Source organism: Sesamum indicum, linkage group LG8 (assembly GCF_026168435.1).
Source record: "Sesamum indicum cultivar Baizhima isolate 11 linkage group LG8, ASM2616843v1, whole genome shotgun sequence".
Classification (NCBI taxonomy): Eukaryota; Viridiplantae; Streptophyta; class Magnoliopsida; order Lamiales; family Pedaliaceae; genus Sesamum; species Sesamum indicum.
The window spans coordinates 5,281,119-5,425,297 of NC_142664.1; the positions used below are offsets into that span (position 1 = coordinate 5,281,119).

Here is a 144,179-nt window from a genome sequence, read left to right on the forward strand (position 1 = left end):
GTACGTCAAAATAAATGGCTAAACGGATAGTCAAGAGCAAAACTTACAGAGCGTGACATGCATAAGCTAGGCCATATCCCTCTAGTTAGGATAAGTAGGTTGGTTGATTCAAAGAGTTTAGCAATAGATGATTTGAGTTTACTAATGTACGAATCCTTCTTGAGAAGGAAGAAAGCCGTGAAAGCGCTTTGTGGGACAAAGTGTGCTTGTCAAACAATCTGTTGGATTAAATCCAAATAGACATATGTAGGTCAGTAAATAAAGAATGACCAGTAGAAGGTTCACAAGTCTAAGAAATAAAAGAAAGAAAGTATTATTTTTCCATAGAAGAGATTGAGGGGGAGTTCATATCTTCGTGCCATAAAAATATTTTCAGTAAGTACAAGAAAGACAAAGCATGCAAAAAGAAGCGTACATATATTTGATTTGACGAGAGGAGTCGATCGAGGAGACGACGGTGTGCGCTAACCTATTTTTGATTTGATTGTCTCACACTCGCACTCGCAGTAGAGCACTGTTTTAGTTAATTGAGGATTGAGGGAAGAGAATTAGTTAATTGCTCTGTTTTCACAGAATTTTGATTCCTGCTACTAGATTTAGGGTTTAAGCAGTGGATTGGGATTGTTGTGTGAAATAACGGCGGGCAAACAAGTTAATTGCTCTATTTTCACAGAATTTTGATTCCTGCTACTGGTTTTTGGGTTTAAGCAGCAGATTAGGGTTTTTAGGTTCTGATTTCAATTCAAAAGACATGAACTCTCCTACCCTCACACACGGCACTCTTGGAGAAGATGGTGAATCTGCGGTGGAGGAAGCCGCTGCTGCGACTGATTGCTGCGAAAACACCCCAAGCAACAATTGGGTCATTCTTGCGGCTGAGGTGGACCATGTTCCTGCCATTAGAATATTGCCGCCAATTGACTCGGATGACGTTCGTTCTTCTTTCAACATTGCAGAATTCTTGACGCTGGTGAATAGGATTGTTGATGATGGAGATGTCGCCTCCCTAACGGTGCTGGAAACCCAAAAAAAGAAGTGGGAGGCGCGATATGGTCTAATTCGTCGGAGCCGTGTTTTGGCAGTGGGTTTGGTGCGAGGGGTATGCATGGCTCGTCGACCCCCATTGATGAACCAACAAGGCTTGGGCACGACTCCGTCTCGCCCAGCCCTTAAGCCCGCTGCTTTGATTCCGCCGTTCTCTGCTGCGTAGACGGTGGAAATGGACACTGTTTTTGTGGTTGAGTGCCTGTCGGTTTTCGTTTGGATGCCAGTGGTGGCCCGTTCGATGATTGCTGCTGTGCGTCACCACTCTGTACGCTGCCGAAGAGGGAAACTGTTTCTGCTTCCCCACCGGTGATGACTGTTTCTGCTGCTGCCATTGCGCCGTAACCTGTTACGCCATCAGTGGTGGGTTTGCCTCCCGTGACGGCCGTTGTACATGTGCCGCCCTTGACGCAGACCGAACTTTTTGTTAGTAACATCCCCTGCATTCTTGCTTGAATATTCCTAATGCTAGTGAAAAAATTACAGATGCATTCCATAATTCAATCCGTAAAACTTTGGAATATGTTCCCCCATCGAAGCAAAATGGAGAGATTGTTATTCGTCCTATATTGAAAACTATTCGAAATGGGTCACGTCGTTGGAATTCCATGGCGGTTGGATATTTTCTGGGTAAACGCACTTATTTCCATCACCTTAAAGACTATGTTAAATCTATATTGCCGTTGTTGATTGATGTTATAACAACTTCAAATGGGGTTTTTCTTCTTCCGATCTAAAACGACTGTGGCAATGGAGGAGATCATTGAGGGGGGTCCATGGTTGTTCCAAGAGTAACCCATAGTCTTGCAGAAGTGGGAATCGGGCATGGTGATGCGAAAGTTGAAACACACAAGTCCCGGTGTGGGTTAGAATTCGACACCTGCCCATGAATTGTGGATTAACAAGGGATTGAGTATGGTGGCAAGTGGAATAGGACGACCGCTCTATCAGGATGCGATCACTAGAGCATGCATGAGACTGGATTTCGCTCGTGTGTGTGTTATGTTTGATGTTACTATGAACTTGCCAAAGCATCTTGTCATCATGTCTCCGACTAGGGGGGGGGGGGCGGGAAGTCGCATGTAAAGTTGATGTAGAATATGAGTGGCTCCCTCCAAAATGTATCACTTGTATGGGCCTGGGATATGCAACGAAGGATTGTGCGATCAGTAAAGTTTTGAAGCCCTCGATTTCGGTGTATGTTTAGCGTGCTCGGCCTCAGACAGCTGTGGTAGCCTCGGTTGCACCTATACCATCTTCGCCTGCTCCAGAGGTTGAGGTGGCTATGCATGATAGCATGGGAGTCCCTAAAATGGGAAATTGATGTGATAAAGGTAAGGCAATTGCAACGCATAATACTTTTGATGTGCTAACCTTCCTTGATACTGTTATAGATGAAGTCACTTGGGGTCCTAACAGATGCAGCCCCTCATCTAGTAACCCATCCTGAATTTAGCTATATGGAATATACGGGGACTCAACAGGCAAGACCACCAACTTGCAGTCTCCACCCTGGTTGAGCATTATCACTTACACTTTCTCGGCCTCTTGAAAACACAGGTCCAAACGACTAATGTTGTACGTAGCCAACTTGTTACCCTTCCTCGTTGGAAGTGGTTTACTAATTATGTGAGTTTTGGGAATCGAATATGGCTTACATGGGACGATGATTTACTTGATGTCACTGTTATGGATATCGGTGCTCAATATATCCACTGTCGTGTCCGTATGAGGAATGTGCATAATGTTTATACTATTACGATTGTCTATGGAGCGAACGATATTAGTGCTCGCCGAGAGCTTTGGCAGGCACTTATTAAGCTTGTAGTGCAGTGTTCTGAGGAGATGTGGCTGGTAGGAGGTGATTTTAATGTGGTGTGCAATTCTAGCGAAGTATGTGGCCAGGCGGGTGACAACCGACTAACTAGTGATGAGTTTAATGATTGTATCGTGCATACTGGCTTACTCTCTTTGCCTATGCAAGGGGAATGGTTTACGTGGCACAGCTGTAGTACTAATTCCCGTAGTTTATAGAAGCGATTGAACCAAATGCTAGTGAATGACATGTGGGTGATGAGATGGCCGAGGGCTTCCTACATAAGCCTCACACCATGTACTTCCAATCATTCCCCCCCTAATCAGATTATCAGGAAGTGATCCAGGAGTTTATTGGGTTCTATAAAAACTTGTTAGGAGGCGAGCGGAGCAGAAAGTTTCTAGACCTTTGGTACCTACGTCCGTGGGTACGCCACATTGTGACCAATGAATAAGCTCGGGTGATGATGCGCCCAGCGTTAGATGATGAGGTTAAATCGGCTATATTTTGATATTGCAGCTGATAAAGCCCCTGGGCCAAATGGATATACATCGGGATTTTATCAAGTCGCGTGGCCTATTGTGGGTGCTAAAGTGACGCGGCTATTTGGGATTTCATCACCAGTGGACGACTCTTGAGACAGGTGAATGCTATGGTTCTAGCACTCATCCCCAAGGTACACAATCCTACACGTGTATCTGACTTTAGACCGATTGCTTGTTGTAATATTTTGTATAAGGTCATTACTAAAATCATTGTGCAAAGAATGAGTTCGGTGATGGATAAACTTATTAGTCCAACGCAGACAACCTTTCTTCCGGGTCGCTCTATTAGTGATAATATACTACTGGTGCAGGAGCTTTTTACAGGGTATAATCAACAGCACTTGCCATCTCGTTGTGCCCTTAAGGTAGATATACGTAAGGCATATGATACAGTTGAATGAGATTTTCTCATTGCTACCTTGCAGCTCTTTGGATTTCCTGACAGGCTTAATCATTGGGTGGAAGAATGTATTACTACTACCTCGTTCTCTGTTGGGATTAATGGGAAACCACATGGTTTCTTTGCTGGTGTTTGGGATCTTTGCCAAGGAGAGCCCATGTCCCCTATTTATTTGTCTTGATTATGGAGGTTTTGAATCTTATTTTGCAGCAACTAATTGATCAGTACAGGAGGTTTGTTTTTCACTAGAGATGCGAGCCGCTGAGATTGGTTCAACTTGGATTTGCTAACGACCTATTGCTGCTCTGTCGGGCTGAGCCAGAGTCCGTACGAGTGCTCAAGCAGGGACTTGATTTATTTAGGGATTTGTCCGGCCTCGGGTCAACATCCAAAATAGTAACTTTATTATCTCACGATCAGTTATGGGGATCCGGGATTTGCTGATTGACCCACTCCACTTTCAAGAGAGACTTTTGCCAATGAAGTATTTGGGACTTCCTCTTATCTCATCACGGTTCACTATTTCGAATTGCCGACCCTTACTGTTAAAATTGGATCAGCGCATCAAAGGATGGGAGGGCACGACTTTATCTTATGCAGGGCGAGTACAGATTATTAAATCTTTTCTTATTGCCCTTAGTATCTATTGGGCATCCGCTTTTATTCTACCCAAAGGCATCAGTTGAGAGATGGAAAAATGGTTGAGGACCTTCTTATGGAAGGGATCATTAGCTCGAGGTTATGCAAAGGTGGCATGGGATTTTGTATGTCATCCTATTGATGAAGGTGGTCAAGGGATTAAAGATATTGCTACTCTTAACCGCGCACTTATGGGACTCAAATTGTGGCAGATTATTCGCGGCAACAGAGCTTCTATTTGGATTTATTGGATCTATCATACATGCCTGAGAAATGTTACTATCTGGACGGCTCTTGAGCAAGAGGGTTCTTGGGGTTGGAGTAAACTCCTTCGCTTACGGCCACTTCTCTGGCCTTTTGTTCATTATTTCATAGGGGATGGAACTACTTTTTCACTATGGCACGGTCCTTGGCATGATCTTGGTCCACTCATCCAGCAGTTCCCGTAGGGCCCTCGACTTACAAATACTGGAAAGACGGATAAGGTTGCGGTTTTCCTTCTAGATAGGCAATGGTGTTGGCCCTCACTCCCTACAGCTCTTGCATCCCCTTCCACCCATCTATGGAGGGGCTGATCGTATCCTTTAGTGGTCAAGAGATACATAACTAACAGTTGCTATGATGATTCATTCAGTACGGGGTGAAGGGCCCAAGGTAGGTTGGTCTTCACTATTGTTGGGCCGCTTCAAAACCCCTAGACATGCTTTTGTGTTATAGTTAGGGATCCTTGGTAGACTCTCTACTATGGATAAGCCTTGGTTGGCTCATCTTAATAGTTCCTGCATACTTTATTCTGATGGTACTGATGAGACCCATGATCATCTTTTTTTCGCTGCACTTACTTGCGTGGCTGCTTGAGGGTGATTCGACGCACACTTCGGTTCGATTGGCCAAACCGAGCTTGGGCTACTGGTGTCTTATGGGCTGCTCGCAGATGGAGAGGCAAACACTATGTTTCTATAGCCTATCGTGCTCTTTTGGCCTCGTGTGTGTACCATATCTGGCGTGAGCGCAACGTTAGATGATTTGATGTAGTACATAGAGATACACACACTGTTGGTGTGCTGATAGTTCGAGATGTGTAGCAAAGGATTATTAGTGTAGAATTACCTACTGCTATTAGCACTTGTGCGCTTTACCGCTTATGGCGGATTCCTTGGCCCGTCGAGAAAACCGATTAGATTAAGTAAGTTGTATTGTACTATTGTACTTTTTTTACTTAATGAAAATTACCTTTATCGAAAAAAAAGTCTAAGGACTTCTATAAAATTTGATAATTAGACTTGAAGTGGAGAACCAAACTGGCAACTGAGACAAACCCTTCGATTGGTTCGAGGTGGTTTGTATTTAGTGCGAGTTCTTGAAGTATCTAAATGAGAATGAAATTCTCATTTAGTGAAAATTTTCTTGAACAGATGATATAGAACTGTCTGTGGTGAGAAAGAAATCAAACCTTAATTTGACATGGTTCGGTCCGTATTTCACTGAATCAATTGACCCATCTGGATATGGACTTTTGAGAATTGTCAAGTTGAAAAACATGGCATTTTCTTAAGATCGTGATCCAAACCCCATATTTGATATGAATTGGCATTAATTGAATAATTTAATATTGTAATTATTAAAAGTGTAATTTTATATATAGATTCAATTAAAAATAATAATAAAATAATTAAAAATAAAAATAAAAATTAGTATAAATAATAAAAAAAATATACGGGGTATATTATTGATCCACATAAATATTATTTTGCGATCCCTCTACCTTTCGATAATTACAAAATATTTTTGAGTGCATTCCTTTCATTGAAAAATAAATTAAAATTTGACCGAGTCAACAAGGACATTTTAAAATTTCAAACGTTGCCAAGGGTGGCTTTTATTACTTTTGAAAAAGCATGAACACTTTATATAAAAGAATAATAAATGAGGGGTGTAAATATAATATTCCCAAATAAATTCAATTTGATTTGATTCGAAAGGTTTTAATGATTTTAAAATTCTTTTTTATCACCCCAACCCACCTTCCTCATCGATAGGCTCTCAGTCCCTGCTAATGTGGATACCAACCCTATTTGCATGGAGCAGGTCTACACCATGTCGAGTTGGCCCCAATCCACTTTCATGGTAGGGGGGCATGCCCCATAACTTAGCCTACGTGCAGTGTAGCTTACCGACTCTTTGTTTCTCTTTTTCTCCCTGTATAGAAGGATATCAAAAAATAGAGGTAAAAGGGAACATTCTTCACACTTCTCCCAAAACTCTATACTTACTCATTTTCCCGACACTCACTTGCAAATAATCAAATGTTTACTTGTTCTAATGATGTCGCGTGATATATGTGACAATTCTCCACGCTTCACGACTGCCCTTAAGCTAAACTATTTGTTTATTTTGCAATTCACTCCATTACAAACATTTCAATTTTCAATTTTTTTTAAGCGATAAAGCTGCATTAGAACAAGTTTGTTTTCCTTTTATGCAAACTTGTAGTTATTATTACGCTTAACAAATTTACCACACAAATTCTTTGGTCTAGACCACCGTTTGGGTCAAGTTTCATCGAATTTTGAAAACGTTCAAACTTGTAGTTATTATTACACAACTCTTTGACGCTCGACGAACTGAACCAATCCCATAACTAGAAGTCGACGACAGACTGACTGAAGGCAATTTGAAGTCATCTATGTTGAAAGCAATACTAAGAAAAAAATTTGAGAGCTTAATTATTTAAATATTATTGATGAATTATCGAACGACCTTTTCTAAACGGCAACACAAATACTCAAAGAATGATTTGTTACAGACAAATAAATTAAGAGGCTTAATTATTTAAATATTATCCAAAAAAAATAATAATAAAAATATAATATTTTTAAAATATTATAAATCGTGGACTTGAGAAAATTTCGCTACTCGATGGCTACTATCCGCGACTGCAAAGGTGGGACTCAAAAGGTGGGGCTCCAAAGTGGGAGTCCCAGAAATGGAGTCGTGGACTCCACCACTCCCTTCTCATTTTTTGTTATTATTATTTTAATATTTATTATTTATTATTACTTTTTTATAATATTAAAATAATTAGGCCCAAATAAAGAAATTACAAAATCAAATCCATCTTGATGATTCTATGGAAGACGCATGGGATGGGTTGAAATTAAAGATAGGATATTTAGTTGATCAGACAAACGCGGTGCAATTCACCATTTTTGCTGCACTTGGTCACCTCGAATTTTTTCCTTCACCTTAGTGATTCAAAAAAATATTCACAATAAAGAAGTTGTTCAATGTATGAGAGGAACTGTACCTGACTTTGGAGGGAAGAAGATACAAGCAACCGCAGACCCATGATCGAAAAGAATGAACACTGGTTTCACTTTCTTTTTATAAAACAAGCAACGGTTGCACGTGGTCCTCGCGTATGGAATTCAATTAAATGCGATGTAAGTGATTCATGGGATTTAGCATGCGTTCAGTAGGCTTCTGGATCTTGATAATAGATTTAAGCTCGTTAAGCAAAAGATCTTGAAAAATGAAACCTACAACACAATACGTTAACATTCTGACGCTAAAGTTAATCTCAGATTTAGGAATGAATAATCGTGAAATAAATCGTAATGAGAAATTAAAATATAAATCAGAAATTCATGAGAAAATTATAGTCAAAATATACGTTGATAGCTGAAGCAAGAGTAGAGAACAATTTTTCCAAAATTTGAAAGGTGCCCCAGTTAGGGGACTAAGCCTGTATTTATAGAGGGGGCGTCCACCTCCGTTAGGACTCTGCATACTACATGTATTCCCGGATAAAGGGGCAAGACACATGTGGATAAGGCATGATTTGGTCTTATCCTTACCTGACCAGTTCACCATAGCACATCTTTTCTTGGGGGAGGACTCCTTTCACATGAGAACTCCTATTTTGCGGGGAGTCCTTCTAGATTTAGGAATCCTAGTTTTTGGGGCGCCTCCCTTCTCCTGGGTTGTTCTAATTGGGCCTTGAAGGTGGGCCTGTGGTTTGGAAAGCGTTTTATCGAGCCCCTTCTTGGGCTGAATTAGGTGATCTTCTGGTGGACTACCCTCCTTTTGGGCTAATGGGCTTAGCTTGGGCCAAGTACTCTTTGGCCGCACACATCATTCAATCCCGCCTACTCTAAGGAGGAAGGATGCCCCCTAACTCCTTAGAGTAGGAGCCCTTGTAGTGCAAGAAGAGGGGATCCTTCTTCAACATTTCTGCCGCCTACTCATTCTGCCATTTTCTGCAACTTAGAAAAGTGTATCTCACTTTTTGCCAGCTTGATTTGATGGCCATAATTATTGCAAGGGTGACGTTTTGGTAATCGCTCACCCATGCACTTGGTAACCACCCATCCACGTGCCTAGTTAACCACCCACTATCATGCGGTTACTAGAGAGTCGTGGGTTTAACCCCCCTCATCCATTATCTCGACCAGGTGTAACCCGCCTTCACTCTTCCCTTTCCCAAATTCTTTTTCTTTGAAGCATAAGGGTTTCCCACCTTCATCTTCAATAAGTTTACTTTTCCAAGATTCATTCTTTCTCAATGTCTTCTTCTAGTGAGTCTGTCCATTTCCTCAAGGGAACCTTCATGAGCGATGATTCCTCCAAGGCCACTTCAAGAAGGACTTGCCCATCTTGTCCCGATTTACCAGTAGCCGACGGAGGAACCTGCGACAAGCGATGGCTGCTGCGCAGCTGTTGATAGATGAGGATTTTGAGGAGGAAGTAGGGAAAAATGAGGGTGAGGAATCTTCTCTTAGGAAGGGGGCCCAAGTTTCCTTTAAGGGAAGAAGGGAAGCCTAGGTCTTCTCTTAGGGAGGACAGGGTGTCTGGGTCTCCTCCTGGGAAGGAGGAGAAGAGATCCCACCAAGAGGAGGAGGAAGAAGAGGAGAGGGTGCCCTAGTCACCGATAGATTGGGGATCCTCTACTTTGAAAACCTACTCCACAAATCAGCTACTCCAAGAGTTCCACATTCCCTCCTTCTTTACCGTGTACATGCCCTCCCTCATAAGTCGTCCATTTCATCCTCCCCCTAATTGTTTGTATTTTTTTGGTGCCTAACTACATTCGTCCATTTCAAGAGTCGTGTGTGCCTAAGCGGAGGGGTTTGACAGACCTCTACCTGGTTATTACTCATAATAAATTATAGTGTGTATAATTGAAAAATAGTAAACAAGGATTACTTACTCCCTTTACAAGTCAGACTTCCTAACCTATTGTAAGATCAGTGAACAAGGAGTACTTACTCTGGCTACAAAACAAGGTCTATCCTAGCAAACAAAAAGACCTTTACTTCTTGTTGTGCCCATCTCTCCTTTGCGTCGATAGGACTTGCTGCTTAGTGCCCCCATCCAATATATATCCTACTCTTCCCCTATTACCCGACCAGGAGATAATAATCAACGAACTTACACCCCAAGGTATCACACAAGCTCATTACTGGCGAAGGGAAGGAGTGCCTAGTCTGACAATTCCTCATAGTACTCCCGTAATATCCCCCTGATACAATACCCGAGTCAATTGACCGAAAGCGGCTTCCTTTGAAGATGATCGGCCACCCCATTCGCCTCCCAGAAAATATGCCAAATGTCCGGTCCTAACACCTGCTGGATCTACACGATACGCATGATCAAATGTTGCACCTCCTACTTCCCAGTCGCTCGAGACTGTAACATTTGGAGTTTGAGCCTCAAGTGAACAATGTTTCAACCGAATGCTAGAAAAACAAAGGATCGTATTTCTACTCTCTTTAATTTTTGATTTAATGTATTTTCATCTCAGCATCGTGTACGTTTATTTTATTTCTTTATACATTGAATGCCCTAGAATTCTAAGTGTACACTCTTTGGATTCGTTATCTTTATGCTTTAACTTTAATTATTATACGTTTTCATTTACTTGTTCCGCTTGCACGTTCTCGGGTGTACCATGCGATCCTTCAAATTCAAGGAAGAGACTTATGCACAATATAGGTCTGATTCTCGAAATCGAGGACTAGCCTCAGATTTTTCAACAATTATTATATTAGTTCCATTAAATTTGTTTTTCTCAAGTATTTTGGTTAGTGGATTTTTAGACATTTAACAGAAAAATTATTAAGAAGTTTATATAAGTTAAGACTTAGTCTTTAGTTCTTAACCCAGCCCATTATTTCTATGAAAGCCTATAACTCTCAAATGGGGAAAAACCCATTTTCTGGTGGGCTTGGAGTCCATAAGCGCAATTCTCCATGCCCTGATTTTACGCTTCACATGGAAAAAGGTCTTGTCGGAGGTAACCTATACCATTCTCATCCAATGAGATCTCCAAGTTATTTTATCTTGCCTCTTCATATGATCCAAAGGACTCCAAATGAATCATATTACTCGACATTAGACGTGGCATCAACCAAATCATAGCACAACTGTCACCCCCCATGATTCCTGAGATAGAGAAACAAAAGCGTATTCACTTTGTTCACAACAATAGTGCAACTTTATTTCACTCCCGAACATGCTACGACTCATGAGACCACGTTTGGTAAACTTAGCTTTCTCACTACATTGTCGTGCATGGAAAACTTAGATTAATCATAGATTTACATCCATTATGGGCCTAATATTGACTTGGAAAATCCAAGTGAGAGATCGTGTGCAGTTTTGAGACTGAGACCTTATTATTAGGGGTAGCAATTAGACCTGGACCCGACTGGACCCACCCTGGACTCGCCCCTGATCCAAAAACTTAAAAACTGGGGGGGTAATGGGTTCTAAGAATTAGGACCCAGTCAGGTCCCGAGTGGGTCTCGGCTCCTTAAGGACCCGTCCCGATATATTTATTTAATATGTATATATATTATATTATTTTATTTTGGTAGAATAAATACTAACAAAATACTATATCATTTTGTTTATTTACTTTTTAGATATTTGTTCAACAATTGATTAAATGAAAAATTATCCCACAATACTTAAAGAAAAAGAGTATGAAGAGGTTGTTAGTAGTGTATAATTGTTATAAATTGTTTGGATTATTTTGCTATAAATAGTTTCATTTATACTTGAGAATTTATTTTTGGCCTTAAATATTTGAGTTAGGCGATGAACAATTTTATTTGTAATTGATATGTTAAGTTTTCTTTTTTTATAAATATATATTTGTAAAATAAGTAAAAAAAATGGGGGCGAGTCCCAGGTCTACCAAAACCTACCCCATTGCCACCCCTATTTATCATGTCATGTATATTCACATGTGATCAAACAATAAGTATTTAATAAAGAATTCATAATAAATAAATGCATTACACACAAATTGTAAAAGCCTAGCACGCTCCTATTGGATGATCATAATCTCAACCCTATACGACAGACTGAGCCTGTAGGTGGATCTATGGTCAATCTAGGGTAGACTTACTCTATTAGAAGAATTTAACCGAGTATCAATCTGATGGGTCTTGTACGTCTTCTTTATTCTCTTGAGCTTTCCATCGTTGGCTCCTCCGGGCCTCTTTATCAAGGATCCTCCGTGGGCTATCTAATAGCCTCCTCCATGGACCTCCGTCGCCTTAGGCTTGCCCTCTTTACATTTTCTACAAAAAAAAACTAAAAATCCCTCACCTCCTATCTCTCTCATTACATCATAAAATAAGAAACCCCAAACAAAAGTTAAGTGGAGTATAAAAAAGGGGAAAGCAAGCCTTATATTTTTAAAGCTAAAAACGAGAGGGATATAAGATACACACGGGCCATGGGCGTTGTGGAAAGCACCGGAAAGTGCGAGTGGATCGGCCTGGGAATGCGCAAGTGAAAGTGGTGATAACAAAGTGCGTAAATTAAACGAAAATGCAATAAAATCATAATTCTAAGGGGTGTACTCTTGGAGTTATCAAGCGTTCGATGTAGTTAATAATAATAAATAATAATAATAAAATTAACGGGACTAATGGTTGAATGAAATACGAGAGTACTAGAACGTAAATCAAGAATTACCTCTTTTCTTGATTTACTTTGAACCACATTCATTTTGATCAGTTCACGCAAGGCTTCACAGTAGAAGCCCTCGAAAGTTGCGTCCACACCACACTGAAATTGAGACCTCTCAAGTCTATTTGCTAGAAGAAAATTAGGGAGACAAACACACAAAGTGTGTTTAGAGAGCGGGCGGCCGAGTGGTGTAATTAGAGAGGAAATTAATTTTTACGTATTTTGTATTCATTCATTAGTCAATCCAAATGACTAATACAAATATATATACATTGAATGGATGTATGAAAATATGTCTAGGTTCATTTAACTATCCATAAGGTAATAAAATCCTTTATTCCAGATAAAGGAGGACTAATATGACACTTTTCAAAAGTGATTTTGTTACTCAATAATTTTCTTTTCTAACAATTTCCACCAACTATAGGCTTGGGCCGACTTTAATTAATTAAAATACAAGGCCTAATTAATTAAATATAATTTAATTAAAGTCCACTTAATTAAGTCCATCATATATTTAATCCAATTAAATATATGAGCCCAATAACCCATTATTAAATAATAAGTCCAACTTATTAGATAATAAGGGTAAGCCCAATAAATTAATCCAATTGATTTATCCTTGGGCTCATCCATCCTATGGATCCCTCTCATATATAAGTAATTCAATTACTTATGGAATTAATTCTCAATTAATTCCTCGTTCCTTCTCGGTGATTCGTGTATAACTCTTAAGTTCACCTTTCACCTAGACTTGGGCTAGTGTCCAACACAATTATTAATTAAATCAAATTTAATTAATAATTCTTGATCAACCCTTGATCAAGAAAGCCCGTCACCATGGGTGACCGTCTAGCAACGGTCCATGGAACTAAACAATTGGTTTCATGACCACCATCCAATGCGCAGTCCAACTGTTGCACGATTGTTGAAGTGGTCGGTGAGCATCTGTTGTAGCGTCCAAGCAGCGCTTGACGTAATTTACACAATAGATACATGTGTCGAAGACGAACACTTACCACATTTATCGGGACAACATCGCTTAAATAAAGATTGCTTGAATGGTTCTCAAAACCGCCAATCTAATGGGCTTTTGATCACCCATTCCAACAATCTCCCACTTGACCTTAAACTCAATTACTCATGCTTTTCGATAAACTAATTATGAGCAATCTGCGATATCGGCTAGGTCTTATGGGTCTACTTTTCATTTCTACCGATGTCCTGCGGTCCAACTGCATGCTACATCTTCCTAACATCGCTCCGAGCAGGTGATGGTGTCTAAGATTTTTTCTTGGACCTGTGATGAGATATCGGGCCTTTTACCTTGTGTCACAGTCCAATTTTCGTCCTTCAAGGTGATTACTGGCGCAACTATGCTACGTAGCACACCCAATAATTGGGCATTGTTTTTCGGTCCTAACCATTTTCCAATATAATTTTAAAATTTCCATACATTCAATTTTGTATGATAAAGTTCCTTTTGGTATTCCATTTGAAAACCTTCCAATGTTACCACATTATTATAAATCTCAAATGTACTTTTTTTTAAATTAAATATTATTCATATGATTTTCGAAGCTACTATCTCTATAGCCTTCTAGAATCAACTCTCCATTTACGTGCATCAATGGCTCTTCTTCAATCTTTATTTAGGTATTAATATATCCCCCCAATAGTTGTTTGTTGTCTCGTCGGTGCACACTCGATATCCATTGTTATGCTAAAAAAGAATAAGCAACATCAGATTCAGTGCATCGAACAACATTCTGTGTTGCTTATAGTAAAGACATAGGGGATGTCAAACATCTAAACTCCTTATCAGTCTACCATGACTGAATCTTGGATAGCTTATCCCTAGATAGGAATCCAATTCCTATTATGGAGAATTTTATGAACAATATTCATGTTTTAAATTTCCACAACATCTTTCTATCATTCTACTTGGAACACAATTGAGCTCCCACTAACCTTCTACTTTGTTCTTAATCAAGCATGTACCTCATGATCTTGTCAAAACAATGACGTTCAAACCCAATTTGAACTCCACAGCGAATTTCATGGCTCCAAGCCATTTATCTGGATCAATGTCCTACATCGCTTCTCTTTGTTTGGCATCAGAAACTTGTACCTTCATGTAACTAGAGTTTTCTGATCATCCTTTGGAGAACTATAAATATGGTCAGTTAAAATTTCGATTACTAGTGATGTTTGCATTATTCTATAACAAACCTGTATAAATCGGACTTCGAGTCTTATTTTCCTCCCACTAGTCCTTTGATGTATGCCGGACCATTCCTTATACTCAAGTCATTTTTAGGACACAGGTTATTTGCATTATTCCATAACAAACCTATATAAATTAGGCTCCGAGCTTAATTTTTCTCTCACTAGTCCCTTGATGTATGCAACACCATTCCTCATACTCAAAACTTTTGTAGGACACAGGTTTATCAATCCATATCAAATATGGTGTTTGGATTGCGACTTAAGAAAACGCCATGTTTTACAATTGGGCGATTGTTTGATAGTCCACATACAAACGACCCAACTAATTCAGTGAAGCACCGATTGAATCATGTCCAATCAAGGTTCGATTTCTTCCTTATTGGAGACAGTTCAACATTGTCTCTTTCACTGAATGAGAATTTCATTCTCAATTTTTGGATGTTTCAAGAACTCCCACTAAATACGCACCACCTCGATCCCATCGAAGGGTTTGTCTTCATAGCCAGTTTGGTTCTCCACTTCAAGTCTAAGTTCTCCGAACTTCGTGGAAGTCCTTAGACTTGTGAACCCTCTACTGGTATTTGCGTATTTAGGAACTTACAAATATCCATTTTGGATCCAATCCAATAGATTATTTTTACAAGCATTATTTATCTTACAAAGTGCTTTCATGGTTTTCTTCCTTCTTAGAAAGGATTCATAAGTTAGTAAATTCAAATCATCTATTGCTAGACTTTTGAATCTACCAACCTACTCATTCTAACTAGAGGGATATGGCCCTAGCTCATGCATGCCATTTTCTGTAAGTTATGTTCTTGACCATCCATTTATTCATTTAGTTTGAGCATCCATAATTCAATTATATGTAGTATGACAATTTAATAACTCAACAGACTGAGAGAATCTTTTATTAATTAAGTTTGTAGTCTAATTTCTCCAACAATTTACTAACGACTTGATTACACTGGGTTACATAATTGTATACTATTTCAACATGAATACTAATAGCTAAGTTTACTTAATCTTATTGTCTTTCCAATAATGGCCTAGTCATTCCTTAGATTTAAGACTACTTGATTTAGCATTCTATTCCTTTTCATTTCTATAAACCATTTCCAAAAATGCATTTCGAGAGCAAGCGTCCAACACTTGGGAATAATAACGGTAATCATGTTTGCTCAAAAAATGCTACAGTTGGGTGAAGGGAGTTCACGACACCCCCTCTTCCAACGCCCTTTGGCAATTTCATTCAAACATCATAAGTAAATTTTGACTGTCGAACCGCTATTCCATTTTTCGTTTTTACCCTCGCCCATCAAGGCGACAGGAGTGCTCAAAGTGCTTGCAATGACTGACTTAGCTTTATCCTTCTTCTCATTCAGCGTCTGGCTCCCTTCCCTTTCGCTTTTCAGGTTGAAGCCTCCAAGTCCAATACCAACGGCGTAGATTCTCAATCGTTGCCTCATATTGGTCCAACCATTTTATCAACTCATGAAATGGTCTTCTCAAACCCATTTAGAGTTTATGACACACAGGTCGAAGAAGGGATGAAGGGCCCTAAACGATCACGTCAATGTACATCACCGTTTCGAGATCAACATTGAGGTTATCGAGCTCTTCCACAAGGGATAGCATCTCAACCCCATGTTTATGTACATATGATCCTCAATCATCTTGGCTTCAAAAAATACCTCCTTTGCGGCATATCCAATATGCCAGTTCAGTACCGCATAAAGTTGATTTATGTGAAGCATTTATTGAACCAAGAAACTCTAGCCTATCATACTGCTCATGAGTGATAGAAGTAGGTATGAGCTGCGGACCTTGCGATTGTCCTTATGCCTTAATCCTGAACATCAAACAATCCTTAAGCAAGGACTTCCTTTTGCAAGTCAAATGGAAGTGATTTTTTCATGACATAGGCTTAGGTTCGAAAGCGAGGATAATCCTCCGATTTTCGCAGTCAATTTTAAGCAGTAGTGTTCCATTTAAATAAATCTCAAAATAAAGAAAATTAAAAAATGATATCCTAGACATGCATTCTAAGCGAAAAGCAGAAACAACAAGTAATTATAGAAATATTGAGTTGAGTTAAGACTCGATCTTTAGTCGTTAACTTCTCCCACTATTTCCCACCACTCTCAAGTGGGGTTTCAGAAAATTCTTTCCTAGTGGACTTGGGATCCACAAGCGAATTTGCCATGCCCCACTTTTACGATTCATATGAAAAAAGCCTCATGGAGGTATCCAATACCATTTTCATCCCATGAGATTCCCAAGATCTTTTGCCTCACCTCTTCACATGATCACGAGGACTCCAAGCGAAACATGGTACTCGGTGTTAAGCCCAACCCATCAACCAAATCATACCTCAATTGTCGCCCTCCACGACTTGTGCGATAGGGAAACAAAGTGCGTATTTCTTTGTTCCTAAGAATTATGCAGCTTACCTACTATTTCAAATGTTCCACGACTCGTGAGACCACATTTGGATAGTGATAGTTTTCTCATGATATTGCTATAGATGGAAGGCCTCAACAGATCCAAATGCCATTTCGATCTAAGTCCATTTATAAGCTTTATATTTGTGTAGTGTTGGACTCAATCCATTAACCAAATAACACCCCAACTGACACCCCCCACAACTCGTGAGACAGAAAAACAGTGGTGTGTTCCTTTGTTCACAATAACGGTGCAGCTTGTCTCTAGTCCAAATGTGCTACAGCTCGTGAGACCAAACTTGGGTAGCGGCAGCTTCTTCACCACATTATTGTGGATGGAAACTTTGGACAGATCAAACTATTTTGATCCAAGTCCATTTTGGGCCCCTAACACTTCAACTTAGTCCAACCAATTGAGAGTTAATTATGAGTTGTTTGACAGAAACCTCATTACATATAAATATTGCATACATCAGTATTAAATATTAAAGCATTAAACAAATGCATCGCCTCCAATGAAACCTAGCATGCCCCTGTTGGATGATCACGAGCCCAACCTATGATACCCATTGAACCTGCAGTGAATCTATCGTCAGTTTAGGGTGGCCCTATGCTATTACAGAAATGTAATTTACCCATCAACATATAGATGGACCTCGTGATATCTCCATAGGTTGTCTTCTCCATGGGCCTTCTTCTCCATGCGCTTGCTTAAAATAAAAACCTCACCAAAAATGTCTTATACTACTCTCACTACAATTGAATAAGAAACTCCGATCAGAAATTGGGGGTAGTACATTAGGAGGGAGATAGGAAGCTTATTATTCCAATGCTAAAAATGAGGAGGAGGGAGAAAATAAAATCACAAGGGCACACGGGCCCATCCAACAAAAGTTAAAAGATATACAAACGGTCTAGGGCTCCGTGATCATCCATTCACATTCATTCTAGCACATAATAACAATTAATTGTGTTAAACAAGAAATGAACATCACAAAAATATCGCGATATCCAATATCACGACAAACAATTACATGCAGAAAACAATAAGTTTAAAATTTGCAACTCAAATGGATGATCGAGCCTCGTGCATCCAATGTATGCAAATAAACTAAATTAATTATTTAAGTCTCGTGAATTCAATGCACACAAATAAGCCAAATTAATAATGCAAACAAATAAGCCAAATTAATTAATTAAGTCTTGTCCATCTAATGCACGCAAATAAATCAAATTAATTATTTAAGCCTCATGCATCCAATGCACACAAATAAGCCAAATTAATTAATTAAATCTCGCACATTCGATGCATGCAAATAATAAGGGCAAGTCCAATATCCCTCTCATATATAAGTATCCCAATTACTTATGGAATTAATTTTCAATTAATTCCTCGTCCCTTCTCGGTGATTTGTATGTGACTCTTTAGATTCACCTTTCAGCTAGACTTGGGCTAGTGTCCAACACTATTATTAATTAAATGCAATTTAATTAATAATTCTTGATTAATCCTTGATCAAGAAGCCCGTCACCATGGTTAGCTGTCCAGTAACAGTCCATGGCACTAGATACTAAGCGAAAATCCATGTGAACTTTTGGGCTCCCGAGTCCATACGGTCCTTCCGTCTACTGTCTCCCGGCCTTAGTCTAGGACATGGAATTGAGTGTCGGTTGACATCTTGGACTAGACACCTATGCTTAATACTTGAGATCGCATTACACTAAATTGCTCAACCTAGGAGCCTCTTTTCCTATTTGACCAATGATTCTGGCCCCAGTTTTATAGAGCATTAACACATCTCTAAGTGTATAGGAGATACCTCTGTCGCGTTTTAACAGGGGACAGATCCTCTTTTTGGAACTCATCGTCCTAGCTACATACTTTGACTGCACTAGACAAGGCTTACGATGATCATGTTTGAGATATGATCACCTCTCGAACAAATCTAAGATACAGTCATTACATGCACGTAACTGTCGTGATTCCTCAAGGCTGAGGACTACTCCCGTACTATCGGAGTCGGGGACTTAAGTCATACCGACCAAGCCTCCAAGACTTCCATATGACGACCCCCACGAGTCAGTTTAGTCGATTCGACACCTAGCTAATTGACCCATTAAGATCACATACACATCACACATCTTTCACTGATGAAACACGACACTCATCAAATGAATGCAACTCTTAATGCAAATCAATCTCGAAGTCCTCAATTTAGAACATTTCAAACTCAACCCTAAACAGTTGGTTTCATGATCATCATTCAATGCACAGTCCAACTATTGCACGGTTGTTAAAGTGGTATGTGGGCATCTGTTGTGACGTCGAAGCAGTGCTTGACGTAATTTGGTAAGTACAACAGTTACATGTGCCGACGATGAATTCTTACCATATTCATCAGGACAAAATCTTTTAAATAAAGATTGCTTGAATGGTTTTCAAAACCGCCAATCCAATTGGCTTTTGGTCACCCATTCCAACATTTGTATCATCCCCATTGTCATTCCAATTAACAAATACGATACATTTATTTACAAAATGAACATCCATCATGTATAACGCAAACCATGCATTATAAAAATGATATCTAATATCATAAATATTAATTGACACAATTATATGTAGAAAAATACACATTTAATAATACAATTAAAAAAATGGATATTCCCTCGTAGACCTATTGTACAATTTTCTTTTATTTGGAAATTATTTTTATATTAATTTTAGGCAAATTTAATTTAACCAAAATAAAAATTAGACCAAAAGTATAAATTTGAAAAAATGAATAAAATGAAAAATCCATTTTTTTTTTTTTGGGAAAAATGGTGCAAAAGATGTGATCAGCTACCAACAACTAGCCAACCTACGTGCCCACACACCCACGCGCCTAGGCACCAAGCGTGAGTGCGTACCCAGCTCGTAGGCAGCTGAGCAGCAGCGCAAGGCCCTGCACGCCCCTGATGCCGACAGCGACTGCTAATGCTGCCTGTTTCCTGAAAACCCCAATTTAATTTTTTGGCAAAGAAATTGAAATCATAAAGTTTTAGAAATATTCTAGAAAAATAAAATATCCAAAATTTTAATTTAACAAAAGTAAACTATGTACTTTAAAGCACATAATCACGCAATCAATAACATCATGCTTACTCAAAGCGATCAAATGCGCAAAACATATTTCAAGCACATAAAGCATGTTGAATGCAATGCCACGAGCACAAGCACATGTTAAATAATCACAGATAATATTTCTAAAGCAGCAGGTTTATTGGTTGAACAAACATATCTTCATGTGTTTTGGACACCATGTGCAGTTCATACTCTCAATCTTGCTTTGAAGAATATATGTGCTGCAAACAATATTGAGGCAAATGGAATCACATATGAAGAATGTCATTGGATTACTGAGATTGTTGCATCAGCTTTGATAATTAGAAATTTTATCATGAAGTATTCTATGAGGCTTGCTATGTTTAATGAATTCTCAAAATTGAAATTGCTTGTTGTTGCTGAGACATTAAACTCATAAAGCAACAATTAAAGATGATGTTTATTGGTGAGCAATGGTCGTGCTATCGTGATGATGATATTAGTAAAGCAAGAAATATTAAAGAAAAATTATTTGATCATTTATGGAGGGATTCGATTGATTATATTCTTGATTTCACTGAGCCCATTTATGAGAAGCTTAGAGTAACTGATACAGACAAGCCTTGTTTATGATATGTGGGATAATATGATATCTAAAGTGAAGGAAGTGATATATAAGCATGACAAGAAAAAAGATTATGAGGAATCAAGTTTTTGGGGTGTTGTGCACAAAGTATTGGAGGATAGATGGAGAAAGAGTAAAACTCCTTTGCATTTTCTGCTCTTTGCTCAGGTATATATAGGTTTGGGCATCACGTTCGGCCTTTTTTCGTCCATCTCAAGCTCCAGTCAATTGCATATGATCTTGAGGTCCTTCCATGCATTCAAAGTATTCTTTGTTTTTAACTTTATATCTATCACGGTATTGAATATATTGTGAAACACATTCTTCTCAATGTGCATGATATCAAGATTATGTCATATCAGATGCGTCAACCAAGACTTGAGCTCCCAAAAGATACTTTTCTTTGTCCACTTATGCTCTCTACCATACCCGTCCGGGAGTGACAACAACACTTCAACCGTACGACTAAACTCTTCAACCTATTAGCGGATCTGTCATCCTGTCAATCTTGGCCATTCAACCTTCCTTTATACTCAGTTCTTAGTGAATGTTTTCTTGTTCCTATGGTACGGATGGTCCGGGGGGAGGAACCGTCTGTCAGTCAAAGTAGCGCGTCTTCTGCAGGTAGAATGCACGCGTGTCTTCCATATAAAGTGGACGCCCCATAACACCAGCGAAACTCTATCCAGACACTATCCCATAAGCGGATAGGTTGTTTACAGTCAAAATCAAGGTACCGCGCATTGGAATGCCTTGTTCTTCAAATTGTCGCTCGTCAATATATCCACATGCCATATATTCTGCAACTCCTCGATCTAATCCAAAATGCATTAAAGACTTTAGACCAATAAATTTAGGAATAATTACACTCTTCTCCCCTGAAATTTGATGTAATCTAGCATCCTTAAGTTTTGCTTCCATATAATAAATAAATCTATCCGTTAGTCAAAATCCATCGAATTTAATGATATTAACAAAATACCTGAATGAAAATTGATATTTATCCTTGATTGACTTAAAACTGACTTACTGCAGGTCAAACAATTCTTTTCGAACTAAACTATTCTTATAACGGTGAAAATATACTTCCTTACATGAATTAACGTGCGAAGATATATGAGGGTAGTTTGGTTATAAAAAGATTTATTTGACTTGCTATAATTTAGTATTAAATCAATTAGAAGTAAATATAGAATATTTTTCAATTTTATTTTGTAAATATCAACAAATTCAGTGAATTTTGACTAACGAGGCACTTATTTGTTAAATGGAAGCAAAAATCTCAGGGGTGCTAGATAGAATTTTTCAGACCACAGAAGATTTATGTGTAATTATATGAAACCTCGGGCTAGGGGAGTATAATTTTCCCATAAATTTTTGTAATGTTAATAAATTTATATAAAATTATTTCTTTAAGGTGTTTGGCTAAATTTTTTTAAAACATCTTATAAACTCCCATCTTATAAGATATTTTTTAGGAGCTTATAAGATGTTGGATCTTATTTTAAAAATAAGCTTTTAAAGTGTTTGGATAAAATAAGTGTTAAAGCTTATAAGATGTTAGAGTGTTTGGCATAATAAGGTCTTTTATTGTTAAGATGACTAAAATGGGCATGATACTATTAGAATCAAATAAGTTATTATTTCTTAATATATTATGCTTTAAAAACTTTTAAACGCTTTTATAAATAGTACATATTAGTTTAATTCCAAATATAAATTTAATAAATAATCTTTTTATAGTAAAAAATCATGAATTATTACCTAAACTTTTGAATAAAAATAATATATATGTATATTCGTGCTAGTCGAATATTAATATAAATATATAATTGATATTTTTTTCTAATCAATTCAATAATTATTTCTAGTCGTACAATTTAAAATATTTTGATCGAATTGATATTTTTCAGTAAATATAATATCACTACCAATTAAATAATGAAGTATTTTCTTTTTTTTTAATTTTAAAAAAATTAAATAGTAAAAAAAATAAATTAATCCTGGAGAGAGAAAGAGTGTGTATGTATGTGTGTGTGTGTGTGTGTGTGTGAGAGAGAGAGAGAGAGGGAGGACAGAGTGTGGGTGTGGGTTTTGAATGTGTGAGGGTATAAATGGGGATATTTTTGTCATATGACATTCTAATTTATATAGCTTATAAGATCTTATTACTACAAATAATATGCGGGATAATGCGATCGTTTCAAAAATCATTTCTAATTGGGACGATCATTGGAACTCTTGAGGAACGAAGTAAGGTCGTTGATGTCACGATCCTCTTATATTACATACATAAATAATAATTCAATCTTTTTGCTAATACCGGAATTCTCTTGATCTATTCCTTTGTATTTACTTTTTTTTAAAGCATAACAGATCGATAAGGCAAGAGTTGTTACAAAGAAGTTAAAAAACAAGAGCTACAACCTCATTACATAATTGTTAGTATCATCCTAGAGAAAATTTGCCATCGAGGTTGGGCAACTATAAAATTATTTGAGTCCTCCGGGATAGCTGCAGTTGAACCTTGATCCAGATAAAATTATATGACCTCTAAAAAGTTGGTCTCGAGCTTACAATATTCCTTCCAAATATCTAAGTGGTCTCTGAGAAGAAACACGAACGTTAGGCTAGCTGGGTGTGTTCCCATCTAAAACCCTCTGATGAGCAAGTCAATTTGAGTTCGAGATGGATAATTGGCGATCTCAAATAATAAATGAGGTAGAAAGCAATAAATGTGTCATACCATAAGTGCTTTGGAAAGAGGGTATTTATAAGCGCAGATGTACTTCACCAAGTGGGCCACATGGCTTTATCTTAAGAGCTCTACTGTCAGAGATTGTGTGGTAAGGGGATGCACCCGCCAACCAGGTCCGGATGGCGGGTTTGAGGAGCAGGTCGGGTAATCTGCCCGCATCTAGTGGTATTTTTAGTGTTTTCTTTTACTAGAAAAGAGGGTATGCTTGTCCTTTTCTTAATTAAATGGGTTATACCCCCATCAAAGTTGAAGCTAGATGATCTGCAAAGTGATTAATTGCCCTGTAGCAATGTTGGATAGTGATCTGATCGAGCCTAGATAAGCTTCTCCGGCATGCCCGAAGACAATTCCACACTTTCGGGTTGTGTGGCTGGTGGTGACTGATCATATTATTAACAACAAACATAAAATCAGACTCAATACTTAAATCTCTTATTTTCAAGTCTTCTACAAATTGGAGTCCAAACCACAATACCCACATTTATGCAATGTTGTTTGTGGTTGTTCCAATGAAGTAAGCAAATCTTGAAATGAAGTGTCCTTCTGAATTTCGAATTACTCTGCTTGATCCTTCTGAACTTGAAAAAATTCTAGTTTGGACCTGCTCGGCTGCATCTGAACCAATCACATAGTAAGTGTGATTGATGTACAATTCAGCAAAAGTGACCAATCACATAGTAAATATGATGCATTTGCTATGTGATTGGTTTAATTCGGCCAAATCTTGTCCGAACAAGAATTTTTTCCCTAAACCTGATTTTCTCTGGAAGCTCCATCAATGTTTAACTTAAGTTTTAGGTGGTGGACACCATTTAATATTGATTGGTCTTTTAGGTTTATGTTTAACTTCTTTCCGGAAGAGACGATTAAGACTGTTACGCCACCTTTACTTTGGGTGATATGATTAGAGTGGGATGTATTAAGTTGTGATTAAAATTGTGATAATAACATTGTTGATTGTATTGTGATCTAGACATTTGTCCCGGTCTTGAAAGCAAAATCATGGTTTGACCCACACCCAAGTAAACATGAAATAAGAGATGATTAGCTATGATAGCAGGACTAATTATCCAAAATAAAGATGGCCTTAATGATTGAAAGAGAGTTATGAAAATTTGATTTACTATTCGTGTATATCATATTGTTAAGTTCGTCTCGGAATGCCCAGAGTTTGTGTAGTATATGTAATAATTTGTTTGAGTTATCGTATATACATGAAATGATAACGTAAGGTTGGTGTTTTCTAAATTTGTGAAAATACTATTATTTAGGGGTTCCACAATTTGCAACTATTGAAGATATGTTCTTTATTTTCAGTATTATTGTGTTCTGGAAATACGAATGTATCTACAAGTAAGTGAAAGGATTCTCAAGGTCTCCGGGTCAACTATTTGCAAGATATGGGGTTGTCACTAAAAATTTGCAAGACAAACACATGTTAGAGCCAGGCGGGAGGAATTCCGACTATGGCTCTCCGACGGGCTAGTCAGTGAGAATCCTTAAGAATGTATAGAAAGTATATGAGTTGGATAAAGTGTTCAAACCTGATTAAGGGGGTGGAGAACCATATTCATATGTAAGGGTATAGTTTTACAATGTAATATGATCCATTGGATTGTGTTTTAATATAACGGATCACCATGGATCGTACCAAGGCCGCTGATAAAGATAGGAGGTCTCTAGGGGACTAACACTGTGCGGGTAGTGTAGTGCAGGCAGTTCTGGCTGTGCTTTTCTGACATTCTGTCCTTTGTCTTCAGAGGGTTCCAGTGACCTTCACATACTTCCATTATATAGGTCCTCTAAGGTCCTGCCTTTTATTACGAGACCTTCAATGCTGCTAATTACCTTGACCTTTATAGGTCTCTTCTTGGATGGTGAAGGTCTCAATAAGGGATGTAGGAAATATCCCCACATTAGAAGTTCCCCTACTTACAAAGTTTGTCTATACTACAGTTGGGTAAGTGGAACAAAAGACTATCGAACTCCAATACTTTCATAATCGCGTCTCTTTGTGTCACTTGTCATATCAAGTTTTTTGGCTGAAAAAATTTCCTGGCAGCTTCATCATCCATTATGTGCCTGTGTCTGCCAGCCAGTTATTCATCAACATGTGCTATTGTAATGAGTTGCTTTTTTGCAGGGTTGTGTCCAATCGGAATCATTGAGGGTGTTCGGGCCCCTTCATTCTCTTTAAATGCTGACTCTTCTTTATTAAGAAACCCTTCGTTTCTGAACTACTCTGCTTGTGAGAAATTTTGAGATTTAGTAATTTAATGAAGCTAACCTCTTTCCCTTTTTTCTAATCAGGTTAGTATCCTTTCACCCTTTCTTTCTGGGTTTTTAGATCATCCTTTAGCTATTTCGTAGTCTAGTTCTTCGAGTGCTAGGATGGTCAGTAGTGTTCCTGTGGATTTGTTTGGTCCCAATCCAATTAGGGATGCCATGTACGCCATTCCTATTATAAACCATGAGAATGGGGACTTATTTCTTGTAGAATCTGAGGCTTCTGATTGCCCTTTCCTCTCTTCATCATCTTATTTAACCCACACAAACGTTGATCTTCTGCATTCCAAGTTCCATGTGCCTGATGATTATATTATTGTTAGGCCCTCACCTGATGATTGTCTGCATCTTCCTCCTTTTGAGTGTCGGACCGTTTTTGTTCCCAACTTTGAAACTAGACTTCCTTCGTTTACCCCTACATCCTCTGATTAAGGGGATACTTGAGGTCGCATATGTTCATAACCCAACTTACCCTAAGTTCTTTTGGAACATCTCTGCCTTCGTAATTTTGATAGCTCATTTAGGTATTGATCATTCGATTGATAACTTTTGTGCTCTTCACCATGTGACTCAGTATAGGTGAGAAGGGTTTTTTCTACTTGAACAGCAGGAGTGGGCTGAAGCTAGTGAATAACAATAAGAGATCGTATACAAACTTGAAGAGTTGTTTGTTCTATGTCCGTCCCCCACTTAATAAACTTTGGTTAACTCTAACAAGTGGAGTTTAACTAAAACTCCTTTAGAACCCGTGGGTCCTGTCTAATGGGATGATACCTTCCTAAGGGAGGAGATTCTTAAGTATGAATATGATTATCAAGTTATTATGACCGAGCAAGTTTTTTTTCGTAGTTGGCCTACTTTAGCCTCCTTTGGCTTGGATGCCTCATATCTTGGTATACCTCTTCCTCTATTTCTATGAAGTTGTCTTGTTTTTTTGTTGTCTTTACTGACCTTCGATTTGCTTATCTCAAAAAACATTGTAATGGCTTCTCGTGCCCTTTGGAATAGTGCTCGCCGTCACTTGCAAGCATCTTCCTCTTCTTAGTGTCCTACTCCTTCATGCCCTATTGCTGCAGTCCCTGTTTCTACAAGGGTACCCTCTTTTTCTGAGGGTTCCCCTCATGGTTTGAATGGTTCTGATGACATTGTTGTTTTGTCCGACTCCTTTTCTACGCCCCCAATGCTTTCAACTGTTGTCATAGCCCATACCGAGTCCATTCCTAAAGGTGGGAGAGGAGGTTCTTCCACTGTTGGCGTTTGTACGAGGCGTAGAGAAAGTTGATAGCTGCTGATGACTCTGATGAGGCAGATGATGATGGCGATGACCTTCCCCTTAGCTCCATGGATACACAAATGCATTTCAATATTTGAACCAAGGACCGCTGCCCCTGCTAAAAAAATTTAACAGGACTTCTAAAGGTGATTTTGCTAAGGGAAAAACCAAGATTGCTCCTCATCTGAAACCCCCAGTTATTGTTAAGTTGGAAGATAGCTTTGTTTCTATCCCGACAGAAGTACATGCTTATAAGGAGGCAGCTAGAAATGATGGAAGGTATGCTCAAAGAAATGAGAGAGACTTGGTTGGTTACCACGGAGTCTCCTACTGAATCTGCGAATCCTATTCCCTTGCTTCGCCCCAACTGGAATGTTAATGAAAATTCCTCCATCTTGGGTTCTATTACGAATGGTGCCTCCTTTGACTTGTACCATGGAATTCTCTTGTCCATGGACCAAATGAAGCTTTCGCCGAACCCACTACCTCAGATGGAGTCACATAGGGCCAAATTTCTCATAGGGGTTTGGATTTTTTTCTCTTCATTTTGTACTCTATCTAATTCTCTTTTTGATGTCCTGTGACCTCTGGTTTTTGCCCGGTGAGCCATATCTCACATGGTGTGACTCTCCAGACTCCTAATTTTGTGAGTAAGCTTTTAAGGAGGAAGAAAACGCTAAGGCAGCCAAGGCTCGAGTTAGGAGCTGAAGGAACAAAATGAAGTGCTACGTGCTCAATTTCAGAGTTAAAGAATTAGTTGCCAAATATGAGGAGGTGAGAGACATGGAGAAGAAGAATCTTCTCGAAATGAAGGATTTTCCAAAGAAGCGGAACGAGCAGCTCGATGCTCAATTTAAGGATCTCATGGCTTCTAAGGAGGTGGGTTGTGAGTCATTTCACCAGGCGGGTGTGGCAGAAGGTAAGAAATTTTTCTACTCTAGTGCTGAGGTGCAAAGAACTTGTGGTGAATAGTAGGCTCCAAGGTGCCTGGGCCTTTATAAAGTTCCCAGTGTTCGATCAACTGGTGGATATGAAAGTATATGATGAGATCTTGGTTGCTTGGGCTAAGTGTATTAGCCAGGGCTTCGTGGAATGTTTCGATACAAGCCTTATCAGCATTACTAAGGATGAGAATGGTAAGGATTACCCAGACATTCTTGCTGAGGTGGAAGTCCCTATGTTTGATAAGTTTTACTCTTCGTTACCTCGTACCTTTCTTGATGCCTTGTACGACGAAGCAAGGGAGCGTCTGACTGCTAAAGCAGCTAAGGAAGAAGGGATCAAGTTGTTGCTCCTGAAGGTGCACCAATTGTGCCTTGTTTTGTGGAGCCTGTGATTACCGAGGATTATGACTCAACACTCCCTACTGAAGTTCCAGTTCCAAATACTTAGGTGAGTGTCAGTCTAAGCCCTAATCCTTCCCATCCAAATGCTGCGACTACTAAACCTGCTTCTAAAGATGCTATGATGCTGAGGAGCCTGCTTGAAACATTTGTGTTGTTTGGTATTGAGCGAATTGTGCCCTTAGATGTTTGGATGTTTTGGTTGGTTGTTGGACATTTTCTGGAGGTGCTGGATACTTTCTGAGCTATGTAATGCCCATGTTTGTTAAATGGCTTTGGATGTTATGGATTCCTTTTGCGTATGACGTTTCATATGTAAATGCATGTAGTACATGACTAATTACTCAATATAAGTTGCATCTAGTAAATGAGGTTACCTTGTTGCTTTGAGTTTCATGATTTACATGTTCCTGGTGTTATTTCAATTGTCTGAATGGTAAAGTCTCCCTAGGGCTTTTCCTCAACATTGTTGTTGAATATAGTCTTAGACTTAGTAAGTAGGGGTCTTTCTGGACTTATGCTTTTCAGCTTTTGAGTTAAATATTCCTCTAGGCCTGAGCCTTTTCAAACTTTGAAATAGAGTGTCTATTCAAACCTAAGCTTTCTAGGACTTAGTAAAGAAGGTCCTTTTTGGACATAAGCCCTTTCGGACTTAGTAGCAAATTGTCTATTTAGATGTAAGCCCTTTCAGACTTAGAATAAAAATGTCTATACCGACCTAAGACCTTTTCCGACTTAGAAATAAGGCCCTCTTCGAACATGATTAGCCTTTAAGATTCTGAGGTAGAATTTCATGCAACATAATCGAAGTCTCTTCATTTAGACTAAGCGTGGTCGCGGGACCAGGAAAAGACTATGCGTGGAACTTTTTGAGATTTTGTGCATTTCATGGTCGCGGGAGATATTTTCCTAACAATTCTTGGAGGCAGTACACTTAATTCTTTGCTAATTTTATGATTTCGAAAGGATCTTTCCAATTCGGGTGCAGTTTTCCAACATGTTTGGAGGTTTCGCGCTTCTTGAAGACCAAGTTCCCCACTTGAAAGGTTCTTGGCTTCATCCTCTTGTTATACATCTTTTCTACTTGCCTTTTGTACTTTTATATATGCATATAGGCCAACTCTGTTTTCTCTGGTAGGAATATCAAATCCATCCACGTAGTTCGGCGTCTTTCACCTGATCATTCAACTCGTGCAGATTTTGCTCCAATTTCTACTGGGATCACTGCTTCTGAGCCATATACCAAGCAGAAAGGAGTTTCTCCTGTGGCGTTTCTAACAGTAGTGCGATATGCCCATAGTTGCCTGGTAGTTCTTCTGTCCAATTTCATTTGAGACCTTCCAAGCGGGTTTCTAAGTGTTGTAATATGATTACGTTAGCTAAGGTGAAATTCTGTTGTATCTTCATTTTTTGACACCATTCTTGCAGTTTTTTTCCTTGGAACTAAGTATCGTTATATGATACCAGTATCCTTGGAATCCCAAACCTGCACAGTATATTTTTTCAGAGGAACTTCATTACTTTATTTTCATTTATCTTGATTGCAACCTCTGCTTCTACTCATTTAGTGAAGTGTTCTACAGCCACAATAGTAAATTTTCACTTTCCGTAGCTGGGGGAGAGGGTCCTAAGATATAAATTTCCCATTGATCAAAAGGATATGTTACTGGGATAACCACCAGGTTGGTTGGAGGTGTGTGAGATATGTTGGAATGGTATTGACAACTTTTGCACTTCTTCAAGAACTCTAGTGCATCTTTAAATAATGTGGACTAGAAGTATCCCTACCTTAAGATCTTCTAAACTAATGCTCTTCCTCTACAGTGATCTCCGCAGCTTCGTTCATGCACTTCTCTAAGTATGTAATCAGCCTCATTTTTTATCCACACATTTCAACAGTACCGTTGTGGCGCTCTTTTGTACAGCTCCCCTTCATACAATATGAATCTAGTCGATTGAATTCTCATTCAACGGTTCTGGGCTTCATTTGCGGATCTTTCCCTTTGGAGAAATCTTATGACCAAACCTTTCCAGTCATAATTAGGAGCTTGAACATTGATCAATAGGAAACATTAATCCTCTTGGTGTTAGGTAAATATATCATTAGGGAGGTCTCTGTTTTCAATATATTCCGATACTAATAAGGTGATTTTCCTGGATTTTACCCTCAAAGCTACGCCTGCAAATTTTTATAGGGCATCTACCCTCTCGTTCTCCTCTCTTGGAACTTGATGCAATTCAAACATTTCAAAAGCTTATTTGATGTTACTTACCTTTTGAAGGTATCTGATCATGCTTGCTTCCTTAGTTTCATAAGTCTTCCTAAACCATTGTGCGACTAGCTAAGAGTTTGTGTAGACGATTACCTCCATAGCTCCCAGTTGCAATGCCAATTTCATCCCTGCTATTAGTGCCTTATACTCGGCCTCGTTATTTGTTATAGAAAAACTTAGCTTTATTGCTACGTCGAACTCAATACCGTCAGGATCTCTGAGGACTATCCCTGTTCCCTCCTGAGTTGAGTTTGAGGATCCATCTACCTAAAGTAGCCATTTTCCTTGATCTTTCCCTCCTTCCAAGCTATTTATTTCGACTAGGAAGTCTGCTAACAGTTGGGTCTTTTATAGTTGTTTGCGAGTGGAACTTAATGTGAAATTCTCCTAACTCAAGTTCCCATTTAACTAATCTCATTAAGGCATCAGGTTTTGTTAACACTTGTTTAAGGGGATGATCTATTAACACAATTATAGGATGGGACTGAAAGTAAGTTCTCAACTTTCTGGGAGTAACTATTAGTACAATGCATATTTTTCAATCAATAAGTATTTTTTCTCTGCTCTTTAGAGCATGCAGCTCATGTAATAAACTAGTCATTGATCATGATTGAGGAGTTCTATTGAAACAGAGTTTACAACATGTACAGTCACATCCAAGTACAAGTATATGAATCTGCTTCTATAGGTTTTGCTAATAGGGAAGGGGAAGACAGATACTCTTTCAAATCATTAAAAGCCTTATCACACCAGGGTCCTCTTAAAGTTTTTGACATTTCTAAAAATTTTAAAGAATGGTAAACCTTTGTCTGCAGCTTCAAAAATGAATCTGCAGAGGAATGTCATTCTGCCAGCTAGCTTCTGGATATCTTTCACAAATTTGGGGGTTGGCATCTAGAAAATTATTTTAATCTTTTCTAGATTGGCATCTATTCCTCTCTCTGTGACCATATATCCTAGAAATTTTCTTCCTCTGACCCCAAAGGTGCACTTTGCTTGACTCAATTTCATTTCATACTTTCTCATAATTGCAAAGGATTCCTCCAAATGCTTTAAGTGTCGTATTTGTTCCATGCTCTTGACCAACATGTCATCAACATATGCCTTCATGGTTTTTTCAAGTAATTCTTTGAACATCTGATTTACCGACCTTTGATAAGTTGCTCCAGCATTCTTTAGACCGAAGGGCATAACCTTGTAGTATATGCCATTCTCTGTAACGAATGACCCGATCTTCTTTTGCCAAAAGTATCTGATGGTATCCCTAAAAAGTGGCCATCATGCTTAAGAGTGCATAGCCTGTAGTCGAATCCACTAGCTGGTCGATGCAAGGCAGGGGATAGGGATCCCTTGGGCAAGCTTTGTTAGGTCTGTGAAATCGATACACATGCTCCATTTTCCCCAGGCTTAGGGACAATCACCACATTTGCCAACCATTCGGTGTATTAAACCTCCTGAATATATCTTGTTGCTAGCAATTTGTTTACTTTATTCTTAATAATCAGGTTCCTTTCTGGCCTAAAATTTATTCTTTTCTGCCTTTCTGGTTTTGTATTTGGATCCGAATTCAAAAGATGTTTAATGACATTTGGGCTGATACCTTGAAAGTCAGAAGCTAACCAAGCAAACATGTCTACATTCTTTCTCAAGAACTCAATCAAGAGCAATTCCATGTCCTAAGGATGTTTGTTTCCTATCTGAGTTGTTCGCTCTTTGTTACCTGGGACTAGATCAATTATCTTATGCTCAGCAGGTTCAATCCTTTCCACCTTTTTTCTCTTGGTTTCAAGTTCAAGGTTAAGATCTGAGACCTTCTTTTCCTCTTTAGCTCCAGAATTTTTTGGTAGGCCAGAGCTCCCTTTTGTTGCTATGATAAAGCATTTTCTTGCTTGTTCTTGGTTCCCCTTCACCAGTCAAATTTCATTGCTCATCGGGAATTTAATCTTTAGGTGGTAAGTTGATACCACCACCTGAAACTGATTCAAGGAAGGTCTTTCCATTATAATATTATATGAAAAAGGTATGTCAACAACTAAATACCTGCCCATCATGGTCTTTTGACATGGATCTATCCCGAGGGATGTTGGCAAGCTTACGATTCCGGCAAGGACTATGCTCCCTCCTCTGAACCCCATGAGCGGGGTGTTAACAGGTTTTATATTCTGCCATTGGTAAGCCTATTTTGTCTACCACATTTTTTAAAATGATATCAGTCGAGCTGCCACTATCCTTTAATACCTTTTGCACAACAAAGTTGGTCATAGTTATGGTGATAACTATAGGATCATTATGCAGGAAGAGTATGTCTGCAACGTCTCGATCATCAAAGGTTATGCCATTGGCATCTATGGCAATTGATAACACTGAGGGCTTTAAACGCCCTTTTTGACTTTTTTATAATCTCGCATACCTTCTCCTATGGCTCGAGGAGTCTCCACAGGAGGGTCCTCCTAAAAAATTGTATAGATTACCCCGTTGCGGGCTGGTTATCATCACTAAGGTCATCCTTCTCGTTGGACTATCATGTCTATGTTCACGTCTTCGAGATCTACTCCTCCTTTACAGAGGACTACGTTCTTCATGCTTTTTGCCCTCTTGTTTTGCTATGAACTCCTCAAGGTACCTTGCCTAATCAATCTCTTGATTTCATCTTTCAACTGAAATTAGTCTTCAGTATCACGACCCTTGTCTTTGTGGAATTTGCAGTATAACTTGGAATTCTTTTTGGCTGGGTTTGGCCTGGTTTTGGGGGGCCATTGAATTTTTTTCCCCTCCAAGGAGATACCTTTAGGAAAACTTTATCACCTACTTCATACTCCATCGCCCTTCGGTGTTTATCAACATAACTTTTCTATCGATCTTGTGCTACCTTCAAACACTTCTTAACCACTTATATCTTCTCCGTTGTTTCTTGCACCAATTCAGGACCTTCCAGTTGTCTTAATCCTTCTATATCCCAACAGATTGGACTACAACACCTTGTTCCATATAAAGTTTCATATGTGGCCATATCGATATTAGAGTAAAAACTGTTATTATATGAAAACTCCATTAGAGATAGATGATCATCCTAGTTGCGCTTAAACTCTATTGTACAAGCTTTCATCATATCTTCTAGGATTTGAATCGTTCTTTCTGACTGCCCATCTATTTGAGGATGAAACGCGCTACTGAAATGTATTTTTGTGCCTAACGCCCTTTGTAAAGTTCCCTAAAAGCATGAGGTAAGTCGAGGATCTCTATATGACATAATAAATACAAGCACTCCATGTAATCTCACCATCTCGGAAATGTATAACTCAACTAACTTATCCAAAGAATCATTTATTCGTATCGGCAAGAAATGAGCAGCTTTCGTCAGTCTATCTACAATTACCCAAATAGCCTCATCCTTCTTGAATGTACGCGGCAACCCCATGACAAAATCCATAGTGATTTTCTGCCACTTCCATTCTGGTATTGACAGAGGTCGAAGTTTACCTGTTGGTGCCTGTTCTGCCTTTACTTACTGACATATCATACATTTAGCCTGATGTTCTGCCTGTACTTACTGACATATCATACATTTAGCCTGATGTTCTGCCTGTACTTACTGACATATCATACATTTAGCCAACAGCCACATCCTTCTTCATTGTCTGCCACCAGTTGTAAGGTCTTAAATTTTGATACATTTTTGTAGTACCAGGGTGCATCACATATGGTGCATTATGAGCTTCTCGCAAAATCTCTTCTCATAACCCACCTATGTCAGGCACACACACTTGTTCCCCATTCACTATCACTCCATCAACTCTTATCGATAAATTTTGGTTCTTGCCCTATTTTATCCTTTCCAGCATCCATAATAAGAAAGGATCTCGAGTCTGCGCTTCTTTGATTTGATCCACAAAGTTTGGCTTAAATTGCAAGACTGCCAACAAACCTGCTATCCAATCAACCTCTAGTCCCGCATTCATAGATTTCATCTCCAATAGCAATGTCTGATTGTGACTCCCCAAATTAGCTAATTTACTTGAACTATTTCTACTAAAAGCATCTGCTACCACATTTTCCTTCCCTGGATGGAAGTCAATAGTGCAATCATAATCCTTCAGCAATTTTATCCATCTTCTTTGTCCCAAATTCAATTCCTTCTACGTCAAGATATATTTTAGACTTTTATGGTCAATAAGGATCTGAAATTTTTCTTCGTACAAATAATGTCTCCAAATTTTCAGTGCATGTACAATCGCGGCTAACTCTAAATCAGGCATGGGATAATTTAATTCATAGTTCCTCAACTGGCGGGATGCATAAGCAATTACCTTTCCATTTTGCATTAACACACATCCCAAACTCTATTTAGGAGCATCAGTATACATTATATATCCACCGCTACCAGACGGCAAGCCAAAATCGAAGTGGAGGTCAATCTCTTTTTCAACTCATCAAAACTTTGTTGGCACTGTTCCGTCCACTAAAATGCTATCCCCTTTCTCAGCAACTTGGTCAGAGGATCGACAATTATAGAGAAACCCTCAACAAATCTCCTGTAATATCCAGCCAATCCTAAGAAACTTCGGACTTCAATTGCATTTTTTGGTACTCTCCATTTCATAATAGCTTTCACTTTTGAAGGGTCAGGCATAACTCCATCACCAGATATCACATGCCCAAGGAAAACCACCTGATTTACCCAAAATTCACATTTGCTAAATTTAGCATACAACTCCTTCTCTTTAAAAATTTGTAACACTATCCTCAGATGTTGCTCATGCTCCTCCCTATTCTTCGAGTACACCAAGATGTCATCTGTAAAAATAATAACAAATTGATCTAGATATTCCTAAAATGTACGGTTCATCAACGCCATAAACGCCGCTAGTGCATTTGTTAACCCAAATGGCATCACCAAAAACTCATAATGACCATAACGAGTACGAAAAGCTATTTTTGATATGTCTTTCTCTGTGATCCTCAACTGCCAATACCCTGACCTTAAATTGATCTTTGAAATATTGTAGCTCACTTTAACTGGACTAGCAGGTCATCAATCCTCGACAACAAATATGTATTCTTAATTGTTACCCTATTTAATTGGCGGTAATCGACGCATAACCTCATACTCCCATCTTTCTTCTTCACAAATAGCACTGGTGCTCCCTACGGTGAAGTACTCGGCCTGATAAACCCTTTCCCCAACAACTCTTTGATTTGCTTTTTGAGCTTTTGTAATTCCACTGGGGCCATTTTGTACAGCACAATAGAAATTGGGGCAACTCTTGGAAGAGTTTTTATGGCAAATTCCACTTCTCTATGCAGTGGCAAACCTGGTAAGTCATTCGGGATACTTCAGAGAAGTCTCTCACTACCGGGATTACCTCCAGTGTGGGATTAACCCTCTCGATATCTACCACATGGGCTAGATACGCCTCACAGCTTTCTAACATCAATCGTCTTGCCTCTATGGCTGATATTACACAAACTGGTACTACTTGACAATCCCCCGCAAATAGTACTTTCGATTCACTGGAATAATCGATCATCACTTCCTTTTTATAACAGTCAACTATTGCTTTATGTTATGCCAATTAATTCATCCCCAAAATCACATCAAACTCCTTCAAATCCAGCACTACAAAGTCCACCGGTAAATTTACATCTCCAATTCTCACTAAACTCCCTCTCCTAACACTGTTCACTACCACACCCCCTCCCACGGGAAAATTAACCATCAAATTATATCCCAAAGGGCTATTCTCACCCGGTATTTTAGAAGTAAATTCTAATGATATATATGAATGCGTAAAGCCAGGATCAATCAATACATAAGCCTCAACATCAATTAACAAAATTGTACCTGATATCACGTCATTTGATGCTAGAGCTTCCTCCCTAGTCATGTTATATATCCTTGCTTGGGTCTGCACCTGAGTACCTTGTGCTCCAAGCCCCCTCATACTGCTACCAATAACGTGGTCACTATCTCTGTAGCCAGTACCTCTACCTCTGCCTTTGTCTCTCTCAGCTACCTTGCCACTACTTCCAACACTACTTTGGCTCTGGGTCCCACTAGCGACACTTCCAACCACACCTATAGTCTGACTCGGATAATTCCTAGCTATATATCCCCTACCTCCACAATGATAATAGGTTCTAGCTATATCATTCCGTCTCCAACATGGTCCTAGATGTTCTCTTCTACAGGTAGAACAACTCGGAGTGATAATTTTTCCTCGTCCATAACTCTGTCCAGCTCCCCTACCCGATCCAATAGAAGGCATAGTAAATAAGTTGTGTTCGAACAAACCTCTATTAAAGCCCGTGGATCCAACGAACCTCGATCCACTACTTCCTAAAAAACAGGACCTCCACGTGTAAACTTCCCACTTCCCACTTCCCGCAGAAAATGAACAGTTGGTTCCCCTCTTAGTCAACCTACTCGATTCCCTATTGTGTACATTGATTTTCTCTTCTCTTCCCCCTTCTTCAATGTCTTCAATTACTGCTTCTTCCATCTAGACTATTGATTCAACAAGAGTTTTAAAATTCATAATTCTGACTACAAAGCCTTTTTTGATCTCCGCCTCCTTCTTCTGCTCCGATTAAAAGTTCTTTGTGAACCCTAAGTGTGTGAAAAAACCTTTATGATTTTACAAGAGGGTCTGTGTAGCCGGTTTCACGATTGGGTTTGAGCAACCATGAGTTTGACTGTCGGTCCTAGTGACCGTAGGTTGTCCTCATTAGATCTGGCTCTCTGAGCTTAATTTGTTCTTTCTTACTGTTGATGTGACGTCCGTAGAATTTTTTATGTAATTGGGAGACTAATTGGTAATTATTAGAAATTTAAATTTAATTAGTAAATAAATTATAGATTGAATTTGGAATATAATAACACTTGAACGGATTAAATTGGAATTCGTTATAATATTTGGGGGCAAATTATAGTAATTAAGAAATTTAAAATGATGTAATGGATATTTTGAGAAAAGTTTAATTAAATAAATAAAATAATAATAATATTTTTATATATATAAACAATATACATATATATATGTAATGAGTGAGGAGAGAGAGAGAGTTTGAGGGTGAGGCGGTGGGGCCTCTCTTTTACACTTCCTCATTTTTAAAAGTAACCCTCACACACACTTTACACTTTAAACACACACACACTCATATCTATATACACACCTTTGCACACACAATTACGGAAGAAACTGAGGTAAGATTTTATATTTTAATTTTTATTAATTTATATAATTATATTATTTAATTAGTCCGTTTACTAAATATTGTTTATATTGAGCGATATACTATTCTATCGGAGTATTTTATGATTTTGGCTATTTAAATTAGTGTCAAATTAAATATCACAATTGCTATAAAAATGATATAGTTGGCTAATTAAAATATTAGAGTTGTTAGATTTAATTATTACTATAGTTAATTTACACAATTCCATCGGAATGATTATCAAATATGTAATTCTATGTATTATTGCTTAATTAAATTTTATAGCAACGGTAAATTGACAGAAAATTCATAGAAATACTTCGGATGTTATATTTTAGAAATATTATGTTATTAATTAGGGAAAGGAGGTTTCAGTGGTAATATATTTTACGAATGTTATTAAAAATGATAGTTATAAATATATAAGGGGTTTGATTAAGTGAATTCTTATGAATTATTTGGTAAATTAAATATATTGATTATACGTATTATAATTTATTATAGGACGTGACGACAAGGTAGAGGGTTGAGCAGTCCCTCGTAAAACAGAAGCATTTTGGGATATAAGGTAAGTATAGCTAATTGGATTTATATATATCTATATGTGTATTATTGTATATATTATGTATATTGATTTCTTGGATGCGAACGTGGATTTGGCTTTATATTATTATGCGTGGCTTTCGTATATTGATTGTTTATATAATTAGTTGTGAATTATTTGTTAGAATACCATAATATTGGTGAAATTGTTACTATGTGGTATGTGATGGTAATGTAGAGATATGCGGGGTATGATTATGTGATAATCATATAATTGATTGTTGATGAAATCTAATTGGGAGTTGTTATTGAGAAAGTGATTATTATAAAGAATAGAATGACGATCGTGAATGGAAATAAAAGATGATGCTTACCTAGTTGGGAACACAGTCAATGGTTTATGAAATTGTGATTGATGATAATGTGATTGGTAATGAGATATGAAAAATATACGATTTAAGCTAGGTACCATGGCGCGTAGGGTACCGGGGTATTCCGGGGCAGCAGGGAATATCCTGTGCTGGTAGCTACACACTGGGGTGGTGTGGGGATACCATGTTGTTGTGATGTCCTGTGCTATATTGCTACATAGCTGGAGTAAAAGAGTGTGGGGATATCACACAACGGGTATCCTGTGCTGTATATGATATGATGATGGCCGGCGAAACCATTGACTGATGTACTCCAGCTAGAGTAAGTGGGGCCCTTAACTAATAAATGATAACGAATGAATATTATGTCGTGGGTTGATTTACAGCTGTGAGTATGTATTGTTGCTTATATCTGATGTTGCTGTATGACGAATGATTGTTGTCGGTATGACTGCATGTATGTGAATCTTTGTTTGTATATATATATATAAATTGATCAACTATACTTATTGAGTAGGCAGCTCATTCCTTGCCACGTACTTTTCAGGAGATAGGTCACACTGATTAGCCACATTGGACTTTGAGCGGTGCCGTCGTCTTTATTAGGTGGGTCAGCCGTGACTTCTGAAGTCAGAGTTTTGATTATTGGGTTGTTAAATATTCTGGTCTTTTGTCGGGATTTGTATTTTAAGTTGTGGTATGATATTCCTTGAGGTTATGTACATGAGGACATCTAGTAGGGGTAAATTTGAACTTTTGGTGATATCTAATACCTTTTGTGGTATATATATTATGTTGGTAAATTAGAATTTATTTTACGAGTTGAAAGATAATTACTTATAGAATGAGTTCTGATTAAAGTAAGGATAAATTAGTGATAATTAGATGTAGCGAGTAGGGGGTGCTACAGTTTATTTAACACTGTTATTGTTAGATCTGTACTTTATTCTTTATATTGATTTAGATATATTTGTATTATTGGTCTGCAATTATTTAAGGTAATACATTGGATTTTATATGAAATGTATCCATGTCTTACTTATCTTTTTTTTATATGAATTGTATCATGTCTGACTTATTTTTCCTTGTTTATCCTCGGTCTACAAGTGTAGAAACAGTCAGCAATACTGGTGGCCCCTCATGCACTCAAGAATCAGTTCAAGGCACTCAACAATCTTCAAAGGTGAATATTATTTATTTTACTTAAGTACAATTAATAGTTTAGCATTTCTTATACTGCGCTCATGTAGCCAAGCCTCATGCACATAACATAATGCCATGTCACTAAGTACCAACATCGAACTGGTGCTTCGAATGTTTTTGTGTGTATGCATCTTCGATTTTTCTTTGTGAATTAGGATTTTGTTATTGTGAAAGAATCTAATCTGGCCTCTTTTTCAAATATAGTTCTATAGCTCTACTGTAAATTTCAATGTGTATTAATCTTCTATTTATTCGATGACAGGCATACATTGACTTTGAGATATCTGAGGCTGAATATGAAAGAACTAGAGCACTTTATGAGAGGCTTTTGAACCGCACAAAACATTTGAAGGTGTGGATTAGTTATGCCAAGTTTGAGGCATCTGCTATGGATGAGGGCTTGCAAGAGTTAGACTCGCGAGAAAGTGATTATGAGCAAAAGAGAAAATGCCTTCAGCGAGCTAAAGGTAAGAAATGAAATCCTGCACGTGTTATTTCATTATTGTAGTCCTTATACCAGTTGTTCTCATTCTTTGTTTACTTCATGGTAGTGAACTAGACCTCACAAATTTTATGTGCTCATGAGCTGTGTTTGAAAGAGCCCTTAGCTACTTCAGAACTTCTGCCACTGAATCGAAAGAGGAAATAATGACAATGCTTTTGGAAGAATGGTTGAACATGGAAAGCAGCTTTGGCGAAGTTGGTGATGTTGATTTCGTCCATGCTAAGCTGCCAAAGAAACTCAAAAAGAGCAGGCAAATAGAAACTGAGGATGGTCCAACCGGGTATGCATTTGACCTTCATCCCCCCCTCTCCTCGCCAACTATTGTTTTAGCCTATATTCTTTTGGCTTTTGTCCCTTGTAATTAATAAAAGAAATTTTTTGTTCTTATAAACCAAGGCAAATAAAGTTAATGGGCCATGGTTTTCTTTCTTTCTTCTTTTTTTTTTCTTTTTTAGGTGTTGTGTTTGTTCTGTGGACTTATATAGACTTAGGCATAGATTCTATACTTGAAGAAATCTCTCTTGGTTGATTTGTGGTGATCCCTCCGCAACTTTTGAATTTGAACTTGTTTTGCCATTAGTTGTCAGAGTTCTGCGAAATAGAGTTACTTTCATGAGTTTGCCTTAAGATACACGTTGTGTCTATTTTTCTCCTATTACAGTATATGTGCTATATACATTAGAACTGAGATTGTATATCTATTGAAGCTCATTGAAACTAAACTGTTGGCGGCGGTGACCAATTCTGATATTGCAATAACCTGCAGGTGTGAGGAGTATATCGACCATCTTTTCCCTGAAGAAACACAGACAACAAATCTTAAGATTTTGGAAGCAGCATATAAGTGGAAGAAGCAAAAGATTGCTTCTGATGATGATTAGTTAGATAACATGAGTCGGCATTGATCGAACTTTGTTGATATCGTTTGGTGATAATGTCATTCTTTCCTTTTTGAGTTTCACATCCTGTACCCTTCTGGTCTTGTATGTATGTGTCTGTTGCCTTCTGTTATACAAGTTTCTCAAACTGCTGGAGAGCAATTTGGTTGTATTTGTATCACACACTCCACTTTTCTTTTCTTTTGATTCTTTTCTTTTTTTTTCCCAGCCATAGAATTAGCATAATAGAGGTATGGACTTATAAGTTTTACTTTCATAGTGTACTTTAAGCAGCTTGTAGTGTTTTGTTTGCTTTTTTAGCGCAATCTGTTGCATTTCATGGATTCACTTTTAAGCTGCTTGTGAGGATGTCATAGGAATATTGTTATTCATGTGGATTATTTATTACCATTATTTCTTTCTCAGTCAAGGGGCCTTAAGGGTTAATGGATTTTTTCTAGGCTGGTCATAGCAAATCTGTCAATGGAACAATCCAATAGTTCGACGTCTGCGACTGTAGAGCAGCAAAGGTTATTCCCTTCTCTTAATTTCTGGAGATGTGTAAGTAGTTGGATGTGTATATGATGATATCATAGATGAATTGTCAAGGGATTTTTTTCCTTTTCATTATGTTGCGCTATAAATTCTTTGTTGGTTTTTGGGTTAATTCGTTATTATGTTGCAAAGAATTTTGTGTTGGTTTATGGATTATATCCAATGCTGAGCTTAAGAGGCCAAACCCTGTATACAGGAACTAGTATGTATGATTTGGATTGATATGCGATATTCATCCAAATTTGATGTTGGAACTTTTCATTTCTTTCAACTTCTGCATGGGATGATCATATGTGTCGTCTGCATGTTATCTTAGTATTTAGGGCTAGTTTATTCATATGTTGTCTCAATTATAATTTATTTTTGTTACCTTATATTATTTCCACTTTTTAAATGCCTTTTTAATGAATTCTAAAAAACTCGTCTATGACTTTTTTCATTACATGTAAGTTGCTCATTTCTATTTGTTGCTCTACAAAAGCCCCTACGTACTTTGAAATTTGGCGCCATTTTAGTTTTTAAAGTGTAGAGTCCAAATTTGTTAATTATCATTTTTTTAATGCTTTTTTGGGGTAAAAATTATAATCCATGGATATGAACATAATACGATACGGACATAGTGACACGTAAAATTTTAAAAAATTAGGACACGCACAGTATTGACACAGTATATATGAATATATTTTTTATTGTATTATTTTTAATTTATCATAAAATTAAAATATATAATATGAAAAATATCAAGGTAAAGCATAACATAAGTATGTTTTACATCTGAGTTCTCAACTAAATGTGATTTAAAAAATATACATAGTTGTTTTGCATTAAAATGTATGTAATGAAAAACTTTTAATAATCCAAGTTAATTAAATCATTATGATCATTCCTCGAATTTTTAGTAATTTTATTAAAAAAGATTTAATTTTGAGATGCGTTGAATTATTCTTTTCCTTTTTTTATGAAGCTTATAACTCTTTTTTTTAAAAGTAAGATTAAAAATAAAAAAAACATGTAGCTTTTATTAAAATGTAATTTTTTTTATAGAAATCAATTTTGAAAGTGTTATTGTAGAAACAATCACATTTCCACCAAAAAAAAGAAATTTAATTTGTTTAACCACATAATCAAAACAAACGAGCATTTAAAATCAATATATTTAAAATCGCACTGAAGATTGAATTGAATAATTTAATGGGTTAATTGTGTAACTGGTTAGATTCGATTAGAAAAATTAATTGACCCGAACTATATTCTATATATATATACCAAGTTAATACATTTTATATATAATTAATTAACTTTGTCAAAAGAAATAATAATTAAAAATTAAAGACCAATTACTAAATTAATAACAAAGATGTGTTGATTCACACGTTTCGAACAAATTCATTTCACATTTCATATTTATTTTGAGAGAGAGAGATATACAAAAATAATAATAATTGAAAAAAATACAAGAATATTTTTAAAAATTTGCCGGTAAAAACCCCTCAATCCACCGGTAAATCAAACAAAAGAAAAAATCCACCCCTCCTGAAAAACAAATCCACCGGTAAAAACCCTGAAAAAATCACCTCCTAATCCCACCATTTTACCGTCTCCTCGCCCCTCCATCCACCCATTCTCAGCCTTTCACTCTCATTTTCGCTTCTCACCCAAAATAACATAGGAGTGAAAACCCTCAAAACCACAGCCAGAGAGGGGAAAGATCAGCAGACAGGGTCTTGGAATTTGGGGTTTTTGCTCCGAGTGATTAACGCTTTGGAGGGGGTTTTGCAATTTGGGGTTTTTTCTCTGAGTGATTAACGTTTTGGAGGGGGTTTTGCAATTTGGGGTTTTTTCTCCGAGTGATTAACGCTTTGGAGGGGGTTTTGCAACTTTCTGTGAGATGCAACGACAGAGGTAGCAGGTGGCGGACACAACACAGAGAAATCCAAGAAAGAAAAATCCCGCTGGTAAACCAAATTCTTGTCTAAATAGTGCTGATTTCATGATTCTGTGTTAAGGATGCATATATAGGTTTCTTGTACACAACAATTCGAGCACCTTTTGTATGGTTATTTAATTCTTGACTTCTTATAGTTAAAGACGTATTTAACTTGATTACACAAAGGAAGAAATGGTACAACTTTTAGAGGTCTAAAGGTTATTTCTATTCTTGTCTAAGATTCTTGAAACATTATCTCTAATTTTCTGTAAATTTAAAGAGGTAAGAGTTTAATAAACTTTATTTTCAATGTGTTCTTTTTCTTTCTCAGGTTGATGGTGTTACTCATATGTTTGGCCATTTTGTAAATGTTATGCACATATCTTTATGTGGTTACTTTATAACACATGTGATTAGCTGTTGCACTAATTAAGTTTCGTTAATGGCAAATGTCTGGTCCATCTTAGTCGAATGCCGAAGTATTGTACATGCAGTTGTTTAAATAAATAAATCACATATTAGCTCGGCCAAACATCCTCTATTTAGTGCCTCATCTTCTCAGTAGGACATGAAGAGTACATTTAGTGCATTGATTATAATAAGATTAATTAGTCGTTTAACTTTTCTCATGCAATGCTCCCATTATGGTTCTAAGCCTGGATATACTTTTGATCATAAAAGAAATATGGTTAAACTGAAATAGACCATCTTCTGTAATTTGTTGACTTGCAGCCTTTTTTCAATAATAAATCTGTACCTAAATTTTCTATGCGGTGCGGCAGATTATCCATGCTTGTTTTTAGAAATCAAGTATTGGGATAGATAGAGTAAAAATAATTGCATACAAATAGTCATAGTTTTTTAATGAGCACCCTTTGTATGCTTTCCATAACTTACTGTTTCTCTAAGTTACTCTTTTTTTCTTGATTGCTGCCATCATGACTTACCTTCTCATGAAGTGATCTTAACTATGCTTTCTTGACTTACTTTGAACTTTTACAGCTTGTATCTAAAGACGATTGCTTATAACGAATTTTCATTTGCAAAGATTTGGCCGATGGCTGTCCAGTTTAAATACGGCAGTTAAATATTGACCGGCAAGGCGTGTTTTGGAGTCGGCAATTAGCATAGCTCCCAAAGATAAGGTGTGACATAAGATGATGTATAGCAACTTTATTCCTCATTTGATGTTCTTTTGGTGGTTTTTTCTTGAACTGTGTTCTATTACAAACAGATATTTAAGAAGTACGTCGAGATAGAGCTGCAACTTGGTAATATAGAACGATGCAGGAAGCTGTATGAAAAATACTTGGAGTGGTCACCAGAGAACTGCTATGCATGGAGCAAGTTTGCTGAGTTGGAGAGATCCTTCGCGGAAATTGAACGAGCCAGAGCTCTTTTTGAGCTTGCAATTGATCAACCTGCGCTAAACATGCCTAAGCTGTTATGTAAGGTATTTGATCATTGCGTCGCCCAAACTTGAAGGGTGTTTTCTGCTCTCTCACTCACACTATGTTGACACTTCGGTTCGATGCTAGCTTCCATCAAAATGGATCAGTGGGTGGCAATAATTTATTTTACCGGTTCATTATATACGGGTTTATTCTATCTAACTCAAGTACTTACTTCAAACTTTGTCCCGATATATATTAGAAAAAAACATGGTTCTATTTTCTCTCTGCATCTACTGTGCTCATATAGCCAAGCCTCATGCATATAATGCCATGTCACTAAGTACCAACATCGAACTGGTTCTTCGAATCTTTTTGTGTGTATGCATCTTCGAGTTTTTTCTTCGTCAATTAGGATTTTGTTATTTTGTAAGTATCGAATCTGGCCTCTTTTTAAATATAGCTATATAGCTCTACAGCCTCTGCTGTAGATTTAATGTATCAAATCAATGTGTATTGATTTTCTATTTATTCGATGACACGCATATATTGATTTTTAAACATCTGATGCTGAATATGAAAGACGAGAGGCTTTTGAACCGCACAAAACATTTGAAGGTGTGATTAGTTATGCGAAGTTCGAGGCATCTGCTATGGATGAGGGCTTGCAGGAGTCAGACATGCGTGGAAGTGATTATGAACAAAAGAGAAAATGCCTTCAGCGAGCCAGATGTAAGAATGAAATCCTGCAGATTTGTTATTTTCGTTATTGTAATCCTTGGGCTAGTTGTTCTCATTCTTAGTTTACTTCATGGTAGTGAACTTGGCCGTATATACCTGCTTTTCCTTGAAAGCCAATTGTTGATGTGCTATTGCTCTTCTGAGTGGAAAGTCCCAACTGCAGTGACCAGGCTTGGTTGTCTATTAATTGAACTGGGCTCCTGTAGAGAGGAAAAAAACACAGAACTCCTATTAGGAGATTTGATCTATATGAAGCGCATACCAGAGGGGTCTATAGAAAAGATGTCAAGATATTGATTCACTGTTCCATATTATTAAATATATAATAGTTCATGCACTTTGATACTAGGAATTGGACAATGTTTCTTTGTTACTGGACAAATGGAATTCTTATCTGGAACTCATTATTTTGTAGATGGAGCCAATCCGAAACTTATTTGCCCCTTCTTTAGCCAGTATTAGAATGCTTATTCATGTTCATTTTCTTTTGAATCATATTGATATTCTTCTGGCAGCTGTTATACTGCTGCTTGTCATAAAATTTGGGTTTTTCCAGTACCCTGTAGGCTCTTGTACTTCATTTCAATCTTGGAGATATGGTCTTTATTTGGTCCTTCAGCATATTGCCTTCATCTTTTGATGATTGCTTGCTAAAGAATATTTTGTATTTGATATCCAGAAAACCTAGCCATTATTATAGCTTTTATCTTTAAGAATGGGAGGAATAGTAACTTAAGTATGTACAATCCATGTGAATTATATGGGATGAATATGGCTAGTTATCAGATCCGCAGTTGAGAAATGCAGTTCCTGCAATGCAGAAATGCTGCTGATGGTTTTTCCATCCTAGAATTTTAGCAGGCAGAGATATGCTCAGCAGCATGAATTGAGAGATTTGATGCACTGACTAGGATTCCGAAACGCAGAAATAAATACTTTTGCAATAATATGGAAGAAGTTTATACTGTAAATTTCACAGCATGTCTATACAACAATCATTTATTATACCTTCCATAGGTAGTCATACTACATTACAACTTTTGAAATGACTAATCAGCTTGTGAAATGGGTAGGTGTACATTTCTGTATGATAATTCCACATTATATAAATTTCCAATTTTGTTCGACTCCAACAAAGTAACCCGTCCCATTATTGCAGAGTGCTGCTCTAGGACCAAAGGATTTGCTTAAGCGATCACATGAGATCGATTATTTGCACAGCTAAAGCAAGAAAGGCAGGATAGAGCAAGGTTTCAAGGCAAAAGTTATGCTGAGGTGATCCCGTTACTTATATGCAGTATATGTTGTAGTTTTAGTTTGTGATCTTCTTGAAGGTAAGTTTTGCAGTTCTCATATGTAGAAAAATTTTCTATGGTTAAATTCATCTATTCTTTTAGTTTCTTTAGCTCATCATTTCTAGTTAATACATGCTGACAATAGAATAAGATTAGAAAGAGGTGCAAAGCTCTACAAAAAATAGTTACTTGTTTCAGAAAAATAAATGAAGATTTGAGTGACTTGTGCTCTATACAGGTTATGAGATATTACTCCTATCGCATTAGATTGACTTGAATGACAATCTTTCTTGTAATAAAGTAACAAGAAATTAGAGCCTATTATTCATTGTGACAATAGAATTAGATCAGCCAGGGAATTGCTCTGTTGGAATGTGGATATGTGGGGATTCAAAATTTTTATTTGGCGGTTGACAGTTTTTATTGAACACCGATTTTGTGAAGGAAGTTGGTGTGTCTTGAGAAAAAATATGCGAATTATCTTGTGGTAGAACTTGAATTTTCTGAATGTTGTCTTATTATATCCCTTATATTATTAGGATATTTTGGTTTAAGTCGTGATAAGTAGGAGAAACGAGCACTAGTGGCATATAAAAAAAATAAGTTGCATGAAGTGTGTTCCATTGACTGCATCAAATAAACAATGTTCAAGAATCAACACAAAAGCCCTTTGTGTGAGCTTTTGTACCTAAGCACTTCCATTTAAATAGTGCTGCTACATCTTTTTTGATTGAGGGCATCAAACATAGTGTGTCCATTCTAGAACTTGCTTGTGTAATACATTTTGAGTCCACATTCTTGTAAGATTGTAGTATGAAAGTGATAAGGGCACTTAGGAAAACCCCATTAACCTGAAAACAGCCTACCTTGACTTCACGCTTAGAAAACTCATTTGAGCCTTGACTTTTCTTTTCTTGGTTAAACCACAATATAAGCCAAATTATCCCCTTCTTTGTTATTTCCTCAAGTGACTTTTGAACCCATTCAAGGGATGTTTCCGGCTTGGTTGCTTGTAAATTGACATGAAAATGAGTGAATGAAATGATTCAAGCAGTATACAAGGGTCGCGTTCCTAGCCCCAAGGAAAAAAAAGAAAGAAATGAAAAAGAAATGAAAAGAAAGAAGAAGAAAAAAGAAAAGAAAAAAAAGAAGAAAAAAGAAAAGAAAAGAAAGAAGAAGAAAAAAGAAAAGAAAGAGGAAAAGATTCAGAAAAAGAAAGAAAAGAGAAACATGAAAGAAAGAAGGAAAAAAAAAAGAAAGAGGAAAAGGTTCTAAAAAAGGAAGAGAAACAGAAACAGAAACAGAAACAGAAAATGAAAAGTTTGAGTAGTTTGATTGTTCATATCACTTGAATCGATTTGAAGGGAAATGAGCTTGGAAGGATGAGCAACTAGGTCGGCTTCACTCCTTTGAATTAATAAGCCACATTCGACCTTTGTTTTTCCACACCTTGTCCTAAACCCCATTACAACCCATGGAAAGACCCTTTGATTCATGCATCAATTCGAATTTCTTTGGTGGAGGAGATTTGATTCACAAGCAAGCCTATGGTAATGACATGCTATGTATTGATTTGAGTGGAACCCAAATTCTCAAACACTTTTGAGTGATTAGAGTGATACCCTTGTGAGAGTGTTGAGACTTGTTTCATTTGATTTTGATAAAGTCAATGGAATACTTGTGTGTTGAATGTTGTGCTACAAGTGCTTGTTCTCAATATTGCTATCCCTTCTTAAACTATTAAGTCATGTTAGTCTAGGGGATATACTTGACTGACAGGAAAGGAAATTTGAGACTTGCTACTTGGATAATTCGTGAATTTTGATTGAGACATGCTTGAGGGTAAGCATAGTTTCAGTGTGGGGAATCTGATAAAATATATTTCGACGCTCCTATGGGTGCATATTTCGAGTAATTGGAGTGGATTTTATTGTGTATGTCAGTGTTGTTGAGTTACCCCAATTTCCTAGAAGATGGGAGTGTAAGGTAGGTGATAATGTTTTACACATCACAATTTGAAGTTATAAGAGCCACATTAAATTCTTGTGTTATTGGGCTAGGTGGATTTTTGTCTAAAGTTCAAAGCTAGCATATCTCATAATTAATATTGTGTTGTCGTTTTCATCCCTTGTATTTGTGTTCCTTATAATTAATTCACTAATGGGATCAAGAGAAGCATTTAGGTACATACTACTTTCCTATTCCTTTTGTCAATCTAGGAGTCCATTTTTATTTCACCCAAAACACTAAGGTGGAGTTAATCTTAATTGGTTAAATCGCTGCACAAAGAGAATTGCATGAGATTACAACAAAATGTCGAAACCGCTATGGTCCTCTTGGATGATATGTTAAAATTGATTGTACTATTTCTGATAGTGCATATGCTAAAATCTTTCAATATACAACCTCGAGAGTTCATGGCCTCTGCCATTTTGGGCGGTCTGAGTTGGCTTCTTCAAAACCAAGCTTCTGGAATTCATAATTAGAATGGCATGTGGTGACGTTTTTGAGAACTTTGCAGTCTCTTTTTCCAAGCATAAAGACAAAAGGTAAATTGTCTTTTTTCCTTCATGTTTATAAAAATAATTTCTCTTTTCTATCTTTTTACATTATGATTTTCCATTATTTCGTTCTATTAGATGCATTATTAATTAAAATTACATGTAAACTCTGCAATCTTATTTTATAGAATGAATCTGCTCGTGTGGTAGACACTGTGCTCTTCTGTGCTTGGGCTCAGGTCGAAGTTTGTCGCTTTTACCATCCTCTGACAACAACATTGCAACCACTCGATAGGACTTGGCAGGGAATCAAAACACTTGCTGAACTAAGGATGAAAAAAACCTTCCAAACAAGGATTCACTTTACACGGTGAAAACATAACTACTTTCTTTCCTACTCCAACCTTAAAAAAGAAATAGAAATGGATCAATACACAAATTGAGTGGTACTACTACAGGTAGATTGTATTTTTAATTGGTGATTTTAAAATATTTATTCTTTAATATGTTTTGTTATTTATTAAAGTTTTAGCTTTAGTATTTTACATTTATGCTCCATGCACAACTTTATAATTAAATGTTATCATATGTAGACTAATAAGATAATTTTTTTTATTAAATGCTATTTAGTGTTATTCACCTCGTTAATAAGTTTTAATTGACTTAAAAAATTAGAACTGCTAGTAGTCGTCTTTTCAGTTAAAAGCTACTAAAATTTTATTTAGGTGGTAGTAGTACTATCGTTTTTTAACTAATTCTCATTTATTAATAAAAATAGTCCTTAAGGGTATAAATGTCTTCTCACACTTTTATCTATGTAGGGTAAAGGAATTTATGATTATTAGATAGTTTATTTTCTATTAAAACTTTGTCTCTTGACAAATTTTTATTTGTTATTAAAAATAGGATTAAGTTATCATTCATTGTTTTTATGTATAATAGGGACATAGATTACTTGATTTTATTTGATCAAAATATTGTTCATACTCTGTGCGTTTGATCAAAATATATTATAAAAAATGGAGGTAATCCTTTTATCTTTTGATGACTCCTTTATGCATTTTGTTATTAAGGTCGGTATGTTTCTTCATCGTTCTAAAAACAAACTCTTGTTTGCAGTTTCTGATTTATTGTCTTTGCTTTCCGGGTGTTAGCTGATACATAATTGAACATGTGTACAAGTTTCTGAATATTTGTGCCTTCAGCATGTTTATGAAACATGACATTTCCTTTGATGATTTTGCTTGTTTGCAGCTTCTGATTTATTACCTTTGCTTTCCTGGTGTTAACTGATACATAATTGATCATGTGTACATGATTCTGCATTATGGAGTAGGTGGATAATATATTTTTCACAAATGTAATCAATAACTTAACATACTTATATTTCCTTTTGAATATATCAGATGATACAAAACCATAACAATGTAACTGTTAGTGATGGTAAGAGACCCTAATTTGAAGGTATGTGGTAGTTTTTGATACACTACAGTTGGAAGTTATAGGAGTCAGATTCAACTATTGTGTTATTGTGTTTGGTCGATTTTTTGCCTAGATTGTTATGGTACACATTTTCATCAGAACTGGGATTGATGTGTTTGAATCCTTGTATAGATGTTAGAAAGATTGTGCTACTTCTGGAGTGTTCATGGCCTCTACCACTCTGGGCCGTGTGAGTCGGCTCCTTCATAAACAGGCTTTTGTAACTCATAATTGGAATGACATGTAGAGAGGTTTCGGATAATTTTGTAGTCTATTTTACCAGCATAAAGACAAAAGGTACGTGCTTTGTGGCATTGATTGTCTATTTCTGCATTGTGGTATATAAAACTGTTTGTGTTCAACACGTTGCTGCCGGACTTTCTGAATTTGTTCAGATGTTGAAACTCTATTGTTGCTCTCCATTCTTCAGCTTTTTGGTGCTTAGGTTACACATTCTACCAAAATACAACCTTGTAAGAGTCCTAGGTTGTTCCAAAAAGAGTCCTAGAATGTAAGATGATGATTGCTAGGTTGCTAAAAAAAAAGACCCACGTATTCCTCCTTTTCCCCCATACATTGTAAAGCTATTAAAATTATTACTCTATTCTATCTTTTTACATTATGATTTTTCAATATTTTCATTCTGTTAGATGCATTATTAATTAAAATTACATGTTACTTAGCAATCTTATTTTATAGAATGAATCTGCTCGTGTGGTAGACACTGTACTCTTGCGTGCTTGGACTCAGGTCGAGTTTGTTGCTTTTTACGATCCTGTGGCAACAACATTGCAACCACTAGATAGGACTTGGCAGCAACGAAAACACTTGCTGATATAAGGATGGAAAAAACCTTCCAGTGTTAGTCAATCAGGATTCGGTTTACTTATAACTCCTTTTCTTTCCTACTCCAACCTTTAGAAAGAAATGGAAATGGATTAATAAACAAATTGAGGGGTACTTCTAAATTCTAATAAAGGAAGATTGATAACTTTTTATTGGTGATTTTATAATATTTATTCTTTAACATTTTTTGTTATTTGTTGAAGTTTTAGCTTTACGATTTTATGTTTGTGCTCCATGCACAACTTTATAGTCAAATGTGATAAATGTAGACTAATAGGATAAAAGATAGATAGTATTAATCACCTCTTTAATAAGTTTTAATCCGTCTTTTCGTTAAAAACTACTAAAATTATATTTAGGTACTACTATCCTTTTATAATTAATTCTCATTTATTATAAAAATAGTCCTTAATGGTATATATCTTCTCACACATTTATCTATATAGTTTAAATCAGGTAGTTTCTTTTCTTTTTTTTTTTTTAAAAAATCAGGTCTTATTTATTATTAAAAAAATTATTAAGTTATCATTAACAGCTTTTGTATATAATATAGACATAGATAACATGATTTTTTTCATCAAAATATTGTTCATTACTCTACTTTGGATCCAATATCAGAATGGAGGTAATCCTTTTATCTTTTGGTTACTTCTTTATTCATTTTGTTATTAAGGTGAGTATGTTTCTTCTTCGCTCTACACAAAACTCTTGTTTGCACTTTCTTATTTGTTGTCTTTGCTATTCGGGTGATAGCTACATAATTGATTATGTGTACAAGTTTCTGAATGTTTGTGCCTTTAGCGTGTTTATGTAGTATGGCATTTCCTTTGATGTTAAGTTAAGGTATGTGATACTTTTTGACATTACAGTTGGAAGTTATAGGAGTCGGATTCAACTCATGTGTTATTGTGTTTGGTGGATTTTTGTATAAGCTTTATGGTAACTCTTTTTTGCCAGAACTGGGATTTTTTGTATCATTGTATAGATGTTAAAAAAGATTGTACTACTTTTGAGAGTGCATACGCTAAAATCTTTCAATTGGTAGCCTAGAGAGTTCATGGCCTCTACCATTCTGAGCAATTTGAGTTGGCGCCTTCATGAATAGGTTTTTGTAATTCGTAATTGGATTGGCATGTGGAGAGGTTTTGGATAATTTTGTAGTTTCCTTTACCAGCATTGCCTTGTGGCATTGATGGTCTATTTCTGCGTTGTGGCATGTGAATTGTTTGTGTTCAACACCTTGCTGCCTAACTTTTTGAATTTTTCAAGTGTTGAAACTCTATTGCTGCTCTCCATTCTTCAGCTTTTTGGTGCATGAGTTACACATTTAACCAAATATAACCTTGTAAGAATCCTAGGTTGTTCCAAAAAGAGTCCTAGTATGCAAGATGATGAATGCTAGGTTGTTCCAGAAAGTGTTATGTTTTTACAATATGATCTTCCAATATTTTCATTCTGACAGATGCATTATTAATTAAAATACATATATATTTTTACCAATCTGATTTTATAGAATAAATCTACTCGTGTGGTAGACATTATGCTCTTGCGTGCTTACTAATGGTCAAAGTTCCTCATTTTACCACCTTCAGACAAAAGCATTGCAACCCCTAGATAGTGCAGGGACTGAAAACAATTGTTCAAAGAAGGAGGGAACAAAACCTTCCAGTCAACAAAGATCATGTTACAAGGTGAGCACATGAGAACATCCTGTTATCACTCTTTTTATTCCTTCTCCAACCTTAAGAAAGAGACATAATTTGGTTAATATACAAATGGATATTTTCATTTATTTCTATTGCTTTCTCACCATCCATTTTCTTTCTTTTTGCTTTAAGCCTATTGGGGGAAAGTTTAATTCATTTATTACATTATTAATATTTATACAGGATTGACTTGTTTTGAATTTTAGATAGAAAAATTGATATTTTATAATACTTAATGGTTCATGCATAACTTTATATCCAAACATTGTCATACGTTTTTTTATAAAAAAATATAGTATTTTTCACCTTTTTTTTCTTATGTTTGAATTCACTTAAAAAGTAGAACTACTAAATAGTCGTATTTTTAGGTAACTATACTGGCCTTTTATAAACAATTCTCATTTATTATTAGAAATAATCCTTAAGTTTATAAATGAATTTTTAACACTTGTATTTATATCTTTAACAACAAACCTCTATTTAGTGTTATCTGCATAATTTAAATATTTATTATTAATCAAATGCAAGAGACGATTGGGTCATTTGTTCATTTGTATTTTGCCCCCGATTTTTAATAATTAAAAATCTCTTTATTTTTTATGTGCATAGAAGATTAGTTGAAATATCTAATAGTAAAAGATTTTTAATGCTTATTTATTTTTGTTAATCTTAATTGAAATTTAGTCTTAGGAAATATATATCTTATGCCAATTTATTTATCACTTTTCTATTTATATCTTTAACAAAAACACGTTTCTATTTAATGTTATCTGTATAATTTAAATTTTTATGATTAATTTAAATGCTAGAGACTGTAAGAAATCATTTGCATTTTGTCTCTAATCTGTTTATAAAGGAATAATTTCAATTTGGGGTTCCAATGTTTAGATCTAATTTATGTTTTGATTGACAAAAAGTTCGGGCGGTGAGGATCGGACATGGGAAAATGCTTAAATTATCTTCGGAAATATCAAAAAATAAAAGATTTTTATTTTAAGTTTAATCTTAAGAAAATGTATTTTTTTGTGTATTTGTTCATCACTTTTCTATTTATATCTATAACTAGATGAATTACAAAAAAATTGGGGACTAAAGTTGATGAGCGTCAAATAAATTTAGTTTTAAGAAAAATATATTTTTTTTATACTTATATATTACTTTTTTATTTATATTTTTAACAAAAAAAACTCATTTTTATTTAAGTTTATCTTCATAATTTAAATTTTAATGCAAAGTATGGGATCATTTGCACTTTGGCCCCAATCTTTTTATAAAGGAATAATTTCAGTTTAGCCCGCTATATTATTTTTTCTCCCATGTTTGGATTCTATTATTTTTAAAAGAGATGATTTTATATTTTGGTTTAAATTAAGGACTTTGATTCTCATGTTCGGACCTCATCAATTTTGATTGATTACCTGAGAGGGCTCATTACAAAAAATATTTGGGAACTAAAATTGATGAGGGCAAATGCGCAACTTATTATTCAAAATTGAAATTATCCCTTTATCTTTTATGTAATAAGAGACTTTTAATACTTATTTATTTATGTTAATCTTAACTTATTTTTTTATAATTTTAGTCATATATATGTTTTTGCATGTTTATGTATCAAAATTTTAATTATAACAAAGAATCTTATTTCTATTTAATGTTATCTGCATAATTTAATTTTTTATTATTATTAAATGCAAGGACGTACTGAATCATTTGCACTTTACCCTCAATCTTTTTCATAGAGAAATAATTTAAATTTGCCCCACTCATTTCAAAAGATGGACATGTTTTAGAAAAGTAAATTTGTTTAAAGATATTTTTGCAAGTTAATAAATAACTAGTTAACAAAACAAAACCTGATTAATTTTAAGTTATATTTATTCAAGTTTATTTAATTAAATGAAAGAGAAGAAAAATAAATTAACTAATTTTTTATATACTTTGTATATAAAGGGAGTATCTGGAAATTGGGTGGTTGGAGCAAATACACGTTAATTGGTGAAGGATTGTTGTGTTCCAGCATTAAAAAATATTATTTCTTTTATTATTATTTCACTTGTTGTTTGTCATTAATAGTTATTTTTCCACACAAAAATAATAAATTTTATTTCGATTAGTATTTCATATTTATGTTTTTAAAAAATAAAAAATACATTTAATAAATATTTTTTGTAGTTATTTCAGAAGCAAAAGCTGACACTCTAAACACTTTCGAAGAGTCAGAGGCCAAACACTCTCAAATTTTATTTTTGATTCCTAAATTATCGTGTAACGAATTTGGTGCGTATTTGTTTAAACAAATTTGGTAAGTTTGTATGAATTATAAATATTAGGTATTAAAAGCATGAACGTGAAAATTTGGAGACAAAAAAATGAATATAGAGACGAAAGAAGTAGTTTTATTTATTTTCAAAGGTATTTGTTTAAATTCAACTCATATAAAATTTTTAATAAGGTTACTGTAGTCATTATAAGAATCACTTATTCTTTTACAGATGTACTAGGAAAAATATTTCAATTAATTTATTATATTATAAATCATGTTTTCGATTTTGGTTATAATTTATACAGATTTGGTCCAAGATTTGATTGTAGGACCAATTACTATAAAAGTTTGTAAATATTAGGATTAAAAATTTGTGACAAGATATGTAATTCACCCATTCTTTTCAATTAAATAAAAAAAATTAATTTTATTTGTTTCAATTAAAAATATAGAAAGAATAGATCTATATGTTTCAATTAATATTATCCAACAATTATTTTCAAAGGTATTTGTTTTTAATTGCATATCATATATATATAATCATATTATATTATTATTTCGTTCCTATATAAGTTATTGCGCAAGGATTTGGTCTTTAATTTGTATATTTAGGGAAAATTACGTAATAACTCATGTGTTATGTTAAAATTATATAAAATTTATTTGTGTTAAATAAATAGTCATACAAGATCCTGTGAAATTTGAAATCCTGCAAAAAAGACCCCCTTCCTCCAAAACTAATGGAAGGTGTTAGAGTAGGGGTCTTTTTTTACCCTATTTCAGTTTTTTTAGTAGTACAATGGTCCAAAATACCCTTCTCTTCTACTACATATGCAACTTGTATATTATTAATTAAATTAAATTATTATTTAATTTGAATTTAGTTTAATATTTATTTATAAAATATAAAAATACCTAAAATTTCTATCAATTTTTTAACTTATATAAAATGTTATATTAAAACTATTAAATTATATTTAAATTAAACATTTAATATTTTTTTTTATTTTTAAATTTTATTAAATTAAATGCTTTACTAAATTATTATTTAATTTTAATATATTTTAATATTTATTTATAAAAATATACTAAATAAATGTAAAAATACTTTATTCAATTTTTAAACTTATATAAAATATTATATTTAAATTAAACATTTAATATTTTTAAATTTTGTTAAATTAAATAATTTTAATTAATTTTTATTCTTCTCCATTGTCTTCTCCGACGCCAACGGTGATGAAAATTGATCTTGTTGGAATCGTCTCGACGAGAGAATCGAATGGTGGTAGTATCAATTCTGATTCGTCCAAAAGCCTGCAAAACGGCGGCGACAAATTTCACGACAGAAATAAATTTAAAATTTTTTAATTTCAGCAAAAATTTGATGAAAATAAGCAAGGTTGGTCTCATTTGAATCTTCAGGTTGAGGCGAGTCTAATGGTGGTGGTCCCAAGCCGGAATTCATCCGAACGACGATGAATAGAAGTCAAGAAGCTTTGACGGTCCTACTCGGAGCCCAGTCTTTCCGATCAATGAAAGTTCAAATTGATGGTTCGCCTTAAGGAGAGGATTCCAATGGTGTAAACTATGGCCAGAAATTCTTTCAAATGACGCAGGAATTTTAGAGGGAAGATTTTGAAAAAATAGTATATATAATATACATACGTTATATATAATGTATATATAAATATATATAAATAAAAAATATATTTAAATTACTTAAGATTTGGACCGTTTATTTTTTACATTCATCAATGATTGTTATAAAAAGGATATAACGGTCAATTTAGCAAAAATTTAACGTCATTAGAGTTTATCTAATGAAAGGGGAGAGTATGCAACATTTTGAAAAACATGGGTTTTTTTGCCTATTCTTTTAACACAGGGAGTTTTTAGCTAAATTTTGGGGTTTATGCAATTTTTTCGTATGTTTATTGTCAATTTATTCCAAAATTTGTTAGTATAACCAAATTTATAAGAATTTGTATAAATTAAGGATCAAAATCATGACACAAAAACTTTAGGAACAAAAATAAAAATAAAAATTTACACTCTTGTTTTTGTTCTGAAATAGCTAGCACTTTTTTTGTGTTAAAAAAAGCCAAAAACACCCTAATTTAAAAAAAAAAAAAAAAAAAAAGCCTTGTGGACAGAAACTAAAGCAAGGTGGTGCACGCACCTGAAGTGCATCTGAATTTGATTATTTGCATGTTTTGATTTTTGTTTCGTCTGTAATTGCCCTTATATTGTATCTAAAATTACTATATTTGATTTTTTTTATTTTTTATTTTTTGTATTTTCTCTCTTCTAAAAATATAAATTCTTTTATTCTTAAATATATTTATATTAAGTATAAAAAATTACATTACAAAGTCTAATATACTTAATTTTGTTTTGAAATTTAGATAAATATTCAGCAATTATAATAATTATAAGTTATAAATTAATTTAAATATAATAATTATATAATTTTAAATCATAATTAACTAAAATATATATTTAAATTAATTTAAATACAATAATTATTATAATTATTTAAATTTATTCTTAATCAACTAAAATATATATTTAATTAACTGAAGTCGACGAGTTTAGTTGTAGTCACTTTTAGAACGGCGATGTCATCAAATTTAGGGCCGATGATGGGGTAATGTTGCCCCCGCTCTATCACCCCCATCTAGTCACCATTTCCCCATTTGGAGGGGTTGGGGTGGCGGTGGTTGTGGAGGTGGTGGGGTTTTTTTTTTACTTTTTTTTATATATAATTATATTTTTAATTATTTGTTTAATTTAAATTTTTTATTTTTAAAATCTCACAATTGAAATTAACTGATCAGATCTGGCAATCATTATTTAATAAATTCAACGGTCATTAAGATAAGAAATAATACATAATAAAAAAGCATCGCAGTCATATAAAAAGAAAAAACTAACGTCGTTGAGTCAATTTAACAGAAAGGACCAAGTAAACAATATTAATAAAATATAGGAGAATTTTTCGCCTATTTTTAAAGCGAAGAAGAGTTTATAACAAATTTTTTAAAACATCGAGAAATTTTAAGCATTTAAGCCCCTTCTTTAGACAACATAATTCACCCCTTATTTACAACAGTTATTCATTTTTTTCACATAACTTAAAATATCACCAATCATATTTTTTTATTGCCTTTTATAATTTTTCTGAATAAACATATTTATATAAGGAATAATTTTTATTTAATTCTTTAAGTTAAGACACTTAGTTCTCATATCTGGACCTCTTTTGGTCCCAAAACATTCTTGAAATCAATCATCTCCATCAGTGAGGAGGGAAAAAAACATAATTAATCCAATAAAAGTCTAAAATTGACAATTTCGATCGATTTTCTACAAATTTTTAAATAATAAAAGATTTTCAATGCTAATCTTAATTGATTCTCTTATAAATTTAGTCTATTTAATGTTATGTGCAAGTTATTAAGTGTTATCATTTTTTGCATTTTGTCCCCAATCTGTTCCCATGAGATTGCATATTTATTTATGTTTTTACAAAAGGATAATTTATAAATTGGAGACTTTTGGTCGGAGTCATCAATTTTGATCAATTAACTCAGAGTACTCATTACAAAAAACTAAAATTATCGTGCATACAATCAAATAATAAGAGATTTCTTTATAAAGCTTCATTTATTGTTATATAAATTTAATCTTAAGAAAATATATATATATATTTTGTGTATTTATTTATCACTTTTCTATCTATTACAAAAAATTTGGAGATTAAAATTGATGAGGGGTCGAACATGAGAAAAGTGCTTAATTTATTAAACCAAAACCAAAACTAAATAATATACTTATTGACTTTTGTTTTATACATTTAATTTTAAGAAAAATATATTTCTTGGCATATTTATTTACTTTTTACAATAAAAAATTCGTTTCTATTTAATCATAATTTAAATTCTAATGCAAGAGAAATTGGGCTTGCTCCCCTACCTTCAATTCTAGTCAAAATAAAGGAATTATTTCAATTTGGCCACTGTGTCATTTGTTTCCATGGTTGGACCTCACCAATATATTATACATTTATTTTGTGTTTTTAACTAAAATTATCTTAACTTATTATTTTATAATTTTAGCATTAAGGAAAATATATATATTTTTTGCATATTTATGTATTAATTTTCTATTTATAATTTTAACAAAAAATCTCATTTCTATTTAATGTTATTTGCATAATTTTTAATTACATGCAAAGAATTACGGGATTATTTGCACCTTGCCATCAATATTTTTATAAGGAGATAATTTTAATTTGGCTCGGGAGATAATTTATATTTTGATTTAAGGACTTTTGGTTCTCATGTTCAGACCTTTTATTAATTTTTTATTTATATTTTTAACAAAAATAAAGTCATTTTCACTTAGCATTTTTTTTATAATTTAATTTTTTTTATTATTAATAAATGCATCAGATGTATTGAATCATTTGCATTTTGTCCCCAACCTTTTTAATAAGTTAAGCACTTTTTGGTTTGCATGTTCGGATATGCGGATATATTTTTCCCAATACTAAATTTATGAAGAAATAAATTAAAATTAACAAAAGTAAATGAATATTAAAATTATTTAATATTTCAGTTAATATTCTATACATATAAAAAATAAAAAGATAAGTTTAATTTCGATTTAATAAAGTTAGCCTCATCAATTTTCTTCCCCAAATATTATTTGATAATTTAATTAATCTTACGAAACAAAAACATAAATAATCTCTTTATAAAAATATAAAATAAATATGTAACACATTAATGAGGTACAAACATGACAATAAAAGTTCTAATGGGCCAAATTGAAAATACTCCATTATAAAAAGCAAATGGTCCATGCATCTCTTGCATTAATTGATGATAAAAAATTTATATTATGAAAATAATATTAAATATAAATAAATACACAAAAATATTTTTTTTATGACATAAAAGAATAAATTAATGTCAACAAAAATAAATAAGTATAGAAATCTCTAAATAAAATCAAGTAATCTATGTCTATCTTATACATAAAAACTATGAATGATAACTTTGATACAATTTTTATTAATAAATAAAAATTTGTTAAGAGACAAAGTTTCAATTAAAAAAAACAAAAGAAGAAGAAAAGATCTGATAACCCTAAATTCCTTTAAACTACATAGATAGACATTTATACCCTTTAGGACTATTTTTATTAATAAATGAGAATTAGTTATAAAAGGATAGTACTACCTAAATATACTATAGTTTATTTTACTATAAAGTTGTCCATGGAGCACAAACATAAAATATTGAAGCTAAAACTTTAATAAATAACAAAATATATTAAAGAATAAGTATTATAAAATCACGTAAAAATTTATCACCTTTATTAGAAGTACCCCTCAATTTGTTTACTAATTCATTTCTATTTCTTTCTTAAAGTTGGAGTAGGAAAGGAAGGGAGTTAGAACTAGATGTTCTCACCATGTAAAGTGAATCCTAAGTTTCTTTTCCATCCTTAGGTCAGCAAGTCGTTTTCATTCCCTGCCAAGTCTATCTGGTTGCAATGTTGTTGTCAGAGGATGGTAAAAAGCGATGAACTTCGACCTGGGTCCAAGCACGCGGGTTGGGACTATAAAATCGATGATGCTTGGGCTTTGCGGCCGGGCTAGGAATTAAATTCGAGTTTGCGGCCGGGCTTGAAATGGAATTCGAGTTTACGGTCGGGCTGGGGGTTGAAAATCCCCTTCTTGTGGGTGCTAGCAGGCAGGGATTTGAGCTTGAGTTTTGTAGTTGGGCGAGGATTCAGAAATCTTAGCCTTGTGTTGCGTTGTGAATGAAAATCCCAGTCCCGCAATCTTTGAGGGCAGTGACCTTATTTTGTGCTGAGTCAAGAGAGGACTCTTTGCAGAGACGCTCGGTCCACGAGAGGCGTGGTTCCGATAGTTTGGGGCAACCGGCCCATGGGCGTTTAAGTTGGTTCAAGTGTGAACAACCGCAGCGGCGGGTATGAGTGTTTGCCGAGGACGGCAACACCTCGAGTGGGGGAGAGAGTGTGAAGCGTGCACACAGACTCCATTATCGATTGAGCGACATTGGGGAAGAGAGTGTAGAGGAGTACACAGACTTCCAACTCGAGCAGACAATGAGAAATGCAGTGCATTGAGGCACGATTGTGGAGAGCTACCCGCCACTTTGGGAAGAGAGTGCAGAGAGAGGCACAGACTTCCGCTTTGAATTTTCGTGATGAATCGAGTGCGTTTGAGGCACTATGTTTTGTGGGGGAGCTTAGCACAGATTTGGGAAGAGGGTGTCGACGAGTACACGGACTTCCACTTGCATTGAGATGATCACATCAGGTGCGGCAGAGGCACCGTTTGTGGGGAGATTACGTGGGGTGCTGAAGAGGCACTTCACGACCGAAGTGCTCGAAAGAGTAGGAGGACGGTCTGGTGTCGCGCGATACTGAGAGAGAGTATTGGGCACAGCATACACCTCAATCCTTCGTGTATGTGTTGACGAGGACGTCAACGGATCGAGTGGGGGAGAATGTCACTGGCCGCTCCTTGGGCAAGACGGCCGGCAGTGACTTGCGGAGGACGTGCGGGCGGCTAGGGGATGCCGGCCGGCACGCAGGTGCGCAAACGGCCTACGAGCAGAGACTCTTACCGATTGGGGATTGCAAAACTGTTCGTATGGGAACTTCCTTGATGTGTGGGGATGCTATCCGCCAAGTATGAAGTCATTCCGAGGACGTTTGGGCAAGGAGATATAAGGGCGACGATCAGGCGCCACCCTGCGCGCGAGCAGGAGAGAAATGCGTGAAGCAGAGTGCTTTATCTTTCGAGATTTGCAAAACTGTTTCTATGGCGAGATCCTTGGAGTGTTGGGAACACCTCCAAGATGTTTCAGAGGTAGACGGTTCCGTTTGGGTAGAAAACGACGATGATCTTCAGAGTCTGCCAGTGCAGTGGCGAGACTGTAATTTCAGAATATTGCGTGGGCAATTCCTCAGCGATGGATGATCGGATGGGGCTGAAATTCAAGAGTTATGATGTAGAAGTCGTAGGCTACGCTACGGTTCAAGCGGCACGTGATTTGGACATCGGTTGAGGGAGATACGAAAAAGGTGCGCTCCTCAACCCCTTTCAATGTCTACTGCTGGAAATAGGAAAAACTTTCTTAAGCCTATTATAAAGGGGGTATGATGCGGTGAGCTCCAGCCGGCCCTCCCCGTGCACGACGGCAGTGGCGGTAGGCAACGTCGGCACTAAATGAGCATCTCTTGGGGGCATGTTGGGGGCCTCCAAGGGCCGGCTCTAGGCATCTCAAAGGAGTGTTTAGAGTCCCCGAAAGACATGGGAACCGGACGGGCAGCGTAGGGCCAGGACGGCCTACGTTGGGCACAAATGCGGCCGAGAGGTTCCGTGTGACGTGCAAGGTTGCTCCGCGGGCTGCGAGATATTTGGGGCAACACCTCTCGTGCGAATGGGTGATCGAGGCAAGCACTCCAAGACCTCGTGATCCAACTCATGGCACGCGCTATCGGGTTCTAGCCGTCCATGGGGGTCCGTTGGCCAAGATGAGCGGTCGTGGAGCGACGCCGCATTGTGGGCAAGTTATGTAGCCACGCCGAAAGGCAAGAAGGCATGTCGGGCATGCCATGCGGGATTAAGGCAGGATGTCGGCATATCACGTGGGCCTCGGACTTAAGGTGCGGTCCTACTCGGGCGAGGCATAAAAGACGGCCACGACGAAGGCGTGCGCCAAGGATGCCCCGAGTGTGCATTGGACATGAGACGGGCGTTGCGGGCGCATGCGGAGCGCCGTAATGCCGAGGCAGAGCGAGGATGCTCCTTGCCATCGAGGGATGCGTCGGCGGGTTCCGAGATTGTGGGCGAGACGCATGGCGGCAGACTAGCTAGTCGGGGCCGGTGGCTAAGAGACGCTAAGGCGTGTGTGCCGAGAGCCTCGGCGAACATGGGCATTTTGGATAGGCGAGCGCAAAGGCACGCGGTGCTGCGCAGGGATGCGTTCAGATGTCGTGCTAGCGAGCTTCAGTGTCGAAGACACGCGACGAACAGTCGGTAAACTCTGAGATGTGCGAAGGCTGGTCGAAGGTTGGGTGAAACCTGAGACGCCGCACGGGCGAAAAATATATTCCGCTGCGTGACCAGAGAGTCCGCCCGTGACAGTGTCTAATGAAAATATTGGGAAAAAATCATAATGTAAAAGATAGACAAGAGTAATATTTTTAAGAGTTTTACAATATAAGGGAGAAAAGGAGGAAAACATAGTCTTTTTGTTGTAACAACCTAGCAATCATCATCTTACAATCTAAAACTCTTTTTGGAACAAAGCAAGGATTCTTACAAGGTTATATTTTGGTTGAATGTGTAACCTACTCACCACAAAGCTAAAGAAGGTAGAGCAACAATAGAGTTTCAACACTTGAAACAAATTCAAACAGGCAGCAAGGTGTTGAACCGAAACAATTAACATGCCACAATGCAGAAAAAGATCATGAATGCCACAAGGCAAGTTACCTATTCTCTCTATGCTGGTAAATAGACTATAAGTTATCCAAAACCTCTTCACATGTCATTCCAGTTATGAGTTACAAAAGCCTGTTTTTGTAGGGGCCAACTAACTTTACCCAGAATGTAGAGGTCATGAACTCTCCAAGCTATCAATTAACTGATTTTAGCATATGCTCTCTCAGAAACACCACAATCAATTTTAACATCTATACAAGGATTCAAACACATCAATCCAAGTTCTGGTGAAAAAGAGTAATAATAACCATTTAGATAAAAATCCACCTAACACAATAATACAAGAGTTAAATCTGACTCCTATAACTTCCAACTGTAATGTGTCAAAAACTATCTCATAACTTACACTCCCAACTTCCACAAAACTAGGGTAACTTAACATCAGTATCCTTTTCAGTTACTTTGTTATCGTTTATAATCATCTGATGTATTCATAAGAAAATATAAGCATGTCTAGTTATTGATTACATTTGTGAAAAATATATTATATATCCACCTACTCCTGGGAGCACACTCATCAAAGGCCATACCATATTTCATAAACATGCTGAAGGCAAACTTGCAAACAAGTGTTCTGTGTAGAGTGAAGAAGAAACATGACCTTAATAACAAAGTGCATAAAGGAGCTATCAACAGATAAAAGATTACCTCCATTTTCTGATACTGGATCCAACACTGAGTAATGAATAATATTTTGATTAGATAAAATCAAGTAATCTTTGTCTATATTATACATAAAAACTGTAAATAATAACTCAATACTCTTTTCAATAATAAATAAAAAATTTTCAAGAGACAAAGTTTTAATAGAAAAAGAAACTATCTGATAATCCTAAATCCCTTTAAACTACATAGATAAAAGTGTGAGACCATATTTATACACTTAAAAAGACTATTTTTATTAATAAATGAGAATTAGTTATAAAAGAATAGTACTACCTAAACTTTAACTGAAAAGACGACTATTTAGTAGTTCTAATGTTTTTAGTCAATTAAAACTTATTAAAGAGGCGAGTGATACTAAATATTTTTTTAATAAAAAGCAGTATCTTATTAATCTACATATGATAACATTTGATTATAAAGTTGTTGATGGAGCATAAACTTAAATAACTAAAGCTAAAACTTTAATAAATAACAAAACATATTAAAGAATAAATATTATAAATCACCAAAAATTATCAAACTTCCTGTGTTCGAAGTACCCCTCAATTTGTTTATATTAATCCATTTCTATTTCTTTCTTAAGGTTGGAGTAGGAAAGCAGAGTTATAACTGGATATCCTCACCGTGTAAAAAGAATCCTTGTTGACTAGCACTCGAAGGTTTATTTCCATCCTTAGTTCAGCAAGTGTTTTCATTACCCGCCAAGTTTTATGGAGTGGTTGCAATGTTGTTGTTAGAGGATGGTAAAAGTGACAAACTTTGACTTGAGTTCAAGCACGCAAGAGCACAGTGTCTACCACACAAGCAGATTCATTCTATAAAATAACATTGCTAAGTTTACATGTAATATTAATTAATAATGCATCTAACACAACAAAAATAATGGAAAATCATAATGTAAAAAGCTAGAAAAAGTAATATTTTAAGACCATCAAGGACAAAAGACAATTTACATTTTGTCTTTACACTTGGAAAAAGAGACTACAAAGTTTTCAAAAACATCACCACATGCCACTTCCAATTATGAGTTCCAGAAGCTTGTTTTTGAAGAAGCTAACTTAGACGGCCCAGAATGACATAAGCCATGTACTCTCGAGGTTGTAAATTGAAAGATTTTAGCATATGCACTATCAGGAATAGCACAATCAATTTTAACATATCCTCCAAGAGGACCATAACAGTTTCAATATTTTGTTGTAATCTCATACAATTCTCTTTGTGCAGCGAATTTAACCAGTTAAGATTAACTCCACCGTAGTGTTTTTGGGTGAAAAAAATGGACCCCCAGATTGACAAAAGGAAGAGGAAAATAGTATTTACCTAAACTCTTGATCCTATTAGTGAAGTAAACAACAAACAACATTAAATATAAGACATGCAAAATTCCACCTAGCACCATAAAACAATAGTTTAATCTGGCTCCTATAACTTCAAATTGTCATGTGTAAAAAATTATCTCCTACCTTACACTCCCATCTTCGAGAAAATTTGGATAACTTAACAACACTAACCTATACAATAAAATCCTTCGCAATGACTCGAAATAAGCATGCATAGGAGCCTTAAAATATAATTAGTAGATTCCCCATACTAAAACCATGCTTGCCCTCAAGCATGTCCCAATTCAAATATACGAATTATCCAAGTGGCAATTCACAAATTTCCTTTCACGTCAGTCAAGTATATCCCTACAATAACATGACTTAATAGTTTAAGAAGAGACAACAATACTGAGAACAAGCACTTGTAGCATAATATTCAACACACAAGTATTCCATTGACTTTATCAAAATCAAATGAAACAAATCTCAACACTCTCACAAAGGTATCACTCTAATCACTCATAAAGTGTTTAAGAATTTGGGTCCCACTCAAATCAATACATAGCATGTCATTACCATAGGCTTGCTTGTGAATCAAATCTCCTCCACCAACGAAATACAAATTAATGGATGAATCAAAAGGTCTTTCCATGGGTTGTAATGGGGTTTAGGACAAGGTGTGGAAAAACAAAGGTCGAATTGTAGCTTATTAATTCAAAGGACTGAAGCCGACCTAGTTGCTCATCTTTCTCATTTCCCTTCAAATAGATTCAAGTGATTTGAACAATCAAACTACTCAAATGTGGACTCAAATCTTACAAGAATGTGGACTCAAAATGTATTACACAAGCAAGTTCTAGAATGGACACAATAAGTTTGATTCCCTCAATCAAAAGAAATGTACGAGCACTATTTAAGCAGAAGTGCTTAGGTACAAAAGCTCACACAAACGACTTTTGTGTTGATTCTTGAACATTGTTCATTTGATGCAGTCAACGGAACACACTTCACACAACTTATTTTTTTGTATGCCACTAGTGCTCCTTTCTCCTACTTATCACGACTTATACCAAAATATTCTATTTATCCAAGGGATATAACAAGAAAACATTCAGAAAATTCAAGTGCTACCACAAGATAATTCGCATATTTTTCTCAAGATACACCACCAACTTCCTTCACAAGATCGGTGTTCATTAAAAAATATCAACCCCCAAATAAAAATTTTGAATCCTCACACACATTCCTACAGAGTAATTCCCTAGATTGACAAAAGAAATAGGAAAGTAGTATTTAAGAGTTTTACGATGTATGGGGGGAAAGGAGGAAAACATAATCTTTTTGTAACAACCTAGCTATTGTCGTCTTACAATCTAGAACTCTTTTTGGAACAACCTAGGATTCTTACAAGGTTATATTTTGGTTGAATGTGTAACCTACACACCCAAAAGCTAAAGAATGGAGAGCAACAGTAGAGTTTTAATACTTGGAACAAATTCAGAAAGTCAGGCAACAATGTGTTGAACCGAATCAATTCACATGCCACAATAGGAAAGTAGTATTTAAGAGTTTTACGATGTATGGGGGGAAAGGAGGAAAACATAATCTTTTTGTAACAACCTAGCAATTCTCATCTTACAATCTAGAACTCTTTTTGGAACAACCTAGGATTCTTACAAGGTTATATTTTGGTTGAATGTGTAACCTACACACCCAAAAGCTAAAGAATGGAGAGCAACAGTAGAGTTTTAATACTTGGAACAAATTCAGAAAGTCAGGCAACAATGTGTTGAACCGAATCAATTCACATGCCACAATGCGATCATGAATGCCACAAGGCAAGTTACCTTTTCTCTCTATGCTGGTGAAGAGACTAAAGAGTTATCCAAAACCTCTTCACATGTCATTCCAATTATGAGTTACAAAAGCCTGTTTTTGAAGGAGCCAACTGACTCTGCCCAGAATGGTAGAGGCCAGCAACTTTCCAGGCTATCAATGACTGATTTTAGCATATGCTCTCTCAGAAATACCACAAACAATTTTAACATCTATACAAGGATTCAAACACATCAATCCCAATTCTAGTGAAAAACAGTACGATAACACTTTAGACAAAAATCGACCAAACACAATAACACAAGAGTTGAATCTGACTCCTATAACTTCCAACTGTAATGTTTCAAACACTATCACATACCTTATACTCCCAACTTACACAAAATTGGGGTAACTTAACATCAGTATCCTTTCCTTTCTATTTCTCAGTTACTTTGTTATTGTTTTGTATCATCTGATGTATCCACAACGAAATATAAGCATGTCTAGTTATTGATTACATTTGAGGAAAATTATCCACCTACTCTAGGAAGGTGGAATCATCAAAGGCAAATGCCATATTCCATAAACATGTTGAAGGCACAAATAGTACACATGTTCAATTATGTATCAGTAACACCCGGAAAGCAAACGCAACAAATCAAAAACTGCAAACAAGAGTTTTGTGTAGAGTGAAGAAGAAACATACTCACCTCAATAACTAAATGCATAAAGGAGCCATCAAAAGATGAAAGGATTACCTCCATTCTCATACTGGATCCAACACCGAATAATAAATAATATTTTGATTAAATAAAATTAGGTAATCTTTGTCTATATTATACATAAAAACTGTGAATAATAACTTAACTCTTTTTAATAATAAATAAAATTTTGTCAAGAGACAAAGTTTTAATAGAAAAATAAGCTATCTAATAATCCTAAATTTCTTTAAACTACATAGACAAAAGTGTGAGAAGACATTTATACCCTTAAGGACTATTTTTATTAATAATGAGAATTAGTTATAAAATGATAGTACTACTACCACCTAAATATAATTTTAGTAGCTTTTAACTGAAAAGACGACTATTAGTAGTTCTAATTTTTTAAGTCAATTAAAACTTATTAACGAGGTGAATAATACTAAATAGCTTTTAATAAAAAAAATTATCTTCTTAGTCTACATATGATAACATTTAATTATAAAGTTGTGCATGGAGCATAAATGTAAAATAATAAAGCTAAAACTTAATAAATAACAAAACATATTAAAGAATAAATTTTTTAAAATCACCAATTAAAATACAATCTACCTGTGTAGAAGTACCCCTCAATTTGTTTATTAATCAATTTCTATTTCTTTCTTAAGGTTGGATTAGGAAAGAAAGGAGTTATAATTGGATGTTCTCACCATGTAAAGTGAATCCTTGTTTGGAGGGTTTTTTTCATCCTTAGTTCAGCAAGTGTTTTCATTCGCTGCCAAGTCCTATCAAGTGGTTGCAATGTTGTTGTCAGAGGATGGTAAAAGTGACAAACTTCGACCTGAGTCCAAGCACGGAAGAGCACAGTGCCTACCACACGAGTAGATTCATTCTATAAAATAAAATTGCTAAATTTCATCTAATAGAACGAAATAATGGAAAATCATAATGTAAAAAGATAGAAAAGAGAAATTATTTTTATAAACATGAAGGACAAAAGACAATTTACCTATTGCCTTTATGCTTGAAAAAAGAGACTGCAAAGTTCTCAAAAACGTCACCACATGTCATTCCAATTATGAATTCCAGAAGCCTATTTTTGAAGAAGCCAACTCCGACTGCCCAAAATGGCAGAGGCCATGAACTCTCGAGGTTGTATATTGAAAGATTTTAGCATATGCACTATCAGAAGTAGTACAATCAGTTTTAACATATCATCCAAGAGGACCATAACGGTTTCCACATTTTGTTGTAATCTCACGCAATTCTCTTTGTGTAGCGAATTTAACCAATTAAGATTAACTCCACCTCAATGTTTTTGGGTGAAAAAAAAAATGGACTCGTAGATTGACAAAAGGAATAGGAAAGTAGTATTCACCTAAATGCTTCTCTTGATCCCATTAGTGAACTAATTATTAGAAACACAAATGCAGGGGCTGAAAACGACAACACACAATATTAATTATGAGACAAGCTAGCTTTGAACTTTAGACAAAAATCCACCTAGCCCAATAACACAAGAATTTAATCTGGCTCCTATAATTTCAAATTGTGATGTATAAAAAATTATCACCTACCTTACACTCCCATCTTCTTGGAAATTGGGGTAACTCAACAACACTGACATATACAATAAAATTCCCCCCAATTACTCAAAATAAGCACGCATAGGAGGGTTGAAATATATTTTATCAAATTCCCCACACTGAAACCACGCTTACCCTCAAGCATGTCTCAATCAAAATTCACGAATTATCCAAGTAGCAAGTCTCAAATTTCCTTTCCTATTAGTTAAATATACCCCTAGACTAACATGACTTAATAGTTTAAGAAGAGATAGCACTATTGAGAACAAGCACTTGTAGCACAACATTGAACACACAAGTATCCCATTGACTTTATCAAAATCAAATGAAACAAGTCTCAACACTCTCACAAGGGTATCACTCTAATCACTCGAAGTGTTTGAGAATTTGGGTTCCACTCAAATCAATACATAGCATGTCATTACCATAAGCTTGCTTGTGAATCAAATCTCCTCCACCAAAAAAATTCAAATTAATGCATGAATCAAAGGGTCTTTCCATGGGTTGTAATGGGGTTTAGGACAAGGTGTGGAAAAGCAAAGGTCGAATGTGGCTTATTAATTCAAAGGAGTGAAGCCGACCTAGTTGCTCATCCTTCGAAGCTCATTTCCCTTCAAATCGATTCAAGTGATATGAACAATCAAACTACTCAAACTTTTCATTTTCTATTTCTGTTTCTCTTCCTTTTTCAGAACCTTTTCTTCTTTCTTTTTTTTCCCCTTCTTTTCCTTCCTTCTTTCTTTCTTTGTGTTTGATCATTTTTTTCATTTCCTCCTTTCCATTTCTTTCTTTCATGTTTCTCTTCTCTTTCTTTTTTTGAATCTGTTCCTCTTTCTTTTCTTTTTTCTTCTTTTTTTTCTTTTCTTTTTTCTTCTTCTTTCTTTTCTTTTCTTATTTTTTTTGGTTTCTTCATTTCTTTCTTTCTTTTCCTTGGGGCTAGGAAAGCAGCCCTCGTATACAACTTGAATCATTTCATTCACTTATTTTCATGTCAATTTACAAGCAACCAAGCCGACAACATCCCTTGAATGGGTTCAAAAGTCACTTGAGGAAATAACAAAGAAGGAGATAATTTGGCTTATCATGTGGTTTAACCAAGAAAAGAAAAGCCAAGGCTCAAATGAGTTTTTCTATGCGTGAAGTCAAGGTAGGCTGTTTTCAGGTTAATGGGGTTTTCCTAAGTGCCCTTATCACTTTCATACACCAATCTTACAAGAATGTGGACTCAAAATGTATTACACAAGCAAGTTCTAGAATGGACACACTATGTTTGATGCCCTCAATCAAAAGAGATGTAGCAGCACTATTTAAATGGAAGTGCTTAGGTACAAAAGCTCACACAAAGGACTTTTGTGTTGATTCTTGAACATTATTTATTTGATGCAATCAATGGAACACACTTCACACAACTTATTTTTTTTATATGCCACTAGTGCTCGTTTCTCCAACTTATCACGACTTAAACCAAAATATCCTAATAATCTAAGGGATATAACAAGACAACATTCAGAAAATTCATGTTCTACCACAAGATAATTCGCATATTTTTTCTCAAGACACACCAACTTCCTTCACAAGATCGGTGTTCAATAAAAAATGTCAACCCCCAAATAAAAATTTTGAATCCCCACATATCCACATTCCAATAGAATAATTCCCTGGCTGATCTAATTCTATTGTCACAGTGAATAATAGGCTCTAATTTCTTGTTACTTTATTACAAGAAAGATTGTCAATCAAGTCAATCTAATCCAATAGGAGTAATATCTCATAACCTGTACAGAGCACAAGTCACTCAAATCTTCGTTTATTTTTCTGAAATAAGTAACTACATTCTGTAGAACTTTGCATCTCTTTCTAATCTTATTCTATTGTCAGCATGTATTAATTAGAAATGATGAGCTAAATAAACTAAAAGAATAGATGAATTTAAGCATAGAAAATTTTTCTACATATGAGAACTGCGAAACTTACCTTCAAGAAGATCACAAACTAAAACTACAACGCATAAGTAACGGGATCGCCTTAGCATAACTTTTGCCTTGAAACCTTGCTCTATCCTGCCTTTCTGCTGTGCAATTAATCGATGCCATTTGATCGCTTAAGCAAATCCTTTGCTCCTAGAACAGCACTCTGCAATAATGGGATGGGTTACTTTGTTGGAGTCGAACAAAATTGGAAATTTATATAATGTGGAATTATCATACAGAAATGTACACCTACCCATTTCACAAGCTGATTAATCATTTCAAAAGTTGTGTTGTAGTATGACTACCTACGGAAGGTATGATAAATGATTGTTGTATAGACATGCTGTGAAATTTACAGTATAAACTTCTTCCATACTATTGCAAAAGTATTTATTTCTGCATTCCGGAATCCTAGTCAGTGCATCAAATCTCTCAATTCATGCTGCTGAGCATATCTCTGCCTGCTAACATTCTAGGATGGAAAAACCATCACCAGCATTTCTGCATTGCAGGAATTGTTACATTTCTCAACTACGGATCTGATAACTGGCAACATTCATCCCATATAATTCACATGGATTGCACATACATAAGTTACTATTCCTTCCATTCTTAAAGATAAAAGCTATACAACAACATAATGGCTAGGTTTTCTAGATATCAAATACAAAATATTCTTTAGCAAGCAGTCATCACAAGATGAAGGCAACATGCTGAAGGACCAAATAAAGAACGTATCTCCAAGATTGAAATGAAGTATGAGGGTACTAGTAAAACCCATATTTTACGACAAACAACAATACAACAGCAGCCAGAAGAATATCAATGTGATTCAAAAGAAAATGAACATGAATAAGCATTCTAACTGGCTAAAGAAGGGCAGCAAATAAGTTTTGGAGAGTTCCACATAAGAATTCCATTTGTCCAGTAACAAAGAAACACTGTCCAATTCCTAGTATCAAAGTACATGAACTGTTATATATTTAATAATGTGGGACAGTGAATCAATATCTTGACATCTTTTTTGAACTCTATTAATATGACCCCTCTGGTATGCGCTTCATATAGATCAAATCTCCTAACAGGAGTTTTGTGTTTTTTTCCTTTTTACAGGAGCCCAATTCAATTAATAGTGCAGCCAAACCTGCTCACTGCAGTTGGGACTTTCCACTCAGAAGAGTAATAGCACATCAACAATTGGCTTTCAAGGAAAAGCAGGTATATACGGCCTAGTTCACTACCATGAAGTAAACTAAGAATGAGAACAACTGGCACAAGGATCACAATAACGAAAATAACAAATCTGCAGGATTTCATTTTTACATCTGGCTTGCTGAAGGCATTTCCTCTTTTGTTCATAATCACTTCCACGCAAGTCTGACTCCTGCAAGCCCTCATCCATAGCAGATGCCTCGAACTTGGCATAACTAATCCACACCTTCAAATGTTTTGTGCGGTTCAAAAGCCTCTCGTCTTTCATATTCAGCATCAGATGTCTCAAAGTCAATATATGCCTGTCACCGAATAAATAGAAAATCAATACACATTGATTTGATTCATCAAATCTACAGCAGAGGCTGTAGAGCTATATAGCTATATTTGAAAAAAGGCCAGATTCGATTCTTACAAAATAACAAAATCCTAATTGACAAAGAAAAAACTCGAAGATGCATACATACAAAAGATTTGAAGGACCAGTTTGATGTTGGTACTTAGTGACATGGCATTATATGCATGAGGCTTGGCTATATGAGCATAGTAGATTCAGAGAGAAAATAGAACCATGTTTTTTCTTAATACATATTGGGGCAAAGTTTGAAGTAAGTGCTTGAGTTAGATAGAATGAACCCTTATATAATGAACTGGTAAAATAAATTATTGCCATCCACTGATCCATTTTGATGGAAGCTAGCATCGAACCGAAGTGTCAACATAGTGTGAGTGAGAGCAGAAAATACCCTTCAAGTTTGGGCGACGCAATGATCAAATACCTTACATAACAGCTTAGGCATGTCTAGCGCACGTTGATCAATTGCAAGCTCAAAAAGAGCTCTAGCTCATTCAATTTCCACGAAGGATCTCTCCAACTCAACAAACTTGCTCCATGCATAGCAGTTCTCTGGTGACCACTCCAAGTATTTTTCATACAGCTTCCTACATCGTTCTAAATTACCAAGTTGCAGCTCTATCTCGACGTACTTCTTAGATATCTGTTTGTAACAAAACAAATTTAGAACACAGTTCACGAAAAAACCACCAAAAGAACATCAAATGAGGAAATAAAGTTGTTATACATCATCTTATGTCACACCTTATCTTTGGGAGCCATGCCAATCGCCGACCCCAAAATTCGCCTTGCTGGTCAATATTTAACTGCCGTATTTAAACTGAACAGCCATCGGCCAAATCTTTGCAAACGAAAATTTGTTATAAGCAATCGTCTTTAGATACAAGCTGTAAAAGTTCAAAGTAAGTCAAGAAAGCATAGTTAAGATCACTTCATGAGAAGGTAAGTCATGATGGCAGCAATCAAGAAAAAAAGAATAATTAGAGAAACAGTAAGCTATGGAAAGCATACAAAGGGTGCTCATTAAAAAACTATGACTATTTGCATGCAATTATTTTTACTCTATCCATCCCAATACTTGATTTCTAAAAACAAGCATGGATAATCTGACGTACCGCATAGAAAATTTCAGGTACAGATTTATTACAGAAAAAAGACTGCAAGACAACAAATTCCAGAAGATGGTCTATTTCAGTTTAACTATATTTCTTTTATGATCAGAAGTATATCTAGGGTTACAACCATAATGGGAGCATTGCATTAGAAAAGTTAAACAGCTAATTAATCTTATTATAATCAATGCACTAAATGTACTCTTCATGTCCTACTGAGAAGATGAGGCACTAAATAGAGGATGTTTGGCCGAGGTGATAATGTGATTTATTTATTTTAACAACTGCATGTACAATACTTCGACATTCGACTAAGATGGACCAAAAATTTGACATCATCGAAACTTAATTAGTGCAGCAACTAATTACATGTGTCACAAAGTAACCTCATAAAGATAAGTGCATAACATTGACAAAATGGCCAAACATATGAGTAACACCATCAACCTGAGAAAGGAAAAGAACTCATTGAAAGTAAAGTTTACTAAACTCTTACCTCTTTAAATTTACTGAAAATCAGAGATAATGTTTCAAGAATCTTACACAAGAATAGAAATGACCTTTAGCCCTCTAAAAGTCGTACCATTTCTTCCTTTATGTAATCACGATAAGTACTTCTTTAACTATAAGAAGTCAAGAATTAAATAACCATACAAAAGGTGCTCGAGTTGTTGTGTACAAGAAACCATATATGCATCTTTAACACAGAATCATGAAATCAACACTATTTAGACAAGAATTTGGTTAACCCTTACACCAGTAAAAGTTGTGGAAATGCTTCCTAATTGTAAGTATTGTGTTCATTTACACAGAATCATCATTTAGCTTTATCCATGGTTTTAATGTGTCTGGACATCCAAGATGAAAAATCAATCATACATTTAGGATCACAAACAAAAGGGTTTTTAATTGGTTTCTTCAGCAACACAGATCTCAGACCCGATTGGCACTCACTTCAAACATATTAGTGAGGTAGGAAGAGAGGGATGGTGTTGAGGGTTTTTATCAGTGGGATTTTTCTTTCTTGGATTTCTTTGTGTTGTGTCCGCCACCTGCTTCCTCTGCTGCTGCATCTCACAGAAAGCAACAAACGGCCACCCTGCGCGCAGTCCACTGTCTCCCCTTCATTGAAGCCGCATAAACCCTTCAGATTCAATCAGATGGAGTCATAAACCCAAACCCTTTCTGTTAATAAAACCACTTAACAGTCACCTTCTTCTCATCACCCTCCACCATCTCCTTGTACTAGGAACTGGGCTAAACATGGGGTTTTGTCCAAATTGCTGTAAAATCGTGAAGAAAGTTTTTAGTCCAAAGGTTGCTGCGGCTAATGGAAAGACACTCATGCCATGGAAATACTGACTGAACTTCAGCATCAGTATCAGCAAACAAGCGTTAATCACTCGGAGAAAAAACCCCAAATTGCAAAACCCCCTCTAAAGCTTTAATCACTCGGAGAAAAAAACCCCAAATTACAAAACCCCCTCCAAAACGTTAACCACTCAGAGAAAAAACCCCAAATTTGCAAAACCCCCTCCAAAGTGTTAATCACTCGGAGCAGAAATCCCAAATTCCAAGACCCTGTCTGCTGATCTTTCCTCTCTCTGGCTGTGGTTTTGAGTGTTTTTCACTCCGCTGTATTTTGGGTGAGAAGCGAAAATGAGAGTGAAAGGCTGAGAATGGGTGGATGGAGGGGCGAGGAGATGGTAAAATGATGGAATTAGGAGGTGATTTTTTCAGGGTTTTTACCGATGGATTTGTTTTTCAGGAGGGGTGGATTTTTTCTTTTGTTCGATTTACCGGTGGATTGGGGGGTTTTTACCGGCAAATTTGTGAACATATTCTTGTATTTTCTTCAATTATTATTTTTCTTGTATAAAGCGTTCTCTCTCTCTCTCTCAATATAAATTGAAATGAGTTTCTCTCTCATAAATATAAAATAGATTTCTCTCTCTCAATATAAATATGAAATGGCTACACCCGGCGGTGCCTTAACTATTCAACAATTTGTTCGCTTTAACTGGCTAAATTGGGACTGGCTAATGGACATAGATTGGGCTACAAGAAAATGGAAAATGTAGCACCCCCTTTGCTACAAGGGCTATACCTACCCTAAACGTCATACTTATTGTAATCCCTGTGTTTATATATATAAATGTACATAATAATTTAATCCATGTGTATACGTAACCCCAACGTCATAATAGGTATTATCAACCCACAACATTATATATATATATACATATCACACACCACAAGGTGATTCGTCACAAGTAATCTGTACGCTTATATTCTCTCCGTACAAATAAAATGTGGTTTGTACTCTAACTGACAAAGAGGAGAAAACTGCATACTGGCCCGACCTGCCTGGGTATAGCGCGTGGACCTATTCTTCAACAGTCAGACACCTCAAAGTCTATTTCTGAAAGAAAATGTCAGCAGGGGAATGAGCCTGCCACTCAGTAAGCAAATAACCAGTCCTATCTATATATGCATGTCAACCATAGCCCAAACAAGATAAAAAAGCAACACGAATGGAATACAATCAATTTAATTCCAACATAATCAACTTTATTACACCACATGACTATCTCAATAATGAGACAACTAACCAAACTCCATTTTTTTCTAGTTTGCTTACCAGAAGGTGATATTGTGTTTTTCCCGCCAACTCAATCTCACCGTTATATAAATTCAAGTGAACCCCCTTGACAGCCGGCTCATCAATCTCGCACATAGCTGTTTCATTTCGCACATAGCATTTTCTTTTCGCACATAGCATCGCATCAAAGCTCTTTTCATTGCGCACATAGCATTTTCTTTTCGCACATAGCATTTTCAACACGTCAAGGGGTATTCACGCCACAATTATATTCAATTTCCACCACTCCCTCATTTCCACATATCACCATTCTTGTAAGCAACTAGTAACGTAAAACAATATATCATTACACTCTCATTTTCAGACACCCACAACACATCAAACAACACACATAGTATTTCAACGTATTTCCTCATTCCACGTACATAATATCGACAATCAAATCAAATCATTCATCACTTATATAATTTCAGACAAATCAATGGCAACATTAACCACAAATTCATATAACAATAAAACCACAAATACAGAAATCATATATAGATAATACTAATTATTTACTTACCTCGACCTTACAACGTTTCTTTCTACTCTGTCACTAATTGTCAGTCATTTTACTTCACCCCCGTATCCTATAATAAGTTATATCATACACAATTAATATATCGAGAATATCGTAATTTCTTTAAAATATAATATTGAATATCATTTGTACAATTTCTAATAATTCTTTAATATTCCATTTCTATCGAAATACAAATCTTCGTTTTTCCGCTTTATTAACATACCATTTATTAAATATAATTTTTGGAATATTTCCATGAATTTTCTACCAATTTCTCGCTATTATATAATTTAATTAAGCAATAATACATAGAATTGCGTATTTGGTTAATCATTCCGATGGAATTACATAAATTGGCTATAGCAACATTCAAATCTAATAAATTTAATAATCTAATTAACCAACGATATTATTTTTATATCCGCTTTGGTATTTAAGTTGGTACTAATTTAAATGGTTAAAATCATAAAGTACTCCGATTAAATAGTATATCACTTAATATAATCAATATTTAATAAATGAACTAGTTAAATAATATAATTACACAAATTAATAAAAATTAAAATAGCAATTTTCTTACCTCCGTCTGTTTTTCTTCTCTCGCAAAAAAATTGCAATTTGCTGTGTGTGTTGTATGTGCATATGTTTGTGTGTATATTAAAAACAACATACAAACTAAAATAAAAAAAAAAGGCAAAGAGGGAGTGAGGCGGTGGGAATTGGGCCCCACCTCCACTCTCAACTCTCTCTCTCTCTACTTATATATATATACATATTATTTTTATATATATAATATTATTATTATTTTATTTATTTAATTAAACTTTTCTCAAAATACCATCTACGTCCTTTCTAATTTTCTTAATTAGAATAAATTGTCCCAAAATATTATAACGAACTCCAATTTAATTCATTCAAATATTATTATATTCCAATTATGGAACATAATTTATTTACTAATTAACTAAGTTTCATAAAAATTTACCAATTAGTCTCCCAATTATATATTATAATTTTTGGGGCGTCACAGAAAGGGCAACACGTTATTAATCTGGCTTGTTGTGGGCTACTGGCTTAATGTATTTATCATATTTGGAAGGAACGAAACTTGAGACGTTTTTAGCAGTTTGAGCAAGAACCGACCGCACTTGCTGGACTCATTATGAAAGAGGTTAGACAGAGGATTCTTAGTGCTTATTTAGCTCGCTTTGTTAGTTCTTGTGCGTTATATAGACTTTGGCGTATCCCTTGGCCTATCGAGGGTGACGCCACTCATTGAGCATTGTTATACTGTACGATTGTACTATGAATTTAATGAAAATTATATTTACTTAAAAAAATATAAATATGAAATGTGGAATGAATTTGTTCGATACGTGTAAATCAACACATCTTTGTTATTAATTTAGTAATTGGTCTTTAATTTTTAATTATTATTTCTTTTAACAAAGTTAATTAATTATATATAAAATGTATTAACTTGGTATATATATATATATAGAATATAGTTCGGGTCAATTAATTTTTCTAATCGAATCTAACCAATTACCCAATTAACCTATTAAATTATTCCGTTCAATCTTCAGTGTAATTTTAAATACATTGATTTTAAATTCTCGTTTGTTTTGATTATGTTGTTAAATAGATTAAATCTCTTTTTTGGTGGAAATGTGATTGTTTTTACAATAATCACTTTCGAAATTGATTTCTATAAAAAAAAAATACATTTTAATAAAAGCAACATGTTTTTTGGTTTTTAATCCTACTTTTAAAAAAAAGAGTTATAAACTAAGAAAAAAAAATAATTCAACGCATCTCAAAATTAAATATTTTTAATAAAATTACTAAAAATTCAACAAATGATCATAATGATTTAATTAATTTGGATTATCAAAAGTTTTTCATTACATACTTTTTAATGCAAAACAACTATGTATATTTTTTAAATCACATTTAGTTAATAACTTAGATGTAAAATATACTTATGTTATATTTTACCTTGATATTTTCATATTCCATATTTTAATTTTACGATAAATTAAAGATACATACAATAAAAAATATATTCATATATACCGTGTCAGTACTGTGTTGTGTCCTAATTTTTTAAAGTTTTTACGTGTCACTATATCCATATCGTATCATGTTCATATCCATGTATTATAATTTTTTACCCCAAAAAAAGCATTAAAAGAATGATAATTAATAAGTCTGGACTCTACACTTTAAAAACTAAAATGGCGCCAAATTTCAAAGTACGTAAGGGCTTTTTGTAGAGCAACAAATAGAAATGAGCAACTTACATGTAATGAAAACAGTCATAGGCGAGTTTTTTAGAATTCATTAAAAAGGCATTTAAAAAGTGGAAATAATATAAGGTAACAAAAATAAATTATAATTGAGACAACATATGAATAAACTAGCCCTTAAATACTAGCTCAAGTTATCAGCAGACATCAATTGATAGCAAAAACATGCAAACGGCACAGATGATCGCCTCATACAGAAGTTGAATGGAACTCAAAGTTCCAACTTCGAATTTGTATGAATGTCGCATATCAATCCAAATCATACATACTGGTTCCTGTATATAGGGTTTGGACTCTAAGCTCAGCATTGGATATAACCTATAAACCAACACAAAATTCTTTGCAACATAATAATGAATTAACCCAAAAACCAACAAAGAATTTATAGCATAACATAATGAAAAAGAAAAAAAATCCCTTGACAATTCATCTATGATATCGTCATATACACATCCAACGGCTTACACATCTCCAGAAATTAAGAGAAGGGAATAACCTTTGTTGCTCTGCAGTAGCCGACATCCATAATTTGTCCAGTGGTATAGGAAGTTTGATTAGTGAACTGACCTTAAGTGGATTTAGGGATTAAATAAATATAATAAAGTACGGACTTGATTTTGTTATGGTTTGTTAGCCAGTTATTTATTAAGTGACAAAAATATCTTTTGAAATTAGTTAAATATGTTCAAGACAGAATTAGAAAAATAGATAAATAAATAAACAAAAGAGAAATATATTTTCTTAAAAATAAATTTATAACAAAGAATAAGTTTGTAAATATTAAGAACAAAAATAGATATTGAACATATAAGAACTATTTTTTATTAAGTTGGTATAATTATTGAGTGAATCCCTTATGCGCATAAAAGTTTCGGTTTAATAAATTAGATGCTAAATCAATTCTGGTACTCATATGAATTTTGATCTAAAAAATTTACTTAAAATCATCCATTGGAAAGATTGCTTTTGGAGTGAAAAACTGGTAGCAAAGTTGTACATATTGAAATTGTCAATTTTTAGACTTTTATTTGATAATTATGTTTTCTCCCTCCTTGTTGGATATAACCCTTTAGCAGAAGCCCTAATTCAACTATTACAGAATATTGGTGGGTTATTAAAACCCTTAAAATTACAAAGCAATAAACAAATAGATCTAAAACAATATTAAAAATAAATTACAAATCTAACAACAGTGTTAAAAAAACAGTAAGAGAATAGATAAGGCCCAAAGAGCCAGATCTGTTGAGCGACAACCCATGGTGTAACACCCCCTACTCGCTACATCTAATTATTACTATTTCATCCTTTCTTTAATCAAAACTCATTCTATAAGTAATTCTCTTTCAACTCGTAAAATAAATTCTAATTTATTAATATAATATATATATATATACCACAAAAGGTATTAGATACCTCCGAAAGTTTATATTCACCCTCACTAGATGTTCTCATGTACATAATCTCAAGGAAAATCATACCACAACTTAAAACACAAATCCCAATAAAAGACCAAAATATTTAATAACCCAACAATAAAAAACTCTGGCTTCAGAAGTCACAGCTGACCCACCTAATAAAGACGACGGCACCGCTCAAAGTCCAATGTGGCTATTCAGTGTGACCTATCTCCTGAAAAGTACGTGGCAAGGAATGAACTGCCTACTCAATAAGTATAGCCAATCAGTTTATAGATATATACACAGGCAACAATTCACGTACATGCAGTCACATTGACTAACAGTCATTAGTCAATAGCAACATCAAATAGAAGTAGTAATACATACTCACAACTGCAAATCAATCCACGACATAATATTCGACATTATCGTTTATTAGTTAAGGGCCCCACTTACTCTAATTGGAGTATATCAGTCAATGATTTCGCCGGCCATCACCATATCATATACAGCACAGGATACCCATTGTGTGATATCCTCACACTCTTTTACTCCAGCTGTGTAGCAATATAGCACTGGACATCACAACAAACATGGTATCCCCACACCACCCCAGTGTGTAGCTAACAGCACAGGATATTTCCCGCTGCCTGGAATACCCCGGTACCCTACGCGCCATGGTACCTAGCTTAATTTATATATTTTTCATATCACATTTTCATAAACCATTGACTGTGTTCCCAACTAGGTAAGCATCATTTTTATTTCAATTCACGATCATCATTCTTTTCTTTATAATAATTACTTGCTCAATAATAGCTCCCAGTTTGATTTCATACGATAATCAGTTATACGATCACGTAATCATACCACCCTCACGTCCAACCATTACAAACACATATGACACATAATAACAATTCCACCGGTATTAGGGTAATCTAACAAATAATCCACAACTAATTATATAAGCAATCAATATACGAAAGCCATATATAATAATATAAAGTCAAGTCCACGATTACATCTAAGAAACCAATATATATAATATATACAATACTACACATATAGATATATATATAAATAAATTCAATTAGCTATACTTACCTTATATCCCAAAATGCTTCGGTTTCACGGGGGACTGCTTAACCCTCTACTTTGTTGTCACGTTCTATATTAAAATATTATACGTATAATCAATATACTTAGAATATTATAACTTTAAATAAAATATTATATAATGTTCGTACATGTCCTACCAATCTTTTAGTATTCCACTTATATTAAAGTCCAACCCTTGTTCCATTTTACTTTAGATAACTACACTTTCTAAACTTCTCAACCATATAATTGATTTATCAATTAATTCATAAGAATTCATTTAATCAAACCCCATATATATGTTTATAATTATTGTTTTTAATAACATTCGTAAATTATATTACCACTAAAACCTTTTCTCTCTTTCATAACATAATATTTTTTAAATATAACTTCCGAAATATTTCTATGAATTTTCTGTCAATTTCTCATTGCTATACAATTTAATTAAGCACAATTTAATTAAGCAATAATACATAGAATTACATATTTGGTTAATCATTCCGATGGAATTGTGTAAATTAGCTATAATAATAATTATATCTAACAAATCTAATATTTTAATTACCCAACTATATCATTTTTATAGCAAATGTGATATTTAATACGACACTAATTTAAATAGCCAAAATCATAAAATACTCCGATTAAATAGTTCACCGCTCAATATAATCAACATTTAATAAATGAACTAATTAAACAATATCATTATATAAATTATTATAATTTTTAAAATATAAATTCTTACCTTTGTCTTTTTGTTCCTTTTCACCGCGAGAATTTCAAATTTCCAAAGTAAATTGTTTGTATGTGAATTGTGTATGGGTGTGTGTGTGCAATAAAGAGAGGAGAGAAAGAGAGTTGAGGCGGTGGCTACTCATTCTCTCTCTCTCTTCACTTTATATATATATATATATATATATATATTATATACATAATATTATTATTATTAGTGAATTTTTTTTTCACAATACCCATTACGTTCTTTCTAATTTTCTTAATTAATATAATTTGCCTCCAAATATTATAACGAACTTCAATTTAATCCGTTCAAATTTTATTATATCCCAAATTTAATCTATAATTTATTTACTAATCAAATTAAAATTTCTAATAATTACCAATTAGTCTCTCAATTACGTAAAAAATTTTACGAACGTCACACATGGTCACTAAGATTATCAGTCAAACTCACGATTGCTCAAAACCCAAATGTGAAATCGGCCACACAGACCCTTTTGTAAAACAACAAAGGTTTTCCACAAACTTAGGGTTTCACAAAGAACTTTTAATCGGGACAGAAAAAGGAGAAGAGAAGAGATCACAGTTGTTCGTATGCTATACAACCAGAAACCACAAGGTGATTTATAGTAGTTTTGCATTGAGGAGGATGGTGAAAAGAGGTGGTGGAAGATTATTTTCAAGGCCATAAGAATCAGAGACACAGAGAAGAAAGAGAGAAAAACCAGAGAGAAAGCGAAAGAAAAATGAGGACGCAGAAGAATGAAAATAAGGTTAGGGTTTTAGGGATTAAGTATACTCTCAGCTTAGTCAAAACGGGTCGGGGCAATAGGTTGGCGAGAGGTGGTTGGGCTAACCAAGGTAGGCCGATATCAAGAGTGGGCCTGAGCCATCCAGGTGAAAATGAGAGAAGGGCTTAAAAGGACTTACCATAGGTCATGGGCCATATTTCAACACTCTTCATTGCTAGTTACCCATTGTTAATTAGATGGCCAACCATTGGAGATAACTGATTTCAATAATGTTTGGGGACCAAAATATGATGAGGTCCAAATATGAGAACTAAAATGATTTAATATCTAACTTAAGGAATCAAATTGAAATTAATCCTTATAAAAATATATTTATTCGTTACAGGATAACATTAGAAACCAAAAGTCATAAAAGGCTATATATAGTAATTAAAAATATGATTTATAAAATTTCAAGTTATGTCAATTAAATCCAAGCAATTACTTTTAAAATTGAATAAAAGTTGTAAAATCTATTCTTGCGATACTTCTTTTCTTCTAAAGAAGGGGTAAATTCTGTTGTATATCTATAGACACTTATTCGTATTTTATTGTTCATGTGCTATGATTATGATTCATAATAAATTTTTGACAGTCAAATTTTGAATCAAACCTACGAAAATTCATAAACATTAGTGATCAAAATTATTACACAAGGACAAAAAATGAATAGGTGGTTATAATATTATTAACCGTATAACATACATAATAACAATATGAAAATATTGATAATATATGACAAATCATAAATAATATTTTTCTAAGACTCCTATTATCATTTAATTTTGTACATGTAACATTGAAGAAAAATTAAAAATTAGACTTCTAACTAATTTATTTTGTTTTAATACTTTCAAGAATGAATGGTGAAATAATACTAATAAGTGCAACTTATAATTAATGATTTAAACATAATTTTTCGTATATTGTAAAAGCATCTCACACATTTTCCCCCTATATATATTAGCATTCATGTGGCCACGATTTTGGTCTATAATATTTACAAATTTGGTCTTATGTCAAATTAGGAACCAAATTTGTAAACATTAAGAGCCAAAATCGTGTTACATGAACATTAGGGGCCAAAAGTGAATAAGTAGCTATATAGAAACCAAAAATATAACTTACCTTTTTGCTGGTTATTTTTGACTAACTTTATTTAAGGTAAATAATTATTTGATAATTAATCCAAGATATTGAGGCCTCAAAAAAATTATATGCTCAATTTATCTCAACTAAATGCAAATAATTGCCTTTGAAATTGAATTCTTATAATATTAAATGGAATAAAATAACAATTATAAATTATTCTTACTATATATTTTAATTGAAAAAAATCTTTTTCTTCTTTCATCTTAAAAGGATGGGTAAATTATGTTTTCTTGTGCCTCTATAAACATTAAGGACCAAATTATTACACAATAACTTATATATAGGAATTAAATTAATTTACCCGGTCATGGAGGATTGAAAAACTCAAAAAAAAAATTAAATCTGACCATAAAGCGGTATGAAGAACCGACCATGTAGGCGGAATGCCTAAGAATAAATAAAAATAAATCCGTCCATGTAGGTAGTAGGGAAAATCGATCATGCAGGCGAAATGCAACAAAAAAATGTTTTTGACTATGACAGATATAAAGAGAATTAAATAACATAAGAGAAGACTAAGTCAGGAGCTTTTTACATTGAGTTAAACTAATAGGTATGAATTTTAGATAAAACATACCATACTAAAGCCCAAAAACAACACCAAAGAGCGGCAAAATCGGGCATTGATGGCAAACCCGATCTTGTTCATACCCATAATTTAAATCAACGATCCAAAGTGTCTTTTCCTTACATTTATTCAATTTCTCCTTATATTCATTAGTAATGAAAAATACTCTTTTTTTCTTTTTTGAACCTTGCTATCTCCGTTGTTATGAATAATTCAACAGAAGTAATTTAGCCTTGCATTGGGCTAAAGATGACAGAAGCAAGAATAAAGGTAACAAGTGCAGAAAAATAAATAAGAAAACTTACAAGTAGTCTGTACTCCTTCTTATGCCAAATAAAACTTTTATATAGTTTAAGGGAAAAAACAAATTACAAATGCCTTCGGTTCAACACATGAAGACTGCTGAGGTTATGAACAAAAAGGGGTAGGGGTTATATTTATAACCAAAGGTCCAGACTTGAAATAATTTTTTCACGTCCGCATGGCCTTCATCTGCCAAGTGCCTCTTCATTGTTGACACGTGTGATTTGGTCAAAGTTTTTTACTTCCGCTGTTTTCATTGGTCATGTCATTTTTTCATCATCTTGGAGAAGCTGTTCTCTTCTGATTCTGATCCTGATTGCTTGTGGTCTTCTTTGTCTTCAGAGGATTCTGAAATTTTCATTCTTGATTTTCCTTTCAATGTTTTTCTGATTCCTTTGAATAAATTATCTAGAAATTTTCTTAAGTAAATTCGTCCGAAGGATTCTGAGATTCTCCATCGAGACAAGAAAATTTATTTTCTCTATTTTTGGATGAAGTCTCCATAGGAGATGCAATTCCTGAAAGATTCTTTTTAAGATCATTTTGCATGTGCTTAAAATATTCCTTAATCATTTGATCTTTCGTGATCACTCATTTCTTATTTAGGATCCTCTGGGAGATATGTTCAAAAGGATTGTGGCTGATTCTCTTCTTTCTCGGCAAAAACTTTATATTATTTTTCTCCATCTCATTGATGATTTCTTGACCATAGTATTTTTTGGTCCACGACCAATTTGCATCAACTTGCTCCAAAATTTTGAGCAATATCTCCTTTCAATGCATGGAATTTTTTGTAAGGTAATTCCTACTTTTGGTAGCCATTTCCAGATCCATGGAATAGAGAATTCCATAAAGAAATAAATGGAAGTCATTCCTTCAATCCATTTTCTTGATTTTTTTGCTTGGATTATTTTTGGCGAATAATTTAGTCATTCCATATAGTATTCCTGAAAATTTTTAGGAAGGATAGAGATCGATGGACCAAAACTTATCCACCATTGAAACACCCAATTCGGTATTTCTTGCTGGAAGACCAGTGGGCAAATTTTAAAAAATCATGTATGTTTTCTCTTATAAAAGAAAAGCTTTATTAAATGCTTCAACATAGTCCCAATAATTGAATTTTATAGTATTTTTTTATTCTGGGTGAAAATATTCTTTTTCTCCTAATAGATTAATTCCCCATTCTACAACAGTGATGAATTTTTTTTTGTCGAATAATTAAATTGCTTTCCAATTACTGGAGAATGTGTGATTAATTTCAACATTTTGGGAGGCCTTAAAGATACATTCATAATGTTCCCTTGGTTTATATGACTTTACGGTAAAAGATGCAACATTAAGGTATCTCTTTATTAAGTACCATGGATCATTTTTTCATCTCAACTCATCATTTTCAAGAAGTATAATTACCTCATGATGTTCACTGAATTTATAATTAATTAATTTATCTTCATCCTCTTGCAATATTTTTGCGTAAGATGCTGAAGATGATGATTCATGAGTTGTTAATTTTTTGTGTTCCTTTTTGAATTCAAGAAATTTTCTTCTTCAGAGATGTTATTATATTTTTCAATTCCAGAAATATTTTCCCTAACTAATGCCCTATTGCCATGTCTAACAATATCACCTGCTCGAAATCTACCTCCTCTTTGATTAGAGGAGGAATTCCTCCCTCTTTCCCTTTGGGGAGCATTCCTAAAAAATAAAGATAATTCATTAGCCAACATAATAACCAGCAATTTGCTGACGGTATTGCAAATTTGCTATCCAAAGTTGTTTAATATGATTTTCTACAATGACGTTTGCATCTAGAAATTGTATGAGAATGTCATAAATAATTTCCTTGAGTTTGTCAATTCGTTTCCTAATTATATTTGGCCCTATCTTCAATCTTGTCTTATATTCAAACCGTTCATCCCAAAATTTAAATTGATAAATAAGCCAATGTATTCCATTCATAAAAATTCTTTTCCCTATGACTAATTCTTCAGTCCAAATGTTTGGAATTTAAAGGAGATATTCATCCCTCTAAATATTTAATTTTCAAATTCATCAGGATTTATTTCCATCAATATATTTTCTTGATAGAAAATCAGGGAGACTATTTGTCTCTACTTTAATATGCTCAATGGAAAAATTTAAGGGGGCAAGATGTGCTTGCCATCTAGCAAACATTTGTTTAGAAACATCATGTTTAAAAGCTTTATTAAACATAAATTTAGCAGTAGAATAATCTGTCCTAATGGTGAATTATTGATTAAGTAAATCATTTTGAAATTTCAACACACATTTAACAATGACAAGAACTTCTTTAGCAACAGTACCATAATTTCTTTGGGCTCCTTTTCATTTTCTTTAATGGAATCTAACCAAGTATTCTTGTTTATTTTCATCAATTTGTTTTAGTGTTCCTCCAAATCCAATTTCAGAGGCATCTGTTTCTATTATTTTCTTACAATTAAGATTAGCAAGAGATAGACATAGTAATGATTTAACCTTCTGTTTAATTAATTTAATTGCTTTTGTATGTTCATTAGTCCATTCTGGTAGATTCTTTTTAAGCCTATCATATAATATTGTTGTATCTTGAACAAGATTCTTATAGTATGTGGCTATATAATTTAAACTGCCTAAAAATCTTTGTAACTGACTTTTATCAAGAAATTTATCTGCAAATTTAATACATCTATTGATGGGTATAATTTCCCCTTTTTCAATATGATGTCCTAGAAATCTAAGTTTAGTCTGGAAGATATTCATTTTTTATTTTGATAAAACTAAACCATTTAGGATGATAAGTTTTTAAACATTTCTAAATGTTTAAAATGGTCTTCTATGTTGTTTGCGAAGACTAAGATATAATCAATATAAACTATGATAAAATTAGAGAATTGATTAAAAATGTCATTCATAATATTATAAAAATTCTGAAGGTGCATTTTTTAAATCCGAATGACATAACATTCCATTCATAATGTCCAAATGGGATTGTGAATGCTGTTTTGTACCAATCTAATTTATTTATTTGAATTTACCAATATCCTGATTTTAAATCAAATTTTGAGAAAATTATTGCCTTATGTAATCTATCTAACAAATCCTTCTTGTTAGGGATAGGATATTTTATCCATTTTAAGACTTTATTAAGATGTTTATAATTTATTACAAGCCTGAGTTTTCCTCTTTGTTTTTCTGCATGCTATTAACATGAAAAGTAGTACACTACCAGGATGATTTTGAGGACCTAATTAGTTTTTTCTCAATTAGGAATTTAATCTCATTTTTACATAATTCTAAATATTCAGTATTCAGGTCTTGCCTTAGTAAGAATCTTTGCTTCTGAAAATTCATTTTCGTAAGGAAGGTCAACAATATATTTTTTCCTATGCAAAAATGCATTGGAATGTTCGTCACATACCTCTAGTTTCAAATTTATTTTGCATCATTTTAATTTTTTCTTGTAATTTAGGATTTTTAAGTAGTTTATTTATTTGTAATGAATTAATTTCTTCTTTAATAAAACATATTTGGTTAGTCTTAGATATTATTGAATCTCTTATTTCATTGATAACTCTGTCTATTGGTTGAGTGATGAATTCAAATTTTATTATTTCTTCTTCAAAGGTTCCTATTATACCTTTTTTATTAATATTTCTTTTTGGAAAAATTTTCTTAAAGAAAGGTGTTCCAAGAATAATTTCATTTGTTAAATCTTTTATTAATAGGAAGCTTGATGGAATACATTTTTTATTATTACATATGTAAGCTTTTGGAATTTTTAAAGCTTATATTTAATTTTTGTCCATTGACAAATGATAAAGAGTGGGTCGTCTATACCTAGTTGGTATAAGACCTTATTTAATACAATTAATATCTGCTCCGCTGTCTATAAAAGCAGCAAATGTTTTTCGAAAACTGTTATGTATTAAAAGATCGATTTTAACATTTTATTTTTTACTAGTGACTATCTCCAAAGTGGATAAAAAGTCCTCATATTTTTTTACCTACTCCAGTATTCCTGCTAATTTCTAACATTTCAATTCTATTAATAAGAGATTGAATATATTTCTTAATATTTTTATTTCTTCCTTTAATTTTTCTACTTTTATTCTTAGATCTTCTAGAGTAGAGGGATTATCTTGAATAGTATGCTTTTTATTAAGCAATTTCTTGATCTCAGTAATTGTATATGGTTCAAAAGGTTTATTAATAGTTCTATCATAAATTGGGCTAGACTCAGATGTGGTGGCTTTATCATTATTGTCAATTTTACTCATAATGATCTCCCTAACTTCAAGGTTTTTTTTTTCTCTCTAAGTAATTGGATAATATGATTATCAGTGAGAACATTTATTTTTCCATTTCTTTAAATTTTATCATTAATTCATAAAACTCCTGATGAGAATTTTCCTCCGCTTTTCCTTGTCTACATGAACAAGAAGGTTTTTCTTCTTCAGATTCAGAAGTGGTAGATGAATATTCAAAATTTTCTTCAATATTTTTGAGTTTACTCTGTTCTTCGGATTGTTCCTCTGATTCAGAGGACTCTTTTTCCCTAGAAAATATTACATTGAGTATTTCTTGTTTCTCTTCTTCTTCTAAATTAAGATTATTTATTTTCTTTTTCAATTTCCTGGCTTTTTTGTTTCTGCATCTAGTTGCAAGATGGTCCGTTTCTCCACAACTATAGCATCTTCTTATACTCTTTGCGGTACTATATTTAGCCATCCATTCATTTTTTCTAGCTAGGTTTTTTTTTTATTTATTTCTTTTCTTAATTTTTTCTTTTTATACCTCTATTCTTTAAGTCTTGAAGTTCTATCCTTAGGGATTCTTAATCTATCGGATGGTTTCATTTCCATCCCAAATTGAGCACAAAATTGTCCTAATTGACTTTTTTTCGTTAAATTTTGTCTTTTAATTTGTCAGTTCAGTCTAATTTCATTGCATAAGTTTAATCCTTCTTGAATGTTGGGAAAGGGTATTATGAAAATTATGAAAGAGTCACTAATTGTTTTTAAAGCAGAAAGGAAAAGAAATTTATATATTTGGTTTGTGAGATATTATTCCATGGCTACTACTGTATTAAAAAATGACAAAACTAATTTGTGGCATAAAAGATTAGGCCACATAAGTAAGGCCTAGAGTTTATTCCATAAAAATGGCATCTTATTTGACAAGATAAGCAAAATGGATTTCTGTGATAAATGTGTTCTAGGGAAACAACACAAAGTGCATTTTCCTGCATCTTTTGATTCTAAAACTTCATCATCATCTTGCATTCTAGATTATGTACATGCTGATTTATGGGGACCTGCTAACACCCCACTCATGGTGGAAATAAGTATTTCTTGTCTATAATTGATAATTATTCCAGAAAAGTTTTTGTTTTTCTTATGAAACAAATATCTGAAGTTTTTGAAAAATTCAAAAATTGAAAAAGCTTAGTAGAAAATCAGACTGCAAAGAAATTAAAAGCATTTAAAACTGATAATAGTCTGGAATTTTTAATCAACAATTTTCTGAATTATGTGATACTTTGGGAATTAAAAGACATCAGACCACCCCTTATACCCCTCAGTAAAATGGAGTTGTTGAAAGAATAAATAGAACTTTACTAAACAAAGTAAGATGCATGCTTATTAGTTCTGGCTTGTCAACAACGTTTTGGGGAGAAACTGTTTTAACTGTTGCTTTCTTAATTAATAGGTCTCTCTCTGTTCCTTTACTTGGAAAAATAACTGAGTGTGTATGGATTGGTAAAAATATTGATATTTCTTCCTTATGCATTTTTGAATGTTCTGCTTTTGCATTACATTCTGATGATAAACTTGAACCATGTTCTAAAAAATATATGTTTATTGGTTATCCTGAAGGGCTATAGAATGGTTTAGGTAGAATGGTTTAGGAGTAAACATGGCTTTAAGGTTATAATTAGTAGGGATGTAGTTCTTAATGAATCCAAAATGCCTTGTTTGAAAAATACACTTAAACAAACTAGTGAAGCAGATATTAATCCACCTTTAATATGGTGGAGGTTATGTCAGAAGATAAGCAACAAGGGGAAGAAATAAGGACAGAAAATCAACTGAAAATTAATAACAATCCTGAACCTGAGGAAAACTTACAAAATTATCAGCTTGGGGATAGGGGAAGAAGAGAATATAGGCTCCCCTCGAAACTTAAAGATTTCATCTTGCATTAATGACTGAAGATCTTGAACCTAGTACTCATGAAGAAGCTTTTTAAATATGCAGATTCAACTATGGCTAAAAGCTATGAATGAAGAAATAAATTCTTTGCATGCTAATAAAACTTGGGTGCTTGTCCAAAACCTAAGACCTACTCTATTGTTGATTGTAAATGGATGTTCAAAATAAAACAACAAAATAATGCAACAAGGTTTAAGGCTAGGTTAGTTGCAAAAGGTTTTACACAAAAAGAAGGAACTGATTACAATGAAATTTTTTCCCCTATTGTGAAGTATACTACTGTAAGAATTATTCTTGTCTTATTTCTCAGTTTGATTGGGAATTAAAACAAATGAATGTTAAAATTATTTTGTAGCATCGAAATTTAGAAGAACAAATTTACATTCATCAACCTAGTGGTTTTATTGATAAGCAGAAACCCGATCATGTATGTTTGCTTAAAAAGTCTCTTTATGGTTTAAAATAGTCCCCTAGATATTTTTCAGGATAGAACCAAACAAATAGATATTAGATATCATTATATTAGAGATATTGCAGGAAATCATTAATTTAGAAAAGATAAAATGTGAATTCAATCTTGCAGACATGGGAACTAAGTGCTTGCCTATAGAAAAATTCAACACTTCTCTAAAAAGTTTGAACTTATGATGATCTCCATGGTTTCACTAACCTATATATACATGCAGGTGCTCTCCTTTGTTTTGCAGGTTCTATAAAGGCGTCTGGAAAATGATGAATGCCAGATCCAACCTTGGGTGTGGCTCCCTCTAATGGGTCCTGGTCCAAGGTGGAGAATATTGAAATATGGTCCATGACCCTTGGTAGGCGCAAGCCCATTAGGTCCTTTTCACATTCTAACTTGGATGGTTCAGGCCCACTCTTGTCAACGGCCCACTTTGACCGTATCAGCCCACTCTCGCCAGCTCATTGCCCCGACTCGTTTTGACCCGGCTGAAAATGTACTTAATCCCTAAAACCCTAACTCTAATCTCATTTTCTGCCTTCTTGTTTTATCTTCTATCGTGCTCTCCGGTTTCTCTCCGTCTTCATTCTGTCTCTGATTCTTATGGCCTTGGAAATAATCTTGCACCGCCTTTTTTCACCATCCTCTTCAATCCAGAACCACTATAAATCCCTGTGTGGTTTTTGGTTGTTAAGAGGAGAATAGCTGCCATCTCTTCCTTTCTCCTTCTTCTGCTCCGATTAAAAGTTCTTTGTAAACCCTAAGTGGGAAACCTTTATGATTTTACAAGAGGGTCTCTGTGGCCAATTTCACGATTGAGTTTGAGCAACCGTGAGTTTGACGGCCGGTCTCAGTGACCATGGGTTGTCCCTCATTAGATCTGGCTCTTGAGCCTTATTTGTTCTTTCTTACTATTTATTTAACACTGTTATTGTTAGATCTGTAATTTATTCTTTATATTTATTTAGATATGTTTTTATTATTGGTATGTAATTATTTAAGGGTTTGAATAACCCACCATTATTCTATAATAATTGCGTTAAGGCTTCTGCTGGAGGGTATATACCCAACAGAACTAATGACCACAAACAGACCATCGGAATCCATTGGAGTTTCCAATGGACTTTACCATGCATTTCTGACAGTCTACTATGTCAAAGCCCAATCGTTGCACAAACAGTAAATTTGTGGGAAAAGCTTTCAGAAATTTCCCACGAATATTATCTGTCGGAGAACTTGGACATTAAATTTAGTTGCATATTTCCAACAGTTTTTGATAGAAAATATTTTGCATTAATATTCTGACAGATTCGTTAAGGACGTCATGTTGATATCCTTCGAAAATTCATTTGTGACATCAAAAAATCATCTGCGACGGATTTTGACCTTATATAGTAAAGGTCCATTATATTATAACTGCCATGCCCCAAAGTAGGACTCCTACTTTAGACCCTATTCTCGGGACGCAATCTAACTGAAACCTTAACAACAATATACTCATCAAATTTGCAACCTGATAACCAAAACAACTACGCCTAACCATTCAACCTTCCTCTTAATCACCTCGATCTCTTTCCTAAGTCACCTAGATCTTGACTTCTCCACATTACCACCTGTATTTGGAGGAGAAAATTCAAAATACGTTAGACAAAGCTTAGTGAGGACATGCATGGGTGCATATGGAGGAAAATGGTCATAATAGAAAACTCGATTAAAATAGTCGAGATATATTATATTGATTGGAAAAAATATCAATCAGGCCTGTGAAGACCGTATCAGGCAAAGACCGTCACATTGTCACCACCTTATGTCTCCCAAAAGACCATTTACTACCTTATCCTCCATGCAGGGAGCGATCCCACGACCACATTGAACTTGCCATGCCTAGGTACATGAAGAAACCAAGAAAATAGGGTTCAGAAACGAATTTCTTCCATAAAAAATGGTAACAGATAGTCCAATAGCTGATTTCAATTGTTAAATGTTTCTCTGAACTTTTAAGATAAAATAGAATCTGTTTCTAAATCCGTCGCAGACCAATCAAACCTAGACAAATCCATTTCTGACTCGCTTTTTAATTCTGTCTCTAAATTCGATAGACTTACAAAGACAATCATCTCCATTTCCGTTCTAATTTTGTGGCTGATTTTATCTCTGAATCAATCTCTAAGTTTGCAGCTAGAAACAAAAAATTCAACTTGACCTTACAAAATCAATTTGAAATTTTACTATAAATCGATATTACACCTTACATTAAACTTAATATACATAGAATTGGCGTGTAATATAAAACTCGCATCACATGTACATTTAAAGTAGATTTTATAAACACACTGTGCAACACACCACATGTACATTTAAAGCAAATTTTGTAAACACAGTGTGTAAATATAATTAACAATAAAATATTCAACTTACCAAAACATCCCGGATGAATACACGCATCAAATTAAATTTGCAATCCAACAAACAGTCAGTTTTATTAAAATAATTAAGTAAAAAAGTATTATGAATGGATTTATAAATCTGATAAGCAATTAATTGGAATGATACCTTATTCTACTAAGGCTTATTTATTAAAATAAATAAAAAGTTAAAAATAATGCAAATACTACTACTTTTAAAATTATAACAAAAACTGAGCAATTGTGGACTCTATCTACGACTTACATATTTTTTATTTTTTAAAAAGAATTGCTGAAAGTCGGGCTCTATCGACGACTTTCGTAGGTAAAATCCACGACTCTTTTCTTTTTTCATAAAAAAAATTCTCAAAGTCGTGAGTCGTGGAAAGAGAGTCCACGATTCTTTTTTTTTTACTTTTTTTTTTTAAATTTTAGATTAAATAATAATGTAATATTAATTTGTTGATTATAAATTATTTGTTAATCAATAATTATAACCAATTAAGTATGTATTGTTAATAAAATTATTTTATTTATATAAATTTTAAGATATTTAATATTATATGTTTTATTACATTTATATAATTAATATATATATATTTCGCAATTTAGTATTCAGTTCGATTCGATTAACCGGCATAAAATCCAAAATCGAATAGAATATCAAAATTTCAAAAAAAAAATAAAAAATTAATGTCGAATCGAAATTCCGATTTGATATTATGTGAAAATCTAATTTCGATCTCAGTTCAACAACATTGTTAAGTTAGTTGTATATTAATGTCGGTGATGATGATAATGAAAAAAATGAACTAATATAGAATGTGGGTTAGGAAATGAGAAGACGTCTGCCAATACTACTGACGCACATGATGGACGAACAGTCATTTTTAATATTTATAATTATCGTACTTTTTGTTATATAAATTTAGAAATTTATTAATAATTATAATTAGTTGAATATTTAAATTTATAACCTTGCACTTTATCCACGACTTTGAGAAATTTTTTAAAAAGAATAAAACTGAAGCACTGGGTCAAATGGTTTAAATGGTCAAATTTTTCAATTCTTGTGGAGTAACATTAAAGATACAATAAACACTTTGACTAGAGAATTATTCGATTATACTAATATCAAAGAAATCAGCGGCTCCATGTAAATATCGATGAGACGTTTTGGATTGGAAGGACTGGACATCACCATCATCAGGAACATATACTCAAAATTCATGCACATTTTGGGCTGGAGATTATACGGTGTAAGTATAACGGGCCAACATCAGTAAGTACGACCGTACTGCCCGTGCTATACGAACCTATCTGTGCACAAACCCAATCTAACATTACGGGGTTCTACTACAAAATCGAGATATATTCGGTTAAAAATGTCTCCATGCCTCTACATCAGACGGATGACACATGGATCCCTCCTCCGTCTGATAATTGGCATGCCACGTCATTTTACTTGGCAGTGGCTTTTGAAGCATACAACCTCTATGGGCGAGGCGTAATCAACATGTACCTAAAAATAGCATAGATGTCTTCTTGCATTAGGATTTCGTTCCCTAGTCGACTTGTACCTAGATTCTTCACAAAACTTGAAGTAGTTCAGATTAATGTTGTCCTTCCAGTACAGCATGTAACCATTTTTACACGTATCAATCTTCTCAATAGGTAAACCCAAGTCTTTTATCAATTTCTTCGTACTATGTAATCTTGGGGCAAGGTGTGGTCACGGGGCAATATATGATTAGCCCACTATGATGTTCGATTATATACATGCTGAAAAATATGACCCTCAACTTTGATATTCACCAACTTAGCTACATCCCCCAATTAAGATTGGGTGCAACCGTTCCACAACTGCTGCTCGACAGCATGCACTACATCGTAAAACAAGTCTACCAGTCCAGATACATAATTGTTGGGCCCCCCACCGTAATATGAACTAAGCCCTGCATTAGCAGGATACAACCTTGTCCCATCATTAAGCATACCATCCTGGTTATAATTAGAAGACCAGATAGCCAGCCCAACGGCATCAAAAAACATCCTCTGCGCCCAATCCATCTACGCCGCATCACCCCAAGTCATACTCGCAGCCTGCATAACATGAGAAATGAAAGTTTGCTCCTCTTGCAACGGGGCCGCGGTGAGGGCCTCAAAATACTCCTGCGCGCTCTCATTGCCATGAAAAGTCCAACTATAATACTCCGGCATAAAATCTTTCATAAATAAGTCAAAATTTACCTCGTCCTGAAAACTTCATTTTTGCACTTCCGACAAGGACACTTAATTTTCTCACTGTCTATATATGCATGTTGAGATTGGCCTATTCTATAAATGTAGCAACACCATCCTAAAACTCCAGAGTAAGTCCCACCTTATTCTGAAGGTTCTTCTCATGCATCCATCTCCTCAACTGTCTTAACATGATGATAAGTTCTACACACACACACACACACATATATATATATATATGGTAATTATTATAATATTCAATTTGATTGATAAAACTACAACAAATATAATCAATTGACAAATGAAGGGTTAAAGTTGTTACCTGATCAAAATAACTCCATGTATCAATGAATATTCGAGATAGATTAACGAACAACAGTAGCAAAATATTAGTGAGATAGCGAGAGATCAAAAAGTTCAAGAGAGATTGAGCAAACAGAGAGAAAATAAGAATGGAAGAAGATAGTGAGACTAAATGGAAAGAGACAAACACATTTATATAGGAAAATTTGGAACAAGCTTTGGAACGGGTGTGGGAACACATATTTAGCCGTTAAAAAGTAGCCATTAATTTATATTTTGGAACAGTCCTTGAGACGGCCTTAGGAACGATCTTTCTGACCGTTGAAATATAACTGTTGTATTTCATTTGAAATGGTATCAGTAATATTAAAAAAATAATACAAATAAATCGTTCCAATGTGTACCAGATTTTAGAACGATTTTAGAAACACATGATTTCTTAAATAAAATGAATACTTTGGAACGGTTTTTTGCATAATTCATTAAGGGTGTTCAAAAATTGTTCCAAATGTACCACATTTTGCAATACAATTTTGAACTGTCATTTTCTGGACATCCATTGCAGCTAGGGGTGAGCGTCGGGTCAGGTTCGGGTTTGTCGAGTCGGGTACCCTACTTGTCGAAGTGTATAACACTACCCGACCCCGAACCTGAGTAGGGCGAGTACCCGACAGTCGGGTTCGAGTAGTCATACTCAAGTTTAATTTTTTTTATTATTATTATAAAGCAAAGAAATTTTATTCATAAAATAAATTGCAATGGCAAAGAATCACAAGAGACATTTAATTTTTTCAAACATCATTAGTAAACAACATGAACAAAATAATCCATCAAGTCATTACATTCTAATCATCAATTTACAATTACTTGTGAAGTACTAGATCTAAAATAGTCCAAACTCCAAAGTAGTCCAATCAAATATCAATTATGGTTGAATCGACTCCTAATTTTGTCAGCTCTACAAGAAAACAAAAAAAAATTGAGATAATATAAATAAAAGTATATAGAATTTAATATAAAACAAAGCAAAAGAAAAAATAAAAAGTACCTTGCTCAAACATTTCAATTTCACTTAAATCTTCTTCTATGCTTATTGGCTTGGAATCTTTACGGATCCAATCTTGAGCACAAATAATAGTTTGAACAATTTTAGAAAATAGTGAGCTCCTAAATGCATCAAGTACACGTCCACCAGTGCTAAATGCGGCCTCTGAAGCAATAGTCGAGGCAGGAACTGCCAATATATCTCGAGCCATCTTTGAGAGAATCGGAAACCTTTGAGTGTTCACTTTCCACCATTTTAATATATCAAACTTTTCCATATATTCTTCGACATCCTCACTGAGATACTTCTCTAACTCTAATTTCACGTGATCTTTTCCCCCTATCATGTACATCATGTACTCTTGTTGTAAAGAAAACCTGCGAGTCTTGTTCTCTTCATCATGCATAAACATTTCCTTTGATGAGGAAGAAGATGAAGAAACACGACTAGATGATGAACCCGGGCTCTCTAAAGTTCCTTGAAGAGCGTGTCCATATCTTAACTTGTAATCATTGAACAACTCATGAAGACCATCTCGTACTCTCTCTTTCATTACATCACTTTGTCCAATACCACCATATAATTTATCAAAGAAAAATTCTACAAATCCCAATTTGTGACGTGGATCAAGTATCACACCATAATACAAAACCATATTCATCTTCTCAATTGATCCCCAATACTTGTCAAATTTTTCTTTCATTTTTCTTGCCATATCACTTAATTCAACATCATCACTATTCAACCATCTTCGGAGAAGCAAATCAACTTCACATATTTCATGAAACACAATATTACATGTGACATATGAAGAACCAGAAATGCACAATGTGAGATTGTAAAAATACTTCAAAAACTTCAATAACATCTTTGCCCTATCCTAGTCAGATTCAATAGGAATTCCATCAATTGGTTTCTTTGAAAGATCAGTCCTATAAGCAAGATCTATATCTTCACAAGCATCAAATGCCCTTTGAAAACATATCACAGCTTCTAACATCAAGTAGGTGGAGTTCTATCTGGTAGGTACATTAAGAGATAATAACTTTTTTGTTTCCATAAATTCAACGCATTCTTGAAATTTTTTGTACCTAGCCGGAGAGTTTCTCACGTACCTAACTGCCCCTCTAATATGGGATATTGCCTCATGCTCATCCTTCCCTTTCAAGCCATTCTGAACCACAAGGTTGATTATATGTGCTATACACCTCATGTGCACATATTTTCCACCTAAAATATTTTGACCCTAGTTTTCAAGTTTCTTTTTCAAATAAACCATAGCTCCATCATTAGAAGATGCATTATCAACAGTAATCGTAAAAATCCTATCAATACCCCATTCAAGCAAACATTTCTCAACACCTCTACTAACTTCTTCACTTTTGTGTCCGATAATTGGACAAAAATTCAAAATTCTCTTATGTAAATTCCAATCATCATCAATAAAATGAGCAGTGAGACACATGTAATTGACTTTCTGAATAGATGTCCAAGTGTCTGTTGTAATGCAAACCCTTTGAGCATGATTTTTAATAAATGACTTCAATTTTGCTCTTTCATTGACATACATATGGAAAATGTCTTTTGTTATTGTCCTTCTTGATGGAATAGCAAACATTGGACAAGCCACCGACATGAATTGTCTAAATCCAGAATTCTCAACCGTTTTAAATGGGAGCTCATCTACAACCAACATATAAGACAAAGCCTCTCTAATTTTCTCTTGATCAAATCTCCAATTGACAAGAGAGACCTCTTTTTCGCCTAAACGAATTGATTGAAAAGACAATCTCGTCTGATTGGTGCAAACATCATGAGGTTTATTTTTGCAAGATTCAAAGTGGTTCTTTAGAGGCCTAGTTCCATGTACTTTTGGATCGGCTTTGATTCCCTAGTACAATATTTGCATCTAGCCTTTTGTACTTTATCTTTTTCATAGTAAAATTTATGAAAATGGTCCCACCAAGGTGATCTAGAAGTCACTACCCTCTTTTATCTTTTCTTGGAAACAAGTGGAATATCGTCCTCATCCTCTGACATATCCATACCCTTCTCAACATCAAAGTCAACATGATCACCACTGACCTGATTATGAATCATGTTTATATTTATGCCCTGATCTTGGGCATCTGATAAGTCTACAGTAGGTGAAGATTGAGATTGAGAATTTGACATCCGCAAGATTAAAATATCCACATGTAAGATACATAAGATCCCGTAATCAATGGACGAAAAGTATATTAACCCTAACAATTCATGAGAATCAATTTTAATATGAAGCACATTGATTATGCATGAGTTTTCACTGTTCAAATTATGAAACAAATTTTTAGGGTGAAAAGCTTATATGAAGGGAAATTTGATGTGACTAAATGTGAGAGCTCATGTTTATTCCAGGTGAACTTCAGACTTGTATCTTTTGCAATGTTTTCAGGCAATCGTAGCAAAGGGGGGTCATTTCCTTGAAGCTCTAGTATCCGGTAGCAAAAAACCTGCTGAGGATGGTCAACTAGTTATCCTTGCTGCTGGAGAAAAGGTGAGAGCTCTTGTTATAACACTTATGTCACTTAAACATTCATTCTCTTGGGCTAACTAGGCAGCCTCTGTAAAGTCCTATTACATTGAGATAGGAGATGAAAACAATTTTAGAGTCTTCCCTGTCATACGTGTAGAAGCAATTGGAAATTTTAATATCTATGTTACTTTCTACAATTTTAATTATATCTTGAGCTGTATCTCATGAATTAAAATTTCTTAACAGACAAAAAGTATATTAACCCTTTATTTCTTAACAATTCATGATTTCATTTTGGTATAAATCAATTGTACATACCAAAATGAAATAGAAAAAAATAGAGAAGCAAAAAGAGAAGCAACTTCAGCAAACAGAGAAGCAAGTTAAGGAAGAAGAGGTTTACACCAAAATTGCAGAAACACTATATAATATAAAGATGCCATTGCCGTGAGTGATGGGTCGACGGCAACAGGACAGGTGGCGAGTGGTGGCTGGCAGGCTGAGAGTCTCACGCGACGGCGACGGCGATGGTGAGAGAGAGGAAGAAATGAAATGCAGGAGCAGGAGCAGGAGAGTCTGAGAGAGAGATGGAGACGGGAACCCTATTAAAATTTCCCCCCTTTTGACGTCGGGTACCCGATCGGGTAATCGGGTTGGGTTTTAAAACCCGAACCCGATCTGACTAAAAACCCCATAAAAATCCGAACAAACCGCCTTGTTTTACCCGAACCCGATCGGGTCAGGTCGGGACCCGATGAACCCGACCCGATTGCCTACCCATAATCGCAGCACATAGAGGATCGGTTGACTCAAGACTGTTCCTAATTCTAATATAGTGTTCCAAACAGAGTTCCAACCATTTATCATTACTATTTTGGAATGGTGGTTGGAACGAATTTAGTAACTGTTTGTTTGGAACTCCAAAATTATAACCAAAAAAATGTTCAAGATGAGTCACGTTTCAATATCCGTTCCTGATGTGTTTCAAATATTGTTCCAAGATGGAACGGTTTTTGAAACAGTTGCCCTGATCGTGCCAAATCCCGCCTTGTTTGTAGTGTTTTTTACTATAAAATTTTAAGTATTTTATCTTAATTTATTCTCAAACTTGTGCTTAACGTATTATTTTAATTGTTTTAGATGTTAAACAAAAGAATGGCAAAGTCAACATACAAACCTCACTCCACCACAAAATGATGTATAAAATTCTAGGATGAGGAAAATATGTTTGAAACGTCTTTTTCCTAATGATGATACATGAAGAGAAGTGAATCTTGCAAGATTTTTTGGATGCCTTGATGACTTTGCTGATGAAGATTCTCTTCGATATAGATGGGCAATAGATCCAATAAAGTGGTGGTTAATACATGGTTCTGCAGCCCCTCAACTTCGAAGTATTTCTCTAAAGTTACTTGGCCACGTTTATTCCTTTTCTTGTTGTGAGAGAAATTGGAGTACTTATGCATTCATCTACTCGGCAAGGAGGAATCAAATTACTCCACAACATGCTGAAGATCTAGTTTTTGTGCACAACAATCTTCAAATTTTGTCAAGAAAGACTCCACAATACATGCAAGGCGACACTAAAATGTAGGATGTGGCAGGGATACTTTTGAGACCATAGAAGATGTTGGCATTCTAGAGATTGCAAATCTCTCGCTTGATGAACCAGAGTTGGAGTCTGTTTTATTTGATGAAATTACTGAAGATCCAAGAGATGATCATGCCAATTTAAATTATTTGAATGACAGGAAATTTGGATGATTTAACTGATTATATATGTATTTGAAACCATGTATTTTGGTTAGGAACTTATATGTAATAAATCATTATATTATGGTTTATTTTGATACTTTTATATAACATATATTAATTTTATGAGAAATTAAGTGTATATATGATAAAAATATATTAATCAGTTTCATGTCACGTTCTAACTTTTTTAAATTTTTCGTGTCACCGTGTCCGTGTCCGCATCGCGTATCCATGTCTATGCATCATAGCTTGTGACATAGTGTTATATTGTGTTTAAAAGACCTAATCTTTTAAACTTCCACACACCTAATATTTGGACCGTGCTTGATTTAATTTTTTATAATAATCTATTGAATTTATGGGATTAAAGTGGTGCGTATTTAGTGGGAGTTCTTGAAACATCCAAAAATGAGAATGGAATTCTCATTCGGTGAAATTCCTTTGGAAGAGACGATGTTGAACTGTCTCTAGTAAGAAAGAAATCGAACCTTAATTGGATATGATTCAACCGATGCTTGAATTAGTTGGCCCGTCTGGAAGTGGACTTTCTAAAATCATCCAGTTCTAAAATGTGGTATTTTTGGACACCATATTTGACATGGAATAGCAGACTTGTATCCTACTAAAGGTATGAGGAATGATCTTGCATACATCAAAGGACTAGTGGGAGGAAAATTAGACTTGGAATCTGGTTTATATAGGTTCGTCATGGAATAATGCAAACATAATTAGTAATCGAAAGTTTAACTGACCATATCTAAAGTTCTCCAAAGGACGATCAGAAAACTCCGGTTACCTGAAAGGTATGAATTTCTGAAATCAAACAAGGAAAAGCGATGTAGGACATCAATTCGGATAAATGGCTTGCAACCATAAAATCCTCTATGGAGATCAAACTAGATTTGAACGTTACACATACTTGTTTTGACAAGTTCATGAGGTACATGACTTGGTCAAGAACAAGATGGAAGGTGAGTGGAAGCTCAATTGTGTTCCAAGTGTTTGAGATATTAAAACGTCTTTGATTATTTGGAATGATAGAAAGATATTGTGAAAGTCTAAAGCACGAACGTTGTTCTTAAAATTCTCCACAATAGGAATTGGACTCCTATCTAGGGATAAGCTGTCCAAGATTCAGTCGTGGTAAACTGATAGGAGCTTAGATGTCTGATATCTCCTATGTCTTTGCTGTGAGCAGCATGGAATGTTGTTCGGTGCACTGAGCCCGATGTTGCTTATGCTTTTTGAGCATAACAACGAATATTGAGTGTGCACCTACGAGTCAGCAGACAACTGTTGAGGGGCTATCTTTAATACCTGAATAAGGACTGAAGAAGAGCTTGACGCACATTAATGGAGAGTTGATTCTGGATGGCAATAGCAATAGTAGCGTCCAAGATACTATGAATAATATTTAATCTCAAAACAAACGAACATTCGAGATTTATGATAATGTGGTAACACTGGAAAGATTTCAAGTGAGATACCAGAAAGAACCTTATCATGATAAATTGAATGCATGGCAATTTTAAAGTTATATTGGAAAACGGTTAGGATCGAAAAACAACACTCGATTGTTGGGTATGCTACCTAGCATAGCCGCGCTAGTAGTCACCTTGAAGGATGATAGTTGGACTATGGCACAAGGTAAAAGGCCTGAGATCTTATCACTGGTCCAGAAAAAAATTTTAGACACCATCATCTGCTTGGAGCAGTTGGACCGCAGGACATCGGCACAAATGAAAAGTAGACCGATAAGTCCTAGCCAATATCACAGGTTGCTCATAGTCAGATTAATCTGAAAACATGAGTAATTGACTTTAAGGTCAAGTGGTAGATTGTTGGAATAAGTGACCCAAAACCAATTGGATTGGCAGTTTTGAGAACCATTCAAGCAATTTTTATTTAAGCAATGTTGTTCCAACAAATATGGTAACTATTCGTCTTGGCACACGTATCTACTGTGCTTACAAATTACATCAAGTACTGTTTGGATGTCACAACAGATGCTCACAGACCACTTTAACAATCGTGCAACAGTTGGACTACGCATTGGATGGCGGTCATGAAATCAACTTTCAAGTATTGGGTTTGAAATGTTCCAAGTCGAGACCTCGAAACTAGGCATCGAGAGTCCTACTGAATTCATCTGATGAGTGCCGTATTCCATCGACGACAAACGTGGGACGTCAATGCGATCTTAGTGGGTCGATTGGCTAGGTGTCGAATTGGCAGAATTGACTCGCGGGGATCGTCATATGGAAGCCTTGGAGGTTTGGTCGGTATGACTTGAGTCCCCTGCTCCGATAGTACGGGAGTAGTCCTCAGACTTGAAGAATCATGGCAGTTATGTACATGCGATAATTGTATCTTAGATTTGTACGAGAGGTGACCGTATCTTAGACATGGTCATCATAAGCCTTGTCTAGTGCAGTCAAAGGATATAGTGAGGACGGTGAGTTCCAAGAAGATAATCTATCCCGTGTCAAAACATGTTAGAGTTATCTCTTATACACTTGGAAATGCATCTATGCTCTATAAAAATTGTGGCCACAGTCATTAGTCGAATACAAAAAAGAGGTTCCTATATCGAGCAATTTAGCGTAACACAATCTCAAGTATTAAACATAGACACCTAATCCAGGATGGGAACCGACACCCAATTCCATGCCTTAGACTAAGGTCGGGAGATAGTAGATGAAAAGACCGTACTCGTATGGACTCGAGAGCCTAAAAGTTCATATAGATATTCGCCTAGTCTCCAGTGCCATGGACCATGATAGGCTTTCTTGATGAAGAGTTGATCAAGAACTATTAGTTAAATTGAATTTAATTAATAATAGTGTTTGGCACTAGCCCAAGTCTAGCTGAAAGTTGAACCTAAAGAATCACACACTAATCAACGAGAAGGGACGAAGAATTAATTAGGAATTAATTCCATAAGTAATTGGATTACTTATAAATGAGAGGAATCCCTTGGATGGAACTCGTGGTAGTAACTGTTGAGACAAGTTTGGAACCCGTGGTAGTAATACTTCAAAGCACGATCGGTTAGAAGGGTCAAGAACTCTAGGGATTTCTTAAACTCTACCAAGCGGCTCACCCACAAGCCCCCCGGCATATCCCTGCCTTTCCCAATTTTAGGGTAATTACAAATTACCTCCTTTCTCACCTACTCCTACATTATAGATTGTTCTAGGCAAATGTGCATCTTCCTCATGGACCCTATTTTTCTTCTTCACCTCCTCATTCAGTTAGCGACTAGCCCTCTCCAATTCCTCTATCCTCTTGAAGGAGTCTTCAGACAGAGAGCTACCTTACTCTAGCCAAGTAAGCAATCGCCCCTAGCACAACGGTCTAGAATTAGAGTAGAAACTAAGTTTAGTTATCATTAAATCTTTTTAAATTTATTGCAATTTTTAACTGCATGATCGTTACCTTGCTAAGATATGAAACAAAGAGGTTAATAGCTTTCACCTAAGGTAAGTTGTCCATATATGTCATGTCCATTGGAAGGCGCGCTCCTTTCAGGAAATCTGCACTTGTGCTCTCTACTCCCTTCTCCAGTAGTGGGGACTAACCTTCTAACAAGGTACAGTCCAGGAAGACCTTCTTCTTAGCCTCCCTCTCTTCAGCAGGGCGAGGATTCCCAACTCGCATAATAGTGAGAGGGGCAGGTGACAAGAAAGAAAGTTGCAAGGAAGTGTACCAACAGGGGGATCCATATCTTTCTCTTTGGGGCTCAATCCAAAACGATGAATTATAGCAGAGCGAACTAATTTCAGGGAGTAAAAAGGATGACAAACTTTCAAGTGTTCCATCACGTTCTGAAAAGCAGCAGGGCAAGTCCTAACAAAATGCTTAAGTTACTTAGATGGGTACGAAATCCACATAGGAGGAAACCTCGAAGGCATATGTGAGGAAATAAAGAAATAATGGTGCTTCCACATCTTCACAAAGGATTAGGTTGGGAGAAACTGAGCCTCTCATCTAGAGGTAAAAAAAAAAATAGGCCAAGTCCGGCTCTTTCGAGCATGAAAAAAGTTTGGAAAAAGGCAGTAGAAGGGATTTTCCCCAAGTTCCTACTCAAAATGTAAAGTTGTGCTACTAGTTAAATGATTTTGGGGCTAGCAGATTCAAAGGGATGTTGAATAAAGCAGCTACATCAAGAAAGAAACTCAGGGACACAAAGCCACTTCCAATTGAGCAAGGTAAAAGCACAAAAATCCATCAGGATGGAAATTTGGACGATCATCAACAGCAGGGACCTAGATCACGAAATCACAAGGTATCCCATATTTTTTTCAATGTTTTTCGCATCAGCAGTGGTTAAACAAGAGCGATGTGCTGTAAAAAGCTCTATGCAAAAGGCCACCAATGTCTCCTCAACTTTCTTCCTCTCTTCCTCCTCCTTACTATTCATACCTCCTCGCTTGCACCTCCATTACTGGAGGCAGGGTTAAAGACAATGGGATTTCCACCCTCTTCGCCCAAAGAACTTCCTAAATCTATCAAAAGCTCCTCCACCGCCCTCTCATCAGCACTTCTAATTGACATAATTCCGAAAAGATAAAGAATTTGAAGGAAATTGTATCTAACAGAGATGGTAGGGGAGCAAGGAAATTCAGAAATCCCTAGGAAAGTTGGAAAGATTCAATACCTACAGAGATAAAAATGGAAATTATAAGTGAAAAATTGCCTTTCAAAAGATAAATAGATGAAGAGGAGACTCACCAGGTGAAGAAAGTGTGTGAAATCGGGAAAGTGAAAAGTTGTTTTTATGAGACAAGGAGTAAGGAGTCCATTCGCACAGAAGTTGAGTCCCTTTTCCCCTCTCCTGCCCAAACCATCAATTAGAGAGCTTGTGGTCCTACAAACCTCATCAGGACTATTTTTTCTACTCCAACAATCCAACACCAAGTCTCATAATTTTTTTTTTTTGGGGGGGGGGGGGAGGTGATGATACCACCCCAAACAACTTTTCCTCAAAGCCCAAAAGTGAGGTAGTAGGCCTCTACCAGGGTGCCCAATTAGCCAAGCCCTGTTGGGCTAAGAGCAAGGTATAAAACCTATAAACTATTTTTTTCGTAACTTGGTAGACCCAAAGAATGATCCTAATCCAACAAGCTGAGTCACCATACAGCAAGGAGAATATGCTTTACAATTGGTTGACACCTTAAGACACGTCATAGTAAAAAATCTTTAGCTAAGTCCAAAAGTCCAAAAGACCTGTCTATATACACAGGCAAACTGGCAAGGCTTGGTCAAATAGTCATATTTTTGTCTAAATAAGTCCAAATTTTGTGATTCTTTTTTCAGTTATATTGCTAATACATGCAACTATCCATTAACACCAAATTCACTCCAACTACCCTCCAAATCCTACTCTACGAATGTCTATAAATTGAGGCATTGTGCAGTTTTTTTGGTAACACAAACATCATATTTGTACTCTGATTTTCTCTCGATTTTTAAGCTGCTTTTAGCATACTTTTACACTCCACACAATTTTTCATCACTTCAATATTATTTTCAACCATTAATCTCACTTTAATTCAAGTTTTTCTTTTATTTCTTTAGTAAATTCATTACTAACTTAAGCATCAAAGTGCTAATCTCTATTTTGCATGTTAGTCCCTCGATAATCTTAGAATTTTCGTTAAAGTCTTTCGATCCTTGTGTTGCGACTGAATTCCGATATGCATCAACATTTATGTTGTATCTTCTATATAAAAATCATTTTTATACCCTTATAAATATTTTAATATTACTATTATACCCCTCACCGGCCAAGAGGAAAACATCTCCAGCTAACAAACTAATCTCACGTACCTTACTGACTAAGAGATGATATGACCAATAAAATAAAGGTGTGCTTATAACTCATAAAAAAGTGGGTTCGGAAAGCTATATTTAAAAAGCAATTTTAACTGATTAAGGCTTCTCCGTCGTCTTCATCCTATGTTTAGTTAGTTAGCAGCTGCAAAGATTTCACACCTTCTCTCTTTTCAGTTTTCTTGAAGATGGTTGCCTTCCTCTATTTTTGCTAATAAAATTTGCAAATACGAGCAATAATATCATTATATCAGCGATATTATCCGATAATATCATCGACATAAAAGTTTTAGATAATATCTAGCACTGATCGATTTTCAGGGACCGACGACAAATACCAATCCGAATATGTATCGACCAATATCTGATACTTCAAACCATGACCCGTGCCCCATGCTGCATTCCACTGCCCAGAGCGCCCGTTCCGATCCCAACCAACCGCGCACCGCCCTCCTTTATCACTGCTTGAGAAGACCATGTTGCTGCCTCACCCCATTTCACGAAGCAATCATTTGAAAATTGTGAGAGGAAATGCTTTCTCGAAGCATTTACGTAGTTGAAATCCCCCAAATTCACCACAGTTGTTCATTTACTCAACATTGACAAAATCATCATCTTTCATTTCACCACCCAACTCTTCAAATGATCATTTTGTCAAGTTTCCCACTTGAAAGATGAATTCCCATATTGCTTTCATTAGGGGTGCAATGAAGATAAAAGGGTAGCATCAGTGCAGCTCAGAAAATGATTCAGATATGGGGTAGACATGTAATTTTATATTTTCAAATTAGGCATAAAATGGTAAAATCAACAAAGAGGTAAAAAGTTGGGCACTAAAAGATAATATATTATGGATTGGTAAAAAATATCAATTGGCCTTGGGGACAAAAATGCCACATTTTTTAATTTTATGAAACCTACTTTATTAATCCCATAAAGTGTGACGGTAAACTTGCGACGTACCGATCTATGAGACCGTTGAAGCAATTTTAGCCAAAATAAATGAACTCGAAGCAATAAGCTCACTGGTCTTACAAGATTCGCTACACATTCTCATTAGGTTTTTACTTCTCTAACCCCACTGCCGTCTTCATTCGCTTGAGTTCTATTTTCACCTTAGGGTTCGCGATTTTCCTCTCCTCATCTCCGATTTTCAAAGATTCAGGGTAAGCGAATTGTTGGAGAGGGGTTTTCCTTTTGCCGAGAATAATCGCTGTGAGCATTGACGCGAGCAGTTTTTCAGCTTTTTCACCACTCGGTTCTGAAATAAATCCAATTCACCACTTCATCTCAGTACCTTGAGCATTGAGTCAAGCCGTTTTAGCAATTGCACACTGTGAACAATCATCATTGCAGATACGGTTAGTTATCTCCTCAGTGTTTTGGTGTATTTTGATCGTCTGGCTAGGTGTTAGTAGAAGAGTATGGTGTTGCAAATCCCAGAAATTTTCAGAAAGAAGGTTTTTGGACGCCTCTTATTTTGTTGTTGCGCTCGTTGCAGAAGCTGTTAATTTGTTCTGATACCTAGTAAACGATCAAACCTCACTGATCATGTCGTTTTCCCGGTGTTTTAGAGGAACCCGTATCTTTTCATCTATTAGCAATTCTCGTAATCTTGGGCCCTTTTTATCCAGGTGATTAACTTCATATATGCTACTCAAACTGGTGTTAGCATTCATAATTTATGCAATTTATTTTGCCTCATTTGTATGGACCAATTTCTTGAGTATCTGTTATTGTTTTTATTTTTATGATTAAAATTTATTTTCAAGTTCTTTTTCCTTTCATTTTTAATCAAAGGCACCTGCTTGATGGTGTGGGTTCGAGATACAATTTTGTTGGAGCAAGTGATAACATCATACGTGGCCAGAGATTTGGATTTCAATGTCGAGGTTTTATGTCGAAGCGTGGATATAAATCTAGGAGTTATACTTTGGAGAATCTGGTTTCGACTAGTTTCAACCGGCAATATGCTACTCATGCTACCCCGGAAAAGAAATCTAAGAAGATGCTTTTCTACTTGACTGGATTGGTCTTTGCTATGGTGGGATGTAGTTATGCTGCTGTTCCCCTGTATAGGAGGTTTTGTCAAGCTACCGGTTATGGTGGTACTGTTCAGCGTCGGGAGGTTAAATAGATTCACTCACTTCACCCTTGGTGCAAGTTCTTGTTTATGCATTTTGTTTCTTGATGCTGATGCAATCTGTCTTTTTGCAGAGTGTTGAAGAAAAGATTGCTCGTCATGTGAAGGATGGCACTGTAACATCCAGGTGTGACTTTCACAGCTTTGAAATGCTGGTCCATTTTTGTCTATTCTGCATAAAATGGTTCAATTGCACTCATTGTTTTTGTATAAGGGGCTTCCAGAATATTTAGAACAGGAGAAGGAGGTGAAAGACAGCCAAAAAATTTAAGTGACCAGAAGTAAGGGATATTGAACTAATAAACTTGGATAAAGCTCCAAAAACATTTACTGGCTATATTGGAGTATTCTCGTGGAGGTAGGACCTCCAATTAAAACAAGCGACCTTTGTGAAGATCTTGAAGACACATGTGTACACACACAGAGGTATACACATGTGTGTGTTTGTTGATATACTGGCAAACTATTGGTTGGAAGGTTGAGGCCTTTCTTGTTTCTTGTCCTTCATCACAAAAATCAGTGAGTAGTTCAGAATGATTAAGAAAGTGGTTTTGCTGAGGCACAAAGAAAATATTCTGGCTGCTGAACATTAGCATTTTGATGCATTGCTAACTTTTAGGTATAATAGCTATGTTCCAACATGCTTTATTTCTGCATCTTGAGACTCATTCTTGGTACCTCATATCTAGCTTCCCCCATCAGTACAGCCATATTTTATGTGATGGTTTTCTTGAGTTAAAATCCACAAAAGATGATCTATTTTGTAAAATCAGAACTCCTGTTCTCAGCATCTTCTGAAAAAAACAGGTTTTTGGATTCGGTCCAAGTATTCCATGTGAACTTTAATGACTTCTAGTTTCTGTGCTTTCAGGGAGATCGTTGTGCAGTTCAATGCTGATGTCGCTGATGGGATGCCCTGGAAATTTGTTCCAACACAGAGAGAGGTGCCTAAGTAATAACAAGTTTGGCATGTGCAGGAGGATAAATGTTTGTCTATTGTGCTTCAGGATGTTTTGTATATATTTGTGCTAGAAGCTTAGTGACCACATTACTTGCTTTTTGAAGTTTTATCGTATGTCTGTGTTTCGTGACTGTAGGTGAGGGTGAAACCAGGAGAGAGTGCTCTTGCATTTTACACTGCTGAAAATAGAAGTTCGGCTCCAATAACAGGTGTATCTACCTATAATGTCACTCCAATGAAGGTATTTTGAAAGCCATGTCTTTATTAAAATGTTTTTCTGTGAGAGTTGCTATTCCCTCTATATTTCATTTTTGTCCGAACGATGTTGCACATTTTAATATCTTGCTGATTGTCTGCAGTTACTTAAGCTATTGCCAATTCATCCCGTGATATGAATGGCTTCTTAACGTGCAATGAGATACACATACACATCTTTTTCTTCCCATTAATGTATTTCCACTGTATTGAGCCGGTAATAAATGTGTTCTTATCTCCGACTGTTGCAGATTCTGCGCCTTTTTTCCAGAGAGAAGAAAACTAGTCTTTTGATAGTCGTTGGCTTTGAAATTTATGGAACACCTTTGTTAGACTGATTGATTACAACATACCTGCTAGGGATGTCATAGTTAAGATGCATGTTGAAGTGACTGCAATAGGCAAAATGACATTGATAGTTTGATTTTCTGATATGTTTGTTCAAGTGATTGTAATGTTACTGCATCGACAAGACATTTACATGGACATCCTTTCCACCTGTACTAAAGATATATACACAAAGCCAGATATTTGCATGATTGATTTTGCTGATATACCATCACATCTTAAAAACCAAATCACACTCACATTTTCAGCAATATTTACTCCTTCAGATCCAAGCCATCTGGATACGTGGCCAAGAAGAAAACTGAAATATGTTAATTTTCAGTGTGACTTGCATGCTTGATGGAAAATATTGTGACCCGTGTCTATAGATTTTTTTATCTTTGCTATACGGATAATGCTTGCATTGAGCAGTCTTTCAGTCGCATGTGTTTATTGGAGCACTATAAACAATGTATCCGTTGGGTGAATAAATGAAATTGTGAAATTGTTATAATGGGAGTCTCTGATCCTGTACTTTTCTGTTAGCTTTTTGTTATTTAGACCTTCACTAGTCTGTTTTGCTTCTTGTTTCTGAGGTAATTGTCTTAATCCTGAGTAAAGGCATATAATATTTTGCATTTGTTATACGATTATGAATCATAGTGGCCAAAGCAGTTATGTAGTCTAAATCTATTTAACTGCATGAAGGTTTGCTATACAAAATTTGGTATTATGTTTCACATCTAGCCTGGGATTTCTGTATCTGAAGGAAATAATGTGGGGAGAAAGATACTCATCTTCCAGTTGCAAACTTTTTGATGCTCCACCCTACATTTTATTTTTTCAAGTAATCCAGTCTATTAAAAATCTCATTGTTATAGGGATTTTCTAGAAAGCACTAGACTTTGAGGTAGTTGTAGCAAGACCAATAAGCTACTTTCCTCTCTCGGGATGTCGGATCATGTGTGATTATTTTTATTGTTTCCAACATAAGCATGTAATAAGCTTATCTGTTGTTTTATTTATATCATTAACCGAATTGACTGAAAAGCCAATGGAAAACAAATAAAGAGATAATCACAGAATAGAAAGTAGAAACTAAAAGTAGCTGCCGTGACAATGTAATATTCATGAATTTTTTTATGAAAGTTGGTGAACGTCAATGCTCAACTATAAGAAAAGCAGCTGAATTTTGGTGGCCGCCAGACTTGGTTTATAGTAATATTGTTAAGATGTCCTCCATCTTTTATTTTAACTGATTTTACTCTGTGGGGATTGCTCTTTCTCTATTATTAGTTTTTGACATTGTGGAGAAGAATAACCAGTTGATTAAAATTTTCAGGCTGCAATATACTTCAATAAGATCCAATGCTTCTGCTTTGAGGAGCAACGTCTTCTTCCTGGGGAACAGATTGACATGCCAGTGAGTTGTGCCCTCTTCTACTTCTTGTGTCAATTAGCTTGCAATGTTGCTAACAAGTACAGCTAACATGTGTAGGTCTTCTTTTACATCGACCCAGAGTTTGAAACAGATCCCAAAATGGATGGTATCAACAACTTGATTCTGTCGTACACATTTTTCAAGGTATCTGAAGAAAATTAGTTCTGCTTTTGATTACCATCGGCCCGTCCAATGATTTTAGCACATGAAAAAGGCAAGTGGTACGTCGTTTTAACCACCAGACAATTAAAGAGTTTTAGTGCAAAAAAGAGATCCCTCACATTTTAGCTGTGGCTTTCTCCTCTCTTACCAAATAGGGCGAGTTTCAACTCAATCTTTTTCTGCTGGAAAGCTTGATCTGGTAAAATAATTTGTGTAGCAAATGATTTGGATGCACCGGCACTTGTACACTTATTCTTACTGGCAGGAGATTTGAGCTGTTTCTCGACAGGTCAAACCTCTGTTTTGAGCTGCTATATGTAAGCCTATTCTTACAACAGAGTGAATCTATTTTTCCCATTTTCTTCCTTCCAAAAACCGACATGAAATTGATACATGTCCCTGCGAATATCAAGTGTATTATGATTTAAATTGATTATATTACTAAAAAAAAGTGAATCAGAATATAATTATCTTGTAGCAGGAATGTATTGCACTTTTCTCCTTTACTGTTTCAATGGTGTAAAGGGTCTCGTTCAAGATCTCATTTCCTTGGACTTCACTATATTTTTGGTGCAAATATAAGCATTGTTAGCAGGTTTTGTTTGTATAAATTTGTACGTTTACTACAGATTTTCGCAGGTTTTGTTTGGATACTTCAAATTGGCATTGCAGTTTATATTTTATATTTTATATACGAATTATATGTATAAAATGTCGAAAACGTGAGTATCATTTCTTATTCTTATACCTGACTATTGCAGCAAATGTTCTGTTAAATAAAGCATCATGTCATAATTATATAAGAGCTAGATTTTTGCTACATAGATTGTTTAGCTAGCGTTTTCAGTGCTGTTTTTGCGCACAAAACATTTCAAAATAGACGGACGATCATCAAAATACCAGACAGTTCTTTAGAAGCACTGTTTTGAGCCAAAAGGTCTGCAACTTGGTTAGCTTCTCTATAGCAGAATTCTATTTTAACTGGTGCGAAGCTTAGTCAAGGTTTTTACAGTGATCTCATAGAAGATTTGCCGCCATTTTGATGGGATGAGCTGGCTTTCTGTTCAAACAGTTTAGAACAAACATCTTAGAGAGTCTCTATTATAAACAAAATCACCTTTTGATGCTATATAGAAAATAACTAATGCCTGTACATTATTTAAAGGGTTAGTTATATTTAGATGCTATCACAAAATATAAAATCACACTTGAAGTTTTGAAATTACATTTGCATCTCTTCCAAAAATTCATTATTTACATCTAACTTTTTATTACGATTTGAACGTAAAACGCTGATATTAGCAAAATACATTGCATAAATTTTTAATTTTATTTTTTATTTAATATTTTTATGTAATAATTTGTACTTATAAAAAACAAAATATAATGCTGTTAATCTCACTTCATATATATATATATATATTATTTATCTTTTTATGAATAAAATTATATACATGAGAATGTTAAACGATGGAAAAAATAAAAAATTTATTTAATTTTAATGCTTATGTCAATAATTTCCAACCAGACCTTGAAGAAAGAGGGTCAGGTGTACAGCAAAAATTCTCAGAGGGGTTGTAAATATAATTCCACAACTTATTTGGGAAAAAGTATGATTTAGTATTTTTCTAGGAGATTTATATATAATTAACCTTTATTTGAATGAGTAAATTATATTCACACCTCCTAATATTTGATTTAGTCTAAATATAAATACGTGCATGTTAAATAAAAACTTATAATTACCTTATTCAAAATATACAGAACATTATTCACTCAATTGGAAAAGTATAAGGTTGCATTTGGTTAGCAAATTCTTTGAATATGTTTGGAAATTTTAAATATAAAGAATTTTAAATTCTTTTATTTTAATTTTAAATTAAATTTTGATAAATATGGATGAATTTCAAATTCTTTTCAAATAGAGTCATTTGACATCCCTTTTTCAGATCCAAATCCATCAATCCAGACACTCCCTAAGAGTATTTAAATATCTCCACTCTTTTTCGAGAGAAAAGAAAAAAGGTAAAACTACAACACCCCTTAAAATTTGGCATATTTATAAATACCTCCTTATTATTTAAAAAATTATCAATATTTTCTAATATTAACGGTCGTTTAACAATTAATCCATCAGTTAGTCCCCGTTAAGTTTTCATCATTTTTTTTATAATAAACTGACAAAAATACCTTTATGGACTAAGAATTACAATTTTAGTTATTTTATACTTCTCTTTTAATTTTTCATTGACTAAATGAATAACATTTTTAAAATTTTTTTGATTTTTGTCATTCATTCAATATGATTTTTTTACAAATTTTTATTTAAAAAAAAAAATACAATAAGGGCAAATTGACAACTTCATACCTCCATCTAATAATTACATAATTTAATCAAATATCACGAGAATATTTGTAATTTTTTAAATAAATAAAAAAATATTTATAATTATGCTAAATCTCATGAAGATCGTTGTAATTTACCAAAAAAATAAAAAAAGAAAATCAGATTTGACCAAATGGCCAATTGCCCAAAATAAATAAGCTTCTGCCGATTGACGTACCATAAATCTTATAATTAAACTACTGTTCAGTTGTACGATGGATGTTGACACTCAACTCAGCTTATAAATCTTATTGGTGTTTAATTATACATGTAAATTCAGCTTCATACATATTTAGATATTTCAGGTTACAACATATCAACAAACTGATAATGAAATTTGGGTAAAAATAATTTAATGACAAATCCTTAAAACCAACTATGAAAATGAAACATTTATCTAAATAGACAAAAACGTTCTACGACTCTATTTATCATGCAGACTTATCGTATAACGTTCCAATATATTATAATTTTAGTCTTGTAATTTATAATGTATGATGAAATTTTTAATCTTATATGAATTGATTTTTACAATTTAATTATATAATTTTAAAATTTTGGTAAATTTTTATCAATTGGTCAAAAAATTACATGTGATTTGCACATGACCTAATTAAATTTTAATTCTAAAACATAGAGGGTGTTATTGACATTATTAGTCTTGTAGCTTAAGAGAATCGGTATTTTTTGTTATGTACGAATTAATTTAATGACTAAAATTATAATTTAATTGAGTCATGCGCAGTCGCATGCTATTTTATAATCAAATTGGCTGAAAATTATTAAAATTGTCAAAATTGTACGGTTTACGTGAGTAAATTACGTAAAACAATTCGTATAGGACAAAAAAATACATTTTTATAAATTACAGAAGTAAAATTATAATTTTCCTACCATGTTTCCCTTTTTTCCACCATCTCTTAAATAAAAGCCGATTAATTAGCTTCAAACACAAGCGTTTCCGCAATTTTCACGAGCTAGGTTAATCTTGACCTAACTACGTCACACTCCAACTCTAATTTTATGTTAATATATCTAATCGGTAAAAATTACACTTTTGATTCTATAAATTTAGTTTATTAGTATTTTTGGTTCTATAATTTACTCTATTTATACGTTTAGTCCTTTTTTTAAGGAATTTAGTCCTGATCATTTCATATTTAGTCATTTTTTTTAGCAAATTTAGCTTGTATTGACAATTTTGATCCTAACAACTCATAATTAGAGAACAAAAAATGAGATTTATTATAGCGTGAAGGGGATCAAAATTGTCAACACAGGACTAAATTTATCTAAAAAGGACCAAATATGAAACATTAAGAACTAAATTTATCAAAAAAAGAACTAAATCTTTAAATATAGGACAAAAAATACTTACAATCTAAAATTATATGAACAAAAATGTAATTTTGCCTATGTAAGCATATGATAAGAAGCCAATAACTGCCCACAAGAGAAAGACTACCTTCCACTCTTTCTGACAATAAACAGATAACAGATTTAACAAGAAACACTTGATTATCCCTTGCTTAATGCAAACCAATCATTACAAATGATGTTGATGGAGAATGACATCCAAAAAACAACATTGTACTGTACTTCTCTCCTATCCATTCAGACCACCAATTCAAGTTTGTTCTTGCATGATTGTCTACTTTTATGCATGACTTGACTAGGTAATGTTTCTATTTTTGAAATATTTTGTAATCCAACAATGGAAAAATATAAATTAAATATGACTTTTGAGTGGATTTAGAGGATGTTTGGGTAAAATATTCTAGACGGTGTTTTATTCGAATTTATAAAACGTTAGATCTTATTTTTAAAAAAAATTATTAAAGTATTTGGATCTATAATATGTTATTAATGATAATTTTATAATTAAATTTGAAGAAATTGACTAACTTGTTAAAATTGTTAAAAAAAAAAAAGTTGGGAACTTAAATAAACATCAAAATTTTGTATATTATAGCTAATTTTTTTAAAAATCCACCAAATATTTTGCAACGACTTATAAAATATAAAACATCTTATAAGATGCTTTGGAAACACCCAAACACCCTCTTAATAGCATCAGAAAAGCAAAAACTGAAGCAAAAAATTTGTTTGTCTATTATAAAACTTATTTTTGCTATGAATATGAACCATTACGAATGTTTTAGCCGTGATCAATGATATAATTACGATTATTTTATTTTTAATTATGACAATTAACGCTGGTTGAATACTATATTTCTTCAAGTGAGGGTACGTATTTAAAAGAGTTTTGATGTGGATAAAATTTATAATTTTTGAGATTTGTCATAATTATAAATATCTTTTTATTATTTAAAAAATTATAAATGTCCTATTAAAATTATAAAAACTCTAACAAAACCCCCCTATTGTGACAGCCCATTGTAGGGGTATTCGTTAAAATATTTATAATTTCAAAAGGTATTTGTAATTTTTCAAACCACGCGAGATATATATAATTATGATAAAAATCAGAATTACCTGTTGTAATTCGCCGTAATAAAAAATCTTGCACTTTATGTTTTATATAAAAAGTTTTATGTAACTTTATGGTGTTCACTGACTGTATTGCTAGTTGTGTTTTTTCTTTTTCTATCATTTGGATATATTCTTTTGTTTAATTATATCGATATAATTTTTTGAGTCATTAATATGGAATATATTAAATGATGTAACGAATAAATAAAGGACTAGAAGCAAGACTAAGAAATTATGAGGTCAATCATCCTTCACATTATCTTAGAAAGATGCCCGATATTTTTTTAGAAGGGTTAATTACACTTAGATTCTCTATAAAAATACGAAATTATATTTTTTTTAAAAAATTTTGTGATATTACACTTACTCTCCTTTGTAAAATTTATTGTTTACATTTGACCCTCTTTTCTTTCGATTTGGACAAAAATGTAGATTTTAACAAAAAAAAAAAAAGAAAGAAAATTGTATAAATTTTTAATTTTACCCCTCATTTCGCTACAAAAAAAATGATCAATAGCTATGAAAATTGTGATACTAAAATTAGCGTTGAGCTAATTAGCAAGTAAAACTTAGTTGCTAATCTATATTATTTAATATATTTTTTAAATAGTTCGTTGCTAAATTCGTAGCAAATTGATTTCTCTTGCTAAATTCATTAGCAAGTAAATTTCTTGTATTAGATAGTATAGATTAGCAACAGGAAGTTTATTTGCTAATTATCTCGACGCTAATTATTTTTCATTGCACTCAATTGGACAAATTTTTTGTAGTGTTTAACGTTTTTATGTAATAATTTTGTACTTGTGAAGAAAAAAATATATAAAGATGTTAACTACACTATATATATATATATATATTATTTATCCCTTTATAAGTACAATACTATACATGGAATGTTAAATAAACGATAAAATTGAAAATTTATGTATTTTTCTTTGCTTTCATCAATATTTTCCTTCCAAACTCTAATAGAGACGGCTTGTCAATGGACGGGTATCACCCTACCTTGACTGTGGACCTAATAAATACCCACGACGATATTTTATAACCTACCCCATACCTTACCCTATAAAATACTTATAGGGTCTTACCCAAATTATACTTAAAAGAAGTAGGTAGAGTTTGCCTAATGAGTCTAGGTCTTATCCATTTGTGATCCATTTTTTTCTTTTACAATATGTTGAAAAAAAAATAAAACTTCTCAAATTTTAAATTTATATTCAAGTCAAACAATATATGTTACTAAATTAATTTATTAATGGATTTTCAGGATTCATCGATTTATAAAACAAAACTAATTACTTAAATTTCATCAATTGGTGCAAATTGATTATCATTGAAATTTAAATAATGAACTTGATTATGTACAATGACAGACCTATATTAATTAATAAAATTTTAAATAAGAATCTTAAACTTATCCAAATCATGGACAGATAATATTAATTGATTATGAAATAATTCAAAATAAGAATGGAATACATGACTTGGAGATCACTCCATAATCCAACAACTGCTTACATTCTTAGTATCTTGAGACCTCAGAAGCCCAAAGTAGGTTGGTCTTCACTACTTTTGGGTCCCTTTTGGATTCTCAGGCATGCGTTCGTCCTTTGGTTGGCTATACTTGAGAAACTCTCTACCTTGTACAAACCTTGGTTCTCTCATCTGTGCAATTCCTATATCTTATGCGATGATGACACGATGGAAACACATACACACCTATTTTTTCATTGTAGATATTCCCAGAGATGCTTAAGGGTGATACGGCAAACTCTTTGGTTTGATTGGCTTAACCGTGATTGGCCAACGGATGTTTTGCGCGTAGCAACGAAATGGAAGGGCAAGGATTTCACTTCTGGGTCCTACCGCGCCCTTCTGACTGCAGCTGTTTATCATATTTGGCGCGAATGCAACCTTCGCCGGTTTAACAGAGTGGAACGTGATGCTTCAATTCTCGCTGCTATCATTATAGGAGATGTGCGACAGAGCATCCTAAGTGCTGACTTACCTTATTCTACTAGCTCATATGAACTTTATCGTTTATGGCGGATCCCTTGGCCTATCGAGGGGGACGCTAACACTGAAACATGTTGTACTATACCTTTATACTCCTTTTACTTAATGAAATTTATATTTTACCCAAAAAAAAAAAAATATGAATGAAGACGTAAGAGTTGATAAAAATAAATGAAATTAAGTATAACGTATCTAACTTTCATTTAGATCTCTAAAGTATAATTTGAATTTACATTTGTGTTCATCTCTTTGATTTGATGAATTTTTAATAATTTGAGTTTGAATAAATTTTATTTATTTTATATATTACTCAAATTTAACTAAATTAATTTTCGTTCGTATTCTTTTATTTTCTAAATGTCAAGTTAAGTTTTGTTGATCATAAAATTAATTTTGAGTAATTATGAATTCAATATGAAAAGCTCTAGCATATTTGGTCAAAATTTCAATACAAATTAATATAAATAAAATATGTAATGGAATAATTATATACTATTTAATTTTTTTAAATATTAAATTAATTTAGTCGATTTATTTACTAAAACTTTACAAATTCAATGATTTTAAATTAATGAATAAATGAATATTTTTGGGCATTAGATTATATAACTATACGTATGGGTATTTTAAGGTATTAAGTCATTACCTATACCAATGGATATTTTAGAATATTAGACCATACCCATATCTACTCATTTAATTTTATAGGTTTAGAGTAGGGTAAGGTCTTACTCATTAAGTAGCATATGAGTATGCGTATGAAAGTTATTTTTTTTTCTTTTTATGGGTAGGGTATTTATTGATAAGCCTAGAACGGGGTCAAGTGTAAATCTAGAATTTTTGGAGAGGGTGTAAGTATAATTTTAAAGTTTTTGAGGAAAAAGTGTAATTTAATATTTTTAAAGAGGACTTAAGTGTAATTAACTTTCTTTTTTTTTTTTTTCGTGAGAGGGAAGAATCCCAGTTTTGAATCACAAAAAGCCACATATTTTGTCTATTTTGCTAAGGTTGCATTTGGATCGAAAGATTTCAAATCCTTTAATTTAAATTTTGAACTATATTTTATTGAATATCGACGAATTTCAAATTCATTTTAAATAGAGTCATTTAAAATCCTTTCTCCAAATCTTTTTTCCCAAACTATACTGATCAATCCAAATGCACCCTAATTTTTTTTTTTTCCAGGAAAAGTCGGTATTATATTGCAATGAAATAAAGTAGCAGTTGGACAAACAAAGCAGTAGTTCTAGAAAATAGAAACAAGAAAATAAAGTAGCAGTCGGAATGTTTGGATTTGTGGTTTGAGTGTTTTGTTTTGTATTTTGAAGATAGAGAGAGAAAATATAGATAAATAAGTGTGTGTTGAAAATAGATGATATGTTTGAATTTGTGTTTTAAGGTAATTTAAAATATTTTAAAATAAGTGGTGTAGGTTAGATGTTGGGAGACAAAAATCATTAGTCATTTACAAATCATATCTTTTTTATATATAAATATGTATATATAAAAATATTGTATTTTTTTGAGACAAAAATCATTGTTTATTGTCAAATCATATTTTTTTTATATTATACATATAAGTGTATATTTATACTATATATAGAAAGTTGAAAAATAAAAAAAAACACATAGATAAGATGTAAAAACATAAAAATAAACAATAAACGTATTTTATCTTATTTTGAAAAACGCTAAAACATGAAACCAAACATAGTGAAGAAATCCCACCACCCTGTGTCCATGGCAAGCCGGCTGTCATAAAGCAAAGTCTGGCACCCTATAAGTTTTTGGACATGAGAAAGCAAATCGATCTTGGATACCATCTTAACATACGTCCTCCATCTCAACATAATAACAAAACAACAATAGTTTGATGGACTAAATTTCCACTCCCACATACTATACAAGTTGCATATATGTCATCATGTGATCTTGTATTCACGACAAGTTCATACTAATACAACCTTGTCGTAAAACACAAGCCTAAATCCCCCAACGACTCAAATCAAAACAATAATTCCATTACAGTATAGAAAGCTGCAATTTTGCCATAATAGTTCCAATCAATGAAACATTCAAGAAAAAAAAATGGAAAAAATTACAATTTACTCCCAGTGATGTAAAAAATAAACAAATAAACACAAGTAAAAAAAAGAATTAATATATTACCCCTTGTGTTCTGAAAAATGAAGCAAATTACCCCATATTAATGGTTTAGATGGGGTAAAATACAGGGATTATAATTTGTCAGTTTATTTTTTTATAGGAGATTATTTGCTCATTTCATATATTGCAAAGGGTAAATTGCATCTAACACAAAAAAAGAATAAAATAAAAATATACACATAATTAAGCTGCAAAGGTCATATGTGTAGATGAGAGGGAGGTTTAATCAGAAAGTTTGGTAAAATAGAGCAGAAAAAGTTCCTCAAGTGATTGAGCAACAGCAAGTGACAAATTCTTGCATGAAAACATACAAACCTCCAAACCCCTTCAGACACATGCATGCTATGTAGCTTTATATATACTTCAGTTCAGTTACAGACAGCCCACACATAATTAAGTCTGGTAATCGCAATCATGGAGAGCCCCAACAGAAAATCTGCTCAAAAGGTTAGTATGAATGGATCAAAAATCCATATTAATTCATCAATATTCTTCTTTCCTTAGCTAAAAATTAGGCTTTTCGAGACTTACATATGATTCTTTTGTAAGTTTCTTGCTTACATATTGCACTAATGTTTGTTAGTTTGTGAAGAGCATCGCTCAGTCTGCGGTTTCATCGACCAACCGATGGTCGACGAGACACAGCCTCTCTCTACCGCCCTCCAGCGCCAACTCTCTATCCGGGGTAGGATTAAACATCATTACTATGTTTGATTTTATTTTTAATTTATTATGGTGTGTTTTGTGAAGATAGAAAAAGAAAAAAAAAGATAAATAAGTATGTGTTAGAGATAGTGTGTATGTTTGGATTTATTTTTGGAGATAATATAAAATAAGTATAGTATGTTTGATATTATTTAGTGGGAGACAAAAACTACTATTCATTGCCAAATCATGTATCTTTTATATATATTTATAGATATGTATGAGTATGTATATAATTTTTTTAGTTGTAGGGCTATGATTAGTGTAGATTTATTTTGACAAAAAATAAATGAGGCACTGTTTCAAAACATTTTAAAACACTATCAAAACTTTCAAAACAAATCAAGGCAAACATTGTCCATGTTTTGGCCCATCTCTAAAATGGGTCAAAAATGAAACCGAACACTATGCATTGTTTTCAATAATCCTCTCTGTTTTTCTTTTATTCCTCGTGTTTTTAATAGCTGCTTGTCTGAGAAATATGTTAGAAATATTAAATATTAAATATTAAATATTTACGAAGCATTGCATGAGATGCGGATGTAATAAATTCCGTAGCTCGGATTCTAGAGACTTGGAGAAAATTACGTTTTATCCCCTACAAAAATACTAATTGCACAACACCCCTTGAATAGAAAAAAACTGGTAAATGAGATCCCTGAACTTTTGTTGCATTTAACCTATAATTTATTTAGTCCTTATAAGTCACATATATCGACAAAAGTTCGATAAGTTGGTCGACATATATATATACACATATAAGTTAAATAACATCGGCATCCTCTAAAATTATGTCTAATTACACAGATGCTCTCTACATTTTATAAAATTATAAGTATACCTCATGGGTTGTAGTTGTAGTTATATGTACACTCATTTGTTCAGGAACAAATTTTTACAAATCACCCACATAAAGTAAATTACATGACAGTTGTGTACTTATAAATTTTTCAAAAAATGTGATGTTTGTATAATTAAACTTAATTTTAAGAAATGTCGACGTATTTTACCCTATATGTAATAGCAAGTTCTATTTAATATCACACATTTAGCACAAGATCAACAAAAATTACACTTTTAGTCCTATAACAGGGGGTTCAACTCATTTAGTCTTCTGCTTGACGAAAATTTTAAAATGGTCCCAAAATTGAGAAAAACTCGACACATTTTAGCCATCTATTTTACGATATTTTCAAAATGATTCCAAAATTAAAAAACATATACACATTGGTACTCTGCTTTGCGGGATTTATGGGACTGCATTAGACTAAATAATCAAGTTTTTTTTTTTTTTAAATTTTATGACCATTTAAAAATTCTCGTAAAATAGAAATTAAAAATATTAAACTCCCTATTTTATTGGACTAAAAGTGCAATTTCGTCCACGAGATCTCATCTTTCCCCTTTGTGTTGAGATTGTTAATTTACTGCTTTGTATCTGTAAAGTCTTGGGCAAAAGAAAACACCAAGCCGTCGGAATTCAGACTCCACACTCAGCAAAGAGCAGCGCAACGTGCAATATTCAACCACTCTGTAAGTGCACCACAACTCTCATTAATTTTCTGCAAACACATCCACAACCAAAGTCTATTGTACCTTTTGATAAATTACATCCACATCCTCACGTTAAATCTAATTATACAAACACTCCCTAATATTTACAAAATCTCAAATACACCTTTTGAAGAGGGTGTCAATGTAATTACCTCATCAAGGGTACATCTATAAAATTCTGTTCCTCAACGAAAAGAGTGTATTTGTAATTACAACTATAACCTCAAAGGTATTTGTATATTTAAACATCCCATCAAAGAACGTCGACGAAATTTTACTCTTTACATTTTCTTAAACTAACTGAAGAAGGCACAGGTCGCAATCAAGTCGTGCGTCATGGAGCATCACAAGAAACAAGTCGAGAAAGTGCTCAAGGTATAAAACAACCATACTTATACATATACTCAAAATTGACTTGATCATCATAGTTATTAAAGATAATTAAATGTAATTTTTTCCCTTATAATATGTGTAAAATAAAGCAAATTATCTCCTTATCAATGGTTTAAATAGAGAGGTGGGGGGGGGGGGGAGGGGAAGAGCGGGACTAATTGCTTATTATCAAAATACAAAAGATAATTGCTTTTTTATTTAATTGAATTTTTTTTTGCTCCTCTATCATATCACAGGAGAGTAAATTATTATTTTTTTAATTATTAATAACAATTAAGTCGAATTTATTGTAATAAAATATTTGAATTGATGAAGCAGGTAATAGAGGAGGAAGAGGTCAGAATGCTTAGAAGGGAGATGATTCCTAGAGCTCAGTTGATGCCTTTTTTCGACAAACCATTTTTACCTCAAAGGTAAATATTAATATTAATTAGAGGTAAATTACGTTAATACTTTTTTAAAAGTTAGATCTAAATATATAAATATGTATTATTTTTCTAAAAATTATAATTACACTATTTGAGATTATAATTGTAATTATATGAAAATCGGACTGATGAGCTCCAGTCGAGCACGAGCTCGAGCTCAAATCATAAAAAAGAAAAATCAATCTCCGGCTCGAACTCATCTACTTCCCTAGATATATAAATGCATGTCAATTTACACTATGTACCAATTGTAGGCCAAACCTATACACATTTTCATGTGCAAAATGCAATTTCTTGTGCAACTTGGCTTTTTTTTTCAATAATTATTTTTGGGATTAAATTTCATCAAAATTATTATAACAAAATATAATATTAGTAACAAAATATCAATCAAAAATATTAAAATTGTTTAAAAAATATTTATAATTTGTGGCACTACTAAAATTGTTACTTTTTTTTGTCACTAATTTTTATTCTTTTTTATAGTGAACCATAGTTCGATAAAAGCGACTCATCGTAACTTTTAATCTCACCATAATTAGTTTTCATCTAATTACACATAATTATGTCTATTAACTAATTTTTAGTTTCTTCAATTAACTTTAAATGATCAATTTTTAAAATTTAGCTACAATCCACGTTTAATCAATTATAAAAAAAGTGTATCAGACCGCCAGCATTGAAAACAACAGCCAAATTAAGCAATAAGACGAAGGAGAAATAATCAATTTTTTTTTTATAAAAAAACCAATTATGCAACTAATAATGCCTAACATTCTTTTTACCATACAATCATTTATTGCAGATCAACAAGGCCTTTGACAGTTCCTCGGGAGCCGAGTTTCCACTTAACAGCTCGCAAATACAGCGGCAGTCGCATTTCCTGCAGATAAGCATTAACAGGGAGTTGATGATGAAAAAAGCTACTGATCAGTAACCCATCATGTATCAACAACATATGCCTCAATTACCTTTAGATTTATGCAGTAATCTCTTCATCAAGTCTGCTGTTGTTCTTCCCGTTTTTGCTCTCTGAATTTTGTACTTTAGTCATTTCAGTGGTTTGAATGGTGGAATAAATGGATACATACACCTTACAATTCCCCCCCTTCTCTCTCTTACCTTTATAAGATTTTTGTTGATTCTAAATGTGACGTGACTTGCCATGCGATTGGTGTTCCCTTGTACGATGTATTGTTCATTTTGATTTTGTATGAGCCTCAAGGGAGGAGGTCTTAGTCCAGTCAGTCCCGTAGCGAGCTATTATTCGTTTTTCCTTTAGTTTGATAGGGATGAGCAATACAATTTTATCCTATTAAGGCTCTTTACTAGGTAGATTCGGCTTTAAGGCTCAAGTTCCTTATCTGCAATCATTACGGGAGCTTGCCTACATTATTAAAATTTTTACAAAAATGTCAAAACGTCTCATGTTGTGAAATGTCCCATTTGCACCTCTATGTTTATGCCTTGTATATTTTAAAAAATGGCATTTTATTTGATAAAATATTTCAAAAAATATATAAAATTATACTTTAGGATTTAAAATAGTATTTTGGATGGGTCAACATAAAACTAACAGAATGGGTCTATTGTTGACCCAATGTTAGTTTAAGGGAGTATTAATAAATTTTGAAATAACAAAAAAATATTCATAGTTATATCAAATTTAAAAAAAACTTAATGTAATTTACTCTCCTTTTTTTTAGTCAAATAAGATGAATATTGGTCATATGTATTAAGTATATTTCTTATTTTATCATAATATAATTATTAATAACATATATTTACCAATACAAAGAATTAGTAATTACTAACAGAACATATATATTGACACCAAATATATGGTAACTAGCTCATTACTATACATATATCATAAATCATATTTAATGACAAATTTATATACACCTTTTGGTCACTAATCCTTACTAGTGGGTACTGTGAAAATTATGCTATTGTACAAAATAAAATGAGCGAGTGACTAAATGGTTGCAACAATTTTGGGATAATTTCCCTTTTTGGTACCCGAATTATATCATTAATTCAGTTTTGGTATCGTATGTTCCCGACTCATTAGACTTTGTACTTAATATGTCTATTTTTTATTATTGTTGCTACAATTCGTTAGTTTGACCATAAAAATCAACGGTTAATTTGAAGGAAAAGAAGCGGGATTTCCTTAATAGAAAGACATGTTTGGTTGCCTAAGTGTTAACTACACAAGAAGAGTTGAGAGGGTGTAATTGAGGAAAATTTAACATAAAATGAGAGGAATGAGGAGAAACCAGTTTCATCTTTCTCAAATTCGAGTACGGATTCATCTAGTGAGAATGTGTATATAAAAAAAATATATTGTGAGTGGAGTTGGAAGCTCTTCAGTCGGCTTATGAGCTCGCTTATCTCCTAAAGGTACTCCTTCATTTGGTCTTCCTCTCATAGGTGTCTCCTACCTGGTTGGTTACCAGCTTGGAATTGGAGTAAGTAATTAGATTTCTAGCTCCTGCATCTAGTGCCATCCTGATACCTGTTATCAAAGCCTCGTATTCGCCTCGTTGTTTGAGGCCCCGAAGTCGACCCTTAAGGCGTATTCCAGCTCATCGCCTTCTAGGCTACTGAGGACAACTGCAGCTCCACTACGACAAGGGTGGAGGAGCCATCTATATGTAGCAACCATTTCCCTTCATCCTCCTCCATAGGCGTGGCCACATTTATGAATTTAGCTAGCACCTGGGCCTTAATGGGCGTCCTTGGCTAGTATGAAAATCATACTCGCTAAGCTCGACTGTCCACTTCTTACCTGAAGTTTCAGCTTTTCCTAATGTTGCTCGTAATGGAGCATTGTTGGAATGTGATAAGAAATAAAGATGTAGCTTACAACAAAAGCTAAATTTTCTACTTTAGGACACCATTGTTCAGTCCCATGCAATACCTTACTTACGTAGTAGATGGGTTTTTGATGGCCCTCCTCTTTCTTGATGAGCACCGTGAAAGGATCGGTATGGTCCAATACCTAGCAAAAACGCAAAGAAAGCATGAAAATAATCATATTTAAATTCTAAACTGAAAGGGAACTAGTCCCTTAATCCTAGGCATTCGACACTCAATAAGCATAAGATAATCTTGAAATAAAATAAGTAACTATTATAACATAGAGTGAAGGGAATGTAATCACAAAATTTTACCTTTCTGATTTGAAGTCTTTTTTTCAACCTTTTCTCCTCCAATCGATTGCTCACGGAAAGATTAACGAGATCTCCTCTACGTTGAACACGCATTACACTACAAGATGATCTACACCAAACCTTGCCAGATGGAAGGTATATGTAGTATAAAAGATTTGATTATATTATTAACTTAGTATATCAAACTCAAGATGACCTTGCTATAACTTGAAATAGTTTGTAAAAAAAAAAAAAAAACAGAGAGAAAAGAGAGGGGGAAGATAGTAGTCAAGATGATAAATGTGAGAGAGGAGTGTTGTTCTTTGTATCATATACGAAATGATATATAAAGAAGTCTCTATGCTACACACACACACACATACATATAAGAGACATCTCATGTACTTGCTGTATGTACATATATATGTATACATTGCATGTGAAGTAAAAAATAGTACACTACCTGTTAGTACCACAAGTTTTCAAGCAATAATTCCTTCATCCTCACAATCTCATATATGTATGTATATCACATATAAATATATATATATTCAAGCTAGGGCTACATACATATATATAGCCTATTGGGCATAATTGAAAATAAATTAAATTGATAGATTTGGGCCTCTATAGAATTATTCCAATCAATTCTTAAAAGCCCAAATTGGATTTGTTTGATCTTATCAAATAAATCCTAATCATCACATGAGTTCTCCTATTTAATGATCATGTCATTTAATCTCTCAAATTAATTTAAACTCTTTAAATTAATTCATCTTTCTAAAATTAATTCATAACTAATTCTACTACTTATATGAGTGATGTTTGTGTAACTTTGTAGGTTCATACTTACCTAGACTTGGGCTTGTGTCAATACAAAATTTAATTGGTGAATATTTTTGTGCTAGATCAATTAAATTATATTTAATTAATCGCTTTCGATTAATACTTAATTCAAAAGCACCCATCACCATGAGTGACAATCTAATAATGGTCCATGGCACTAGAACATATGTGAAATTGCGTGAATCTTAAGGCTATCGAGTGCCATATAGATGTGGTCCTTCCATCATCTATCTTCCGGTCTTATTCTAGCGCATGGAATTGATAATCAATTCCCATTTTGGACTAGACATCTATGCTTAATATTCTGATTGTGGTTCTCCACTTGATCTGAAGGATGTGGGTCACCCCCGAAAAGCGCACGTGAAAAATCAAAACATAGAATGACAGAAGCAAGATAACCCGATCAAGGGGTGCTCCCTTTATTTTTTTGGTGTTCAGTGTAAGATTACAATACAAGGCATCCAAAATCACAATAAAACAATAGGAGAGGCGAAAATATAAAAATGAATTTATCCTCATCGTGTTCTTGTACGACTGCAAGCGTTGATTTCTCTGTCTTTTAGATTCGAGATCCCAACATTGAGATCTTCCAAAACGTCCATGCTCCTACTAAGAGGACGTGATCTTCTCGTGCTAGCAAGAATGATCACAGAAGAGCAATAGAGATTAAAAAATCGCTATCGAATTAACGTGTTTTGATCTTCTTTTTCCTTTATCTCAAAGACCAAAAGAAAAACCTTGGAGATGGAGAGGAAGGAGAACGAGAGGGGCGGGTTGGAGAGTGTATGCAAGTGTCTTACGAAAGGCTAGTGTTGTTTTTTTAATAAGTATATATATGACCAGTCAAGTATATACATAGAGTTCCTAACCTAGGCAGACTCCAAGCAACCATCCCAAAACCCTAGCTCAAGCATGTAGCGGTTTCCCCCTTCGGAATTCGGCCAAGCCACCTCCAAAATGAGACCTCCTTGACCTAGCTAGGGTCCAAGGCTTTGGACTCGTGTTTAATGGACAGGCTCAATTAATTAAAATTAAATCAAACCCATGTTCTAATGGACTTTAATTAAATCTAATTTAATTATAAGCCCAACATTTAAACTCCCTATCTTTTAATCTAATTTGAAGATCCAATCCCATTTTCTCTCTTTCAATTTATCGATCCAATTTATAATTTGGATCAAGCCCAATAAAATTAATCCAATTAGTTTTAATGGTTAACTTGAAATTTCAATTAATCCAATTAATTAAATTTCAAGTCATCCATCTAATGGATTGGTCTAAATAAACGATCCAATCATTTATTCCCTCCAAGGATTAATTTAATCTAATTAAAGTAATTCAACTCTTTTGGAATTAATTTTGAATTAATTCCATCCCATCTAGTGGTAGTGTGTTACTATTTAGGTTCACCCTCAGTTAGACTTGGGCATGTGTGATCAACACAAACTAAATCCAATTTAATTAATTATTTTTGATTATCTATAATCAGAAATAGCCCGTTATTATAGGTGGCCGTCTAGCAATAACTGATGGCACTAGAAACTAGGTGAATAGCGTTGTGAACATTTAGGCTCCAAATTTCATATGAGTATGATCCTATTGTCAAACATCTCCCATGAAGGATTGTGTGGTACAACCCAAGAACGCGCTAGCAGAAGCGGTAAGGGAAAACACATAATAATAAAAATTAAATTGTAAAAACAACAAACCAAGGGATGTACCTTTAGAATTTTTGGGCGTTCGTTGTAGTATGGAAATAAAAATGAAAATAAAAACCATATGAGATTGTTGGTGTGAAACGAGAAAATAAAAGAAGTGAAGAAGATGCCTTTTTGTTTTTCTCGTTAACTAAGATTGTTGGTGTGAAACAAGAGAAACTCTCCAAGAGGATTAGAGAGAGAGAGGGGCGCCGAGTGGCTTCATGGGAAGGAGGATGAATTTTTTGTACTCTATAATAATGTGATAATTATTTTCCAAATAATTATACAATATATATATATATATATCTTGTATCGATAAATAAGAATGTGTGTAGATACATTCTTTTATCTAAAGAGATTTCCAACAATGACTAAAATTGCACTTTTCGAAATTACAATTTGCTAGTCATTTATTTCCTTCTGTAGAATTTTCATGGGCTCAAAAAAATCATGCTAGCCAATTTTTATCAAAAAAAATGCAAGCCCGGTGAATTTTTATTTAAACCTAATTTTAATAAAAATTTATTTAATTGAGCCGAACATGTAGTTAATCTAGTCAAATACATAAGCCCAAATTGTCTTTATTAATTAATAAGATCCAACTTATTAAATAATAAGGACAAGCCCAAGTTAATTAATGCCATTTTAATTTATTCTTGGGTCTTTTCAATCCAATGGATCTCTCTTTTGTATGTAATCTAATTAATTTGTAAAATTAGTTTCAAATTAATTCCTTATTTCCTTCCGGTAATTTATGTGTGACTTTTTAGGTTCACCTTTCAGCTATACTTGAGCTAGTGTCCAACACTATTATATCTAATTTAATTGATAATTCTTGATTAACCTTTAATCACTAAAGCCTATTACCATGAGTGGCCGTCTAGTAACGGTTCGTGGCACTAAAGACTAGGTGAATGATCGTGTGAACATTTAGTCTCTTGAGTCCGTATGGGTATGGTCCTTCCATCTGCCGTCTCCCGGCTTTAGTCTAGGGTTTGGAATTAGGTGTCAGTTCTCATCATGGACTAGGTATTTATGCTTAATACTTGAGATCTTGTTACGCCCAAGTTTGTCGATATAAGAACCTCTTTTTTCTATTCAATCAACGGTTGTGGTCACAGGTTCATAAAGCGTGAACGCATCTCCAAGCGCATAGGAGATACCTTTGTCACGTACTGACAGGGGACAGATCTTCTTCTTGGAATTCACCATCCTCGCTACATACTCCGACTACACTGGACAAGATTTATGATGATCATGTCTGCGACACAATCACCCCTCACACAGATCCAAGATACAGTCATCGAATGCACGTGACTACCGTGATTCCTCAAATCTGAGGACTTCTCCCGTACTATCGGAGCTGGGGATTCGAGTTATACCTACCAAGTCTCCAAGGCTTCCATATGACGATCCTCGTGAATCAGTTCAGTCAGTTGACCACCTTGTCAACTAACCTACTGAAATTGCATAGACGTCCGACGTCTGTGTCCGATGAAACGCGAAACTCATCTAATGAATGCGATAGTCAGTGCAAGCCTTAGTAGGACTCTTGATACCTAATCTCGAGGTCATCGACTTGGAATGTTTTAGACCAATCCTCAGAAGTTGGTTTCATAGCTGACATCCAATGCGCAACCAACTCCATGTATTACTAAGTTGTCTATGGTTATCTGTTTGTGACGTCAAAGCAGTGCTTAACATAATAGGTAAGCACAACAGACACGTGTACCAAGGACGGATACTTATCATAGTCGTCGGGATAATATTACTTAAATAAAGATTACTTGAACGGTTTTCAAAACCGCCAATCCCAATTGGCCTTTTGGTAATCGATTTCAATATCCCGACCCTAGTCTAGGCATCTATACTTATAACTCGAGTCCTATTTTTTAGCACCGATTAGATCGAGAAACCTATCCCATCATTCAGTCACTGTGGCCAAAGATCTGGAGGGCGTTACGGGTCCCAGAGCTTATAGGAGACACTGCTGTCACATGCTGACAGCGGACAGATTCGATCTTGAAACCCATCATTCTCGCTACATACTCGGATTGCACCAGATAAGGCTTATGATGACCATGCCTAAAGACACAGTCACCGCTCGTTCTATCTAAGATACACTCTTCTTATGCATGTGACTAACATGACTCCTCAAGTCCGAAGACTAATCTCATACTATCAGAATGGAGAACTTCACCGCATTGACTAAATCTTCAAGGCTACCATATGACAATTCTCGCGGGTCAGTTCAGTTAGTCGACAACCTTGCAAACTAACCCACAAAAACTGCATAGACCACCTACTTCTCCTGCCGACAAAACATGACAACAGTATTTAGTGCAAGTCTCTATAAGTCTTTTGATGCCCTCTCTTGAGGTCCTTGACTTGGAACAATTTAGACCGACCCCTGGAAGTTGATTTTATAGCTGCCAAATCTATGGACAACCCAACTTCATGGGTTTAACCTTTCGGTCTGTGGGCATTTTGTTGTGACATTGAAACTTCGTTCAACATTAGTGATAAGCATAGCAAAGACAACACCAATTTGATTAATTCTTATCGTATTCATCAATATAATATTATTTTGATAAAGATTGTTTAATAGAAAACAACCAGTCCTATGGGCTTTTGGTTGCTCATCCAACATGATCAACATAGAAAATCGCTTTTCTATTTGATCACCTACTGTGACCACAAACTCTCGAGATCACAATACTCATCAGAACGCATAGGAGATCACTATCATCCGTGATAGGCGAGGGATCCTCTCTTGGAACTCACCAGTCTTCATACATACTCTGACTACATTGAAACAAGGCTTATAATAACCACATTAGGACATGTTCATCTTTTACCAGGCCTTAGATACAATTGTCCCATATATGAGAGTGAGTAGATCTTGAAGTCTAAGGACTAAATCCCATACTACCGGAGTCGAAGAGTTCAAGCCATACAACCAAGCTTCATGGGATTTCATATGACGACTCCTCCCGAGTCAGTTCAATCGATTTGACAATCATTGTCAACCACCCACTAAAATTGCATAGATATTATATGCCTATGAAACACGTCACCCATCATATGGACGCAATATTTAGTACAAGTCTCAATAGAACCCTCGATGTTCATTTTTGGGACTCTCAAATTGGGACATTTCAAATCCAACCCTCATAAACCGATTTCATAGTTGCCATCAAATGCGCAACCTAACTTCATTTATTGATTAGTGATCTGTGGGTATTGCTGCAATGTATGAAAATTATAGGAGTAAGAACAACAAAATAAGGCCAAATAAATTTTTACTCTTATTCATTTAATTCAATATTATAAAGTGAAAAGAAATCGCTTAAATAGATTACAAAATAACCAATCTAATTGATTTTTTTGTTATCTATTTTAATAACTCCCACTTGACCTAAAGCCAATCATCCATCTGCCTTAGCCCCATCCTGTCCACACGCTGACTATTGACAATCTGTAAAACGGGCTTGGTCAGCCGATCTGCCGTATTTTCTACCTATGTGATGCGATTCATTCCCACATCACTTCCGCCTACCATCTCTCCCAGTAGATGTTAGCGTCTAGGAATGTGCTTGGATTTTTTATGAGATCTCAGCTCATTCGCTTACGCTATCACACTATTGTTATCACAAAAGATAACCATGGGCTTGGTAATACTAGGCACTACAACCAACTCTTGAATATAGTTTTTCATCCAAACCTCTTCTTTAGCAGCTTCTGAAACCTCTATGTATTCAGCCTCTACGATGGAATAAAATATAGTATCCTGCTTGAAACTCTACAAAGCTACTACACCACTATTCAGCTTGAAACAAAATCGGACTTAGACTTAGTATCATCTAATCAGATTGGAAGCTAGCATCACTATACCCTTCTAGTACCAACTCTCCATTGCCGTACACCAAGAACATCTCTTGAGTCCTTCTCAAGTACCTAAGAATCTTCTTGACGGCATTCCAGTGTGCTTCACCAGCACATGCTTGACAACTGCTCGTGACACTCAGAGCAAATGCTACATTTGCAGTAGATAACATACTGTATGCTGCCTAGAATAGAAGCATTGGGGATGTCACACATCCTTTTATTTTCCTCATCAGTCTTAGGAGATTGAGTTATGGAAAGCTTAACCCCATGTCTCATGGGAAGAAACCCTCTTTTTGAGTTTTCCATCTTGAACCTCTTCAAGACTTTCTTGATATACGAGACCTGGTTCATTTGTAATTATCCTTCTAGATCTATCTCTATAGATCTTGATGCCAAGGATGTAGGAAGCATCACCCAAATCCTTCATGGAGAATTGCATAGAAAAGCATGTTTTCGTGTTACCCAACATCTTGCCCAATGAGCAAGATATCGTCTACGTAAAGCACAAGGAACACAACTAAGCTCACTGACCTTCTTGTATACACAAAGGTCAACCTCATTCTTGACAAAATCATAACTCTTTACGACTTTTTCGAAATGAATATTCTAACTTCGGGGAAGCCTGTTTTAGTACATAAATGGACCTATGGAGATGGCAAATCTTTTGCTCTTCTCCTGTGGATATGAAATCCACCGACTAATCCATATAGATCTCTTCTCAATAAAATCGTTAAGGAATGTTTCCACATCCATTTACCATATCTCATATTCATAATAAGCAGATATAGCAAGCAAAATCCGAATGAACTTGGCTATTGCTATAGGTGAATAAGTTTCCACAAAGTCCAGGCCGGACCTCTGAGTATAACCCTACACCATTAGTCTGGCCTTGAACATAGTCACCTCCCCATCGCCTCCAAGTTTTCACTTGTATACCCATTTACACCTAATGGGATTGAAGCCATTAGCTGGGTCTACCAAGGTCCATACCTTGTTTGAGCTAATGGAGTCTATCTTGGATCTCATGGCCTCAAGTCACTTCTACAATCGATGTTGGATACTGCTTATTCATATGTCTTTAGATCATGGTCCAATTGATCAGTCACCAGTAAATCGTATCTCTCAAGTGGCTGAGAAACTCTGGCCGACGTCTACAGAACTAGAAGATTTTATTGGGAACCACAGGCATGGAAGAGGATGCTACTGCTGCCCGAGGCATTGTTTCACTTGACTCCTCAAGAAAATCAAGTGAAAAATCATTTTCTAAAAACACTGCCTTTCTTGAAACAAACATCTTTTATTCCAAACGATAGTAAAAATACTATCCCACGGTTTTTTTTTGTTATCTGATGAACATACACAAAGTAGATCTTGAATCTAGTTTGTCTCTAACTAGTCTCTTGACGTACGTAGGACTTCCCTATATGCTAAGATATTATAGAATCAGTCTTGCCATGCCATATCTCGTATGGTGTCATGGCCACAGTCTTAGATGGCACCATGTTTAATAGCTTGGTTGCCGTCTCAAGAGCGTAAACCCAAAAGGATAGTGGCAACTTAAGGAAGCTCATCATAGAGAGAACCATGTCGAACAGAGTTCGATTTCTCCTTTGAGAAATGCCTCTCAACTGTGGTGTGAAGGGATCATGTGGTACAGTCCGGGAACACGCAAGCGGAAGCAGTAGCGTAAAATGCATACAATAATTAAAATTAAAGCATAAAAATAAATGAATTCAAGGGCTGTACCCTTGGAGTTCTCGGACGATCGATGTAGAATTAATAATAACTAATAACATAAAAGGGCTAAGGTAAAATTGCATAAAGAAACCGAAAGAGAATCAAGGAACGAAATTGTACCTTTGTCGGAATCCACCTACTTTAAACGTTCTGTGAGGCTCTAACGCGGGAATCCTCTAATTCGTCCAAACCACATCGATACTAGAATCCCAATGCTTCCTTTGCTAGAAGTAAGCAAGAGAAAAGAACTCCAAGAAGTTGGAGAGAGAGAGGGGCGACCGAGAGATAGAGAGAGACTATGGAGGGAAATTATTTTTTTTGTGTTGTTATTATTGTGTAATAATATTATTCCCAATAATATTATGTACAATAATATATATATATATATATATATATACCTTGTATAGATGTACATAAATGTGTCTAGGTACATTTATTCATCTACAAGGTAAGTCTTCTTAATTACAAATCAAGAAAATGATTAAAGTTGCACTTTACTGAAGTCCATGGTAGAATCCCAACCAGGAGAAGCGGAACGGGTATCCTCACATAATTTTAGTTCTAAAAATTATGACTGATTGGAAGGAACTCGAGCCGGATACATCAAAGATCTCTCAAGATCTGAGGGAGATCCAAAAGATGGTTCAAGATTATGGACATAGGTTAATCCATATACCTACGAAAATAGAATCTTTGAGCCAAAAGGTGGACGAGGTCCTTAAGATCCTTCCCGATCTACACAAGGATCTTACAGATCTGAAGGCAGAAATTATAGATTTAAAGAGAAATCAAAGAGAGAGCCCTGAGACATCTAGATCCAGACAGGAGCTAATGAGGGACGCCCTCGGAAGAGTACCTCTTCTATACTAGAAGGGAAGGCCACGGACATTCCAAAGCCAAAGTCTAGAGAAGATCTGATTATCACATCTATCAGATCTATAAAATAATGAAGGTAACGTGAGCAGATCTATCAGATCTACAAGAATTGGCGAAATCTTTTTTCCAACTTGGGATCGTGGATTTAGTCAATATCCAAACAAATGAGATCACTCCAGCACTACTACCCCCGAAGGGAAGTACAGGTCTTAATGATCATCCACAGGATCAACCAATGAGAGAAAGTGCGGATTTCCATACTAATGCCACTCCAACATTTGTTGGATCCAGGCTAGAGAAAAATCCATGAAGAAATCCAAAGAGAGTGCCGGAGAATACACCTTGGGCGAGGATCATGCTCCAGCACTTACATCCATATGGCGCTATACTGAACCTAGATATTATCGATTTTCGAAATACCGAGAAATTGATAGATTAATGGGCTGCAGCAATCAAGATAGCAGCAACTACCCTAGAGCTCGACAAGAAAAACTTCATAAAGCTTGTGGAGTTGAGCTTGGAGGGATTTGTGAACATCGGATGGGATAATACCGCCAGAAGGTACCAAAGCCAGCATCCTTGCCAGAGACTCGAAAGGTGCGATAGCGGACCGGCTAGGAAGGCTTATCAAGATACACTTCATCGGAGATGGATACTTCGAAGGAAGTATAGCAGAAAAGGCTAGAGAATATGCACAGGCTCTCTTCAGCCTTGAAATTAGGAGTATTTGCACAGTAGATGAATACATTTATTGGTTTCGCAAGTATTTCTTCCAGAGTGGAGTAGCAACGGACTAGCAGCTCCAATGTTCTTCGCAAAGATATGCAGTCCATGAAGAGAAATGTTGATCCAGTCATACATAGTACCTGAAGGACAACTAGATTTAGTGGCGCGAAGAATGTCTTTCCTTAAAGACAAACTGAAGGATTGGTGTTATCAAGCATCCATCTAGAAGAATATGAAAAGACTGAGAGGTAAAATCAAATGAACCCCTCTTTGTTGTGATAAAAATGATTTTCCGACTATTATAGGAGAATTAAGCGAGCCGAGGAAAAGGAGGAAGCAAAATAGTGACTCCTACCCTAGGAGTTCTAGAAGAATCTATTCCCAACAGAGATCATGGTGGTCCAAGTCCAAAGCCAGAATATACAAATCCAGACAAAGAACAGGAGCAACAAGGGCTTCATCCCAATGATCTAGACGAACAGATGCAAGATCCACCGGAAGAACCCCTACAAGAGTATATTGAGATTCCTAAAATTTTCAAGGAATTTGCCAAGGTAATGACACCAGATCCTATTAGGATGCCTAGAATAGGTGGTATTGATATTGTTATAAAAGATCACCTAGTTTTAGATCAAACACTTAGCTCTAGGACTGAGTTTAGTAGTCTGATATCCTTTTTGGAAGATAGGATTACAGGCTACAGAGGTAAGGAGAAAGAGTTATTAAAAGCTTTAACTCCTTAACAGATTAGGGTAGATAACATAAAATTCAGATGCCCTGAAGGATGGAAAAAAATACAAGTTATAATTGACATCACTAAGAAAGAAATTATTTTCCCTTGTGATGACTTATACCATTTGCAGCAACTTGTTGTTGGAAAATATGATGACATGCTAGAAATAGCAGGCCATGAAATTTTAGTTGCAGGTGTTGCAGGACGAGAAAACAGGAGTATGACTTTGGGGTTAAGTTTTCTCGAAGATCGTAAACCATGGGGAAGAAAAGGTAACGGAATGGAATTCAGTCTCGATGGTGTTACCATAAGGATTGAATGACGAGTCCCTTTTCTATATACATATCTGTTGGTATGTTGTATGATCAATATAATACAGAGTATTTTGCAGCTTATATCGATTCAGGATCAGGAATTTACACGGCAAAACCTGGAGTTTTCCCTAAGGAAGCAAGGGGAAACCTTACCCGTTATTGCAGGAAGGGATTTTTCGCAAAAAATCCTGATACTCAATAAGGGAATACGAGAAGCCAAAATCATGATTGGAGGAGCATTTGGATCACCTCGTTTACGGTAAAAACACCTCCTATATACTTTCACGATACAGGTGCCGATATCTCGCTAGGTAACAATTTCATTCAAACATTTGCAAGATATATGCAGGATAATCAGAGGAATCTGTTAATCTTTACTACTAGTTGTGGTAGTGAGATACAGGTGTTGCAAAGAGAAAAGGCATTTAACAGGATAATGCCAATAAATTTTCGCAGCAAACGTGGTGATTTTGATGCCAGATTAACTCATCCAAAAATGCAGGATAAGAGAAAATTTGGTAAGGTCGTTTTGTCTTTCAGGCAACAGGGACTCATAGACAACGATAGCTTCTATAAGGAATTCGAGAAGAAAATCCTGAATCTTAAAGAAGCACTACTGGAAATAAAATTGCTAGACATCAGCGAAGAAAGCAGGCTTTCTCTTGAGAATATCAAGAGGCTTATCTAGAGGAGCTTCAGTGAAAAGCCTCTAGCTTGGTGGATAGGAACAAGATCGAAACTACTCTGAAGGTCAAAGATGAATGCAAATACGAGTATGTTCGATACAAACCCATCCAGATGAACATGGAGGATAAGAAGGATATGTAGATGATAATCAAAGAGCTTATCAATCTTGGACTCATTGAACCTGGAGTCTCTACCTACAGTAGCCTTGGATTTTTAGTAAGAAACCATGGTGAGATTAAGAGAGGTAAACCCAAGTTGGTTATTAACTATCAAGGTATTAATAAGATATTAGAATTTGATGGTTATTACATTCCTAGTAGAGAACACTTAATTGATTGCATTAAAGGGGCAAAAGTGTTTTCTAAATTCGATTGCAAATCTGGTTTTTATCATATTAAGATGGAGAATGAATCAAAGAAATTTAATGCATTCTCCACACCACAAGGACAATATATCTGGAATGTGCTTTCAATGGGTTTAGCTAATGCACCCCAGATATTTTAAAAAAAAATGGATAATCATTTCAAAGATTATTTTGAGTTCATGTTTGTCTATATTGACGACATACTAATCGCATCCAAAAATATGAAAGAACATATTAAATATCTTGAAATATTTTTCGATGCATGCCATAGAGAAGGTTTAGTACTTTCTGAAAAGAAAGCTACTATTGTTGTCAATAAAATTGAATTTCTAGGAATTCTTATTGACGAAACAGGGACTGAGTTATAAGAGCATATTGTGGAGAAAATCCGTAATTTTTCAGACGTGCTCAAAGACAAGAAGCATCTGTAGAGCTTCTTGGGAGTTATTAATTTTGCTGGTATCTTCATTAAGGATCTTGCAAGATACAGAAAGGATTTCCGACCACTCTTGAAAGAAACGGAGAGTTTAAAGTGGAAATGGGAAGAAATCCACACAAAAAGGGTTCATGAGCTGAAACAGATTTGTAGTAACCTGCCAAAGCTTGCTATACCACAGGACGAGGATGAATTGGTAGTCTATACAGGCGCCAATGATTACAGATGGGCAGCAGTGCTCATAAAGAAGATAACTACAGGGGAAGAACCTTGTATATATACAGGAGGGTTGTTTTCAGAACAACAAGCCAAAGTTTGGCACATCAACGAGAAAGAATTCTTTGCAGTTTGGAAGGCTTTTAAAAAATGGCCTTTATTTTTACTTGCTAAAGAATTTACTTTAAAAGTTGATAATACTAATGTTAAAGCTTTCTTAAAGAATAAATTAGAATAAAAAATAGAGAAAGCTCGTTCTATCAGATTCCAAGCTGAATGCCAATATTATTGTTATAATATTGTCGTTATAAAATCTCACGAAAATGTTCTTGCAGATTTCTTGACGAGAGATGGAGGCATCTGAAGCAAACTCCATCATGTTGAGACTCAGTCACCTTCGGGGATGACTCATGAGTTGAGGGAGCATGACCCAAAAGATGCCTTTAGAGTACAAGGCTCTAGACCTGTAGCGTCAGATTCAAGTACCGATTGCACAAGGACATCACCAGACTCTGGTGAAACGACAATAATTGAGTCCCAAGAAGTGCAAACTCCTGTTGATTCAAGTCAACCCAGTACCTTGGGGGTTAAGGAGGGAGAGATTAGCCTTAGGCCGATGACATGCACCTCTAAAGTTAATACTAACGAGTTAATATCTTCTTCTGCTTGGCAGGATTACTAGTGTATGTGGGAAAAATTAATGTCCCACAAAGGACTAAACCCAAGCAAGACTATTATCGAAACGTCCGAAAAATATAATAGAGTTAGGATGTTAGAGGGGTCTCAACCAGAAGATATCCGAGAATTGTATGATTTTGGAGCTCTTGCTTCAGTTTATACTATGTCACTGAGTTTTTTCAAAATCTCAAAACATCCGGAGTGAATTAGTGGGGCGGTCTTTGATTCATGGCAAAACAACCCCCACTTAAAGAGAGGCGACATTCTGGAGATTAAATTCGTTTTAGTAGCTCCAGAAACTGCAGGAAAGGGGTCTCATCCAGCATTCCATTTCATGAAACTGCAGAGGCCAGATATGGTAGCTCTCAATAAAATCAAAGCTGCCTCAGGCGAAGCTCCCCTAGTATCGGCCATTACTGAAGATAGTATCTCTACTAGAAGAGCTTGGGTTTATGGGTCTATCTCACGGAGATAGACAAAGTCAAGTATCCATTTCAAAATCTGACAGCACTGAGTTCGTAGAAAGCTTATTCGAGAAAAAGAGGATGTTAATCTGGGAAAATAAGCTGCTAGCGACCGAAGCCACAAGAATGAAGATGTGCAACATGTTGCAGGTTGGGCAA

The 144,179-nt window shown here is 34.7% G+C and overlaps 5 protein-coding genes and 2 long non-coding RNA genes across 16 annotated transcripts; 5 read left to right on the forward strand and 2 right to left on the reverse strand.

The window, feature by feature from the left end:
* Nucleotides 1-20,333: 20,333 nt before the first annotated feature.
* Nucleotides 20,334-103,938, forward strand: LOC148787134 (hAT transposon superfamily protein; the record flags this gene model as incomplete). The annotated part of the gene is given in 6 exon segments (XM_088883493.1): nt 20,334-20,610; nt 20,613-20,811; nt 20,813-20,978; nt 53,547-53,554; nt 103,315-103,775; nt 103,778-103,938. Coding segments are annotated over 6 exon segments (1,272 nt in total), but the record flags the coding sequence as incomplete, so codon positions are not given.
* Nucleotides 37,767-39,635, forward strand: LOC148787135 (uncharacterized). Its single transcript, XR_016067011.1, has 3 exons — nt 37,767-37,947; nt 38,463-38,526; nt 39,420-39,635. It is a non-coding gene; the product is annotated as an uncharacterized LOC148787135 (long non-coding RNA).
* Nucleotides 39,939-41,703, forward strand: LOC148787136 (pre-mRNA-splicing factor CLF1-like). The gene is made up of 4 exons (XM_088883910.1): nt 39,939-40,055; nt 40,338-40,542; nt 40,627-40,860; nt 41,347-41,703. The coding sequence occupies exons 1-3, from the start codon at nt 39,939-39,941 to the stop codon at nt 40,632-40,634; spliced, it is 330 nt and encodes a 109-aa protein (XP_088740036.1). The 3' UTR covers nt 40,635-40,860; nt 41,347-41,703.
* Nucleotides 57,467-79,269, reverse strand: LOC105167771 (uncharacterized). Of its 6 annotated transcripts, none has more exons than XR_016067008.1 (7): nt 76,416-77,276; nt 75,094-75,236; nt 74,774-74,992; nt 74,106-74,296; nt 72,787-72,945; nt 69,937-70,096; nt 57,467-57,482 (listed from the first exon to the last, which is right to left on the reverse strand). It is a non-coding gene; the product is annotated as an uncharacterized LOC105167771 (long non-coding RNA). The 6 variants fall into 6 exon arrangements; XR_016067010.1 differs by lacking the exons at nt 57,467-57,482; nt 76,416-77,276 and adding exons at nt 78,629-78,695; nt 79,209-79,269 and having other exon boundaries at nt 69,015-70,096; XR_002287722.2 differs by lacking the exon at nt 57,467-57,482 and adding an exon at nt 73,036-73,283 and having other exon boundaries at nt 69,015-70,096; nt 76,416-77,298.
* On the reverse strand, nt 99,529-100,374 carry LOC148787137 (zinc finger BED domain-containing protein RICESLEEPER 2-like). Its single transcript, XM_088883103.1, has 2 exons — nt 99,663-100,374; nt 99,529-99,572 (listed from the first exon to the last, which is right to left on the reverse strand). The coding sequence occupies exons 1-2, from the start codon at nt 100,372-100,374 to the stop codon at nt 99,529-99,531; spliced, it is 756 nt and encodes a 251-aa protein (XP_088739229.1).
* A 6,790-nt stretch (nt 103,939-110,728) lies between the features above and the next one.
* On the forward strand, nt 110,729-115,520 carry LOC105167772 (cytochrome c oxidase assembly protein CtaG / Cox11 family). 4 transcript variants are annotated; one of them, XR_002287709.2, is made up of 9 exons: nt 110,729-111,125; nt 111,266-111,398; nt 111,565-111,892; nt 111,982-112,034; nt 112,779-112,851; nt 113,005-113,109; nt 114,793-114,873; nt 114,949-115,112; nt 115,209-115,520. XR_002287709.2 is itself a non-coding variant. In XM_011087588.3 (8 exons), exons 2-8 carry the CDS (start codon nt 111,316-111,318, stop codon nt 115,051-115,053), a joined length of 828 nt encoding a protein of 275 aa, XP_011085890.1. In that variant the 5' UTR covers nt 110,730-111,125; nt 111,266-111,315; the 3' UTR covers nt 115,054-115,520. The 4 variants fall into 4 exon arrangements, 3 of the variants coding, with proteins under 3 accessions (XP_011085890.1, XP_020552076.1, XP_020552077.1); XM_011087588.3 differs by having other exon boundaries at nt 110,730-111,125; nt 114,949-115,520; XM_020696417.2 differs by having other exon boundaries at nt 110,731-111,125; nt 111,339-111,398; nt 114,949-115,520.
* An 8,924-nt stretch (nt 115,521-124,444) lies between these two features.
* Nucleotides 124,445-128,351, forward strand: LOC105167795 (TPX2 (targeting protein for Xklp2) protein family). 2 transcript variants are annotated; one of them, XM_011087610.3, is made up of 6 exons: nt 124,445-124,564; nt 124,701-124,802; nt 126,269-126,355; nt 126,692-126,751; nt 127,088-127,182; nt 128,003-128,351. In XM_011087610.3, the coding sequence occupies exons 1-6, from the start codon at nt 124,532-124,534 to the stop codon at nt 128,088-128,090; spliced, it is 465 nt and encodes a 154-aa protein (XP_011085912.1). In that variant the 5' UTR covers nt 124,445-124,531; the 3' UTR covers nt 128,091-128,351. The 2 variants fall into 2 exon arrangements, with proteins under 2 accessions (XP_011085912.1, XP_020552004.1); XM_020696345.2 differs by having other exon boundaries at nt 124,515-124,564; nt 124,710-124,802.
* Nucleotides 128,352-144,179: the final 15,828 nt, after the last annotated feature.

What these genes read in the sequence shown, in the direction of transcription:
- LOC105167795 (XM_011087610.3), top strand. Translation starts at nt 124,532, where the DNA reads ATGGAGAGCCCCAACAGAAAATCTGCTCAAAAG. An exon ending in GTGCAATATTCAACCACTCT is followed by an intron (nt 126,356 to 126,691) that starts GTAAGTGCACCA and finishes AAGAAGGCACAG; the next exon opens with GTCGCAATCAAGTCGTGCGT. An exon ending in AAGTCGAGAAAGTGCTCAAG is followed by an intron (nt 126,752 to 127,087) that starts GTATAAAACAAC and finishes TTGATGAAGCAG; the next exon opens with GTAATAGAGGAGGAAGAGGT.
- LOC148787136 (XM_088883910.1), top strand. Translation starts at nt 39,939, where the DNA reads ATGTCTGACTTATTTTTCCTTGTTTATCCTCGGTCTACAAGTGTAGAA. An exon ending in GCACTCAACAATCTTCAAAG is followed by an intron (nt 40,056 to 40,337) that starts GTGAATATTATT and finishes ATTCGATGACAG; the next exon opens with GCATACATTGACTTTGAGAT.
- LOC148787137 (XM_088883103.1), bottom strand. Translation starts at nt 100,374, where the DNA reads ATGGCAAGAAAAATGAAAGAAAAATTTGACAAGTATTGGGGATCAATT. An exon ending in AATTGAAATGTTTGAGCAAG is followed by an intron (nt 99,573 to 99,662) that starts GTACTTTTTATT and finishes GTTTTCTTGTAG; the next exon opens with AGCTGACAAAATTAGGAGTC.
- LOC105167772 (XM_011087588.3), top strand. Translation starts at nt 111,316, where the DNA reads ATGTCGTTTTCCCGGTGTTTTAGAGGAACCCGTATCTTTTCATCTATT. An exon ending in GATGGCACTGTAACATCCAG is followed by an intron (nt 112,035 to 112,778) that starts GTGTGACTTTCA and finishes CTGTGCTTTCAG; the next exon opens with GGAGATCGTTGTGCAGTTCA. An exon ending in GGGAACAGATTGACATGCCA is followed by an intron (nt 114,874 to 114,948) that starts GTGAGTTGTGCC and finishes TAACATGTGTAG; the next exon opens with GTCTTCTTTTACATCGACCC.